Here is a 122865-nt window from a genome sequence, read left to right on the forward strand (position 1 = left end):
AATAAATAAATGAGTAAAGCATAGGGCACCAAATTGGTGGAATAAAGGAGGTGTACTCTTGGGGCTGGAAGGGACACCCTGTACCCCCATGACCATGATGTTGGACCTTATTGTGAGTCCATTCCAGGAAGAGAAAACGAAGCCCTGTGTCCAGGACGCAGGCGACTTCATGCCCAGCCACCATCCTAATCACCCTGGGTTTGATGGACGAGTGGGCATTCCTAACTGGGGTTAGCGGAGCCACACCTCTTTATTGCGCCAGCTATATGGTGGGGGTGCATAGGTGATGGGTGCTCTGCATGGGGCGCCAGGCCATCTCTGAGGGCAGTCCCACTACCAGTGGTCCCCTTGCCCCTAGATAGGACAGGCTCTTGTAGGTGGCCTAAGGTTAGAGCAGGCCTTGCCGAGTGTCCCGGCTGATTACATCTGAAGCTGACCCCAGGTGACTTCTCAGGTATGATTTCTATTTAATAGCCACAGAGGGTGGCAGTTTCTGAGGACAGAGGCTAAGAATGGGTACTTTGCTCACCGCTGAACCTCATCTTCCCTGTTGTTAAAGACCTTGAAAGCAACATCTGAAAGACCCTTTAGAGAGGCCTTGGGTCCCTTTTTCAGTTGATGAAGTCTGTGCCTAATGTCTGGGGCTGACTAGCTGATAAATTTAGCATGTAGGAAAAGGGAACCAGCTAGGGTGGAAATATCCGGGCCCTGGGTAATTTGTTTTGTTTTGTTTTTTTTTCGAGGTAGGGTCTCACTCTAGCCCAGGCTGACCTGGAGTTCACTGTGGAGTCTCAGGGTTCGAACTCACAGTGATCTTCCTACCTCTGCCTCCCGAGTGCTGGGATTAAAAGCGTGCACCACCACGCCCGGCTTTAATTTTTTTGACCTTATAATAATTGTAAGTGGGTGGGTGTTTTACTGAATGCTCTCTAGGAGACAAGTAATTATCAGGTTTAGTCTGCGAGTGCCCAAATCACCAGGCTGGTAAGTCTAGTGTGGCTCAGTGGTACGTACAACCACATCAGCCACTGGGCTGGTCCTACCTGGCTCATGCAGAGAATCTGTGTGGGTTCAAGCACAGGGCCAAATGCATTCCTTTTTGTCTGCTGTTAGTGTGGAGGTGAAGATATATGTCTCCCCATATTAGATGGTATAACTGTGTGAGACAGAGGAATTTTTTGGTGATATTTGATGTGGTTTTTATTTATTTATTTATTTTTGGTTTTGCAAGGTAAGGTCTCGCTCTAGCCCAGGTTGACCTGCAATTCACTCAGTAGTCTCAGGGTAGCCTTGAACTCACAGCAGTCCTCCTGCTTCTGCCTCCCAAGTGCTGGAATTAAAGGCGGCCACTTAATGCAGATTTAGAAAGAAAAAAAAAAAAAAAAGCCTAGTTTTTTTCCTCAATTTGACTCATGTCCAAGAGGGGAAAAGGGTCGTGAACCCAGGTAGGGCTCTGTGGCCCCACCACCCCCCATAAATGTAAGGCCTGTGCAGGAAGTTGGTATTGGCTTAAAAGCAAGTATGGGGGGGGGTGGGAGAAAGGGAATTGGCTGCTGGGGGGATTTTTGTGAAGATGAGGAGCTGCAGGATGTCAGGAGAGGATAAAGAGTCCATGGCGGGTAGGGGGAAGGGATGTTGGGAAGGGAGATCTAGGTTCTGAAGAAGCTGGGGTTCAAGAAGGGTAAGGAGTAAGTTCATCTGTAGGCATGTAGAATCAAAATTAGGAGCACTGGCTGGTGCAGAGGAAGGAGCAGGTGGCGTAACAGGAGGATCTGGTAGCAGAGCAGACTTGACAGAGGGAAGGGTACGCGTGAAAATAGAAGAAAGCCTGGGTATACGGAAGTTCAGCCCCTTTACCATTGCGTCTGATGAAATTGTCCAGGTGAGTGAGGACTTGTAAATCAAAAGTTCCAAAGTCAGGGTTGGAGAGATGGCTTAGCGGTAAAGGCTCATGACTGTGAAGCCTAAGGAGCCTGGTTCGATTCTCCAGGTCCTCTGTAAGCCAGATGCACATAGTGGCACACGCATCTGGAGTTCATTTGCAGTGGCTAGAGGCCCTGGTGCGCCCATTCTCTCTCTCTCCTTCTCTTTGTCTCTAATAAGTTTTTTTAAAAGTTCCAAATTCAAGCCAAATATGATTATTGTCTAATTTGTTTTGGGGCAAGATCTGAGTAGAAAGCTAGGTTAAAAGTGTGGCCAGGCTGGAGAGGTGGCTTAGCAGTTAAGCACTTGCCTGTGGAGCCTAAGGACCCGGGTTCGAGGCTCCATTCCCCAGGACCCACATAAGCCAGATGCACAAGGTGGTGCACGCGTCTGGAGTTCATTTGCAGTGGCTGGAGGCCCTGGCATGCCCATTCTCTCTCTCTCTGCCTCTTTCTCTCTCTGTCACTCTCAAATAAAAAAATATATATATTAATAAAAAAAAAAAAGTTCTTGAAAAAAAAAAAGTATGGCCTTGGGCTGGAGAGATAGCCTAGCAGTTAAGGCGCTTGCCTGTGAAGCCTAAGAATCCAGGTTTGATTATCCCGGTCCCATGTAAGCCAGATGCACAAGGTGGCGCAGGTATCTGAAGTTCATTTGCAGTGGCTAGAGGCTCTGGCATGCCCATTCTCTCTCTCTCTCTGTGTCTTTAATAAATAAAAATAAGTACAAAAAAATTGTGTCCTTGAGGTCTGTCTGGCCTAAAGGTTCTAGGTTTGAGTCCAGACACCTCAAATGACTGTCCCTGGGAATGGAGAACTTGGAGTCCACTTTGTAGATTGGCAAGGCACAGGCTTGATTTTGGTAGTATGTAATCGCTAGTACCAATATGGAGCTGGAATGGAAATCTCAAGAGTTGGGAAACGTGTCCCCTATCCCCACTATGTGGGAGACAAAGAGCCAGGGGCAGGAGAGCTAGAGTACCCCTGGGGCTCAAGAGGACAACAGTCCAGGGGACACGCCTTACCTTTATGGTGTCTGTTAGATGAATGGAGGGTGAAATGGTGAACGGCCTCTGTGCTAGAGGTCAGAGGGCATAGGGGAAGTGCAGAGGGAGGAAGTCAGTGAGATTGGGAACTCAGTTTACCCCACTCATCAGTAAAATCCCAGAACAGGCCTTGTACTGCTTAGGAAGGCAAAGGCTGCAAAAGCCCCAGGCTTCAGGTGGCAACTGGCAGCTGTTTAGCCTGTATAGTAAGCTCAGAGGACGTTCGAGCTCTCAACGGGCCCCAGTGTGAAAGAGAAAGAATGACGGAGAGAATTCGAGGCAAGTCTGGCCCTGTGGATTACCCCATGGAGGACTGCCTAAACTCAGCAAGGGATCTCTGACATTTGCCCGAGAGTCACTCAGTCTTCATAAGAGAGTAGTCAGTGGTCTGAGAGTTAGAGGGAAGGTTGCCCTGAGGGACGGGCTAGGGCTTGGGGACCTCAAAACCCTCCTGGGTTTCAGCAGCAGTTGTTGGACACAGGATTGATTGGGGTGATGTGAAAATGAAAGAAAGACCAACCTCAACAGTGATAGATTGTTCTTTATAGAAAAATGAATGGAGGCTGCTACCCAGGTGCAGCTGGACTTAGGCTTTTCTGGGGTCAGGGATGGGGGGTTGGGGGAAGGGGAGATTAACAAGTGGGAGCAGGGGATGGAGGATAAAAGGAAACAGTGCAGGGTCTTTCTGCATGGTAGGCCTGTTTTTCTTTGTGGTCAGGTCTGTTTTCTTTATGGTCTCTGGGCAGAGGTTTCTCTGCAATGTTCTTATCAGATAATGTATTAACAGCTTAGAGACTTTGTGGGTGGCTTTTGTCCTGAGCTTTCACTGGGGTCAGTTTGTCTGGTCATTTCATGACACATTAACCCTTCAGAGGCCATCCTGAGACTGTATAGTGAATTCCAGGTCAGACTGGGCTAGAGAGACAAGACCCTACAACAAACAAACAAACAAAAAGGGCTGGAGAGATGGCTTGTTTACAAGGCCTGATGGACTAGGTTCGATTCCCGGTGCTCTCATAAAGTCAGATTCACAGTTTAACACACGCATCAAGAGTTTGTTTGCAGTGGGGGAGGCCCTGGCATGGCCCGTCCCACCATCTCTCTCTCTCTCCTTCAAATAAGTAAATAAATAAATAAAATATGATTCAAATTGTCTGCAGAGTGGAAGAACCATGAAGCTATAATACAGGCTGGGGCCTGACTGTTGAGCTGGAAACCCAAGCAGGCTCTGGACTTAAGTCCCTCTTCCTTTTTTTTTTTTTTTTTTTTTTGTTTATTTTTATTTATTTGAAAGCAACGGACAGAGAGAGAGAAAGAGGCAGATAGAGAGAGAGAGAGAATGGGCGTGCCAGGGCCTCCGGCCACTGCAAATGAACTCCAGACGCGTGCGCCCCCTTGTGCATCTGGCTAACGTGGGTCCTGGGGAATTGAGCCTTGAACCGGGGTCCTCAGGCTTCACAGGTAAGCGCTTAACCACTAAGCTATCTCTCCAGCCCATCTTCCTTTTTTTAAAATATTTTTCAAAGCAGGGCCTTACTCCAGCCCAGGCTGACCTGGAATTCACTATGTAGTCTCAGGCTGGCCTTGAGCTCACAGTGATCCTACTACCTCTGCTTCCTGAATGCTGGGATTAAATGTGTGTGCCACCATGCTTTATTCCCCTTCCATTCATTCATTCATTCATGAAAGACAAAGAGAAAGAGGCAGATAGAGAAAAACTGGGTGCACCAGGGCCTCCAGCCACTGCAAACAAACACCAGATGTATGTGCCACCTTGTGCATCTGGCTTATGTAGGTTCTGGGGAATTGAATCTGGGTCTTTTTTTTTTTTTTTCTGATTTTTCTAGGTAGGGTCTCACTTGAGCCCAGACTGACCTGGAATTCATTATGTAGTCTCGGGGTGGCCTTGAACTCGCAGCAATCCTCCTACCTCTGCCACCTGAGTGCTGGGATTAAAGGCAATGCACCATCATGCCTGGCAAATATTTTATTTTATTATTTTTTAATTATTATTATTATTTTTGGTTTTGTGAGGTAGGGTCTCACTCTAGCTCAGGCTGACCTGGAATTCACTATGTAGTCTCAGGGTAGCCTCAAACTCACGGTGATCCTTCTACCTCTGCCTCCCCAAGGGCTGGGATTAAGGCATGTGCCACCATGCCCTGAATCTGGGTCTTTAGGCTTTGCAGGCAAACAGCTTAACCACTAAGCCATCTCTCTAGCCCCCTTCCTTTTCTTGAGGGGGGGCATGAGAGTCTTTCTGTAGCCCAGAATGGCCTTGAACTTGAACTCACATTGACCCTCCCTACCTCAGTCTTGCCAGTGCTGAGCTTTAAAGGGTCCACTACTATGCTCCCCCAATTCCTCTTCCTAACACTTGAGGATGAGGAGGGACGAGGATTTGCAGGAGGGAATATTTGGGGGGGGTTTCAAGGTAGGATTTCTCTCTAGTTCAGGCTGATCTGGAATTCACTAAGTACACTAAGTAATCTCAGGGTGGCCTCAAACTCATGGAGATCCTCCTGCCTCTGCCTCCCAAGTGCTGGGATTAAAGGTATGCACTACCACATCTGATTAGAATCTTAAAATTTTTTTTAATTATTTCTTTTATTTATTTATTTATTTGAGAGTGACAGACAGAGAAAGAGGCAGAGAGAGAGAATGGGCATGCCAGGGCCTCCAGCCACTGCAAACCGAACTCCAGACGCGTGCGCCCCCTTGTGCATCTGGCTAATGTGGGTTCTGGGGAATCAAGCCTTGAACCGGGGTCCTTAGGCTTCACAGGCAAGCACTTAACCGTTAAGCCATCTCTCCAGCCCCTTTAAATTTTTTTTAAAAAATATTTTACTTATTTATATGAGAGAGAAAAAGAGGCAGAGAGAGAGAGAAAGGGAGAGAGAGAATGGGTATGCCAGGGTCTTTAGCCACCCCAGATACATGTGCCACCTTCTGCATCTGGCTTTATGTGGGTACTAGAGAATCAAACCTGGGTCCTTTGGCTTTACAAGCAAGAGACTTAACCACTAAGCCATTGCTCCAGCCCTGCAGGAGGGAATCTTATGCAAATCAAGTTACATCCCTGAATCGTTTCCTTATGTATTGCAGGGAGTCCAGGGATTGAACTCTATTTGGCCACAGCAACTTGTCTTTGGTTCCTCAGACACAGCTTCCCAGGGCTTCGCACTCGCTGCTCATCATCCTCCAACACGTTCGCTCCCTCTCTCCCTCATTCACGTCTCAGCCTCCGAATCCCACCTTAGTGGGCCTCCCTGACCATGCCCTCATAAATACCCATCCCTCAAGGCCAGGCGTGGTGGCACACACCTTTAATCCCAGCACTTGGGAGGCAGAGGTAGGAGGATTACCTTGAGTTCAAGGCCACCCAGAGACTCCATAGTGAATTCCAAGTCAGCCTGGGCGAAAGTGAGACCCTACCTCGAAAAACCAAAAAATAATAATAATAAATAAATAAATACCCCTCCCTCATTGCTTTGTCACATCTGCCTCTTTCATTTTGTTACTCTTTTTTTGATGTTTTGTTTATGTTTTTCAAGGTAGGGTCTTGCTGTAGCTCAGGCTGACCTGGAATTCACTATGGAGTCTCAGGGTGGCCTCAAACTCACAGCGATCCTCCTACCTCCACCTCCTGAGTGCTGGGAGTAAAGGCGTGCGCCACCACGCCCGGCCTGCACAACACCCCTCTTACTTGTGTGATCTGGTGGCTGGCTTATTTCAACATCCCCTCACCCTAGAATGTTGGCTCACTCAGAGGGGGCCTTGGACTTTCTAGCTTACTAGTATGAGAACTGTGGAATAGCAATGCCTCTTGAGAGCTGCATGTGGTGACACACATCTGTAATAATAGCACTTGGCAAACTGAAGCAGGAGGATTGCCATGAGTTCCTAGCCAGCCTGGGGTACATAATGAGACCTGACCTCAAACCTCCACCCCTAAAAAAATGCCTGTAGAATGGTGGGATAAGCTGGATTCTCCCCCAGCCCTCAGCCTGAATCCAAGCACACACACCCAGCATTGCGCATGAGGACACACGCACACAAGATGGTGCCATTTTCCAGAGGTGGGCACTGAAGTCGGGAGTGATTGGGTAATGTCTGTCCGTGGGTGCTGGGAGGCCATGTGGCCCAGGGAACCTGAGGCAGGGTACCGGGTGTGATCTGCAGTGTCCACATTACCCACGTTTCCCCCCACGGCTGTGTGAGCAGGACAGGCCAGCTCATGGCCAAGGACTCTATACTAACGCTCTAGTCACGTGAGGGGGACAGAGGACATGAAAGGCCTGTAAACTGGAGGTAGCTTTTAGTGCTTAGTGGAGTGTGTGTGCACATGCCCGCGTGTGCACACATGCCCATGAGAAAGAGAAAGACACTGCGCCCCACACTAACCTGGGACTCACCACTTAGCCCAGGACAGCCTTGTGTGCGGCAATCCTCCTGTCTCAGCCTTCTGAGTGTTGAGATTACACCTGGTTTAGAGGGTTGTTTTTTTGGGTTTTTTTTGTTTGTTTGGTTGTTTTTTTGTTTTTTGTTTTTTTGAGGTAGGATTTCACTGTAGCTCAGGCTGACCTGGAATTCACTATGTAGTCTCAGAGTGGCCTTGAACTCACAGCAATCCCCCTGCCTTTGCCTACTGAGTGCTGGGATTAAAGGCATGCACCACCATGCCCAGCATATTTATTTTGTTTTATTTTGGGTTTTGGAGGTAGGGTTTCATTCTAACCCAAGCTGACCTGGAACTCACTATGTAGTCTCAGGGTGGCCTCGAACTCATGGCAATACTCCTATACCTCTGCATCTCAGGTGCTGGGATTAAAGGTGTGCACCACGACATTCAGCTATATATTTTTTTCTATTTTATTTTTATTTTTGTTTTTTTTTTTTGCAGTGGGGTCTCACTCAAGCCAAGGATGACATGGAATTCACTATGTTTTTTCACGGTGGCCTCCAACGCATGGCTATCCTCCTACCTCTGCCTCCCAAGTGCTGGGATTAAAGGTGTGTGCCACCATGCCCAGATACTTTTTATTTTTATTTATTTATTTTTCTATGAGAGGGAGCAAGATAGACAGATAATAGATAGATGGATGATAGATAGGTAGGTAGGTAGATAGATGATAGATAGATAGATAGATAGATAGATAGATGGAGAATTAGCATGCCAGGGCCTCCAGCCACTGCAAATTCCAGACATATGGGTCATATGTGTGTGCATGTGCGATCTTGTGCTTGATCGCCTTGTGCGTGGGGCTTACATGGTTATCTGGGGAGTCAAATATGGGTCCTTAGGCTTCACAGGCAAGTGCCTTAACCACTAAGCCATCTCTCCAGCCCTTGCCCCACTTTTTAATTATTTATTTATTTATTTGTTTATTTATTATTTATTTTTTGGTTTTACGAGGTAGGGCTTCACTCTAGTCCAGGTTGACCTGGAGTTCACTACATAGTCTCAGGGTGACCTCAAACTCATGGTGATTCTCCTATCTCTGCCTCCCGAGTGCTGGAATTGAAGGTGTGTGCACCACCATGGCCGGCCTTCTTAATTTTTTGAAGAGAGACTTTACTAGATTAAGAGAAAGAAAGGAGATTATGACCAGCTCTTGCCTACAAGAAGGCAGGAAGGACCAGTCGTAGCAGCGCAGACCTTTAATACCAGCACTTGGGAGGCAGATATAGGAGGGCTGCTGTGAGTTCAAGGCCACCCTGAGACTACACAGTGAATTTCAGGTCCAGCCTGGGCTAGAGTAAAACCCTAAAAAAAGGGGGGGGGGGAGAAGGGAGAGAAGGCAGCCCCTTATTTGTTTGTTTTTATTAATTTAGTTTTGGAGACAAAGTATCATCCACATAGTCCAGGCCAGTCTCTGAACTTCCTCTGGAACAGAATGACCTTGAACTTATCTTCTTTACCTCCCAAGTGCTGGCATTGCAGCGCCCACCACCACACCCGGCTGTGTGGCCTGTTTGCCTGTGCTTTGCTTCAGGTTGTTCACCTGGGGAGGGAGATGAGGAAGGAAGGCCAGCACCCTTAGGGTTCTTACTCCCCTGAGGCCTCCCTCTGCCCCAGCCTACCTGCTCAGGTAGAGCTGGAGAGCCTCGCTCAGCCAATGAATTGTGGCAGCTCTCTTAAAGGCACCAAGGCTCTGGCAGCGAAAGCAGTCTGGCCACTCCAGCTGCATGGCAGCTGCGTGCACTGGGAGTCACTGACCCCTGCGTGGCTGTGGTCCCACCGTGACCCCAGGACCTGCTCAGATTGCGTTCTGGAGACTGCCCCCTCCACCCCGCCCAGAGCTGGCATCGCAGAGGGCTCCCATTCTGGGTTGCCCTGGCAGACTCCCAAGGAGGAAAGACAGCGTGGCCCTGGCAGCTGCTCCCAGGAAGGTGCCCACAGGTGACTGGAAGCCGTTTCCTTGTCCCGACCCCCTTCTGCAGCCCTGGTAAGTGAGTGCTAGCGTTCTGGGCTTCCAGAGCCTCCGGACCTGTGGCCCTGCTGCATGTGTGTGGCCTGGAGCAAGTTGCAGGAGCCCCCTGAGCTTCTGGGGAAAGAGGAGCTCAGGTCCCCAAGCCTACTTGTCCCTTCCTGTCACAGTGTATTGAACAATCCTGCCTGACAAGTACCTGTCACCCCAGAAACTGAAGACCTTTAGTGACCGATCAGTGCTTCCTGGTCAGTGGGTACCAAAAGCTGATGCAAGGTTAGCCAAAAGCAAAGCAATGAGGTACTTTCGTTTGTCTGTTAGATCTTATCAAGAGTCAATATTTGATTGTCATTTGACCTTGTGAAATATGAGAAATGGAGCACTTGTGAGCTTTCACAGAATGGGGCCATAGACGCGAACCCCTACATGTAGCCTCTGCTTGTGTGGGGCTCCACAAAGATACCTGGTGGACGCCCAGCTTTGCTCTCCCTGATGTCTGAAATATGGGGTTCCTTCTTGCAAGTGGGAGGCTTGAGCTTGCTTCCAGGAGTCCCCACACTGCTTCACCCCACCCCTGGCCAAGCCTAGGGAGCCCTAGCCTCCTCTCTTGCAGCTCCTGCTGAGACGGCCAAGCTCCAGGAGTGCCAGGTGCAAGGCTGGTGGCAGAGTGAGCTGGGGTGAAAGCCAGAACAGTGTCCAGGTGGGGGGCACCGAGGAAGGCATTCGGGCAGACGGCATGTGGGAGAGGGTTGGTTCCAGCGCACATGCTCACACGGGCAGAGGAAATGCAAATGGAACATTCCCTGAGCTTTGAAAGTTCACGTCACCCAGTCCCCTGCTCTGGGGCCAAACTTCCCTTCTAGATAACTCTGGCAAGTGGCAGGGAACCCCAGGGAAGGTTCTCAAACACCTTTCCTTGGTAACCAGCCTCGGCATCTAGAACTTCTCCCAAGGGGTACAGGGTGTGTGTGTGTGTGTGTGTGTGTGTGTGTGTGTGTGATGGCTTCAGGTATTAGAGTTCCCCACACTGGACAAACAAACTAAGGGGAGAATGCATTTGAGATGTTGGGGATGTAGCTCACTTGGTAGAATGCTTGCCTCGTATGCACAAAGCCCTGGTGTTGGTGGCTCTGCCCATAATCCATCACTTCAGAGATGAAGGCAGGTGGATCAGGAGTTCAAGTTCATCCTGGTGCCAGGCATGATGGCGCACGCCTCTAATCCCAGCGCTTGGGAGGCAGAGGTAGGATGATCACCATGAGTTCAAGGCCAGCCTGAGACTACATAGTGAAGTCCAGGTCAGCGTGGGCTAGAGTGAGACCTAACCTCAAAAAACAAACAAACAAACAAACAAGTTCATCCTGGCCTACATAATGAGTTCAAAGGACAGTCTGGGACCTAGGAGACTTCTCACAAAAGGGGGAGGGGCTGGCAAGATGGCTTGGCTGTCACAGGCACTTGTCTGCAGAACCTTTTCACCTGGGTTTGAGTCCCCAGTACACACATAAAGCAAGGTGCACCAAGTGCTGCCTGTATCTGGAGTTTGTTTGCAGTGGTAAGAGGCCCATTCTCTCTCTTTCTCTCCTCCACTTAATAATAATAATGATGATAATAATAATAATAAAAGCCAGGGCTGGAGAGATGGCTTAGCAGTTAAGGCACTTGCCGGTAATGCTTAATGACCTGAGGTCCAGTCCCCAGTACCCATGTAAAACCAGCTATACAAAGTAGTACATGCATCTGGAGTTCGTTAGCAATTGCTAGAGGCCCCGACACACCCATTCTCTCTCCTTACAAATAAATAAATATTTAGAAAATATTACAAAAGAAGACATATATATATGTATGTTTGAACATCTACCTCAAACATTATCAGTTTTTTAAAATTTATTTAATTTTTGAGGGATTGTGGTGAGGGGGAAAATAGTTTTATCAATAAAATGCTTCCCATGAAAGAATTTGGATCTGAGCTGATTCCCAGAACCTACGTTAAAAAATTGGGGGTGCTGGGTGTGTTGGCGCATGCCTTTAATTTCAGCACTTAGGAGGAAGAATAGGAGGATTGTTCTGTGGTCCAGGTCAGCCAGGGCTAGAGTGAGACCCTACCTTGAAAAAACTTGGTTTGATTCCTCAGTATCCATGTAAAGCCGGATGCACAAAGGGACACATATATCTGGAATTCATTGGCCCATACTGCTTTCTTCTCTCTCATTGCAAACAAATAAATAATTTTTAAAAATTTGATTAAAAGATAATTTAGGGCTGGAGAGATGGCTTAGCAGTTAAGGTGCTTGCCTACGAAGCCAAAGGACTCAGGTTCAATTCCCCAGCACCCATGTAAGCCAGATGCACAAGGTGGCACATGTGTCTGGAGTTTGCTTGCAGTGGCTAGTGGCCCTGGAGTGCCCATTCTCTATCTAGCATTCTGTCTCTTTCTACCTGCCTCTGTCTCTCAAATTTAAAAGCCAGGTGTGAGCTGGACGTGGTAGTGCATGCCTTTAATCCCAGCACTTGGGAGGCAGAGGTAGGAGGATCATCGTGAGTTCAAGGCCACTCTGAGAATACAGAGTGAATTCCAGGTCAGCCTGGGCCAGAGTGAGACACTACCTGGAAAAACGAAAAAGAAAGAAAGAAAGGAAGGAAGGAAGAAGATCCAGCATGGTGGAGCACGCCTTTAATCCCAGCACTTGGGAGGCAGAGGTAGGAGGATCGCCGTGAGTTTGAGAACAGCCTGAGACGACAGAGTGAATTCCAGGTCAGCCTGGGCCAAATCTCTGCTCTTTTGCCTCCACATTGTCATCCGCTGTCCACCATCCTGTTGCTTTAAACAGGGTCTGTGGCCTCTTGCCAGCATCCTCATCTCTCTAGGCCACCGCCAGCTCCCTTTCATGTGAGATACTGGAAGCCCTGGGCCTGTGTTCAGTCAATCTTACCTCACTTGTCTGCCTAGGCCCAGACCTCGTGCTGGCTTGAACTGGCTAGGATGTTGGCTAAGTCATGGCTCTGATCCAGCCTCAGTTGTAACCTGGGCTGGCCACCCTATGAAACAACTCCCTTGGGACCACCTGCAAGGTTTAGGGAGAAATCACATCACAGGGGATCCTTAGCACCCCACTCTCACCACCCATCTGCCTGGTGTCTGAGTGCCAACTGCCAGGAGCCACCAATGTCATTCACCTTCTTGTCATTGCGGCACTGCCTGCTGGATGTCCTGGCAGTGTGGACTGACAGGATGCTGGTTCCCACCTCTTGAAATATAGAAGCCTACTTCCACCTGGCTTTCTTCACCTGCCTCAGGAGGCTTGTGGAAACCATGAAGGGTGATTAGAGTGTCCCAGTGCCTTGTCCTTTTTTAAAAAATCTGAGAGCCGGGCGTGGTGGCGCACACCTTTAATCCCAGCACTCGGGAGGCAGAGGTAGGAGGATCACCATGAGTTCGAGGCCACCCTGAGACTCCATAGTGAATTCCAGGTCAGTCTGGGCTAGAGTGAGACCCTGCCTTGAAAAAAAAAATTGGTGCACACATATGTTTGTGCATGCTCGTGTCAGGGAGTGCAGGTGCAGCCGTGCCTCAGCACACGAGTTGAGAGGATAACCTTCAAGAGGCTCCTTGCCTTTCACCTCCTTTAAAAAAAAAAAAAAAAAGTTTTTACTTATTTGCAAGAAGAAATAGAGAGAAGAGAGAGACAGACAGAATAGGCATGCCAGGGCTTCCAGCCACTGCAAATGAACTCCAGACGCGTGTGTCACTTTGTGCATCTGGATGTGCATGGGTACTGGGGAATTGAACCTGGGTCCTTTGGCTTAGCCAGCAGGCATCTTAAATGTTGAGCCATTCCTCCAGCACCCCCTTTTTTTGTTTGTTTGTTTTTGTTTTTGTTTTTGAAAGTAGGGTTTCACTGAGGCCCAGGCTGACCTGGAACTCATGCTGAAGTCTCAGGCTGGTCTTGAACTCACAGTGATCCTCTACCTCTGTTTTCCAAGTGCTGGGATTAAAGGAGCATGCCACCATGCCCAGCTAGCCCCCACCCCCACCCTTTGCTGTAGGGTACATAAAAGAAAATTTACAACCCAGTAGAGAACATTCTTGACTGCATCTGCGTGTGTGTGTGTGTGTGTGTGTGTGTGTGTACACCCCTGTGGTGCAGATATAGCTGCTTTCATTGGGTGCTTTCTGCCAGCAATGCAATGCTAACTATAATAGCAGGATTCTGATTGATTGATTGATTGATCAATAGTTTTGAAAATGCTTCTGAAGCCTCCAGCAGGCATGGAATAATCGGGTTTTAAGATCAATAGGTTAGCCGGGCTTGGTGACACACTTCTTTAATCCCAGCACTGGGGAGGCAGAGGTAGGAGGATCAACATGAGTTGGAGGCCACCCTGAGACTACATAGTGAATTCTAGGTCAGCCTGGGCTAGAATGAGACCCTACCTCCAAAAACAAAAACAAACAAACAAACAAAAGATCCATAGGTTATGTCTCGTGCAGACAGGGCTGGAGGACTAGAAGTAAGTATGCTAGAAATGTGTCAGCCTTGAGCCCATCCACCTCCCCATTGGACAGAGAGGATGACTGGCCTGGGGAGGGGAGATGACTTGTTAGAAATCAAGCAGCCAGTCAGGTAGAGTGGGGCCTGAGAGAGGGCGTTGCGTGTCATTGAAGCCATCCTCGCTTCCACCATGGTGACTCAGAGGAGAAACCAAGACTGGAAGGGACATGCTGAATCCTGGGCCTTCGAGGAGGCCTGGTGGGGGCAAGGAATGCAGTTCTGTGCCCCCAGACTGAGCTCTGCTGGCTTCTGCTCCACTTCTCAGAGTCCCTTTGCTCCTGTCCCCATTTCCTGTGTCATCTTCCTTAGGCTGAGTGTGCACATTGGAGCAGAGGGACCTCAGGGGACCCAAGCCCTAAATACCCTCTCTTGGCACCCTTCAGCTAGTTAGCTCCCTAGCTCTTACTTTTTGGAAAGACCAGTCCCAGGACGGAGTTCTTAACTGTACTGATGCCACGACCCGTCTGGCAACCCAGCAGAGCCTGTGAAGTCCTTTCCAGAATTTTTATTTATCTATTTATTTTGGTTTTTTGAGGTAAGGTCTTGCTCTAACATAGGCTGACCTGGAATTCACTCTGTAGACTCAGGCTGGCCTCGAACCCACAGGGATCCTCCCAACTCTGCCTCCCAAGTGCTAGGATTAAAGTCATGTGCCACCACACCCAACTCAGAATTGTTATAAATATATATAATTTTATGTATTTATTTTCCATGTCAGTGGGTGGGGGAGTATGCTAGGATCTCTTGCCACTGCAAACAAACTCCAAATACATATGCCACTTTGTGTCTGGCTTTATGTGGGTGCTGAGAAATTGAACCCAGGCCAGTAGGTTTGGCAAACAAACATCATTAACCTCTTTGCCATCCCTCCAAAATGGTTTGAGGTATGTAAAATAATATGTGTGGTTTAGATAGATAAAATAAGCCAGGCTTGGTGGCACAGGCCTGTAATCTCAGGACTCAGAAAATGGAGGTAGGAGGATCAGGAGACCCTGCCTCAAAAAAAAAAAAAAAAAAAAAAAGCTTTACATGGTTCTACAGCCCTTTCGTAGGACAGGCGGCGGAAGTGAAGGTATCCGCCACTGCCATTTGGCGGCAGGGCTGGAGCTATAAGAAGGACCTGGAAGAGGTGGTGTCAACAACTACACGGGCCAATTTCCCTGTACTTCGTCCTGTGGCCAAAGCAGTCTTCCATGGCCAAGTGCAGGGTCAAGAGTCAGGAAGCCCTGCTTCTGCCTCTAACTCAAATTTCCCCTCTGCAGAACAGGTGAGACAGCTTGGGGCTAAGGAGGGGATGGGAGGAGGCCATCAGTACACCCCACCATCAGCTCGTGACACGGTCCTAGCTGTGGCTGGACACAAGTCCCCCACCTGCCTGTTGACCTCCCAGGAACCTCCTCTTTGCTGCTCCCTATGCTCATGCCCCTGTCCCAGCTGCACTTCTGTAACTGTCCCGTGTCTCGGCTCCAGTCCACCTTCCATGGACCCCAAACGTGTGTCTGACGCTGTACTTGTCCTTCTGCAAGACCCATGGCATCTCCTCTGCCCGCAAATGGGGCCCCAGCAGATTAGGGCAGCCCATCCTGCTGGCCACCCTCTCCTCCTCTTCCCACTCTCTCCTCCCCAGGGCATCACTACTTCCTCTCTTGGGACACTAGAAACAGAAGAAGATCACAGAAACTGAGAATACTATTGTCTTGAAGGCTGGTGAGATGGAACCAGAGGATCCATGGAATTCAATCAGGGATAGATGTAGTTCTACCCTTGGTCTGGACCAGATGGTACTGTTTTTCTTTTGTTGTTTGTTGCCTTTTTTCTTTTAAATATTAAAAATATTTATTTATTTGAGAAAGAGGCAGATAGAGAGAGAATAGGCCCACCAGGGCCTCTAGCCACTGCAAATGAACTCCAGACACATGAGCCACCATGTACATTTGGCTTATGTGGAATCAAATCTGGGTCTTTAGGCTTCACGGGCAAGTCCCTTAAGTGCTAAGACATCTCTTCAGCCCTGTTTTTTTCTCATTAGTTTGTTTGTTTTTGTTTTTGTGGTAGTGCTTTACTTTAGCTCAGGAAGGGTGGCCTGGAACTCACTCTATAGTCCCAGGCTGGCCTGGATCCTCCTACCTCTGCCTCCCAAGGAATGGGATTAAAGACATGCACCACCATGACCCGCTTGTTTGCCCTTTCTCTTTTTTTTCCTTTGTTGTTGTTTTTGTTTTTTGAGGTAGGGTCTCGCTCTATAGCCCAGGCTACCCTGAAATTCACTATGCAATCTCAGGGTGGTCTCGAGCTCACAGCAATCCTCCTACCTCTGCCGCCTGAGTGCTGGGACTAAAGGCGTGCGCCACCACGCCCGGCTTGTTTGCTTTTATGAAGCACAGTCTCAGTCTCTCCCAGGCTGACTTCCTACTCACTCTATAGCCCAGGCTGGCTTCTAACTCACTCCAATCTCTTACCTCAGCCTCCTGGGTGCTATAACTAAAGACATGTGCCGCCACACTGCCTGGCTGTTGGTTTTGAGCCAGGGTGTGATGCAGCAGACTGGCCTTCAACGTGCTGTGTGACTGAGGCTGGCCTTCAACTCCTGACGTACCTGCCTCCACCTCCCAAGGGCTGGGAGTATAGGTGTGCACCACCGTGCCCAGCTGGTAATGGGTCATTCTCCCAGTCCATGGAGGTGTGAGCAGGAATTCCTTGCAGAGCTGGGGTGAACCTAGCATGATTTGAGGAACCAGTTCGACAGGAGCAGAATGCAGCAGGAAGTCATAGATTCTTAGAACGTCATAGTCATGAGCCGGCTGCCAGAGCGAGCCTCAAGGTTCAAGTCCTTCGAGGTCATGACAGGAAAGCGGAGCCCAGAGCATCAGAGTGACTTATCCAAGGTCACAGAGCAAGTTTCAGGTTTAGTTTGGCCAGCAGCCAACATCTGATTTTCTTCTCAGACTTTATGCTTTGGCCTTAGGAGTCTGAAGAACTGGTCTGGAACAGGCTTGCCCACAGGTTTGCTTTTTTTTTTTTTTTCCCCACAGGAGGCTATATAAGGTTAATATAAGATCACATTTTTTTCTTTTCAATATTTTTTTCTTTTTTCTTTTTTTTTTTTTTTTTTTTTTTGGTTTTTCGAGGTAGGGTCTCACTCTAGCCCAGGCTGACCTGGAATTCACTATGGAGTCTCAGGGTGGCCTCGAACTCACAGCAATCCTCCTACTTCTGCCTCCCGAGTGCTGGGATTAAAGGCATGTGCCACCACGCCCGGCTCTCAAATTTTTTTTATTAACAACTTCCATGACTATGAAAAATATCCCATGGTAATACCCTCCTTCACCCATCCCCATTTTTCCCTTTGAAACTCCATTCTCCATCCTATCCCCTCCCCATCTTAATCAGTCTCTCTTTTATTTTGATGTCATGATCTTTTCCTCCTCTTATGATGGTCTTGTGTAGGTAGTGTCAGGCACTCTGAAGTCATGGGTATCCAGGCCATTTTATGTCTGGAGGGAGCACATTGTAAGGAGTCCTACCCTTCCTTTGGCTCTTACATTCTTTCCGCCACCTCTTCCGCAATAGGCCTTGAGCCTTGGAAGGTGTGATAGAGATATTGCAGTACTGAACACTCCGGTCACTTCTTTCCAGAACCATGATGCCTTTTGAGTCATCCCAAGGTCACTGCCATCTGAAAAGAGAAGATTCTCTACCAAAAGTGAGAGTAGCATTAATATAGGGTATGAACATTAAGAGAAGTGCTTACTGGGCAGCTTGATGAGCATAGTATATACATTTAGCCAGACAGCAGCAGATGTTATACCCCTAAGGCTCATGACTACCCCTGTTGTAGGTTTTCAGTATCAGGGATGTATTCCCTCCCATGGAGCAAGCCTTCAGTCCAATAAGAAAGTAGTTGGTTTCCCCCATAACAGACATGCCACTATTGCACCCGTTGGCTCATTTGACCTGGCTGGCCAAATATAAGGCTTGTGGTGTCCACTGTTGAGTATCTTCACTGGTGATTTCTCCTTCTCCCATTGAACTGCATGCAGAATGGCTTCTTCCAGCTTTTTGTCAGCTGTTCCACATGGAGGAGGTTATCAGTTCAGTTCCAGCAGGGTTTCTCAGTGGCTCGCAGGCCAAGTATGTGGAGTCTTCAGCAACAGGGTCTTGCCATCTATTCCTGGTGGGAAACCAAGGGCCTTGGCAAAGGCCCATAACGGTTTTTGCCCACAGGTTCTTAATTCAATCCTGCAGGGCAGTGAGCACTGGGTCTCATGGAATTTATCAATACTTTAACCCTGGGCCCCAGCTGGGAGACAGGGACAGGTTACAAGTGATGGCCACATGAAGCCCCCAACCTTGCTAGGAATGTCACCTCCAGACCTCAGACAGCTTCATGTGCTATCAAGATAATTTATAATATTAAGGAGAAAATTGGAAATCAAGTGTGATAGTTCACACATATAAGCCCAGCACTTAGGAGGTAGAGGCAGGAGGATTGCTGCAAGTTGAAGGTTAGCCTGGTCTACAAATTGACCCCCTGTCTCAAACAAAAGTAACTAAAGAGAGAGAAAGTTGAAGAGTGCTGTGTTCACCCTAAAGCATGATTAATGTTAGGGGGCAATAATTTTTTTTTTTCAAGGTAGGGTCTCACTCTAGCCCAGGCTGACCTGGAATTCACTATGGAGTCTCAGGGTGGCCTTGAACTCACGGCGATCTTCCTACCTCTGCCGCCCGAGTGCTGGGATTAAAGGCGTGCGCCACCATGCCCGGCAGGGGCGCTATAATTCTGAGGATGATGTGGGCAAGGTGGGATATGGAGAGCGTGAAGACCCAGGTTCTAGTTCTGACTACCACTTCCTTCTTGCTCATATGTTCTTCTGGGGTGGGAAATCCATAAGTAACAACAGAGACACCATGGGCTGGAGAGATGGCTCAGCAGTTTAGGTACCTGACAGCAAAGCCGAAGGACCAAAATTTGACTCCCCACTACCCACATGAAGCCAGATGCACAAAGTGGCACATGCATCTGGAGTTTGCATTGGTGGAGGCCCTGCCAGGTCCATTCTCTCTCTTTGTTTGCAAATAAATAAATAAGATATTTAAACATTTAGGGGCCAGGCTTGGTGGCAGAGGCCTTTAATTCTAGCACTCAGGAAGCAGAGGTAGGAGGATCACTGATTTTGAGGCCAGCCTGAGACTACATAGTGAATTCTAGGTCAGCCTGGGCTAAAGTTAGACTAAAAAAAAAAGCTTAGCTGGGCGTGGTGATGCACGCCTTTAATCCCAGTACTCGGGAGGCAGAGGTAGGAGGATCACCATGACTTTGAGGCCACCCTGAGAATACATTATGAATTCCAGGTCAGCCTGGACTAGAGTGAGACCATACCTCGAACACCCCCCCAAAATAAAAATGTTTGAGGCCAGCCTAGGCTATATGAGACCTTGCCAAGAGAGAGTAAGAGAGAGAGAGAGAGAAGAAGAAGAAGAAAGAGGAGGAGGAGAAGCAGCAGCAGCAGCAACAGCAGGTTGAGGCCAGTCTGGAACATAGCAAATTCTGGGGTTACATAACAAGACAACAAAATGCATAAGCAAAGGACTGCAGAGATGGGTTAGCAGTTAAAGATGCTTGCTTGCAAAGTCGGCTGGCCCAGGTTCAATTCCTCAAAACCCATGTAAAACCAAATGCAAAGTGGTGAATGCATCTGACATGCATTTGCAATGACAAGAGAACTTAGAAGGCACACACACAAATGAACAATTTTTTGTTGTTGTTTTTTTCAAGGTCAGGTTTTACTTTAGCCCAGACTAACCTGAAATTCACTATGACGTCTCAGGGTGGCCTCAAGCTCACAGCAATCCTCCTACCTTTGCCTCCCAAGTGCTGGGATTAAAGGCGTGTGTCACCATGCCTGACCTCAACTCTTTCCTTTTTAAAATTATTTATTTGAAATCCAGGCATGGTGGCACATGCCTTTAATCCCAGCACTTGGGAGGCAGAGATGGGAGGATTGCTATGAGTTTGAGGCCAGCCCAAGACTACATAGTGAATTCCAGGTCAGCCTGAGCTAGTGAGACCCTACTTTGAAAAACAAAAAAAATTAATTAATTAATTTAAAAAATAGTTGATAGGGAACATGATAAAAATGTATAGCTGGAAGCAGGGCGTGGTGGCATGCACCTTTAATCCCAGGTCAGCCTGAGCTAGAGTGAGACCCTACCTCAAAAAAAGAAAGAAAGAAAGAAAGAGAGAGAGAGAGAGAGAGAGAGAAAGAGAGAGAGAAAGAAAGAAAGAAAGAAAGAAAGAAAGAAAGAAAGAAAGAAAGAAAGAAAGAAAGAAAGAAAGAAAGAAAGAAAATTTATAGCTGGGCATGGTGGTGCACACCTTTAATCCTAGCACTCAGGAGGCCAAAGTAGGAGGGTCATTGTGAGTTCGAGGCCACCCTGGAATTACAGAGTCAGTGCAAGGTCAGCCTGAGCTAGAGTGAGACCCCACCTTGAAAAAAAAAGAAAGAAAAGGATAAAGAAAATCACACCAGGTCCTGTAGAGGTATAACTGCTAAAGAACAAAGGCAGGGCAAATCTTGAATAAATAAACAATAAAATCAATAGCTTCTCTAGAAAAGTCTGAAGGCGGTGGAATGAGATATTACAAAGTGGTGAGTGGAATAAATACTGTGTGAGCTTAAAGCTGCGGTTCAGAGCACAGAAGTTTCGATTCTCAGAGCCCATCCCATGTGTCTGAACTTAGCAGCTCTGGAGTAGGGCCAAGATTACTTTGCAGGTACAGTCTGCAAACTCTGATAAGGAGCGCTACTCCTCGGTCAGGAGATGGACTCGGCTTTCCTCCCCATGAGTCTCAGTGTACCCTATGACTCACGTATTGCTTGAAGTGAGGTTGCTGTGGGCCACAGGCCCAAATGTTTTTATTTATTGATTGATTTAAGAGAGAAAGAGGCAGGCAGGTAGGTAGGTAGATAGATAGATAGATAGATAGATAGATAGATAGATAGATAGATAGACAGGAAAAGAGAAAGAGAGAAAGAATGGACTCACCAGGGCCTTCAGCCCTTGCAAAAGAACTCCAGATATATGTGCCACTTTGTTCATCTGGCTTATCTGGGTCCTGGGGTATCCAAGCTGGGTCCTTGCAGCCATCTCTCTAGCCCTAGCCCTTGTTTTTGCTTTTTGAGGTAGAGTTTCACTTGAAGTAGTGTTTTTAAACCTGAGCCTTGTCTTTCAGCAGCCTTTTTGTTAATTTTTGTTTTTTTTTAAAGATGTATTTTATTTATTTATTAGAGACAGAGGGGGAGAGAGAGAGAGAGTGAGAACGGGCACGTCAGGGCCTCTAGCCACTGTAAACGAACTCCAGATGCATGCACCATATTCATCAGGCTTCTGTGGGACCTGGAGAATCGAACCTGGGTTCTTGGGCTTTGCAGGCATGAACCTTAACCACTAAGCCATCTCTCCAGCCCCTTGTTTTTGGTGGTTTTTTTTTTTTTTTTTTTTTTTTTTTGAGATAGGGTCTCACTCTAGCCCAGGCTGACCTGGAACTTTGTAGTCCCAGGCTGGCCTCAAACTTACATGATCCTCCTACCTCTGCTTCCAGAGTGCTAGAGTGAGACCCTATCTCAAAAAAAAAAAAAAAAAAAAAAAAAAAGGCCATCAGTTATAGGAGGGATTGGGACAATGACCACTCAACCAACACAAAGTTAAGAGAACCCTAAAGAACACAGATGTGAGACACAGCCATCAGCCGCAGAGCTGACGCAGAGCGCGCATCCAGGAAGGAGTACTCCTGGGCCTGAGGTCCACATCTTCTAGGACAGATCATGACTGTGAGTCACAGCCTGCAGAGAAGTTACCCTGGTGGCATGCTAACCTGGTGAAGCTTAATACAAAGCATCTTTTGGAAGTTTCTAGAAATATGCCCATTTAGGTGCCAGGGAAAGATATTCAAAGGGAAATGCCTATAGGGACACAGTCACTTGTATGGAACTCCTGGGGAAGCTGCTGGATGTTCTAGACCATTAGGGTTAAAAATGGCTTAAAACGGAAAGGCGGAAAACCAGGCATGGTGGCAAACACCTTTAATCCCAGCACTCTGGAGGCAGAGGTAGGAGGATCACCATGAGTTTGAGGCCACCCTGAGACTACATAGTGAATTTCAGGTCAGCCTGAGCTAAAGTGAAACCCTATCTTGAAAAAAAAAAAAGAAAAGAAAAGAAAAGAAAAAGGCTGAGAACATTGGGGTGGAGAGAAATAAGACACCTTGAAGCTGTGTATGACATAGCCAAGCTGACCAGATAAAAGGAAAGACAGGACTTTTGTTTGTTTTCTTCAAGAGACCAGATGCAGCTGTTTTTTATAAAATTATTATTATCATTATTATTATTGGTTTTTTTGAAGTAAGGTCTTGCCCAGGCTGACCTGGAATTCACTACATAGTCTCAGGATGGCCTGGAACTTAAAGTGATCCTCCTTCCTCTGACTCCTAAATGCTGGGATTCAAGGCACACGCCTCCACACCCTGCAGAATGAGAGAATCAGTGCACCAGGGCCTCTAGCCTCTGCAAATGGACTCCAGTTACATGTGCCACATACTGGGAAGTTGACCTCAGGTCCTTACACGTTATGGGCGAGTGCCTTAACCACTGAGCAATCTCTTCAGCATCCCCTTGTGTGTGTGTGTGTGTGTGTGTGTGTGTGTGTGTGGTTTTTCGAGGTAGGATTTCATTCTCACTCTAACTCAGGCTGACCTGGAATTTGCTATATAGTCTCAGGATGGCCTCAAACTCACTGTAGACCTCAGCCTCCAGAGTGCTGAGGTTAAAAGCATGTGCCACCACACCCGACTTTATTTTTTTTTTTATTTTTTTTATTTTAATTTTTAATTTATTTATTTGAGAGCGACAGACACAGAGAGAAAGACAGATAGAGGGAGAGAGAGAGAATGGGCGCGCCAGGACTTCCAGCCTCTGCAAACGAACTCCAGACGCGTGCGCCCCCTTGTGCATCTGGCTAACGTGGGACCTGGGAAACTGAGCCTCGAACCGGGGTCCTTAGGCTTCACAGGCAAGCGCTTAACCGCTAAGCCATCTCTCCAGCCCTATTTTTTAATATATGTATTTGGGGGTGGTTCTAGATAGAGTCTTGCTCTAGTGCAGGCTGACCTAGAATTTACTGTATAGTTTCAGACTGCCCTTGAACTCATAGCAAAACTCCTTCCTCTGCCTCCCTAGTGTTGGAATTAAAGGCGTGCAGTACCGTGCCTGTCAATTTTTATTTTTATTTTGGTTTTTCTAGGAAGGGTCTCACCATAGCCCAGACTGACCTGGAATTCACTGTATAGTCTCAAGGTGCCTCTAACTCAAGGCGATCCTCCTACCTCTGCCAACCAAGTGCTGGGATGTAAGGCATGCACCACCATACCAGGCAATTTTTTTCCTCCTCCACTTTAAAAATATTTTAATAATGAAAAGTCATCATAATGTACATGATCACAATGCTAAAATGTGATTTTTTTTTTTTTATTTGCAAGCAGAGAGAGACAGATAGAATGCATATGTCAGGGCCTCGAGCCACTGCCAATGAACTCCAGATGCCTGTGCCACTTTGTGCCTATGCAAGCAGGCACCTTATCCACTGAGCCATCTCTCCAGGCCCTATGGCAGCTATTTGTCATGACCCCTCAGCGCTAGCTGCCCTCTACTTTGAAGGTATAATCTGCTGTTGCTGTCCTGACTGCTAACAGTATGGAGAGATGGCTTAGTGGTTAAGCGCTTGCCTATGAAGCCTAAGGACCCTGGTTCGAGGCTCAGTTCCCCAGGACCCACGTTAGCCAGACGCACAAGGGGGTGCGTGCGTCTGGAGTTCGTTTCCAGTGGCTGGAGGCCCTGGCGCGCCCATTCTCTCTCAAATAAATAAGTAAATTTTAAGAAAAATAAATAAAAATAAACTGACCACTGGCTGCCTTATGTGCGCAAGTGAATTCTCCTTAGGGAGTCCTTTGAGTGCTGCCAAGGAAGGAATGTGGGAGGGCATTGCCCTCCACCCACAACACTGACTGCTGGCAAAGGCATCCATGTGGCTGGACTTGGGACCAAGGGAATGACCCACACAATGGAAGGCTGCGAGCAGGAACCGAGCCCCTGGCTCTCCAGTACCTCACCTGACCAGCTGAAGCGTGAAGGACCCAGATTCATTTTACTAGACCTGGGAAAAGGTCATGACAGCCAGTCAAGCAGTAGAGCTCATGCTGAACTCTCCAGTCCCGTGAGCCCATGCGTGCCCACAGCTTCTGCAGGACACACACTGAGCCTTCTGAGCTGAGCCCAGCCTCAGCAGCCAAACCTTAGGCTATGAGCAAATCAGATGGTACTTTTTTTTTTTTTTTTTTTTTTTTTTTTTTTGGTTTTTCGAGGTAGGGTCTCACTCTGGTCCAGGCTGACCTGGAATTAACTCTGTCATCTCAGGGTGACCTTGAACTCATGGCAATCCTCCTACCTCTGCCTCCAGAGTGCTGGGATTAAAGGCGTGCGCCACCATGACTGGCTCTTTTTGGCTTTTTTGTTTGTTCATTTTTTTTTTCGAGGTAGGGTCTTGCTCTAGCCCAGGCTGGCCTGGGATTGATTATGTAGTCTTAGAAGACTGGCCTTGAACTCACAGAAATTCTCCTACCTCTGCTTCCCGAGTACTGGGACTAAAGGCATGCGCCACCACACCCAGATGCTTTTGGGGTTTTTTAAAGTATTGTTTGTTTGTTTGTGAGAAAAGACAGAGTGTGAGAGAGAGGGTGAATATGGGCATGGCCTCTTGCTGCTGTGTAAGAATTCCAACACATATGCCACACTGTGAATCTGGCTTTAAGTGTGTTCTGGGTAATCAAATCCAGGCTGGTAGAATTTGCAAGCAAGTGCCTTTAACCACTGAGCCAGTCCCCTGGCTATTGTTTTTGTTGCTGTTTTGCTTTTTCAAGGTACAGTCTCATTCTATCCCAAGCTGGATGTATTCTCCTATAAATTCTTAGCGTTTTTATACATAGACAAGTCCACAAATCATATGCATAGCTCCACAATTTTCTATCTTTTTTATTGTTATTCATTTGCAAGGAGAGAGAGAGTGAGTGAAGGTCTCTTGCCACTGCAAACAAACCTCAGACACATGTGTCACTTTGTGCATCTGGCTTTAAGTGGGTACTGGAGAACAAACCAGGAACTCTCTTTGTGGCCTCAGGCTAGCCTCAAACTCACAAGGATCCTCCTTCCTCTGCCTCCTGAGTGCTGGGATTAAAGGTGTGTGCCACCAAACCTAGCCTGTTCTATTATCTTATTTGTTTATTTATTTATTTTTATTGACAACTTCCATAGTTATAGACAATAACCCATGGTAATTCCCTCCCTCCTCCCACTTTCTCCTTTGCAACTTCAGTCTCCATCATACATTTTACCCTCTCAGTCTCTTTTATTTTGATATTATCTTTTCCTCCTATTATGATGGTCTTGTGTAGGTAGTGTCAGGCACTGTGAGGTCATGGATATCCAAGCCATTTTGTGTCTGGTGGAACACACTATAAGGAGTCCTACCCTTTCTTTGGCTCTTACGTTCTTTCCACCACGTATTCCGCAATGGACCCTGAGCCTTGGAAAGTGTGATAGAGATGTTTCAGTGCTGAGCACTCCTCTGTCACTTCTCAGCACTATGGTGCCTTCCGAGTCATCCTAAGATCACCACCATCTGAAAAGAGACGCTTCTCTAACCAAAAGTGAGAGTAGCATTAATACATGGGTATGGGGGCTGAAGAAATGGCTTAGTGGTTATTCAGTTGCCTGTCATGCCAAAGGATGCAGGTTTGATTCCCCCAGTACCCATGTACAGGAAGATGCACAAGATGGCAAATGTGTTAGGAGTTGGTTTGCAATGACTAAAGGCCCTGGCGCACCTATTTTCTCTCTATGTCTGCCTCTCTCTCTCCAGTAAGAAATAAAATATATTTTTTAAAAATACAGGGATATGAACATTAAAAAAATGCTTACTTGGCAGTTTGGTGAGCTTAGTATAAACATTTAGCCAGATACCAGCTGAAGTTACACCCCCAGGGCTCATGACTATTCCTGTTGTAGGATTTTTTTTTAAATATATTTTATTTATTTATTTGAGAGATAGAAAGAGGCAGAGAGAGAGCGAGTGTGTGAGAGAATGGGTGCACCAGGGCCTCCAGCCACTGCAAACAAACTACAGATGCATGTGCCACCTTGTGCATCTGGCTTATGTGGATCCTGGAGACTGAACCTGGATCCTTTGGCTTTGCAGGCAAATGCCTTAATGGCTAAGCCATCTCTGCAGCCCTGTTGTAGGTTTTTGGTATCAGCCTGTCTGTTTTGTTTTTTTTTTTAATTATTTATTTGATTGAGGTACAAAGAGAGAGAGTGTGTGTATGCATGTGTATGGGTGCTCCAGGGCCTTCTTGCTTCTGCAAATGAACTCCAGACACATGTGCCACTTTGTGCATCTGGCCTTACACGGGCACTGGGGAATTGTACTCAAGCCAGCAGGCTTTGCAAGCAAGTGTCTTTAGCCACTAAGCCATAGATTCTTTTAATTTTTTTAAATTTTTATTGTTTTAGCCCTTACTGACCTGGGACTACCTAAGTAATCCAGGCTGGCGTGGGACTCATAGCGATCTTCCTACCCCAGACTTCCAAGTGCTGGGATTACAGGAATGAACCAGCAAGCCCCTGCATGTGTGCACGCGTGCATGTGTGAGCTTGTGTGCTTATTTAAGACAGAAAAAATGGCATGCCAGGGGCTTTTTAGCCATCAGAAATGAATTCCAGATGAAGTGCCACTTTGTGCCTTTGCCTGAGTACCAGGGAATTAACTTTGGTCCAGCAAGCTTTGCAAGCTAGTGCCTTTAACTGCTGAGCCATCTCTCCGGTCTTTGTTTGAGACAGGGTCTCATGTAATCCAGGTTGGCCAACTTGTTGCTATGTAATCAAGGAGGATCTTGAGCTACTGGTCCTCAGGTTCCACCTCTCAAGTGCTGGGATTACAAGAATGAGTTATCATGCCTGCTTTGCCCTTACAACTTTTTATGTGACATTCTTGGTTTTCTCTGTTAAGTGGATGGATTCTCCTATAAATTATTTGCATTTTTATATGTAGACAAGTCCACAAGTCACATGTACAGATCCACGATTTTCTATCTTTTTAATTATTCATTTGCAAGGAAAAAGAGAGAGCTAGGCTCTTGCCATTGCAAATGAACTCCAGACATATGTGCCACTTTGTGCATCTGGCTTTACATATATACTGGGGAATTGAATGTGAGCCATTAGCCTTTGTAAGTAAGTGCCTTTAACTGCTAAGCCATCACCCCAGCCCCCCAAATTTTCTTTCTTTTCTTTTTTTTTGGGGGGGTTGAGGTAGGGTTTCACTCTAGCTCAGGCTGACCTGCAATTCACTATGTAGTCTCAGGGTAGCCTCAAACTCATAGCAATCCTCTTACCTCTGCCTCATGCTGGGATTAAAGGCATGTGCCACCACGTTCAGCCAATTTTTTTTTTCTTTAAAGGAGTCTTGGGCTGGAGAAATTGCTCAGCGGTTAAGGCACTTGCCTACAAAGCCACAGGATCCAAGTTTGATTCCCCAGTACCCACACAGAGCCAGATGCACAAGGTGGTACATGCATCTGGAGTTTGTTTGCAGTGGCTAGAAGCCCTGGCATGCCCATTCTCTCTTTCTATCTGCTACTCTCTTAAATAAATAAATAAAATATTTGAAGGGCTGGAGAAATGTCCTAGAGATTAAGGTGCTTGCTTACAAAGCCCAAGGATCAGAGTTCAATTCCCCAGTACCCATATAAAGCCAAATGTACAAAGCCGGGCATGGTGGCACACGCCTTTAATCCCAGCACTTGGGAGGCAAAGGTAGGAGGATCGCCATGAGTTCGAGACCACCCAGAGACTCCATAGTGAATTCCAGGTCAGCCTGGGCTAGAGTGGAGACCCTACCTCGAAAAGCCAAAAAATAAAATAAAATAAAGCCAAATGTATAAAGTGGCACATGCATCTGGAGTTTGTTTGCAGTAGCTGGAGGCCCTGGTGCACCCATTCTTTGTCTGTCTGTCTGTCTGTCTGTCTGTCTCTCTCTCTCTCTCTCTCTCTCTCTTTCTCTGCTTGAAAAAAATAAATAAAATATTTTTTTAAAAAATAGCAGCCAGGGAGAGATGGCTTAGCAGTTAGGCGCTTGCCTGTCAAGCCTAGGGATCCGGGTTCGAGGCTCGGTTCCCCAGGTCCCACGTTAGCCAGATGCACAAAGGGGGCACACGTCTGGAGTTCGTTTGCAGAGGCTGAAAGCCCTGGTGCCCCCATTCTCTCTCTCTCCTCTATCTGTCTTTCTCTCTCTGTCTGTCGCTATCAAAAAAAAAAAAAAAAAAAAAAGCAGCCAGCAGCCAGTAGCAGGATACAAAATAAATACACAGAAATCAGTAGCCTTCATATATGCTAACAACAAACATACAGAGGATGAAATCAGAGAATCACTCCCATTCACAATTGCATCAAAAAAAAAAAGTACCTTGGAATAAACCTAACCAAGGAAATAAAGAATCTCTACAATGAGAACTTTAAACACTCAAGTAAGAAATTGCAGAAGACACTAGAAAGTGGAGAAACATCCCTTGTTCCTGGATTAGAAGAATCAATATTGTGAAAATGGCAATCTTACCAAAAGAAATCTACACATTTAATGCAATCCCTATCAAAATTCCAAAGGCATTCTTCATGGAAATAGAAAAAACAATCTAAATATTCATTTGGAATCACAAAAAAACTCAAATATCTAAAATAATATCGAGCAACAAAAATGAGGCTGGTGGTATCACCATACCTGATTTTAACCTATACTACAGAGCCATAGTAACAAAAACAGCATGGTACTGGCACAAAAGCAGACATGTAGATCAGTGGAACAGAATAGAGGATCCAGATGTAAGCCCAAGTAACTATAGCCACCTGTATTCGATAAAAATGCCCAAAATACTCATTGGAGAAAAGATAGCCTCTTCAGCAAATGGTGTTGGGAAAACTGGATATATATCTGCAGAAGGATGAAAATAGATTCTTCTCTCTCGCTATGCACAAGAATTAAGTCCAAATGGATTAAAGACCTTAACATCAGACCTGAAACTCTGAAACTGCTAGAGGAAAAAGGAGGGGAAGCCCTTCAACATATTGGTCTTGGCAAAGACTTTCTGAATACAACCCCAATTGCTCAGACAATAAAACCACAGATTAATCACTGGGACCTTATGAAATTACAAAGATTTTGCACCGCAAAGGACACAGTGAAAAAAGCATAGAGGCAACCTACAGAATGGGAAAAAATCTTCGCCAGCTATATATCTGATAGAGGATTAATATCTAGGATATACAAAGAACTCAAAAAGTTAAATAATAAGGAATCAAACAAGCCAATCAAAAAAATGGGCTATGGAGCTAAATAGAGCATTCTCAAAGGAAGAAATACGAATGGCATATAAGCATCTAAAAAAATGTTCTACATCACTAGTCATCAGGGAAATGCAGATTAAAACTACATTGAGATTCCATCTCACTCCTGTCAGATTGGCCACCATCATGAAAACAAATGATCATAAATGTTGGTAGGGATGTGGAAAAAGAGGAACCCTTCTACACTGCTGGTGGGAATGCAATCTGGTCCAGCCATTGTGGAAATCAGTGTGGAGTTTCCTAAAACAGCTAAAGATTGATCTACCATATGACCCAGCTATAGCACTCCTAGGCATATATCCTAAGGACTCATCTCATTTCCTTAGAAATTGCTGCTCAATTTATAATAGCTGGGAAATGGAACCAGCCTAGATGTCCCTCAACTGATGAGTGGATAATGAAGATGTGGCACATTTATACAATGGAGTTCTACTCAGCAGTAAAGAAAAATAAAGTTATGAAATTTGCAGAAAAATGGATGGATCTGGAAAGGATTATACTAAGTAAGGTAACCCAGGCCCAGAAAGCCAAGTGCCACATGTTCTCCCTCATATGTGGATCCTAGCTACAGATGATTGGGCTTCTGTGTGAGAAGGAAAATACTTAGTAGCAGAGGCCAGTAAGTTAAAAAGGAGACATAAAGGGAAGAGAGAGGAAGGGAGGGGGGTACTTAATAGGTTGGTATTGCATATATGTAAGTACAATGATTGAGATGGGGAGGTAATATGATGGAGAATGGAATTTCAAAGGGGAAAGTGCAGTAGGGGGAGGGTATTACCATGGGATATTTTTTATAATCATGGAAAATGTTAATAAAAATTGTGAAAAGAAAAAAAATTTAACAAGCCTGTCATTGCCAATGGCCACACTATTAATTGAAATTAGGATTACTTAGTGAATTAGAGCCATGATACTGCTTTTGCTTGTGAATGTATTGTCACTTAATAAATTCTGACATTGTGGGGAAAAAAAAAAATAGCAGCCAGGTGTGGTGATGGACGCCTTTAATCCCCAGCACTCAGGAGGCAGAGGTAGGAGGATCACCATGAGTTTGAGGCCACCCTGAAAAATATTTTAAAAAATATATTTGAAGCCGGGCGTGGTGGCGCACGCCTTTAATCCCAGCACTCAGGAGGCAGAGGTAGGAGGATCGCCTTGAGTTCGAGGCCACCCTGAGACTACATAGTGAATTCCAGGTAAGCCTGGACTACAGTGAAACCCTACCTCGAAAAACCAAAAATAAAAAAATATATATATATATTTGAAGCTGATTGTAGAGGCGCATGCCCAGCTTTTAAAAAAAAATAGTTTGGGCATAGTGGCACATGCCTTTAATCCCAGGACTCAAGAGGCAGAGGTAGGAGGATTACCTTGAATTTGAGGCTACCATGAGACTACATAGTGAATTCCAGGCCAGCCTGGGCTAGAGAGAGACCCTACCATGAAAAACCAACAACAAAAAATAAATAAATATAAATAAATAAAGAAGCACAAGCCTTTAATCCCAGCACTCTAGAGGCAGAGGTAGGAGGATCACTGTGAGTTTGAGGCCACCCTGAGACTTCATAGTGAATTCCAAGTCAGCCTGGGCCAGAACAAGACCCTACCTCAAAAAAGGGCATGGGGCCCCACCCATTAAAGGCACTTGCTTGCAAACCCTGACAGCCTAGATTTGATTCCCCAGGACCTTAATAATGCTAGAAGCACAAGGTGGCATTTTCATCTGTTTACAGTGGCAAGAGACTCTGGCCTGCCCGTACTCATTATCTCTTTGCCTCTTTCTTTCTGTCCTAAATGAATAAATAAAATAAATAAATAAACCAGGATGGTGGCATATGCTGTAGTTTGAAGCCACCTTAGGCCACAGTGAGATCCCTACCTCAAAAAAAAAAAAATAAGCAAAAGAAGAAATAAAAATATAGAGCCATGCATGGTATTGCATCATGTAAAAGGAGAAACAAAAAGTACATTTGTTCTTGGAATGAAAAGAACCAGAAGACAAAAAGAAACAAAAATATTGACATGGTTGATGGGCAAAGAAAATAAGAGTGACTTTTCCTCTTGACATTCTGCATCTCTCAACAATTGTGCAATTGCCATGTTACTTTTTTAATAAAAAGAAACATTTAAGTCCACAGATCTCACCCAAGTGCCCCTTCCCCTCAAGCAGCCTGAGGGGAACCTGCAGCAACAAATGTCTCACTCTTTTTCTTTTCGAGGTAGGAACTCTCTCTCTCTCTCTCTGGCCCAGACTAACCTGGAATTCACTATGTAGTCTCAGGGTAGCCTCAAACTCACTATGATTCTCCTACTTCTGCTTCCCAAGTGCAGGGATTAAAGGCATATGCCACCACACCTGGCTCCTTTCTTTTTCTTTCCTTTCCTTTTTGTTTGTTTGGTTTTTTGGGGGTAGGGTCTCACTGTAGCCCAGGCTGACCTGGAATTCAGTCCGTAGCTCCAGGCTGGCCTCAAACTCACAGTGGTCCTCCTACCTCTGCCTCCTGAGTATACCACCACCATGCCTGGCTCTTTTGTTGTTGTTTTGTTTTTTCAGGGTAGGCTCTCTCTCTGGCCCAGGCTGCCCTTGGAGTCACTATATAGTCTCAGGCTAACCTCAAATTCTTAGTGATCCTCCTACCTCTGCCTCCCACGTGCTGGGATTAAAGGCATGTGCCACCATGACTGGCTGTTTTAACTTTTATTTTTTTTATTTTTATTTACTTATTTGAGGGCGAGAGAGAAAGAGGCCAATATATGTGGAGAGAATGGAGGTGCCAGGGCCTCTAGCCACTGCAAACGAACTCCAGATGCATGTACTACCTTATGCATCTGGCTTACATGGGCATTGAACCTAGGTTGTTTGGCTTTCTAGGCAAGCGCCTAAGAGCTAAGCCATCTCTCCAGCCCTTTTAAAACTGTTTTATTGAGAGCTTCCATAATCATAGACAATCAACCATGATCCTTTTAGTCATGAAAAGTCAGTCCCCATGTTGCAAGAGTTTGAGCAACAGACTAGTGGTCATCCAGAAGCACCAGGGTGGGGGTGTTCCGGACGGACAGAGGAATCTGATGCAACCATGGAATCTAAGCAAAGGGGCAGGGGTGGGGATTAAGGGAAAACCAAAACATTTGGGAACTTCACTTTTGCCTCTGGCTGTGTAACTTTCAGTATGTCCGGCTAGCTCTCTGAAAGCTATTCTTCTACCTGTCACACAAGAAGGTGGTTCAGGATTCTGGTTGGTGGCTGGTGGTACCCACAAGGCTACATTGAAAAGAATACTGCAGCCTGGCATGGGCGTGGTGGCGCACGCCTTTAATCTCAGCACTTGGGAGGCGGAGGTAGGAGGACTGCCACCCTGAGACTCCAGAGTAAACTCCAGGTCATCCTGGCTAGAATGAGACCCTACCTCAAAAAAAAAAAAGACACACACTTCTTACCAGAATTGTTCATGTCACCTCCAGAGTACTCGGATTTTGTCAGCTAGGTCCCCCTTGAGATTATTTTTCCCCCAACCCAGGCCATGTTTTGTTTTTAACCTTTCAAGTTCATAAGTTTTTCTGAATTAGTATATGGAAGTGTTCTGGAAAGAATGGTGGGATTAGGAACAAAACTGTTCAGAAATGTGAAATAAAGTCTTCATAAAAGAGGGGTTGAGGTGCTGGAGAAATGGCTTAGTGGTTAAGGAGTTTGCCTGCAAAGCCAAAGGATCCCAGTTCTATTCTCCAGGATACACATAAACAAGGCAGTGCATGCATCTGGAGTTCATTTGCAGTGGCCAGAAGCCCTGGAGCACCCATTCTCTCTCTCTCTGCCTCTTTCTTTTCTTTTTTTTTTTATTGGTTTATTTGAGAGCGAGAAAGAGAGAGAGAGAGAGAGAGAATGGGCGTGCCAGGGCCTCCAGCCACTGAAAACAAACTCCAGATGTGTGTGCCCCCTTGTGCATCTGGCTAACGTGGGTCCTGGGGAGTGGAGCCTTGTACCGGGGTCCTTAGGCTTCACAGGCAAGCGCTTAACTGCTAAGCCATCTCTCCAGCCCTCTCTGCCTCTTTCTTTCTCTCAAATAAATTTAAAATAGAATTGAGGCCGGGCGTGGTGGCGCATGCTTTTAATCTCAGCACTCGGGAGGCAGAGGTAGGAGGATCACCTTGAGTTCGAGGCCACCCTGAGACTACCAAAAGAAAAACAAACAAACAAAAAAAAAACCGGAAAACTTCTGAGGATATACAGGCAGTTATATAGCTGGTACTAGGGACTAAGGGCTCAAGAGAGCCTGAATATTTATAGGCAGATGGGCTGGAGGGATGGCTTAACGGTTAAGGTGTTTGCCTGCAAAGCCAAAGGAACCAGGTACAATTCCCAAGGACTAGTGCATCTGGAGTTTGTTTGCAATGGCTAGAGGCCCTGGCATGCTTGCTCGCTCACTCTCTCTCTCTCTCTCAAATAAATAAAAATAAAATTTCAGCACTTGGAAGGCAGAGGTAGGAGGATCACTATGAGTTTGAGGCCACACTAAGACTCCATAGAGAATCCCATGTCAGCCTGGGCTACAGTGAGACCCTACTTCAAAAAGCAAACAAAAGCTTGGCACGGTGGAGCACGCCTTTAATCCCAGCATTCGGGAGGCAGAGGTAGGAGGATTGCCATGAGTTCAAGGCCACCCTGAGACTACAGAGTGAATTCTAGGTCAGCCTGGGCTACAGTGAGACCCTACCTCGAAAACCAAAAAATAAAAATAAATAAATAAATACAAACAAAAATAAAATTTAAGCCGGGCGTGGTGGCTCACGCCTTTAATTCTAGCACTTGGGAGGCAGAGGTAGGAGGATTGCTGTGAGTTCAAGGCCACCTTGGGACTACAGAGTGAATTCTAGGTCAGCCTGGGCTACAGTAAGACCCTGCCTCAAAAAAAATTAAGTTAAATTTTAAAAAATTATGGGTAGTTAACAGTTAGTGGAGGGGGGGGGGGCCTCATGAGCCCTGCCCTTCTGAGGAGCTGTTTGCAGTTAATGGTAGCTAAGAGCAATTAATGGTTACTAAGGGATGGAGAGACGTTTTCTTCAGTGGTGTAGCCACTGGTAAATTGCCCCTGCTCCTGTAAATAACTCCTCACTCATGTTTGTGCACCTGGCTAATGAAACTCAGTGGGTCACTTAAAAAGCCCCGGAAAGTAGAAGGGAGGCTTAGGAAGAGGAAGGGGAGCATCGGGAGGGGAGAGAAGGTAATGGGGGTGATGTGACTAAAACACATTTTATACATGAGTAAAATGCCAGAATGAAAAACACTATGCATATGTACAGTTAATATATGCTAACAAGGGCTGGAGGGATGGCTTAGCCCTTAAGGTGCTTGCCTGCAAAGCCAAAAGACCCAGGTTCAACTCCCCAGGACCTACATTAGCCAGATACACAAGGGGCACGTGCGTCTGGAGTTCGTTTGCAGTGGCTGGAGGCCCTGAGAGCCCATTATCTGTCTGCCTCTGTCTTTCTCTCTCAAACAAACAAATAAAAATAAAAATATTACATTTATATATTAATAAAAAAAATTTAGGGCTGGAGAGATGGCTCAGCAGTTAAGGTGTTTGCCTGCAAAGACTAGAGACCTGGGTTCAATTCCCCCAAACCCATGTAAAAGCCATATGAATGCATCTGAAGTGCATTTGCATTAGCTAGAGGCCCTGGTTTTCCCACTCACTCTCTCTTCTTTCTGTCTCTCTCTGACTACAAATAAATAATAATATGTTTTTTAAAACTTAAAAAGAAATCCCAGCCCAGCCCAGGTATGGTGGCACATACCTTTAATCCCAGCACTTGGGAGGCAGAGGTAGGAAGATCACTGTGAGTTCAAGGCCAGCCTCAGACTACATAGTGAATTCCAGGTCAGCCAGGCCTAGAGAGACCCTACCTTGAATTAACAGAAAACCAGGCATGGTGGCACACGCCTTTAATCCCAGTATTTGGGAGGCAAAGGTAGCAGGATAGCCGTGAGTTCAAGGCTTCCCAGAGACTTTGTAGTGAATTTCACATCACTCTGGGCTACAGCAACACCCTACCTCAAAAAAACAAAAAGAACAAAAACAAAAAGTCCCAAGAAAGCTGGGTGTGGAGGGACACATCTTTAATCCCAGCATTTGGGATTCAAGGCCAGCCTGGACTACAGAGACCCTAGTAAGCAAGCAAAATCAGGTCCTGAGTAGTCCACGCTTTGCCTGCAGAGTGCTGGGACAGATTAACCATTTCTAGCATGAGCAGGGATTTGAAATAGGTATTAGGTTTACTCAATATTTGTTTTCCTTTGTGCCAGATGCTTGCACCACTTTCCCCCCAACACCCTCCAAAGGTTGGGTCTCGCTCTAGCCCAGGCTGACCTAGAATTCACTCTGTATTCTCAGGGTGGCCTCGAACTCTCCACAATCTTCCTACCTCTGCCTCCTGGGTGCTAAGATTAAAGATGTGTGCCACCATGCCCGGCTGCTTACACCACTTTTCTGTGGCCAGTTTATGTGGGTGGCGGCTTGAGAATTGAACCTGGGTCGACAGGCTTTGCAAGCAAGCGTCTTTAACCACCAAGCCAATTCCTCTCTAGTCCCTCGATATTTGTCTTTCTTGGACTAATTGTTTGTTTTTTTTTTTTTTTTTGGGATCCTGTCCAGCACTGTCAAGAGTTCCCAGGTTAGGACCCGTTCATGTGTCTGGTGGACATTATATTCATCCCACAGATGATTTTCTTAATTCCAAAGGGAGAGGAATTTTAATTATGTTCTACAATTCTAGACGTTTGTCTCCAGCAATGGATGTGATATATATTTAAATATTCTGCGCTCCTCTCAGAGCTCCTCAGAGAAGAAAATGTCTGCGTACAAAGTGTTAATTACATGCTCTTAATCATTCTTTTGAGATAAATTATCTATTACAATTACTGTAGCTGACAGCCTTTCCTGTCTGCGCATGGCTCTGCCCTCAGCTCAAAGCTTGTCCTGGGACGGGGCCCTACATCCTCGTTCCTGGGGAGTAGAGGAGGTAGATTAAGGTCACTGTCCCAGGCACAATACCACAGAAAAAAGGGGGGAGGGGCTGGGCATGGTGGAATACACCTTTAATCCCAGAGCTAGGAAGGTCGCTGTGAGTTCGAGGCCAGCCTGAGACTATATAGCAAATTCCAGGCCAGCCTGGGCTAGAGTGAGATCCTACCTCAAAACCTCCCCACCCCTGCCCCCCCCAAAAAAAAGAAAAGAAGGGGAAAAGAAAAAGGAAGAAAAGAAAATATTAGAAAAAGGAACTGGAGCTGGGCATGGTGGTACACGCTTTTTTTTTTTTAATTTTTTTTGTTTATTTTATTTATTTATTTGAGAGCTACAGAAAGAGAAAGAGGCAGAGAGAGAGAGAGGGAGAATGGGCGCGCCAGAGCTTCTAGCTACTGCAAATGAACTCCAGAGGCGTGCGCCCCCTTGTGCATCTGGCTAATGTGGGTCCTGGGGAATCGAGCCTCGGAACAAGGGCTTTAGGCTTAACCACCAAGCCATCTCTCCAGCCCAGTACACGCCTTTAATCCTAGTACTTGGGAGGCAGAGGTAGGAAGATCGCCATGAGTTCAAGGCTACCCTGAGGCTAAATAGTGAATTCCAGCTCAAAAGAAAATCCCAATGGGATTAGCCTCAGCTTCACAACACAGTCCCAGGAACAGAACATATCACTGCTTGAAGCTGGTGTGACTTGCTGATAGGCAAGGTCTTCTCCAGAGAGGCCGGTGAACCCCTCAGGTGTGTGTGCCACTCCCCTTCAGAGCCCACTTGTATATTTTGCACTTCCTGTACACCTCTGGTCCACACAGGTAGCAAGACTGTTTCTCCTTCTTAGAGGAGGCTCCCGAGCTCAGAAAGCTCAGAAAGAACGTGTTTGCACAGAACAAAGGGTGTGAATTGCCTGGGTTCTTTGGGCACTCTCTATGACCATCAGTGGTTGTTTGATTCAGGTGTCCCTCATAAACTTAGGTATTCTGAATACTAGGTTCCCAGCTGGTGGAGATTTGGGAATTAACGCCTCCTGGAGGCACTGTATTGTTGGGGGCTGGCTTATGGGAATGATAGCCAGTTTCCCCTTGTCAGAATTTGGCACAGTCTCCTATTACTGTTGTCCACCTGATGTTGGCCAGGGTGATATCCACCCTCTGTTCATGCCATCGTTTTCCCCTGCAATCTTGGAGCTTCCCCTCAAGTCTATAAGGCAAAATAAACCTTTTTTCCCATAAACTGCTCTTGGTCGGGTGATTTATGCCAGCAATATGAACCTGACTGCAACAGTAAAGTTGGTATCGAGAATGACTTTGCTGCTAGACACTGGACTGTGTGTCTTTGGCCTTTGGGAGGTGATTTTCAAGAGAAATGTGGAAGGATTTGAAACCTTGGCCCAAGAGATGCCTTGCAGTGCTGTAAGTACAGCTTGATGGACTATTCTGGTCAGAGTTGAAAGATCTGAATGCAGTAAGAACTGTGGAGTGTGAGGTTTGGCTTATGAGCGTGAGAAAGAGCTTTACCTGGACTGGGCTAGAAGCAGTTTGTGTGAGAGGCTTGTTGTTATGCCAGTGTCCTGAGAACTTGTGCAGGGTTGCTTTACATAGAAATAGACACTGTGAGCGAGGGATATAGCACAAAAATGAAATCTTTGTGCTGACAATTTTGCCTGGTCAGCTGCAATTGTATGAGAGATTACAACCTTTGAGATTGGGCCAGCTGACCTACATTGGGACAACAGAAAGAATGAAGTCTTTTTTGTTTTAAATATTTTATTTTATTTATTTATTTGAGACTAAGAGAAAGAAGTACAGAGAGGGGCGGGGCGGAGATAAAAAGAGAATGGGTGTGCCAGGGCCTCCAGCTGCTGCAAATGAACTCCAGACACATGCACCACCCTGTGCATCTGGCTTTTATGGGTCCTGGGGAATCAAACCTAGGTTCTTTGGCTTTGCAGGCAAGCACCTTAACCCATAAGCCATCTCTCCAGTCCAGAATGCAGTCTTTTGAAGGGGCCTGAAGGCTGAAGGAGTGTCCTATTCTTCAAAGTCTGCTTTATTACCCATTGGATTAACAATTTGGCACCCTACCGGGTAATATGAAGTATAAGAAATTCAGGAAAGAGAGAGTCATTGAGTTTGTGACACAGTCTTGTGTTTTGGAAATGGCATGGGCAGTGTGAAGCAGGTTTGCTGGATGTCTGCATGGAGACCCAATGGACCTGTGAGGGTGAACCATGGGTTGCACTGGAGACCCAGTGGAGATGCTGGACCATGAGATGGCTGCCAAGGAGAGCTGCCAGCCCTGGATGAAGTTTTCCAGGACTGCAAGTAGCCTAGCTGGAAGGGCAGAATTGGAACTCCAGAGGCTTGCTGCTAGATAGGATTATTGGGCTTAGAAACTGGTCACTGGCTAGAGTTGTTGGTCTTGAGCTACAGAATTTGATGTTTGCCCTGTTTGAATCTTGTATTAGTTGAATGTTTCTTCGCTATGCCCAATGTCGTCTTTGATTAAAAAAAAAAAACAAAACTATGGGGACTTTTAAAGGGACTGAATGCATTGCATTTTACATCATGGATGATTATTAGTTTATGGGGGCCATGGGCAGGCTGTGATGGTTTGACTCAGGTGTCCCCCATAAATTTAGGTGTTCTGAATGCTAGGTTCCCAGCTGATGGAGATTTGGGAATGAACGCTTCCTGGAGGCAGTGTATTGTTGGGGTCAGGCTTATGGTTATTATAGCCAGTTTCCCCATGCCAGTGTTTGGCATACTCTCCTGTTGCTATTGTCCACCTGATGTTGGCCAGGGGGTGATGTCCACCCTCTGCTCATGCCATCATTTTCCCTTACCATCATGGAGCTTCCCCCTCGAGTCTGTAAGCCAAAATAACCCCCCCTTTTCTTCCCCCAAAAGCTGCTCTTGGTCAAGTGATTTCTGCCAGCAATGAGAACCTGACTGCAAAACCAACCAAGTAACTCAGAGCTCCGGACGCTATCAAAAACAAAAGCAGAAGAGAAAGGAAGGGAGGAAGGTACTTAATAGGTTGATATTGTATATATATAAGTACAATGATTGAGATGGGGAGGTAATATTATGGAGAATGGAATTTCAAAGGGGAAAGTGGGGGGGGGAAGGGAGGGAATTACCATGGGATATTTTTTTATAATCATGGAAAATGCTAATAAAAATTTAAAAAAAAAAAGCAGGGCTGGAGAGATGGCTTAGCAGTTAAGCACTTGCCTGTGAAGCCTAAGGACCCCGGTTTGAGGCTCAATTCCCCAGGACCCACGTTAGCCAGATGCAAAAGTGGGCGCACACATCTGGAGTTCATTTGCAGTGGCTGGAGGCCCTGGCGCGCCCATTCTCTCTCTCTGTCTCTCTCTTTCTCTGCCTCTTTGTCTGTCTGTCTGTCGCTCTCAAATAAATAAATAAATAAATAAATAAACAAACAAAAATTTAAAAAAATAATTTAAAAACAAAAGCACTGAGTAGCTGAAGTCAAACAGGCACACGTGCCCTCTCCCCTCTACAACAGAAGAGGAAGGAGAGACCCAAAGAGTTCTTCCGGCTTGCTCCAGCTCACCCAGCAAGATGCAGAGCTGAGATGCCACTCAGACAGTGGGCAGCATACCCAGCCCAGCCCTTCACCCCTACGCTGCCTTGCCTCAAGGTACATTCCTCAGCTTATTAAGGACCTCTCTACTTTATTAGGGAGAGAAAGAGAAAGAAAGAATGGGCACACCAGGGCCTCTAGCCACTGCAAATGAACTCCAGACACCTGAGCCACCTTGTACATCTGGCTTTACATGGGTACTGGGGAATTGAACCTGGGTCCTTAGGCTTATAAGGCACATACCTTAATCACTGAACCATCTCTCTAGCACTAATGACCTTTCTAAACAAAGCCATTCATCGGAGAGATGATCCTTTGATAGGTAGTCAGGGTCATTTTGTGTAGTATCAACGTGACAGGATGTTTACAGGCAGTTAGATTAAAGGTGGAGAGCTGGGCAATGCCGTCTCACCTATATACTCTGCCCTCCATCTGTCCACCCACCTGTACACTCTGCCCTCCAAATGCCCACCCTGCCCTTCCTCCTGTCCACTATGCCCTCCCACCTGCCCTCCTTGGCCCTGAGATCGTGAGCTGGGAGGACAGGTGGCTGCACATGGATTATCCTTGACATCTGACGGCGTGGTTCCCAGCCCAGGGTCTAGGGAGGAGGGCTGGCAGGATGCTAAACGGCAGGGTATTTGCTGCCCGATTAAATATGCTTCAGAGCTGGGGCATGCTGAGCTGTTTCTGGGCCTGAGGCCCAGGAGCCGCAGACCTCAAGTCTGCTTCTTCCCACTCATGGAGACATAGAGCCCCTGAGATGGGAAGCAACATGTCAGAGGCTACACAGCACTTGTTCACTAAATCCTGAGTGCCCACTATGCCCAGCACAGCACTGGAGGTGCCAAAGATAACAGAAATAGCCACAAGCTCCTGCCACTGACAGCATCCACGTGGGGAGGCGGGGGCGCTGGCAAGTTGACATACAAAGTCACAATGTTATCTGGCTACAAAAAGAAAGTGGAGGAAGGATGGAGAGATGGTACAGTGGTTAAGCACTTACCTGCAAAGCCTTTGACCCTGGTTCGATTTCCAGTACCCACATAAAGACAGATGCACAAAGCCGGGAGTGGTGGTGCATGACTTTAATCCCAGCACTCAGGAGGCAGAGGTAGGAGGATCACCGTGAGTTCAAGGCCACCCTGAGACTACATGGTGAATTCCAGGTCAGCTTGAGCTAAAGTGCAACCCTACCTCAGAAAACAAACAACAAAACTAAAACAAAACCAAAAAAGAACACACACGCACAAAGTGGTATATGATTCTGGAGTTTGTTGGCAGTGGCTAGATGCCCTGGTACACCCATTCTCTCTTCCTCTCTCTCTCCTTGCAAATAAGTAAATAATTTTTTTTTTTTTTTAAAAAGCTTGGAGGCCATCAGCCAAGTTGGCCAAGGGAGGTCTGTCTTGGAGAGGACTGTCACAGCTAAAGCTCAGAGGACAGGTAAGGACTCAGGGAGTGAGATCATGTGGGGATGAGCTGCCTCCCCTTTGACTGGTAGGAAAAAACCAGGAGAGAGGAAGTCAGGAGCACCCAAGGTCTTGTGAGCTAAGGTGAGGGGTCTGGACTTGAGTTGCTTTTGTTATTGTTGTTTTACTTTTTTTCTTTTTTTCTTAGACATAGGGTCTCACTCTAGCCCAGGCTGACCTGGAATTCACTATGTAGTCTCAGGCTGGCCTCGAACGCAAGACAGTCCTCCTACCTCTGCCTCCCAAGGTGCTGGGATTAAAGGTGTGCACCATCACACCCAACTTCTAAAAATTCTATGTGTTTAACCCACTCCCCCAAAAAATTAATAAAAAAGAAAAAATTGTTTAACTCCGAGTTTCACCAAATGAACTGAAAATAGAATACAGCTTGGTGAATGTTGATCGTGGGGACTTCCACATGAGCTCTGCCCTCAACAAATTCTCCTCTCCCCAGGGTCTACCTCACAGTAGGAGTATAACAAATGTTAGCCCTTAAACGTCATTGTCATTCTTTTCTTTCTTTCTTTCTTACTTTCTTTCTTTCTCTTTTTCGTCTCCTGAGGAAGAGTCTCAATGTAGTCCAGGTTGACCTGAAACTCACTCTGCAGCCTCAAACTGGCCTTGAACTCATAGAGCTCCTCCTACCTCTGCCAACCAAGTGCTGTGATTAAAGGGGAGCGCCACCACTCCCAGCTCATCATTATCATGCTTGGTCCTATGATTGAGGACACGGGCCACATGTCACATGACTGCTTCACTCAGCATCGAGTCTCAGAGACAGGTCACTTAGTCTGTCTACAAGCCAATACTGACCGTGTGTGTGCTGACTTTGGGCCTCCAGGACCGCAAGGCTCACTTGCAGTAAAAAGCAGCTCTTATCTTTCCTCAACTCTACCAGGAAAAGGGCCCAGAGAGCTTCACTGGGGAGCATAGATATGTCCCTTAAGGTCACCGTATCCTGAAGTAGATCTCCCCTATCAGGTTCTCCCACAAGTCCAATCACCTCATGAAGGCTTCCCTGATTCTGTTCCCTGTTCCTTGTGGCTAGAGTCCTCCATACTCCTTCTTTGGGCTCTAGAATTTCTCTGCCCATCATAGACCAGTGACTGACGTCTCGCTAATCTGTGTAGGCATCTGAATGAGCTGGCAGCAGAGGGAAGGCCTAGGTCAACAGTGTGGGCTGGCATCCATGGAGCCGCACTTAACTACTTAAAAAATTACTAGCCCGGTGTGGTGGTGCACGCCTTTAGTCCCAGCACTCGGGAGGCAGAGGCAGGAGGATTGCTGAGAGTTTGAAGCCACCCTGAGACTTCATAGTAAATTCCAGGTCAGCCTGGACTAGCATGAGACACTACCTCAAAAAAACAAAAACAGGGCTGGAGACATGGCTTAGTGGTTAAGCGCTTGCCTGTGAAGCCTAAGGACCCCGGTTCGTGGCTCTATTCTCCAGGACCCATGTTAGCCAGATGCACAAAGGGGCACACACATCTGGAGTTCATTTGCAGTGGCTGGAGGCCCTGGCACACCCATTCTCTCCCTCTCTCTCCCCCTCTCTCTCTATCTGCCTCTTTCTGTCTCTGTCACTCTCAAATAAATAAATAAAAATGAACAAAAAAAATTAAAAACAAAAACAAACAAAAATTACTGTGGAGAGATGCTGGAGAGATTGCTTAGTGGTTAAACCACTTACCTATGAAGCCTAAGGACCCAGGTTTGATTCTCCAGTACCCATGTAAGCCAGATGCACAAGGTGGGACATTCATCTGGAGTTCATTTGCAGTGGCTGAAGACCCTGACCCACCCATTCTTTCTCTCTTCCTCTCAAATAAATGAAGGATAAAAATATTTTTAAATTACAATGGGGGCTGGAGAGATGGCTCAGCAGTTAAGGCACTTGCCTATAAAGCCCAAGGACCTGGGTTTGATTCCCCAGTGCCCATGTAAAGCCAGATGTACAAGGTGGCACAGGTGTCTGGAGTTCAGTTGTGGTACCTAAAGGCTTTGGTGTGCTCACTCTCTCTCTCTCTTTTACTATCTGCCTTTTTCTCTTTCTCAAATAAATAAATTAAATACATATTTTTTTTAATTACCATGGGAGCCGAGTGTGGTGGCGCATAGGAGGATTGCTGTGTGTTCGAGGCCAGTTTGGGACTACAGAGTGAGTTCCAGGTCAACCTGGGTAGAGTGAGACCCTACCTGGATGAAACTATTCATTTTCTTACAATTGAGCGAGTTGCATTCTTAAGGCAATACTCCCTTGTCCTTACATACCCTTTTATTTCTTTTCTTTTCTTTTTTCTCTTTTTTTTTTTTTTTTTTTGGTTTTTCGAGGTAAGGTCTCACTCTAGCCCAGGCTGACCTGGAATTCACTATGGAGTCTCAGGGTGGCCTCGAACTCATGGCAATCCTCCTACCTCTGCCACCCGAGTGCTGGGATTAAAGGCATGCGCCACCACGCCCTGCTCACTTTTATTTTCAAGGTAGGGTCTCACTCTAGCCTGGGCTGTACTGAACCTCCCTCTGTAGTTCTAGGCTGGCCTCTACCTCAGGGTCCCCAGCGAGTACTGGGACTAACGGTGTGAACCACCATACCCAGTAATGCACGTATAGCTGATCTCATCGTCTGTGGACGGGCCTGACCGTGGCCATTGTGACTAGTGCTGCAGTCAACACGTGGATGTGCACAGACCTCTTTTTGTCCTCTGCCTTTATTTCCTGATTCATACTCAGAATCCGTGTAGCTGGATCACACTGGACAGCTATTTTAGACTGTGGCAGAATCTCCATACTGTTCACCACAGTGGCTACACTAGCTTATATTCCCACCCACGGTACTGTCTGTAAAGGTCTCTTTATTTAATTATTTGTTCTGGTTTTTTTTTTTTTTTTTTTTTTTTTTTTTTTTTTTTTTTCTGTTTTTATTTATTTATTTTTTTATTTTTTTTTTTTTTTTAAATTTTTATTAACATTTTCCATGATTATAAAATATATCCCATGGTAATTCCCTCCCTCCCCACCCCCACACTTTCCCGTTTGAAATTCCATTCTCAATCATATTACCTCCCCATTACAATCATTGTAATTACATATATACAATATCAACCTATTAAGTATCCTCCTCCCTTCCTTTCTCCACCCTTTATGTCTCCTTTTCAACTTACTGGCCTCTGCTACTAAGTATTTTCATTCTCACACAGAAGCCCAGTCATCTGTAGCTAGGATCCCCATATGAGGGAGAACATGTGGCGCTTGGCTTTCTGGGCCTGGGTTACCTGACTTAGTATAATACTTTCCAGGTCCATCCATTTTTCTGCAAATTTCATAACTTCATTTTTCTTTACCGCTGAGTAGAACTCCATTGTATAAATGTACCACATCTTCATTATCCACTCATCTGTTGAGGGACATCTAGGCTGGTTCCATTTCCCAGCTATTATAAATTGAGCAGCAATAAACATGGTTGAGCATGTACTTCTAAGGAAATGAGATGAGTCCTTTGGATATATGCCTAGGAGTGCTATAGCTGGGTCATATGGTAGATCAATCTCTAGCTGCTTTAGGAACCTCCACACTGTTTTCCACAATGGCTGGACCAGATTGCATTCCCACCAGCAGTGCAGAAGGGTTCCTTTTTTTCCACATCCCCGCCAACATTTATGATCATTTGTTTTCATGATGGTGGCCAATCTGACAGGAGTGAGATGGAATCTCAATGTAGTTTTAATCTGCATTTCCCTGATGACTAGTGACGTAGAACATTTTTTTAGGTGCTTATATGCCATTCGTATTTCTTCCTTTGAGAACTCTCTATTTAGCTCCTTAGCCCATTTTTTGATTGGCCTGTTTGATTCCTTATTAGTTAACTTTTTGAGTTCTTTGTATATCCTAGATATTAATCCTTTATCAGATATATAGCTGGCGAAGATTTTTTCCCATTCTGTAGGTTGCCTCTTTGCTTTTTTCACTGTGTCCTTTGCGGTGCAAAATCTTTGTAATTTCATTAGGTCCCAGTGGTTAATCTGTGGTTTTATTGCCTGAGCAATTGGGGTTGTATTTAGAAAGTCTTTGCCAAGACCAATATGTTGGAGGGTTTCCCCTACTTTTTCCTCTAGCAGTTTCAGAGTTTCCGGTCTGATGTTAAGGTCTTTAATCCATTTGGACTTAATTCTTGTGCATGGCGAGATAGAAGAATCTATTTTCATCCTTCTGCAGATATTTATCCAGTTTTCAAAACACCATTTGCTGAAGAGGCTGTCTCTTCTCCAATGAGTATTTTTGGCATTTTTATCGAATATCAGGTGGCTATAGCTACTTGGGCTTACATCTGGGTCCTCTATTCTGTTCCACTGATCTACATGTCTGTTTTTGTGCCAGTACCATGCTGTTTTTGTTACTATGGCTCTGTAGTATAGGTTAAAATCAGGTATGGTGATACCACCAGCCTCTTTTTTGTTGCTCAGTATTATTTTAGATATTCGAGGTTTTTTGTGATTCCAAATGAATTTTTGGATTGTTTTTTCTATTTCCATGAAGAAAGCCTTTGGAATTTTGATAGGGATTGCATTAAATGTGTAGATTGCTTTAGGTAAGATTGCCATTTTCACGATATTGATTCTTCCAAGCCAGGAACAAGGGATGTTTCTCCACTTTCTAGTGTCTTCTGCAATTTCTCGCTTGAGTGTCTTAAAGTTCTCATTGTATAGATTCTTTACTTCCTTAGTTAGGTTTATTCCAAGGTATTTTATTTTTTTTGATGCAATTGTGAATGGGAGTGATTCTCTGATTTCATCCTCTGTGTGTTTGTTGTTAGCATATATGAAGGCTACTGATTTCTGTGTATTTATTTTGTATCCTGCTACATTGCTGTAGGTTTTGATTAGCTCTAACAGCTTGCTAGTAGAGTCTTTAGGGTCCTTTATGTATAGAATCATGTCATCTGCAAATAGTGATAACTTGATTTCTTCCTTTCCAATTTGTATCCCTTTTATGTGTGTCTCTTGCCTTATTGCTATGGCTAAGACTTCCAAAACTATATTAAATAGAAGTGGAGACAGTGGACACCCTTGTCTTGTTCCTGATTTTAGTGGAAAAGCTTCCAGTTTTTCCCCATTTAGTAATATGTTGGCTGTAGGCTTGTCATAAATAGCCTTTATTATATTGAGATATGTTCCTTCTATTCCCAGTCTCTGTAGGACTTTTATCATGAAGGGATGTTGGATTTTGTCAAATGCTTTCTCTGCATCTAATGAGATGATCATGTGGTTTTTGTCCTTCAACCCATTTATGTGATGTATTACATTTATAGATTTGCGTATGTTGAACCATCCCTGCATCTCTGGGATAAAGCCTACTTGGTCAGGGTGAATGATCTTTTTGATATACTCTTGTATTCTGTTTGCCAAGATTTTGTTGAGAATTTTTGCATCTATGTTCATGAGGGAGATTGGTCTGTAATTTTCTTTTTTTGTTCTATCTTTGCCTGGTTTTGGTATCAGGGTGATACTGGCCTCATAGAAGGAGTTTGGTAGGATTCCTTCTTTTTCTATTTCCTGGAAAAGCTTAAGAAGCAATGGTGTTAGCTCTTCCTTAAAAGTCTGGTAAAATTCAGCAGTGAATCCATCCGGGCCTGGGCTTTTTTTAGTTGGGAGATTATTGATAACTGCTCGGATCTCCATGTTTGTTATAGGTCTATTTAAGTGATTAATCTCATTTTGATTTAATTTAGGTAGGTCATATAGATCAAGGAAATCATCCATTTCTTTCAGATTTTCATACTTTGTGGAGTATATGCTTTTATAGTATGTCCCTATAATTTTTTGAATTTCTCTGGAATCTGTTGTGATGTTACCTTGTTCATCTCTGATTTTATTAATTTGTGTCTCTTCTCTCTTTCTTTTGGTCAGATTTGCTAAGGGTTTATCAATCTTGTTTATCCTTTCAAAGAACCAACTCTTTGTTTCATTAATTCTTTGGATTGTTCTTTTTGTTTCTATTTCATTAATTTCTGCCCTAATCTTTATTATTTCTTCCCGTCTACTACTTTTTGGTTTGCCTTGTTCTTCTTTTTCCAAGGCTTTAAGGCGAAGCATTAGGTCGTTTACTTGCGACCTTTCTAATTTCTTAATATAGGCACTTAAGGCTATAAATTTACCTCTTAGAACTGCCTTCATTGTGTCCCAGAGATTTTGGTATGTTGTGTTCTCATTATCATTTGACTCTATAAATTTTTTGATTTCCTTTTTGATTTCTTCATTGACCCACTCATCATTTAGTAGTGTATTGTTTAGCTTCCATGATTTTGTGTATGCCCTGTAGCCTTTCTTGCTACTGATTTGTAGTTTAATTCCATTGTGGTCAGATAGAATGCAAGGAATTATTTCAATTTTCCTGAATTTGTTAAGATTTGCTTTGTGTCCTAATATATGGTCTATTTTAGAGAATGTTCCATGTGCTGCTGAAAAGAATGTATATTCTGCAGCCTTTGGATGAAATGTCCTGTATATATCTGTTAGGTCCATATCTTCTATGACCTCATTTAGTCCAGATGCCTCTCTGTTTATTCTTTCCCTGGATGACCTGTCAATTGATGAGAGTGGGGTGTTAAAGTCACCCACCACCACCGTGTTTGGTGTTATCTGTGACCTTAGTTCTAATAGTGTTTGTTTGACGAATTTGGGAGCCCCCATGTTAGGTGCATATATGTTTAGGATTGTAATGTCCTCCTGTTGGAGTGTGCCCTTAATCAATATAAAGTGACCTTCCTTATCTTTTTTGACTAACTTCGGGCTAAAGTCCACCCTGTCTGATATTAGGATAGCAACCCCTGCTTGTTTTCTAGGCCCATTTGCTTGAAACACCGTCTTCCAACCTTTCACCCTAAGATAATGTCTATCCTTTGTAGAAAGGTGAGTTTCTTGAAGACAACAAATTGTAGGATCCTGCTTTTTAACCCAGTCTGCAAATCTATGTCTTTTCGTTGGGGCATTGAGACCGTTGATATTAAGAGATATTATTGAAAGGTGTGTATTTATGTTTGCCATTTGTGTGTGTGTGTGTGTGTTACTTGTTCTACCTGTGCTCTCTTCTGTTAACTGGTATTTGAGTATGGCTGGTTTTTTCTAGGTTCCTTATATGTGTGCTTTTCCTTTTGTTCAGCATGGAGGATTCTATCAAGTATTTTCTGTAGAGCTGGTTTTGTCTTCAGATATTCCTTTAACCTGCTTTTGTCATGGAATGTCTTTATTTCTCCATCTATTTGGATGGATAACTTTGCAGGATAAAGTAACCTTGGTTGACAGTTGTTATCTTTCAGAACTTGGAATATATCACTCCAGGCCCTTCTGGCTTTAAAAGTTTGTGTTGAATAATCTGCTGTAATCCTGATGGGCTTGCTTTTGTAGGTAACTTGATTTTTCTCTCTAACTGCTTTCAATATTTTTTCTTTGGTTTGTGTGTTTGGAAGTTTGAGTATAATGTGGCGAGGAGAGTTTCTTTCTGGGTTTTGTCTGGCTGGGGTTCTAAAGGCTTCCTGTATCTGTATTGGCACCTCTTTCCCAATTTGGGGAAAATTTTCCTCTATGATTTTGTTGAAGATGCCTACTATGCCTCTGGAGTGGAATTCTTCTCCTTCTACTATGCCCTGAATTCTTATATTGGATCTTTTCATAGTGTCCCGAATATCTTGAAATTCCCACTCATACTTTTCTATAAGTTTGTCTTTCTCTTTGTTGGACTGCATTAGGTCTGCCACCTGATCTTCTAGCTTAGATATTCTGTCTTCTCCCTCATCCATCCTACTGGTGAGATTTTCTACAGAGTTTTTTATTTCATTAACTGTGTTCTTCATTGCTAGTAATTCTGACTGGTTTTTCTTTATTATTTCTATTTCTCTATTTATGTCTTGTATTGCCTTCTTTATTTCATTAAATTGGTGTCCTGCCTCTTCTTTGATTCCTTTGATTTCCTCTTTGATTTCCTCTTTGATTTCTTCTTTGATTGTTTTCATGTGTTCTTTGACCTCTTTGAACATATTTATAATTATTCTTTTGAACTCTTTCTCAGGCATTTCCTCTAACTCTTTCTCACTGGAGGACATTTCTGATGCATTAATACTTTTAGGTGGATTTATATCGTCTTGCTTTTTAGTGTTTCTTGTGTTATAATGTATATATTTTTGCATCTTGGATTAAGTGAATGCTTGGATTATCTAGCTAGCTGTGTATTCTTAGCTGTATCAATTGATTTGGTGTAATATATTTTCAGGGTAGGACCTTAAGGTAGTGGAATAATATACTGGTAGATTCTAAAATTTAGCTAAACACTGTACCCATTCCATCAAAAACAGCCCCGAGTATGTATGCAAGAGTAGTTATTATAATGACCAGATCCTCTATCAACAAAGAGGTTTAGATTTCTGGTCTGTTGAGGTATCCAAGTCAGCTTGTGACCAAGTGAGACCCTTCCCTGGTGCAATCCCAGTTACCTTGGGTGATTGTGGTCTCAGTCAAGTTGCTGCCTGGGTCGTCGGGCTGCTGTTCTGATTTCTGGAGCTGGGCACTTGCTTTTCCTACGGGGCAAACCGAGCCGCTGCCGCCGTCTCTGCAGCTGTTGTAGGCGCCACCCCCGGAGCCCCCACCGCTGCTGAAGCTGCCGTTGCCGTGTCCACCGGTGCTGCTCCCCCGAAGTCGCTGCTGTGGGATCTGTCACCGCTGCCGCTCCTGGGTCCGCTGCTGCTGGGGCCACTGGTACCGGTGCTGGAGCCGCTGAAGTTGCTGCCAAATTCTGCTCCTGCTTGGGTCCCGCCGTCAGCCCAAGTTGGCGTGGCCGGGTCCCGGGCCGCTGCTGTGTTCGCTGGAGCTGGGTTCAGGCGGCAGGGGAGGGGAGGGAGCCGCGCTGTTCTGGTTGTATCGTTTCTCCACGTGTGCTTTTACTTCGCGGTCTGCTCCTCCCTCCGTTGCTCGCTGCCGCTCTCCCCTCACGTTTCCCGAGTTGCGGAGAGCGCGGTGTGAGGGGAAAATCCCGCACCTGGCTTGTCCTGCGGCTCGAGCCAAGAGTCCGGCGGTTTTCTGCCGCTCCGCGGTTGCGGCGGGTAGTCGAGCGGCCTGGAGCCACTGTTCCCGCCTGTGCAGGCTCTGGATGCTCTGGAACTCTTCTACTTCTCCGCTGCCGCCTCAACTTCCTATACACCTCACTTTTTAGTAAAAGTGTGTATTTTGCTGAGTTTTTTTTGGTCTTCCCCCCCCAGGCTGTTTTGGCGTGGTACCTACGCCGCCATCTTAACCGGAAGTCTTCTTTGTTCTGGTTTTTCAAGGTAGGGTCTCAATGTAGCCCAGGCTGATCTCAAATTCACAGTATCCTCCTACTTCTGGAATGTTGGTGTTAAAGGTATGTGCCACCAAACCCGGCTAAGGTCCCTTAAAATATGTTTTTTTAGGGCTCACTTCGCACATATATTAAAATTGGAATGATACAGGGAAAATTAGTATATCTCCTGCACGATGATAGCATATAAATTCATAAGGCATTATATATTTAATTTTTTTCTAACTATTATTATTATTATTTGGTTTTTCAAATGTGAGTTCTCACTCTAGCCCAGGCTGACCTGGGAATTTATGATGTAGTCTCAGGCTGGCCTCAAACTCACAGTGATCCTCCTATCTCTTCCTCCCAAGTGCTGGGATTAAAGGTGTACACCACCACACCCAGCAAAACCTTTTTTTTTTTTGGTGTATTTATTTATTTAATTTTTTTTTTTTTGAGGTAGGGTCTCACTCTAGACCAGGTTAACCTGGAATTCATTATGTAGTTTCAGGGTGGCCTTGAACTCATGGCAATCCTCCTACCTCTGCCTCCCAAATGCTAAGATCAAAGGCATGCGCCACAACACCTTTCTGATGAGTCTTTCTTTCTTTTAGAGAGAGTGAGAAAAAGGCAGCTAGAGAGAGAATGGGCATGCCAGGACCTCCAGCCATTGCAAACAAACTCCAGATGCATGTGCCACCCTGTGCATCTTGCTTCACAAGGGCAGTATGCAATCAAACTCAGTTCCTTAGGCTTTGCAGGCAAGTGCCTTAAACAATGACCCATCTCCCCAGCCCGCCCACCCCCTCTTTTTTTATTTTGGGAATTTACTATGTAGTCTCAGGGTGGCCTTGAACTCATAGTGATCTTCCTACCTCTGCCTCCTGTGTGCACCACCACACCTGGCTCCCCCCCCCACCCCAACCTTTTTGAGGGAGGGTCTCACAATAGCCCCAGGTGTGCTTTGAGCTCACAATGCTCCTCTCACCTCAAAATCCCAAATGCTGGGATTAAAGGCATGAGAACCCAGGCCCGCCTTGATAAACCTTTCTATCTCAGCTGAGACGGAATCTCATTGTAGGTTTTGTTTGCATTACCCTGAAGGCTGAACTGTGGTCCACTATTGCTAGAGTTTGGGATATGTGGGTGGAAGTCTAGAGGTCAGAGTTTGGCTGTCTGGGTGTGAACGTAGAGATTTGACACCGTGATGGAGCCTGTCAAAAGTCTATCCGGATAAGAGAGATGCCTGAGGCTCTGTGGCAAGCTGCTAGCGGGTAGAAGTCCAGTCAGTTAAGAAGCCTATCACGGGACCACTCACTCAAGAAGAGCAAGGACTCCTGGGAAAGGGGAAGGGGTAGGTGCAGAGTCTGCAGATGTAGTCTCAGGGTGGCCTTAAACTCATAGTAATCCTCCTACCTCAGCATCCCAAGTACTGGGATTTAAGGCGTGCACCATCATACCCAGCTTTTAATAAATTTAATTTTTAAAAAGTTCTTAGTTATGGCTTAGTGGTTAAAGCATTTGCCTGCAAAGCCAGAGGATCCTGGTTCAACTCTCCAGAACCCACATAAGCCAGATGCACAAGGGGGCACATGCACCTGGAGCTCGTTTACAGTGGCTGGAGGCCCTAGAGCACCCATTCTGTCTCTCTTTCTCCCTCTGCTTCTTTCTTCCTCTCAAATAAATAAATAAGTAAAATTATATTGGGGAAAAAAAAAGCTAGTTTTGGGGCTGAAGAATGGCTTAGTGGTTAAGGTATTTACCTGCAAAGCCAAAGGACCCTGGTTCGATTCCCAGGATCCACAAAAGCCAGATGCACAAGGGGGTGCATGCATCTGGAGTTAATTTGCAGTGGTTAGAGGCCCTGGTGTGCCCATTCTCTTCCTCTTTCTCTCAAATAAATAAATAAAAATTTAAAAACTGAAAAAAATTGTTCTTAGGTGGGAATGTGGTTGTTCACACCTACAATTCTAGGCCTGAGGGGAGGCTGAGGTAGGAGTATCCCAGTGAGTTTGAGGCTAGCCTGGAGCTACACGGTGAATTCCAGGTCAGCCTGGACTACAGCAAGACCCATATGAAAATAAAAAAAGCTGGGTGTGGTGGTGCACATCTTTAATCCCAGCATTTAGGAGGCAGAGGTAGGAGGATTGCTGTGAGTTCAAGGCCACCCTGAGACTACACAGTGAATTCCAGATAAGCCTGGGCTAGAGTGAGACACTACCTCAGAAAACAAACAACAAAAACAACAAAAATTATCTTGGGCTGGAGAGATGGCTTAGTGGTTAAGGCACTTGTCTGCAAAGCCGAAGGACCCAGGTTTGATTCCCCAGGACCCACATAAGCCAGATGCACAAGTGTCTGGAGTTCGTTTGCAGAGGCTGGAGGCCCTGACGCTCCCATTCTTTTCCACTCTCTTCTCTCTATCTCTGACTCCTTCTCTCTCTCTCCCTCTCAAATAAATAAATAAATACCTAAATAATTTGCAGTGGTGTTGTAAAGATGCTGCGTTCTTAAAGATGCTAGTCTACAAAGTCTGCCACCACCTGGACCCACCTAAAGCCAAGTGCAAAAAGTGGAACCTGCCACTGGTGTTTGTTTGCTTATTTGTTTGTTTTGGAGGTAGGGCTTCCCTCTCGCCCAGGGTGACCTGGAATTCACTAAGTAGTCTCAGAGTGGCCTCAAACTCATGGTGACCCTCCTCCCTCTGCCTCCCAAATGCTGGGATTAAAGGTGTGCACCATCATTCCTGGCTTATTTTTGTTTGTTTGTTTGTTTTATTTTATTTTTCCAGATATGGTCTTGCTCTAGCCCAAGCTGACCTGAAATTCACTATGTAGGTTTCCGGGTAGCCTCAAACTCATGGTGATCCTCCTACTTCTGCCTCCCAAGGGCTGGGCTGATATTAAAGGCGAAAGAAAGAGAGGGAGAGAGAGAGAGTATTCCAGGGCATCTAGCCACTGCAAACAAACTCCAGACACATATGCCACCTTGCGCATCTGGCTTCTGTGGGTCCTGGGGGTGCTCCAACATGCCTGGCTATGCTTATTTTTATTAAATATTTAATATTTTTTAAATTAAAATAATATAAACTATTAAATATTTTATTTTATTTTTTGTTTTGTTTTTGTTTTTTCAAGGTAGGGGCTCACTCTAGCCCAGGTTGATCTGGAATTCACTATGTAGCCTCAGGGTGGCCTCGAATTCACAGCAATCCTACCTCTGCCTCCCAAGTGCTGGGATTAAAGGCATGTGCCACCACGCCCAGCTAACTTTTTTTTTTTTTTTTTCCAGGTAGGGTCTCACTCTAGCCCAGGTTGACCTGGAATTCACTATGTAGTCTCAGGCTGGCCTAGAACTCATGGTGGTCCTCCTACTTCTGCCTCCTGAGTGCTAAGGTTAAAGGCATGCCCCACCATACCTGGCTATAATATTAATTTTATTTTATTTTAAAACTATTTATTTATTTATTTGAGAGGAAGAGGGAGAGGGCGTGCCCTGGCCTTCTTCCACTGCAACTTCAGAGGCATGTGCCGCTTTAAATAAAGCTTTTAATCAGCACTAGGGAGGCAGAGGTAAGAGGATCGTCATGAGTTCGAGGCCACCCTGAGACTGCATATGAATTCCAGGTCAGCCTGAGCTACAGCGAGACCCCACCTTGAAAAACGTGGGAAGTAAAAAAGAAAGAAAGAAAGAAAGCTGGGCGTGGTGGCGCACGCCTTTAACCCCAGCACTCGGGAGGCAGAGGTAGGAGGATCGCCGTGAGTCCGATGCCACCCTGAGACTCCATAGTGAATTCCAGGTCAGACTGGGCTAGAGTGAGACCCTACCTCGAAAAATTAAAAAAAAAAAAAAAAGATGGAGAGAGATAGAGAATGGGTGAGCCAAGGCCTGCCACTGCAAATGAACTCTAGAAACATGTGCCAAGCCTGGGCCATCAGCCTTTGTAAGCAAAGGCCTTAACCTCTGAGCCATCTCTCCAGCCCATCTTTACTTTATTTTATTTATTTATTTATTTATTGTTTCTCGAGATAGGATCTCCTCTAGCCGTGGCTGATCTGGAATTCACTCAGTCTCTGGCTGGCCTGGAGGTCACCCTGGGGCCCAGGCTGGTCTTGAATTTTAGCTATCCTCCTACTTTAGCCTCCCAAATGCTGAGATTATAGGCATGAGCCATTATCCCCAGCTGAAAAAAAAAATCATGTTTTATCTAACCTCTTTTCCTGGCCCAAGCTTAATTGCTGAATTCTTTTTACTCAATATATTTTGAGAGAGAGTATTCAATAATTTTAGCATGTGTCAAAGTCTGTACATTTGACGGATTCTTCATAAATACCCATAAACATGGCAATGACGGGGTGTGGTGTGGTAACAGCAGGATCCAGGGTCTTCTTAGATTGCCCTGAAAACCCCATTCTGACACTTAGCTGCCATGATTCTGTCCTGCCTTACTTTCTTGTCCTTGTTCCTAGGAGAGAGAGGTTCATTTGATATTTGAGTAAAGAATGAATAAGGAACTAATTATGTGGAATGAGGATTAGATAAGGTAATGGTATCAAGTATTTTTTGTGTGTTTGTTTTGGTTTTTTGAGGTAGGGTTTCACTTAGTCCTGGCTGACCTGGAATTTACTATGTAGTCTTAGGGTGGCCTCAAACTCATAGTGTTCCTCCTACCTCTGCCTCCCTAGAGTGGCGGGATTAAAAGCATGACCCACCACGCCTGGCCCGATGTCAAATATTTTTTTCACAGAACCTAGAAAATAATAGCTATTTTTAAGCTGGGCGTGGTGGCGCACGCCTTTAATCCCAGCACTCGGGAGGCAGAGGTAGGAGGATCGCTGTGATTTCAAGGCCACCCTGAGACTACAGAGTTAATTCCAGGTCAGCCTGGACCAGAGTGAGACCCTACCTCGAAAAACCAAAAAAAAAAAAAAAGAAAAGAAAGAAAATAATAGGTATTCAACAAGATTAGCTATTATTTTAAAAATTATTTGTACATATGTGTTGTGTGTGTGTGTGTGTGTTCTTGCCCCTATACATGAATGCCAGACACTTGCACCCCTTTTTGAGTCTGGCTTTTTTTGTTGTTGTTGTTCATTATTTATTTATTTGAGAGTGACAGACACAGGGACAAAGACAGATAGAGGGAGAGAGAGAGAATGGGCGCGCCAGGGCTTCCAGCCACTGCAAACAAACTCCAGACACGTGCGACCCCTTGTGCATCTGGCTAACGTGGGACTTGGGGAACCGAGCCTTGAACCGGGGTCCTTAGGCTTCACAGGCAAGCGCTTAACCGCTAAGCCATCTCTTCAGCCCTCTTTTTGGGTCTGGCTTTACATGAGTGGTTTGGATGATAGGCTTTGCAAGAAAGTACCTTAAATCTATAAACCATCTTTCCAGCCCTCCACCCCCCTTTTTTTTTCTTTTTGGTTTCTCAAGGTAGGGTCTCTCTAGCCCAGGCTGATCCAGGAGTCAGTATGTAGTCTCAGCTGGCCTCCTGCTCTTAGTGATCCTCCTACCTCTGCCTCCTGAGGGCTGGGATTAAAGCCATGCTCCACCACACCTGGCTCTTAAAATATGTATATTAAATTTATTTATTTGAAAGAGAGAAAAAGAGGCAGAGAGAGGGAGAAAATGGGCATACCAGGGCCTCCAGCCTCTGCAAACAAACTCCAGATGCATGCGCCAACTTATGTATCTGGATTATGTGTTGGTCCTGGGGAACTGAACCTGGGTCCTTTGACTTTGCAGGCAAGTGCCTTAACCATTAAGCCATCTCTCCAGCCCTAGAATTTTTTTTTTTTTCATTTATTTACATATTGTTTGTGAGCTTCGGATGCAGGTCTTTGCCTCTGCTGCTGTATGAGGCATGGTCTCTCTCGTGGCCTTAGACTTCCGGGGTTGTCCTGTCTCTCCCTACCGTGTACCTCAGTTTATTCACATTGCAATTACAGATGTTACTGTGCTACCACGTGCTGCTTTATGTGGGTTCTGTGGAATCTGAACTCAGGTTATCAGGCTTATGCTGCAAGTGCTTTTACCCACTGAGCCATTCCTTTAGCCATCTCCCTTTTTGTGAGCCGTGTGTGGTAGCGCACACCTTGGTAGGAGGATTGCTTTGAGTTCAAGGCCAGCCTGGGACTCCAGAGTGAGTTCAAGATCAGCCTGGGTTAGAGTGAGACTCTACCTTGAAAACAGAAAACAACAACACACACACATGAGCAGAGAGAATGGGTGCAATAGCATCTCTTGCCACTGCAAATGAACTCTAGATGCATGTACCACTTTGTGCATCTGGCTTTATATGGGTACTGGGGTATAAAACCTGGGCTGGCAGGCTTTGTAAGTAAGCACCCTTCACCACTGAGCCATCTCTACCACCCCAAATAAGTCATTAAAATTTTTTAAATTTTAATTAAAAATATTTTTTATTTAAGCCTGGTATGGTGGTGCATGCCAGCACTCTGGAGGCAGAGGTAGGAAGATCGCCGTCAGTTCCAGGCCACTACCTAGTGAATTCCAGGTCAGCCTGGGCTACAGTGAGACCCTACCTGGAAAAACAAAACAAAACAAAGTTTTTATTTATTTAATTATTTGCAAGCACACAGAGAGAAAGAGAGAGAAGAAGAGAGTGAGAGACAGGCATAATGGGCATGTCAGAGATTCCAGCTGCTACAAATGAACTCCAGATGCATGGGTCACTTTGTGTGTCTGGCTGTTCATGGGGACTGGGGAAACTGAACCCCACTCATTAGGTACTGCAGGCAGGTGCCTTAACAGCTGAGCCATCCTGCCAGCCCTATTTTGGGTTTGCAAGGTAGGGTTTCACTGTAGCCCAGGCTGACCTGGAATTTACTCTGTAGTGTCAAGGTGGCCTCTAACTCATCATCCTCCTTCCTTGGCCTCCCAAGTGCTGGGATTAAAGGCATGAGCCACCATGCTTGGTCTAATTTTTAAAAATATGTATATTTTTTGAGGTAGGGTCTCACTCTAATCCAGGCTGACCTGGAATTCACTATGGTCTCAGGGTGGCCCAGAACTCACAGCTCTGGGATTAAAGGTGTGCGCTACCATGCTCAGCCTTGCATGTTATTTTTGAAGCCCTAACAACCTCTAGTTACAGATACAGTCGCATAGAGTCTTTGTTTCTTTGGGCCCATAGTGGCCCTTCCTGGTTATGGGTAGGGCCCTGGGCTTGGGATTCCAGGGCCCCTGAAGTTCCTACAAAGCAGAAGCTGGCCACCACTGTTGGGCTCTTAACTCTGACTGCTGGACAGATAAGTCGCTTACTTGAACACACAGCACCCTGGTATGTTTACCAGTTGTAGGAGGGTATAACTGTCCTCAGTTTCTAGTTACGGAAAAACTGTCATACAAAAAACTGACCAACAGCCAGGTACTGTGTTGCAAGTCTGTAATCTCAGAATTTGGGAGGTGGAGACAGGAAGATCAGGAGTTCAAGGTCTAACTTGTCTACCTAGTAAACTGGAAAACAGCTTGGGCTCAGTAATATTGAAAATAAACAAACAGGACTGAGGACATAGCACAAAGCCCTGATTTCCATCCCCAGTGCTGCATAACCCAGGTGTGGTGGTGCAGGCCTGTTATCTTAGCTGTAGGAAGGTCACCAAACAAATAAAAGGTGGCCACCCATGACAATTGTGTCCTGAAACAATGCCAACCGTCAATAACAGCAAAACCTGAAGAGGGTAGTGTGAATATTATCTCCAGGAAATATTTATTGAAGAGTAAAAGTCCACTCCAGTGACAATGTACAACGATTTGTCTTTGGATTAAGGGTGTTGAGTGTAATTATGCAGAAGCCTGCTTACATTCCTGGGCCATCCTTCAACCGTATGCTCCCTCTGCACCTCCTGAAACAGCCGCAGTGCATCCCATCCGCAAAGCACTCCCAATAACCTCCTCCCTGAATCCTTATTACCCCCATTTTTCCTCCAGGAGGAAGGGGGCTCAGGTACGTGTGGAGAGCTGCAGGAGGCTGGAGGCCAGTTGAGTAGTGCTGGACATCAGATGGCCGTCAGTACTTGTCCCAGCACTTCCACAGCTCAGCCTACCAAGGCTCATCTATATAAACTTAGTTCCTGTAGACCTGGTGCCCGTCTAGTCCCGGCATAGGATATGGTCAATATTGCAGGCTGCTGTATCTCCAGGGGACCACAACCAGTCAGAGGCTAAGGCTGTTCCAGTGAAGTGCAGGACACCTGAGGCAGGTGTGCCAGCGCCGCAGGGGGGGGGGGGGAGTCTTAAGATTCTGGAAGATTTCTAGATGGAATCCCAGCCCTTGCGATCTTAGATGAAGGAAATCTGTTCTCATTCAAACTAAACTAGTCAATCTAGATTCATTATATCAAGGATTATTGTCTTCATAGATAACCGCGTTTCAGGATCCCGTTTACAGTCCCTTTTCATACTTTTAGGATTTGGATTCCGGAAGGATAGGGACTTGTTAGTGTCCCTATTGACAAACCTGTTATCAACGTCAGAAAATACTTGATATTTCAAGGTAGGGTCTCGTTCTAGCCCAGGTTGACCTCGAACTCAGTGATCCTTCTACAACTGTTGCCTCCCAAGTGCTGGGATTAAAGGCATGCGCTACCATGCCTGCTCCCGCCCCGCAAGTATTTAATGAACTAAATGCACAGTAAAGTTTGAAATAATACACGGTCCCTTCATTTTACAATGGGAAAATGCAGGCTCAGGGAGTTGAAACTGACGGCTGCAGACTTGGTAAAGGGCAGGGACTGGGTTGGGATCAAATCTCAGATCTCGAGTCCCAATCAAATGCTAGGGCAACTCCACCCAAACAATTCTTTAGAAAATACAAAATCCACCTGAAAAAAAAAAAAAAAAAGACATTTCCTGCCCATAAATACTTAGTCTGGCGGGGGGTGGGGGCTAGGTGGGGTGGGCGCTTTGGGAAGTTCCCCGTCTCCACTTCGGAGGTCCTCGCTGTCCCAAGGGTGGGTAAGACCGCAATGTCCAGGCCGGCCACCCGAGCCGATCCCTTCCCAGGGGCAGTGTCCCGGCCCCGAGGGGAGGAGCGGGGCGCCGCCCGCGAAGGTGAGGCGAGAGCGGCTTGGCCAAGGTCACCCGGGCGCGGCCTGGAGGAGACTAGACTCGGCCTGGCACAGGCCGAAGGTCGGCGGGTGAAGAACCCTAACTCTGCATTTTGGGAGTCCGGTGCGATCCGGGAACCACCTTCCCCGCAACCCAGCAAGCAAAACGAGGAGCGTGAGCAGGCCCAGCGGGCCGCATGGCCGAGTCCCATGTGCTCCACCTGCGGCCGCGGGCGGGCGCTGGCCCTTTAAGGCACCTCCCCCCTCGCCGCCCTCCCCAGGCCGAGTTGCATCAGGCACGTGCTCGCCCCCGTCCGGTCGCAGCGACATCCCCACCCCCAGCTGGCCGGGCGCTGGAGGAATCGGAGGCGAGGGGCGGGGTCCGGAGGAGGAGGGGGGGCGGGACCACGAGCACGACCGTGCGTGCGTGCGTGCGCGTGCCCGCCGCCTCCAGCCCGCCCGCCGCCCGGTCGCCAAAGGCTGGCCCCGGCGGGCGCGTCCCCGCCGCGCCCTCCGCCCCTCCCCTCCCCTCGCGCGCCGCGTCGCGAGGCGCGCGCCCGCCCGCCGCCTGCCGCGGATCGCGTGGTCTGCTCCGCTCGCCGCGCCTCTCCCCCGTCCGTCCGTCCGTCCATATTGCTGCAGCCCCCCGAGCTGGGAAGCCCGGGCCGCCCCGGGGGCGGGGGGGGAGGGAGGGACCGAAGAGAGCAGCCTGCGGGGCTTGGAGTGGGGGGCGCCGGGCGAGGATCGGGCGGGGGGGGGACGCGCGCCGAGGAGGCCTGGACCGCAGAGTGGGGCGCCTTCCTCCTCCTCCTCCACCCCCCCCGCCCCGCCATTGGGCCTCGCATCCACGGCGACTGCATCCGAGCGCGCCGTGGTGGGGAGGGGGCCGCGCCTAGCCTGAGCCCCGAGGCTTCTGTCGGCGGGGGCCGGGGGCCCAGCGCCCCGGAGGGAGGCGTCGCGGACGCCCTGCGAGCCGAGTTCGAGGCGGGGGGAGTCCGCCTCCGGCGCGCCCGGCTTCTCCGGGGTGGGCGGGCGCGCAGATGGCCACTCAGGTGGAGCCGCTGCTGCCGGGGGGCGCCCCGCTCTTGCAGGCCGAGGAGCACGGCGGCCTGGTGAGGAAGAAGCCGCCGCTGGCTCCCGAAGGCAAGGGCGAGCCGGTCCCGAACGACGCCGGAGGCGGCGGTAGCGGCGGGGGGGAGCCGGACGGCGGCTCCCGGAGAGCTCGGCCCTGCTGCGTTAAGCCGCACCGGGAGGGCGCCGGGCCGCCGGAGCGCGAGAGCCCGCGGCCGCCGCACACGCAGCCGCTGCCCGGCGCCGAGGGCCCGGCCGGGAGCGACGGAGAGGAGGGCGGCGGCGGCGGCGGCTGCTGCGAACCGGGCGCGGGCGGAGGAGCGTCGGGCAGCGGGCGCCGAGACTTCGTGGAAGCCCCTCCGCCGAAGGTGAACCCGTGGACGAAGAACGCGCTGCCGCCGGCCCTGGCCACCGTGAATGGACAGTCGCCACCAGGTGGGTGTCCCCGTCGGCTTTTTTTTTTTTTCCTCCTCTTTCCCCGGGGGCTGCTTCCGGGGACACGGGCGTCCCCTCCCCCCAAGCGGCCGCCGGTCGCGGTGACTCGGGTGTTTTTTTTTTTCCCCTCCTCTGGCCGGCGGCTTGGCCGGTTCGAGGTCGCCGTAGCGTCCGGCCCGCGGCGCTGTCCCGGGAGCTGCCCGAGGGCCCGGCCTGGGCCGCCGCGGTGGGTGCAAACCGGCGTGCCTCGGGCCTACTCGTCGCCGGCCGGCGAGGGACCGCGGCCGCACGAGCGTGTGCGCCCAGGCGGCCCCCCGGGTCGCGCCGGGCCTGTCCCCACGCGTGCTCGCCGGTCCCCCCCGGGGGCCTTGTGTGTCTTTATTGAGCATCTGTCAGTGGGCAGGAGTTGAGCCGCCGACCGCGCGGGCGGGCTCGGCATGTAAAGTTAAGCAAGTTTCGTCCTCGAGTACGGTACGGTCGCCATTTGGAGACGTCGGGCCGGTGGCGGGGAGCTCGGCGGCGACGGCTGGAGACCCCGGCGCGTCACTCGAGGGTGTGTGTCTTTTGGAGGGATTCGGGGCTCCTTTTCCCCCCTGTTCTCCTCCTCCCTCCCCGCCCCGGTCTTTTCTCCTGGAAGCGCGGAGCCGGCTCGGTGTTGAGGCCTGCTGGCGGAAAACGTGAGCGGGTGAGGGGCATGCGGCGGCCCGAGGGGCGTGTGCGCGGGGGAGGGAGTGGCCGCGCCGGGCGGGCGGGCGGTGACAGTTGGGCGCCATGCGGCCCGCGGGCTGCTCGCGGCGGCCTGGCCTAGGTTTCGGCGCGGGCGGCGGCGGAGGGCCGGTGCGTGCGTCCGTGCGTGCGTGTGGGCGCCCCCTGCGGCCTCCCCGCGGCCCCGGGAGGCTCTCCGGGTTTCGAGCGGGTCTGGCTCGGCCCCTGGCGTGCCGGTTGTGGTGGCGGGGAGAGGGCGATCGCCGACCCGGGGCCGCAGAACGTGGAGTCACCCTGGGCCTCTCCTGCGGGCCACGGCCAGGCCGTGCTCCGGGCGGGGGCGGCGGTGGGGGGGGGGGCCGAAGGGACCCGGGGCGTCTCGGCTCCTGGGCTTTTTGGGGGTGCTTTTTCATGGCTTGGGGCCTCGGTGCTTCTCCGGAGCTCCTCCTGCTGCTGCTTTCCACCGTCCACCCGGGGAAAGCTGAAGGGACCTGGATACGTTCGCATTCCGCAGTGGAAGACCTACGCCCAGCCCTGGGGAACCTAGCCGGCTCCTGAAAGCAGCGTGCTGCTGCCGTTTTAATTTCATTTCAGGTTGCTTCATTCGGGGGAGGAGGAAACATGTGGGGTGTGCTGTAGTGCCTCAGTGCCGTGTGTTTCTCTTCCTTTCGCCCTCTTCCCCTCCTCCTCCCCTTCCAGAAACCTCTTATGCAAGGGGCAGTGCCGAAACCTCCATTTTCTTTCAGATCCCTGCTATCCACCCACAGAGTAAGGGAAAACAACTTTAAGACGCTCTTTGGTCCTGCCCCTCTTTAAACTCAGAGGTGTAATCATCTCCAGAAGGAGCGCTCCTCAGAAGTTTAAATGGGGCTTCTCGCCCTGGCCGCTGCCGCCTGGCTGATGGCGAACCTGCCCTGTGGGTTTTAAATCAGCCATGACATCAGGCAGATTTGGGTGCCTGAGCTGGCATTTTGTGTAAAGCCAGGGGCCCTTGATAGCTTGCGTCACTTGGGGAATTGATCGTGGGAAGACAGCTTGGCTGGCTTAACTTAACCTAGTGGGTTAAGCTCACATGCTGTAGAGTGCCCAAAGCAAAATTTGCTCTGCCCCTGTTTTTCTGGAATCCCCCCCCCCCCCCCCGTAGGGTCTCATTGCAGCCCAGGCTGACCTGGAACTCACTCCAGTCCCACAATCCTCCTACCTCGGCCTCCTGAGTGCTGGGCTTGAAGTCTCGCATCACCACGTCTGTCCTTTTTCTAGTATCCTAAGGCAAAAGAGAGAGGTTTGGAATCTCTGGGGTAGTCTTTGGCAAACTAATTGAATTAATCCAGTGGCTTCTGGGTTTGAGTCTGCTATTAGGGCTTTTGAGAGTGAATTCTGTGATTGAGTCATCTGTCTGGTAAAGCTAGGTGGTGGCCTTATCTCAGGAGCCAAACATGGATCTCTAGGACCTTTTCCAGCCCTGGTTTTATTTGCAGCCTGGACAGATTTAAATGTGACACTCGTGGAGTGGCTGTGTGGTCTTGGGAATTTCTGTGTTCTGTGATGCATATGTTTTTGGGAGTCCACAGAAATGAGTGTCTCATAAGCAAGCTAAAAGCTTTCCAAAGCTCACTGCACATGCCTATTTTTAGCCCTTCTTTTGGCTCGGATGATGGTGTTTTAGTTCTTAAGGGACACAAGCAGTAACTAGTAATAAAATATGTTTTATGATCTCTTTCCTTTCTTGTGGAGTTCTCTATTCCAGTTTTAAGTTTCCAAATCCTAGGTTTGACTGGTTTTTTTTTTTTTTGTTTTGTTTTGTTTTGAGACAGTCTCATGTGATGATCCAGGCTGGCTTCAGATTGCTCATGTAGTCCAGGCTGTTCCTGAACTCCTGATTTCTTCTGTCTGTTCCTGTTGTTAAGATCACAGGTGATCTAGGTTTAGATTTGTAGCTACAAGTTTCGAGATTCGCATTTTGTCATTTTGGACGTTGGGTATTGTATTGTGCATGATATTTGCAAATGGGAATGTGCATGGTATTCAGGAACTGTTTAATTTTTTTCCTACTTATTTGGCCACACCCCTTCCAAAATCTATGCTGAGTGAAAGCAAGAACTGGTAAATGGAATAGGTGCTGCGCTCAAACTGAAGGGCTTAAATGCTACTAGGACTTCCACTGTGCTGCGGTGCACCTGCCTCTCGAGTTACTTAACCCAGTGTCTCGCCTTCCCCGTGTGTAACGGATTAATTTATGATGTACCTGCCTCATGGGGTCATTGTGAGCGAGCCTTGTGAAGACATCGTAAATGATGGAGTCTGGTGATTCAGGAGGTTAGGGAATGCATGTCTTTTCTTTTCATACATCATCTCTCTGCACTGCATGAAGAAAGGACCTGTGCTCTGGGTACAGTGACTGATGACCCTGATCACAGTGCTGGGGAGGCCAGGGCAAAAAGACTGCTGAGCGCTCAGGGCCAGCCTGTGGTACTGAGTAGTATTGACCATGCCTCAGAAAATAAAAGAACGATTCTGAGCCTTAAAAGGAGGCCTGGCAGAGGGGCACATTTTTTAAAAAATTACTACGAGAGGCTGAGGTAGATAGAGAATGGGCTTGTCGGAGCCTCTAACTACTTACTGCAAACAAACTCCAGATGCATGTGCCACCTTGTACATCTGGGGTTACATGGGCTAACCTGGAATTCACTGAGTGATATCACGGTGGCCCCAGACTCACCACAAACCTTCTAACTCTGCCTCCCCAGTGTTGGGATTAAAGGTGTGCGCCACCATGCCTGTCTCCATCTCATTTAAAAAAAATTTATATTACTTATTAATAATTTAATTATTGGGCTGGAGAAATGGTTTAGTGGTTAAGGTGCTTGTCTGTGAAGCATCAGGGCCCAGGTTCGATTCCCCAGGACCCACATAAGCCAGATGCACAAAGTGTTGCATGCATCTGGCTTTCCCTTGGAGTGGCTAGAGGCGCTGGCATGCCCATTCTCCTTCTCTATCTGCCTCTTCCTTTCTCCAACTCTCTCAAATAAATAAAGTATTTTTAAAAAGTTAATTATTAAAAAATTTAGTATTTATTTGAGTACTTACTTAAGCTGGGTGTGGTGGTTGCACACCTTTAATCCCACCACTAGGGAGGCAGCGGTAAGAAGATGGCCATGAGTTCAAGGCTACCCTGAGACTATATAGTGAATTCCAGATCAATCTGGACTAGGATGAGTCCCTACCTTGAAAAACCAAAAAATAGGTGTTTTTTTGTTGTTTATTTATTAGAGAGAGAATAGGCATGCTAGGACCTCTAGCCACTGCAAACAAGCTCCAGACGCATGTGTCATCTGGTTTTATGTGGGTCCTGGGGAATCAAACCTGGGTCCTTTGCCTTTGCAGGCAAGCACCTCATCTGCTAAGCTATTCTTCCAGCCCAACATTTTTTTTTTAATATTTTACTTTTTGCAAGGGGGGGGGTGCAGGAGAGAATAAGAATGAATGGGTGCTCCAGGGCCTCCAGCCACCTCAAAGACCTCCTGACACATGTGGTGCCACGTTGTGCTTCTTGTTTTGTTTTGTTCCGTTTCGAGGTGTAGGGTCTCACTCTAGCCCAGGCTGACCTGGAATTTACTATGGAGTCTCAGGGTGGCCTTGAACTCATGGCAATCCTCCTACCTGTGCTTCCCAAATGCTGGGATTAAAGGCACGCGCCACCACGCCTGGCTGTTATTTTTATTTATTTATTTGAGAGCAACTGACAGAGAGAAAGAGGCTGATAGAGAGGGAGAGAATGGGCGCGCCAGGGCCTCCAGCCACTGAAAACGAATTCCGGACACGTGCGCCGCCTTGTGCATCTGGCTAGTCAAGCTTCCATCCGGCGTTCTTAAGCTTCATAGGCCAGCACTTAACCGCTAAGCCATTTCTCCAGCCCACACTTTGTGCTTCTTAACCAATGAGCCATCTCTCCAGCCCCAACATTTTATTGACGATAGATAGATAAACAGACCGACCTACCGACCCACCATAGATAGATAGATAGACAGACAGACAGACAGTTTCTGTACTTACAGACAACAAACCCTGGTTCCCCTTTACAACTGCTCTCCGTCATATCCCCTCCCTCTCTCCATTAGTCTCTCTTTTAATTTGATGTCATTATCTTTTTCTCCTGTTGTAAGGGTCTTGTGTGGGTATTGCTAGGCACAGCGAAGTCTTGGATATCAAGGCCAACTTCTGTCCGTGTACGTAAGGAGTCCTACCCTTCCTTTGGCTCTTATATTCTTTCTGCCACTTCTTCCACAATGGACCCTGAGCCTTGGAGGGTGTGAGATGTTTTAGTGCTGGACACTCCTCTGTCTCTTCTCGTCACTATGTTGCTTTTTGGGTCATCCCAGTGGTCATCACCATCTGAAAAGAGAAACTTCTTTAACCAGAAGTGAGAGTAGCATTAATATGAGTATGAACATTCCCTGTAGTACTTTCAGGGCAATTTGGTGAGAGTAATAAATGCATTTATCCAGGCAAGAGCAGGCTTTATATCCCTAAGGCTCATGACCTCCCCTGCCATAGGCTTTTGATTAGTACCAGGCACGTATTCCCTCCCGTTCCCTCCAATTAGAGAGCAGTTAGTTTCCCCTAGAGCAGACATGCCAGTGTTGTACTCGTTCAGTCATTTGGCCTGTCTGGCCAAACTTGAGGTTTCCAGCGTCCACTGTTTTCACCGCTGATGAAGTCTGTCTCCCATAAGACTGCATACAGTGCAGCTTTTTCCAGCTTTCAGTTGTCTGGACTACAGGGTTATCTATTTATTTACTTTCTGTTTTTTCAAGGTAGGGTCTCACTCTAGCCCAGGCTGACCTGGAATTCATTGTGTAGTCTCAAGGTGGCCTAGAACTCACTACAATCCTCCTACCTCTGCCTCACAGGTGATGGGATTAAAGGTGTGTGTCACCACACCTAACCCAACATTTTATTTTTAGTTACTTATTTGAAAGACAGAAAGAGCCCTGGGCATGCCAAGCCTTCCTGCCACTGCAAACTAATTCTAGATGCATGGGCCACTTAGTGCATTTGGCTTAGGAAATCAAATTTGGACCATTGGGCTTTGCAGGCGAGAGCCTTTTACTGCTGAGTCATCTCTCCAGCCCTTTAAAAATATTTTTATTTATTTACTTGAGAGAGACAGAGTGAATTGTCACCCTAAGGCATCCTGCCATAACACCTGAACTCCAGGTGCATGCGCCAGTTTGTGCATCTGGCCTCAGTTGGGCACTGGGAATCAAACCTAGACCAGAAGGCTTTGCAAACAAGTACTTTTAATTGTTGAGCCACCTCTCCAGCCTAGAATGTATGTGTGTGTGTCTTGTCTGTCCATCCATCCATGAATCTGTCTGTCCATGTCTATATTTTTCTTGTTTTTTTTATTTATTTTTTCGAGGTAGGGTCTCGCTCTAGCTCAGGCTGACCTGGAATTCAGTGTTCTCTCAGAGTGGCCTCAGACTCATGGCAATCCTCCTACCTCTGCCTCCCAAGTGCTGTGATTAAAGGCATGCACCACCACGCCCAGCTTTTTTTTCTTGTCTTGTCTTTCTTTTCTAATTTTTTTTTTGCAAGGAAGGAGAAAGAAAGACCAACTCCCCCCCTTTTCTTTTTCTTTATTTTTTATTTGGTTTTCCCGAGGTAGAGTCTCACTCTTGTCTAGCTCAGGCTGACCTGGAATTCACTATGTAGTTTCAGGGTGACCTTGAACTCACAGCAATCTTCCTATCACCGCCTCCCAAGTTTTGGGACTAAAGGTGTGCACTACCACACCTGACTTTGATTTATTTTTTTTTTTATGGACAAGTTCCATAATTATAGACAATAAGCCATGGCAATTCCCTTCCTCCCTTCACTTTCCCCTTTGCAACTCTACTCTCCATTATATCCCCTCCCCCTTCAATCAGTCTTTTATTTTGATGTCATCATCTTTTCCTCCTATTATGATGGTCTTGTGTAGGTAGTGTCAGACACTCAAAGTCACGGATATCCAGGCCTTTTGTGTCTGGAGGAGCACCTTGTGAGTCCTTTGGCTCTTACATTCTTACTGCCACCTCTTCCACAATGAACCCTGAGTCTTGGAAGGTGTGATAGAGATACTGCAGTGCTCAGCAACATGGTGCCTCCTGAGTCGTCCCAAGGTCACTGCCATCAGAAAAGAGAAGCTTCTCTAACCTAAAGTGAGTGTAACATTACTATATGTGTATGAACATTAAGAGAAGTGCTTACCAGGCAGTTTGGAGAGCATAGCATCTACATTTAGCCAGACACCAGCAGGAGTGAGCAGTTGGTTTCCCCCATAACACACATGCTACTGTTGCACCCATTGGCTCATTTGGCCTGGTTGGTCACATTTAAGGCTTGCAGTGTCCACTGTTGAGTATCACCACTGGTGATTTCTCTCTCACCCAGCATGGCTTTTTCCGGCTTTCTGTCAGCTGGTCTACATGGAGGAGGTTCCCAGCTCAGCTCCAGCAGGATTTCTCAGTGACCTTGCAGCCCAAGTGTGGAGTCTTCAGCATCTATTACCATCTATTCCTGGTGGGAAACCAGGAGCCTCGGCAATGATGGCCTGTAATGTTTTGGGGGCATCAGGGTCAACAATTCACTGGAAAGTATCCCATCCCTGGCAATGAAAAATTTCTAGTAACAGTCTGTGGCTTCTGGGTGTTCCATCGTCCAAAAAAATAGGTTTCCATATGACTTACTTATATCTTCATTAGCCCTCCCCCCACCTTTACTCTGTCTCCCCCTGACCTCACTTAGGCCTTTCCACCCCGTTAATCTTTTCTACTTACATATATACAACCATCCTGTTAAGTCCCCTCTCCCTTTCTATTCCTTTTATGTCCCCTTTCTAGCTTACTGGCCTTTATTTATTTATTTTTTGAGGTAGGGTTTCACTCTAGCTCAGGCTGACCTGGAATTTTCACTGTGTAGTCTCAGGGTAGCCTCGAACTCACAGTGATCCTCCTACTTCTCCCAAGTGCTGGGATTAAAGGCCTGCACCACTGTGCCAGGCAATTTCATTTTTCTTTACTGCTGAATAGAACTGCATTGTATAAATGTGCCACATCTTCATTATGCGCTCATCCGTTGAGGGACATGTAGACTGGCTCCATTCCCTTGCTACTGTCCATGTCTTTACATTGGTAATTCCTGTCTCATTTCTAAGCTGTGAAAGCTGGAGAGACTGTACTTCAGGATCTAAGGTTGATGGCTTGGAGTGTGTGTTGGAGTGAACTATGAAAACAGTCCCCAGCAAACACAAACTGAACCTGTAGATTGAACTACCAGGTTACAGGGAAAATGGGGATTGGAACAAATTAATTGACTGTGATAGCAGTTACCTCATTTCCTTTTCTGTCTTTATGGTTTTTAATTTTTTTTTTTTATTTGAGAGCAACAGACAGAAAGAGGCAGATAGAGGGAGAGAGAGAATGGGTGTGCAAGGGCCTCCAGCCACTGCAAACAAACTCCAGATGTGTGCACCCCCTAGTCATCTGGCTAAACATGGTTCCTGGAGAATGGAGCCTTGAACCAGGGTCCTCAGGCTTCACAAACAAGCACTTAACCGCTAAGCCATTTCTCCAGCCCTATGTTGTTGTTGGTTTTTTTTTTTTGAGAGACTTGGCATGTCAGGGCCTCCAGCTACTCCATTTGAACTCCAGACATGTGATGTGTGAGCCACCCTGTGCACATATGCAACTTTGTCACCTTGTGTGTCTGGCTTATGTGGGGTCTGAACAGTAAACGTGGGTCCTTAGGCTTCGCAGGCAAGCGCCTTAATTGCTAAGCCATCTCTCCAGCCTGATTTTTTTGTTGTTGTTGTAATTTAATTTAAAAGTATTTGTTCATTTGTGAGAGAGATAATGGGCACACTGGGAACTCCTGCTGCACACGAACTCCAGGTGCTGTTTTGTGGCTTTGTGAGGCTGGCTTTACGTGGTACTGAGGAATTGAAACTGGACCGTCAGCCTTTTCAAGCAAGCCCCTTTACCCACTGAACAAACTCCCTAGGCCCTAATTATTATGTCTTTTGTTTTGTCTTCTCCATGTAGAGTCTCACGCTAGCCCAGGCTGACCTGGAACTCATTCTGTAGCTCCAGGCTGGTCTCGAGCTCACAGCAATCCTCCTACTTCAGTCCTCAAGTGCTGGGACTAAAGGTGTGGGCCACCAGGCTTGTTGTTTCTTTTTCCTTTAAAATACTTTTATTTATTAGAGAGAGAGAAAGAATATGTACATGTCATGTCAGAGATTACTACCAGTGCAAACAAATTCCAGACACATGAACCACCTTGTGCTTGGCTTTACCTGGGTCTTCAGGCTTTGAAACAGGTGTCTTTAACTGCCGAAACCTTTCTCCAGCTCAGGTGCCCCCCCCATAGGGTATCACTCTAGTCTAGGCTGACCTGGAATTAATTCATTATGTAGTCTCAGGGTGGCCTTGAACTCACAGCAATCCTCCCACCTCTGCCTGTCAAGTGTTGGGATTAAAGGTGTGTGCCACCACGCCTGGCTCAGATGAATTTTTACCAGGGATCATATAGACGGAAAGATAGCGGCATTGTTTGTTGGGCAATGTTATGTTGGAAGATCCTGTTTCAAGCAAATGAAACTCCCCAAACAAAAAATTCTTTTGGTGACAAGTAAGGAAACTGACCTTGCCAACTTGCCAGAGACAGGCATCGTGGTCATTGACTTGTGTTGTGCATTGCACACACTGTTCTGTGAACCCTGGTCCAGCCTGGGAGACTTGCTCTTCTTCCAGACTCAAGTCACTTTCTCTTCTGAAGCGGGCACACAAACAGGACACCCTTGCAGGGGAGGGAGCAGACCATCGGGAGCCTGAGCTTGGCTCTAGCAGGGAAGTGAGTGCCTGCCAACGGTTGGGAGGTGGTGCTGGCTCTTGAGGGTGGGTGGAGTAGTCACCAGCACTCTTGAACTCTGAACTGCCCCTGGGGTGGAGTCCGCTCCCCCTCCCCTGGTCTACGCAGGGACCTAAGCTGAGTCTAGTCAGCGTTTTGTGCTATTACTGGGCACCTAGCCTTCTCTTCCTTGGAGGTGGTCAGAGAGGAGGAGCAGCAGCACCCCAAACCACAAAGCTGTCTTTAAAATGGAGAGCTGGGCAGATAGGAGTGCCCCTGTTGGTGAAGTTTAAGACAAACTCAGGGGTAATTAGGTGCTGGGCCTTGAGAGCTTCCATCCAGCCTCCCTAGCTGCTCCAGGGTGACCCAAAGGAAGTCACCAGCAGAAAGCATTAGCTGCCTTGCCTGGGTTCAAGTTGTGGTATTGGGTTAAGGTGGCACTGGCTCTCTAGGGGTGGGTGAGTAGCTGTGAAGACTGGGATGGTGACAGGCGTGGTGGCGCACGCCTTTCATCCCAGCGCTCTGGAGGCAGAGGTAGGAGGATCGCTGAGAGTTGGAGGCCACCCTGAGACTCCATAGTGCATTCCAGGTCAGCCTGAACTAGTGTGAGACCCTACCTTGGAAAACCTAAAGAAAAAAAGATTGGGATGGTGATGAAGTTTAAAATGAGTGTGGCCTTCCTCAGCTAACCCGGCCTCTTTTGTCCTTCCACAAACTGGGCTTCTGGCTGGTGCTGGGAGGCTCTGAGGACCAGGTTGATGGGTTAGAAAGTCCCACACAAGTAGAAATGGTTTATGGTAGACTGAGGTAATTACCTATTTATGGGATTAACCATGCCTTTCCTAAAAGGGAGCAGGTAAATTGTCAAGGTGGCCAGCTTCCTGTAGCAGGTGGCCTGGAGTGTCTTCCTTTTGGCTTGGCAGAACCTTAAGACGTACTGATGGTAGGAGGAGTGTGGGCGTTGTTCATGATGTTGGTAAAGCTGGCCACACTCTTAGGTGGTGAGCGTCTTCTCTTAGTTTGAGGTCATTAGTAAACCCACATGACCCTTCCATCCAAAGCCCTCAAATCCCAGAGTAGCTAGGAGCTTTTTTCATGGTGGTGGTCTTGTTTTTTTTTTCTAGGTAGGGTTTCACTTCAGCTCAGGCTGACCTGGAATTCAGTATGTAGTCTCGGGGTGGCCTCGAACTCATGGTGATCCTCCTACCTCTGCCTCCCAAGTGCTGGGATTAAAGGTGTGCTTCGCCAAGCCTGGCTGCTAGGAGCCGTTTTTGTTCTGTGGCTTTCACTCTCCTGTCACACATGCTGATTTACCTAGACCCTGGACACTAGGCTAGTGACACACAAGTAAGCGCTTGCTGGTGCTCACCAGGCCCTGTCAGCAGGCGGACTAGGCTGTCCTAACTGCGCAGAGACCCTTGATGTCGGCATGCCTCTTGACTCTCTTTGTTATCCCACATCTAATTTACTAGCACATCCTTTGGCTCCTAACAGTTGGTAACAGAGGCCAGGTGTGGTTGTTAAATCCCAGCACTTGGGAGGCAGAGGTAGGAGGATTGCAGTGAATTCGGATTGCAGTGAGTTTGAGGCCACTCTGAAACTACATAGTGTGAGTTCCAGGTCAGCCTGAGCTGCAGTGACACCTGCCTCGAAAATCCAATAAAATAAAAAGTTGGTAACAGATCCAAATGCTTCTGTCTGCCTGTTCTGTGACCCATCTCCACATCTTGATTCTCACCTGTGTGGTTGCAGTAGCCTTTTTTTTTTTTTAAAATATTTTTTATTTATTTATTTGAGAGCGACAGACACAGAGAGAAAGACAGATAGAGGGAGAGAGAGAGAATGGGCACACCAGGGCCTCCAGCCTCTGCAAACGAACTCCAGACACGTGCGCCCCCTTGTGACTCTGGCTAACGTGGGACCTGGGGAACCGAGCCTTGAACCAGGGTCCTTAGGCTTCACAGGCAAGCGCTTAACCGCTAAGCCTTCTCTCCAGCCCTGCAGTAGCCTTTTGACAGCCTTATCTCACCCTGCTTTGACCTCCTGGTGGCTTCTCAGAGCAGAGGGAAATCTCAGTTCTTAGAGCATCCCTTATTTCCCTAGACCTCCCGAGTGGTCCCTCATGCTGTGCTGCTCCCCTCCTTCCCATCCTCCCTCTCAGCAATTGCCCAATGAGCCTCAGTTTCCCTTGCACATGTCCTGGCATTCAGCTTTAGTTCTAGAATGTTCTTCCCCTAGATTGCTGTACTGGTAAGACCTTCCCAGATCACCCTCATGGACAAGTGACCCTGCCTCTGGGCTCTCCATTTCATCCCGTAAGCCCTGCTTTGTCCCAGTGGGTCAGGGTGGCCCTAGCGCCATAGCTATGCCTGGGGCACGGTAGTGGGTCGGTCCTGGGAGTGAGTGGATGGGTCTTGTCTGAGCAGCATCCACTCAGCATGCTTGGAGTGCTTGCGGTGGGAGGTGAGAACAGTGCTTGAAGCCCAGGTCCAGAGGCTGCTGCATGGGAAAGACACCATACTGCCCAGCCCCACTCTGGAGAGCTCCGAGGAGCTGTGGGACAGGAGGGAGCTGAAATGGGAAAGGCTGGTAGAGGTTGCTAGTTATTTGACAGAGAAAGAATTGGTGCGCCAGGGCCTCTAGCAGATGAACTCCAGGCACATGTGCCACCTGGTGCATCTGGGTGGGTCTTGGGGAATTGAACCTTGGTTCTTTGGCTTTGTATGCAGGTGCTTTAATTTGTAAGCCATCCTTCCAGCCTGAGATTTTTTTTTTTTTTTTTTTTTTTTTTTGAGGCAGGGTCTCACCTCTATTCCAGGTGGTCCTTGATCTCACAGCAGTCCTCCTACTTCTGCCTCCTGGGTGCTGGATTAGGTGAATACCACCTCTGGTTCACTCTAGATTTTTAAATTTTATTAATGAGAATGAATAAATGAATGAATGAATAAGAATGAGTATTCCAAGGCTTCTTGCCACTGCAAGCGAACTGTGGACACATGTGTCACTTTATCTGGCTTTGCCTGGATACTGGGAAGTTGAACCTGGGCAGGCAGGCTTTACAAACAAAGCACTTCTAAGCAGTGTGCCATCACCCAAACCCCTAGATTTTGATAACTTTTTTTTTTTGGTTCTTTTTCAAGGTAAGGTCTCGCTGTAGCTCAGGGTGGCCTTGAACTCAATGTGATCCTCCTAAGCCTTGGGAGTGCTGGGATTAAAGGTATGCACCACCATGCCCAGCCCTAGATTTGTTAATTCAGAAAATTTTCAGTCCCTTCTCAGGTGTCAGGCCCCAGAATTTAATGGTAAGCAAGATAAATTATTGCCATGGTTGTATTTATTTTATTTATTTATTAGAAAGAGGATGGGTGCACCAGGTACTCCAGTCACTGCAAATGAACTGCAGATGCATACACCATTATGTGCACCTGGCTTACATGGGTTCTGAGGAGTTGAACCTAGGTCCTCAGGCTTAGCAGGCAAGAACAGCTAAGCTAGTTCTGAAAGGCAGAAGCAATGAGTGAGCCAGTGGGTGATGGTGTGTGTCTGTGAGCCCAGTACTTGAGGAGGCAGGGCCAGGCTTTGTCTTGAAAGGAAAAGTAGAGCTGCCACCGTGGCACACGTGGAGGCAGAGGTAGGAGGATCACTGTGAGTTCAAGGCTAGCGTGGGTTAGAGTGAGAGCCTATCTCAAAAGGTGGGGGTGGGGGTTGTTCTGGAGAGATGTCTTTAGTGGCTAAGGAGCTTGCCTGCAAAGCCAAATGATCTAGGTTCGATTCCCCAGGACCCACATAAGCCAGATGCCCAAAGTGGTTTATGCATCTGGAGTTCATTTGCAGTGGCTAGAGGCCCTGACACACCCATTCCCTCTTTACTGTCTCTGTCTCTCAAATAAATAAAAATAATATATATTTTTTAAGACAAAAAGAAGTAGAGGCTAGGGAGATAGTTCCGTGGTTAAAGGCACTTGCTTGCAAAACCTGCTGGCTCAGGGTTCATTTCCCCAGCAGCCACACGAAGTTGGATGCAAAATGGCTTATGTGTCAGTGATCCCAGTGTTCCTCCTGGAATGGGAGGCGAAGCTAGGAAAATATGAAGCTCACAAGTCATTCCTTTGGAGCAAGAGACTGGTGGCGCAAAGGGAGAGGAGCACAGACACTTTGCAGCTGTCCTCTGACTTCCACAGGTGCACCTGTGGCATGAGCCCCTATACACATGCACACATTCGTGCATATTAAAGGGAAAACAGTCATAAGCGGTCATTCCCCCCACCGCCCCCAGTCCACCTGTATGTGCCCAGTCTAACCTACTGACAAAATTCAGTTGATTTGCACTTACTTATTTTGCTTTTTCAAGGTAGTGTCTCACTAGTCCAGGCTGATCTGGAATTCACTATGTAGTCTCAGGGTGGCCTTGAACTTACAGCTAACTTCCTACCTGGGCCTCCAGAGTGTTGGGATTAAAGGCATGAGTCATCATGCCCAACTTGAATTTATTTTTTTAAAATTTCATCTATGTGCGTGTGTATGGATGCACCAGGGTCCCTTGCTACTTGGAAATGGCCCCTGCAGCTTTACTTGGTGGCTGGAATTACAGGCATTCACCACTATATCCAGCTGCAGCCATCTTTAACACATCATGAGCATGCTATCCTCAGCTAGGGGCAAGGGCTGCGAGAAAAAAACGAAGGCAGTCTAGTGCGTACATGGTGGGAAAGCCCAGAAGGCAGTGTTGGGAGGAGCGTGCTAGCTGGAGAGGCTTCTAGTGCCTTCCAGGGAAGGTAGGACGGCTGTGTGAGAGGGAGGCGCTTGCAGGCTGCGTTCTGTTCTGGGCATGGGGAAGAAGTGACCTGTGGTTTCTGATTAAGGATTGCTCAGTTCTGTGCAGGACGTGGCGTGGGAAGATCAAGGTAGATGCAGAAAGGCTGGTGGGAGACCTGCGTCTTGCAGGACAGCGAGGGACGCAGTGACCCCACCTTGATCTTCTTGAAATAATGGCTTCTTAAAATTGGAAAAGCATCTCTGACTTTTTCTTTCTCTGCTTACAAATACATAAAATATTTTTTAAAAACAATGGCTGACCTGGAAACACGAGAGTGTTTACTAAACACCAGTTTATTTCTTCCTTAAATAAGCCAGCTTGATGTTTTTTTCCTAGGATACTTTGTTCTTTTTTTCAGGTGGGGTCTCTTCCTCCTAATACTGGGATTAAAGGCATGCTCTACCATGCCAGGCTCCCTAGATACATTTTGATACTTATTAGCAAAAAAACTGGTCCAGAAATGGGTTGGGTCAAAATTACAAAGTGATAAAAGTTGTTTTCAGGTTTGTTTCTTGGAGACCTCAACCAGTCCAGAAGATTGTTTGCATCTCCCACAACAAGACTTGAGTTGCAATGTTTAAGTGAAGATTTCAGCAGAAATTTTCCCTTCGCCTTCTGTAAGCACAGCACCTTAGGGGTCTTTCTGCTTTCCTCAGGAGCATATGAGGGCCGGAGAAGAGGGGCACTTGTAGCCCAGAGGCTTCTAAACTGAACTGACCACAGTCGCTCATCATCTGAAGTCCACGCATCTATCTACAAGGAGAGCACTGGGGTGGGGAGACAGAACAGGCGTGCTTGCTGTCAGTGAGCTCTAGGCTCGTGGGCAACTTTGTGAACTTGGCTTTATGTGGTTATTGGAGAATTGAACCCAGGCAGTCAGACTGTAAGCAAGCAAGTGTCCTACCCACTTAACCAACTCTCCATCCCCCCCAACAGAGATTTTTTTAAATTTTTTTTCTCAATTTTTAACATTTTCCATGATTATAAAACGTATCCCATGGTAATACCCCCCACACACACACTTTCCCCTTTGAAATTCCATTCTCCATCATATCCCCTCCCCCTCTCAATCAGTCTCTCTTTTATTTTGATGTCATGATCTTTTCCTCCTGTTATGATGGTCTTGTGTAGGTAGTGTCAGGCACTGTGAGGTCATGGTATCCAGGCCCTTTTGTGTCTGGAGGAGCACGTTGTAAGGAGTCCTACCCTTCCTTTGGCTCTTACATTCTTTCCGCCACCTCTTCCGCATTAGACCCTGAGCCTTGGAAGGTGTGATCGAGATGTTGAGATTTTTTTTTTTAATTACCCATTTTGAGAGAGACAGCCACACCAGGGCATCCAGCCACTGCAAATGAACTCCAGATACATGTGCCCCTTGTGCATCTGGCTTTCATGGTTACTGGGGAATCGAACCTGGGACTTTAGACTTTGCAGGCAAACAACTGCTGAGCCATCTTTCAGTCCCCAACAGGGACTTTTAAAAAACTTTATTGCTGGCCATGGTGGTATATATCTTTAATCAAAGCACTCAGGAGGTAGAGGTAGGAGGATCTCTATGAGTTCATGGCCAGCCTGATACTACCTAGTGAATTCCAGGTCAGCTTGGGCATAGTAAAACCTATTTGGATAAACCAAAACTCAAACAAACCAAAGTCATTTATTTAAGAGAAGGCAGAGAGAGAGACAGACTGACGGAATGGGTATTCAAGGATCTCCTGCCACTGTAACTAATCTTCAGTCACATGTGCCTCTTTTTGGTGTCTGGCATTATGGGGGTACCAGGGAGTTGAACCTGGGTCATCAAGCCTTACTAGCATGTACATATTTAACCTTTGAGCTACCTATTTAGCCCCCTGGAATTTTTTTCCTTCTCCAGGTAGAGTCTCACTCTAGGCCAGGCTGACCTCCAGGTCAGTTCCAGCTCTGTAGCTCCAGGCTGGCCTCAAAGTCATAGGGATCCTCCTACCTCTTGCCTCCTGAGTGCTGGGATTAAAGGCATGTGTCACCACACCTGGTTTAAAGAATATTTATTTGTTTGCAAGGAGAGAAAGGGGGGGGGGGGCGAGAGAAGGAGGGGGAGAGTATGGGTGCGCCAGGATCTCTACCCACTACAAAAGAACTCCAGATGTGTGAACCACCTTGTATTTGGCTTTATGTCGGAACTGGAAAATATCAAACTTGGATGGTTAGATTTTGCAGGCAAGTGTCTTAACCACTGAACCATCTCTTCAGCCTCCTGCTGATTTGTTTTTTATTTTTGAGAAAGAGAATGGGCATGCCAGGGCCTCTAGTCACTGCAGTCAAATTCTAGATGAATATGTCATGTACATCTGGCTTACGTGGGTCCTGGGGAATTGAACCTGGGTCCTTTGGCTTTGCAGGCAAGCTTCTCAATTACTAAGCCATCTCCAGCCCTTGTTTTTTTTTTTTTTTAAAGTTCTTTAAAAATTTTATTCCCTGCTGATGTTTTTGTTTTGAGGTAGGGTCTCATTCTAGTCCAGGCTGACTTGAAATTCACTATGTAGTCTCAGGGTGGCCTCAAACTCAGTGATCCTCTCCACCCACTGCTAGGATTAAAGGCATGCGCCACCATGCCTGGCCTGATTTATTCATTTATTTACTCGAGAGATGGTGAATGGGCACAACTGGGTCTCCAGTCACTGCAAACCAACTCCAGATGCATGTGCTACTTTGTGTATCTTGCTTTATGTGGGTACTGGGGAATCGAACCTGGGTCCTTAGGCTTTGCAGGTGTTGAACCATATCTCTAGTGTCCCGTCCCGTTCCCCCCCCCCCCCCCCGCGCCTTTTTTTTTTTGAGCTAGGGTCTCACTGTCTCTCAGGCTGACCTGGAATTCACTATGTAGCCTCAGGGCGGCCTCAAACTCATGGAGATCCTCCTACTTCTGCCTTCTGAGGGCTGGGAATAAAGGCCACCACACAGGATTTTACTCTGCTCAGGACTCAAATTCCCCCCACCTTTCTTTCTTTTAGATGAAATCTAGCTATGTAGCTCAGGCCCATGTTGACTTAGAACTTATGATCCTTCTGCCTCAGCCTCAGCCATGTGCCACCATATCTCACTCCAGGGGATTTAGGCTAGAGAGCTGTGCAACATGGTTGCTCTAAAATTTCCAGTTTAGGTTGAAGAGAGGCTGGCTGGATTCCTTCTTGGTGTTTTTACCACAGTTAGGTCCCATCCTGATGACTGTCAGCTATCTCAAATAGAGTTCATGTGTACAATTCTATTAATTTAATATTTATTTTTATTTAGTTATTGAGAGAAAGGAGGGAGAGAGAGAATGAGCATGCCAGGGCCTCCAGCTGCTGCAAATGCCACCTGTGCATCTGGCTTACGTGGGTCCTGGGGAATTGAACCTAGGGCCTTTGGCTTTGTAGGCAGGTGCCTTAACCACTAAGGCATCTTTTCCAGCCCTGATTTTATTTTAACTGTTTGCTTTGAGTGGAGGCCACTGGAGAGGAAGCTTTTAAGTTGCTGTTTCTAACCACGGTGCTTCTACAGTGGTCACAGCTAGGTAGTTAGCTGTGCTGTGTGCCCCGATCAGAAAGGGGTTTTCTAAGGCTCCCTGGTTTGGGTCTCCTGAGAGGTGGTCCTGTCCCTGGGACATTAGCAGGGATACCAGCAGGAGCAAGGGAAGGGACCTAAGGTCCTGGATGAGGTGGGAATGGTCCTGACCTAGAGTCTCTACCATAATTTTCTGTTCTTCTTGGAATAGAAAGTGAGTTTTGATACCAGGTAAGATTTTTATTAGGGTCAGAGCAAGCTGCCAAATTGTTCTCTAATTTCTCTTGACATTGCTGATGTGCCTCCAGCTCCGCCAGTGTGCTTGAATCTGTCTCATGGATGGCAGGTTTGGGCTAGGGATCCTAGCTGAAGTGCTAGAGAACCCCCACTTCTGCATACTTACCGGAGTTCCGAGCCACTGCACACAGCCCATTCATTGTCACCAGAAACCCGTGGGGCCTCATTTTACAGTAAGAACTAGCACTCAGAGAAGTCTACCTCTTCCTTAACGCCGCACTAGCATAAGCAGCTGTGATCTGAGCCCATTGCAGATCGACTCCAGCTGTGACTTGAGCCCATTGCAGATTGGCTCAAGAGCTAATCCCTCACTTGCTGTCTGGCCTTGCATTCCCCAGACCACAGATGTATGTGTGTGTTCTCTTTAGCTCTGTCAGGGTCATGCAGATCTGCTGCAAAGAGGGGTGCTGACCTTGGAGTTTTCTGGGTGAGTAGGAAGGGAGGACTCCTGGCTTTGTAAGACTTTCTGGCCCCCAGTTACTAAAGACATAGGGAATACGGTTACTTGCTGGGGGAAATGTCTCTTAAATTATATAAGCAATACCAATTCATTATAGACATATTTGTTGTTGCAGGTTTTTTTTGAGGTAGGGTCTCACTCTAGCTCAGGCTGACCTAGAATTCACTATATAGTCTCAGGGTGGCCTCAAATTCAAAGTGATCCTCCTATCTCTGCCTCCTGAGTGCTGGGATTAAAGGTGTGCGCCACCACGCCTGGCCAGCCTCAGAGTTTTTATTAGTTGTTTTGTGTCAGGGTCTCTATCTAGTTCAGACTATTCTTGAATTCATTGTAGTTCAGGCTAGCCTTAAACCTTTTTTTTGTTTTTTGGTTTTTCAAGATAGGGTCTCACTCTGGTTCAGGCTGACCTGGAATTCACTATGGAGTCTCAGGGTGCCCTCGAACTCACAGCAGTCCTACCTCTGCCTCTCGAGTACTGGGATTAAAGGTATGTGCCACCACACCCGGCTTTAATCTTAAACTTGGTCCTCCTGCCTCAGGCCCTTCAGAGCTGGCAGTGGAGGTATTTACCATAATGATTCACTAGGTCAGTTGTAGTGAAGTTGCTTTCGTGAGTCAGGGTCTCTGCTGTGTAGCCCCCTCCCTTCCAGTAGGGTCCTTTTTTACCCCTGAGGTATAGGGTCTCACACAGCAGTCTTCCTACCTCAGCATTCCAAGTGCCTGGCAAGGGTCCAGTTTTTAAAGGTGCCTGACTGTTGTCCTTTCCTCCCAGGAGCGGGAGGCACATGGGGAGAGGTTCATGGGGACATCTGACCAGAGGACAGTATGGGAGGGGCGGGTAAGGGCCGGCTTTGGTGGGAGCTGCACATGCATGTCTGGAAGTGCTCCCTCGTGCTGTAGCCTCCCTGCCAAACCCCTGCCATGTCATCCCCACTGCTGCCCCCAAGGCTCAGCTCTCTGGAGATCTTACACTGTGAGAAGGCCTTTCAAGCCATCTGTCTGGTTACTCTTCACTTAACGTAAAGCTGTTTCAGCATCACAGGTGTCTTGAAGGAGCTCACGGTTCCCACTGCTTTGTTGCTTTAGGATCATGCTCTGAAAGAGCTGATTGTAGAAGAAAGCACCACCCCTGCGGCCAGTCCTGTCAGACACTGTAGCCAAGGAGAACCATTGAAAGGGAAGGTTTTGTCCATAGATGATCTCTGTTTTCTGCAAGCAGGTTGCCAGCCCTCTGCTGTCCACCTTCCTAGCTTGGGTAGTGGGGAAGCTTGCCAGGGTCCTCCTCAGATACTCAGAAGTCCCTGACATCCAGAATAACAGCTTCCAGGTACTGAGTGCTCTTAGTGTGCCAGGCGTTTCCCAAGCACTTCATTATCAGCCCAGTTAATCTTCCCAGTCTCCTTATTTTAAGAACTCCGTTCCCAGTTACAGAAAACCAGGGTCATCCAGTTAGAGTGGCGCTTTGTCCAGGATGGATGATCCCAGCCGACACGAATGGGTTCCAGCGCTAGAGTGCAGACGTGCCTGCTCTCTGGGTCTTGCCTTGGGTTTCTCCATTTTGTTCTTCCTGAGTCTTGCCTTAATTTACCTGAGTGAACCCAGAGCTAAGAGTTACACAGGTCTTGTCTGAAACAGAGTGGCCCCTGAAGAGAGTACATTGAGCCTGGCGGCTCTGTCACCCGTGTGGGCTGGATTCTTGGCAGTCTGTCCATTTCCGTGTACAGGACCAGATACTCGTGTGGCTAGTTGTGAGATGGAGAACACAGCCTGTCGCCAGCAGACAGGAATCATAGTGCTATTGTTGGCTGCTGTCCTTCCCCTGGCAACAGACAATGGGCTTGGTCTTTTTACCTGAGCCCGTTGCTACCTGAGTTCCTTGGTGCATACAGCGCCCAGGCAGTCACGATGAGCCAGTCACGGCCGAGGGGAGGTTAAAGCCTCCTATAAACTGGGGCCGCGGTGTGCTGATTGTCTTTGAAGGCTGCTTCCCCTGTGTCTGACACACAGACCTGCAGCAGCCAGGTCAACAGTTACCATGCTCATAATGCTTTGTGACACAGTGTAGGAGCCCAGGACTCCATTTCTCAGGTTCAGTTCTCTTTTTTCCCTGGGGTAGGAGACATGCTAGCCCAGGCCAACCTGGAATTCACTATGTAGTATTAGAGTGGCTTTGGAATCATGTTGATCCCCCACCTGTGCCTCCACATCCAGTTGTAGTTTGCTTTTGAGGCAGGCTGTCACTCCTAGCCAAGGCTAGCCTACAATGCTGTGGTGATCCTCTCACCTTAGCTTCCAGAGTATTGGGATTAAAGGCATGTACCACCTCACCATTTCACTGTTCTTTAGACGACAAGCCAAGAAGGTGGTCTAAGTCTGTACTATAGAGTGACATGGGTATTCCCTCAGCCTGCCCTGGTGACGCAAGTGTAATGGTGGGTAAGTGCCTAAGGGCCAGTCAACACTGATCACCAAGAGTGGGGAAAGGCAGTTTATATCTATGACAGATTGTGTGGTTCAGTTCTTCTGGGCTTTAGAACAGATCCTGTATAAATAAACCCTGTGCCTTTTCACCTCATTCTCCCTTCCCCTGCCTGCCTTTTGAGCTGCAGGTTTCTGTAGTTGTCCGGGCTGGGCTCTGTTCTGCAGGAGCTGAAGTTCCCCTGGGGCTTGGTGCTGGCTGGCCAGAGCCCAGAACTTTCTTGCTGCTGGCAGCCTCACCCCTTCCAGCAGATGAGCAGTGGGCACCAAGGAGGTGAATTCTGCTGAGTGGCCTCGTTGCCCTGTGGGGCTCGAAGCTTAAACTTGGAGTCTCTTAGAGACATTAACAAACTAGTGTTTATCTCCTGCAGCACTCTAGGGTCTCAGGTCTGTATTTTCAGATCTTTGGGGTCACTGACCTTTCCCCTATGTGTCCTTTGGTTTAACCACTTCTCAGATTGCACAAAGCAGTTTGCTTGGCTTCTTGAGGAAAATGCTGAGTGAGTAGTAGCCATTATTTTAAGGGACTCAGACAACAGGACATTGGGTGAACGAACAGCAAGATTTGGTGTACGAGAAGGTGAAGGCAGTGGCTTTAAGTAGGGCACAGATGGACCAGCCCTTCCAAAAGCTTCATTCTTCTGGCAGAGTTATAGTTGGAAGCCTGGTGTAAAATTAAACCTCAAGCCCATCCCAGACTGATCCCTGTGGCCTCATGTCCGTCATGACACTCGCTGTGGCTTCTCAGCCTGGTGGTTCTTGCTGCCCAGAGCTGGAAAGCAGACTGGGGTGAGAAGGGAATGATCTGGCTTCTCAAGCTCCTGTTCTCTGACCCTGGGCATCTTGTCTGGCCTTCCTTCCCAAGTGGCAAAAATAGGAGACACCCTGTCTCAAGCAAACTGGAGAGAACCAACTCCCCCAGATTACCTCTGACCTCCACACGTGCTCATGCACATGTACATACACGCACAAAAGTGCAATAAATGATAATCAGAGTTACAACCCTGATTTAAATTTTTAAAAATTTTTTCAAAACAATGTTCCACCATGTTGCTGTAGCTAGTCTCAAACTGGCAATCCTGTCTTACCTCAAGAGTGCTAAGATTACATGCCAGGCCCTCCCTCCACGACTGATGAAGGGCTGTGCCAGTGCCCCAGAGGCACTGGAGCAGGGGAGGAGACTACTGGGAGGAGAGCACACTGGTGATGGAGTCGTCAGAGCTGTGCTGTGCTGTCCTAGGCAGAGAGACGGCGTAGTGCTTACGACGCTTGTCTGCTAAGCCTGAGCACTTACTCTCCAGGTCCCATGTAAGCAAAACACACACAGTGAGGCAAGCAGACAAGGTTGCACATGTGCACAAGGGGGTGCACGCATCTGGAGTTTGATTGCAGTGGTTGAGACCCTGGCGTGCCCATTCATTCTCTCTCAAAAAAAGTCCAGTCTGGGCTTGCCTCAGAGGAAAAAAAAAAAAAAAAGGATGGGAAAATGACCAAATGACTGTATTTACATATATTAAGGTTCTGTATTTTTAATTTTTAGGATTCTTTTTCAAGGTAGCATCTTACTCTAACCCAGGTTGACCGGGTGTTTAGTAGTCTTATGGTGGTTTTGAACTCAGAGTGATCCTTCTACCTCTCTGCCTCCCTAGTGCTAGGGTTAAAGGCATGTGCCACCATGCCTGGCTCCTATTTATGTATTTTTGAGGTAGGGTCTCACCCTAGCCAGACGGGTCTGGAATTCACTTTGTAGTCTCAGGCTGGCCTTGAATTTACAGTGATCCTCCTATCTCTGCCTCTTGAGTGCTGGGATTAAAGGTAGACACTACCACTTCAGGGTATTTATTTTTAAATATTTAAAAAATAATACATTTTCCTTTTTTGGGGGTTGGGGGAGGCAGGTTTCAAGGTAGGGTCTTACTCCTCTAGCCCAGGCTAACCTCAGTGTGGCGATCCTCTTAGCTCTGCCTCCCAAATGCTGCATTAAAGGTGTGCACCACCATACCCGGCTAATTTTCCTGATAGAGTATCTTTCTCCCTAACATGGGATTGGAGAGATGGCTCAGTGGCTAAAGGTGCTTGCTTGTAAAGCCTGATAGCCTGGGTTTGATTTCCCTCGTGTCCCTGTAAAGCCAGACACACAAAGTGGCATATGCATCTGGAGTTCATTTGCGGTGACAGGAGGTACTGGCACCATACACCCTCTCACTCTCTCTAAATAAAAGTATGTAGCTGGGCATGGTGGCACACCCTGAGACTACATAGTGAATTCCAGGTCAGCCTGGGCTAGAGCAAAACCTTACTTTGAAAAGCCAAAAAAAGTCAATAAATACTTAATTTAAAAAATCTTGAGGGGGAAAAATGAGCCTAAGCTAGAAATGAGTGGCTCACATGGAATTTCAGCCCCTGGGAGGCCAAGGCAGAAGGCTTGCAGGTTCAAGACTAGCTGAGCTATTTAGTGAATTCCTGTCTTAAAGACAATGGATGGTGGTGCGAAAGCTATCAAAGGTGGTTGCAGAGGCAGGGAGGCTGTGTTAGGGCAGCAGGTGGTAGCCAAGGGAGCCATAGCTCAGTGTGGTTTGTAGAAGGGCTCTGTAGAATGTGAACTAACGTCAGACACCATCCTAGTGTGTACCCGTGGTACTTGTGAGGTGGAGGCCAGCCTGGGCTACACGAGAGACTGTTGCAAAAATCCTTTTCCCCAAATAAAGTGTGGATTACTAATATCCACCTAATTTTGCTGTTTTTCCTGCAGACTCACATCTTGCAGCCAACATTAAGCCTATGTTCGGTGAATGTGGCTTAAGCAGCAGCAGGGCTGGATCTTAACTGCCCAGCAGCCTGGTGGTGGTTTGTGTTCTGTCTGCCTGGGACCTGCATGTTGAAATCTGGGGCCCTGGGGAGTTTGCTATGTTTGATCTGTTGCAGACCCTCAGTCCTATTCCCCACAGCTGCCTCTCTGTGCTTGTAGTGACATGCATCCATCTAGACTACTCAGCTGTACTGCTCAGTTGTAATAGAAGATAAGTAAAGAAGCAACTGTGATATGCGATTTGCTGCATTCAGTCAGTAACTATCACCATTTCCCACACACAGACTGTAATCCTGGCCTCCGCAGGCTAGGGAATGTCATAGACATAATCTGCCTTCATGGAGCTGCCAGTAATTCTCTTTGTAGGCTGTATTGCAAACTAGTAAGGTGGGGGTGGAGGGCACAAACTACCTTGGTTTCAGTCCTATCTCTGATACTGACTAGTTGGTGACCGTGGCTGAGTTAAGACTTACTCTAATACAAGGGGGAAATGGCAGGATCCAGAGCAAAAGGGGAAGAAACTTTGGAGCTCCAATGAAGGGAAGGGATGGGGGTCTTAAGGGTTTGGAGAGAAAAGAAGAGAAACTGCTCTGTAAGGAAGGGGTCTTGTGGAATATCACTGAGGTGGTAGCTAGGGGAAGGTGGCATTCCCTCTTGTCATCCCTCCCAGGTGTACAGGAGGTGGTTCCAGAACCGCAGGCCTGGTCTGATGTCTGGGGTTCACTGGTGTGTGTGGTGTGGGAGACTTGGTCTCCTCATCTGTTATTCGTGGCCTCTTGATCATGCCTGTGTCTGCGCTATTGTGAAATGTGAGCCACCTGGAAGAGACGTAGGTAGTGTGCAGAGCTGCGTGCTGGTGGGTGGTGATCAAGTGCAGCGTGAGGGACATGTACACGGATGCTGACATCTGGCAGGAGAGCCAAGCCAGCTTCTGATCCCGAGTAGCTGGCTGGGCAGCACTCTAGAGTGGGCATTGCGAAGAGGGAATGCTTTATGCTGGGATCTGTGTGACCTTGAGGCATCCCTTCCCTCAGTCTCCTTTGCTGGAAAACTGGAAAGATCCTATCCTTTTACAGCAGGGCTGTGGGCTCCCTGTCTGAGAAGGAAAAGTGGGAACTCAGACCACCTGGGCACTGTATGCTAAAGGTAGCCCGGCCCTCCTGCATCCTTCCTCCCAGAGCCTGGGATGCAAAGTACTTTGGATGCAGACCTGCAGCTTCCTTTCTGTGGGGATACAATGTTGTCTGACCCTCTGAAGTCTCCTCACAAGTGTGCCTCAGCTCCACCTGGCCTCATCTGCAGGCTGGAGGAGTGGCATCAGCAAGCAGTGGGCAGCAAGCAGGTGCAAGGTGGGAAGGGTGATCAAGCATCTGTTCATTCTGTGTAGAAACCTGCGCCTGCGAGGAGCTGCTGGGCCGATGCGGATGGGTCAGGGCATCTCCTACTCCACCCTGTCCCTGGCTGGGTGACAGCTGAGTGTAGTCAGGCTTTTCACAGACTGTCCCCAGGCTGGCCTGGGAAGGATGTGCACAGGTGGATGGCCCTTCCCATGGTCCTACTGCCTTCCATAGATGGCACTGGCCTTCGTCACCCTATCAGCTGCCCCCAACACCCAGCCTCTGCTGTGGCCCAGGGTGTGGCCGAGTAACCTTCTGGGGGCAAAGTCTGTGCCGTGCCTGCCACGGGGTAGGGGTGGGCTCTAGAGGGCTGTGCTCTGGGCAGCGTCCTTTGGGGGGGCGTGGGGGCGCTGGTGCTCGAAGAGTGCAGTTTCATTTGTGCTGCTCAGTAGCTGCAGGCAGTTGTGCCGTTGACCACAGTGAGCTGGTGACCTCTAAAAGTCATAGTGTGTACTTTCAGGTCCTGTTCTGCTTGTTGTCACAGCAGATAACCACTCTCTCCACATGTCAGTGCCCATTCATAGCATGGTTTGGAAGTAGGGAGAGCAGATTCCTCTTAAACTGCAAGTCAGTAGGTGTTTCTTTACAGTTAACTTCAACAAAATTCATGCAAAATAGTAATTAAAATTTATCTTCTTTACTTGTTACCTCACAAGGAAACACCTTCAAAACTGCACTTTGTTAAAGTTTCTGTACTTAAATGTAGACAAACTGACCTATACAAATAGTGAAAAGTTAAAAATTCCTTCTTTTAAAAAAATTTTTATTAACATTTTCCATGATTATGAAAATATATCCCATGGTAATTCCCTCCCCCCCCCACACTTTCCCCTTTGAAATTCCATTCTCCATCATATTACCTCCCCATCTCAATCATTGTACGTACATATATACAATATCAACCTATTAAGTACCCCCCCCTTCCTATTTCTTCCCTTTATATCTCCTTTTTAACTTACTGGCCTCTGCTACTAAAAAAATTCCTTAATTCTTAAAAAATATGTTTTATTTGTTTGAGAGACAGAGGGAGAGAGAGAGAATGGGCGCTCCAGGGCCTCCAGCCACTGCAAACAAACTCCGGATGCATGCAGCATCCTTGTGCATCTGGCTTACATGGGGATTTGCAGGCAGATTCCTTAACCACTAAGCCATCTCTTCAGCCCCAAATTCCTTAACTTTTTATTTTATTTATTTATTTTTATTTTATTTATATATATATATTTAAAATATATATTATTTATTTTTAACTGGTACCACTGGCACAGTTTGTAGGGCAAAATACCTTATGCCATGAGAAAAAGAAAACTATAGCTATAACAGATGAAAGACCGCAGGAATGTACATCTAATTGATATTGCATTTATCAATATCTGTACTTTTTTGCAGACTGTGGCTTTGACAGTCCTGAGCAAGAATGATTTCCTGTTTAAGCTGCAGTAGCTTTTTAAAAGTTTTTTTTTTTTGGGGGGGGGTCCATTTTTATTTATTTATTTGAGAGTGAAAGAGAGAATGGGTGCGCCAGGGCCTCCAGCCACTGCAAATGAACTCCAGATGCATGTGCCCCTTGTACATCTGGCTAATGTGGGTCCTGGGGAATCGAGCCTCGAACTGGGGTCCTTAGGCTTCACAGGCAAGTGCTTAACCGCTAAGCCATCTCCCCAGCCCATGCTGCAATAACTTTTCTGACTGTAGATCGTCGCTCCTTTTGTGGCAGATTTTTACATTCCTCTAGTGCATTTGGGACGACTGTCTTAAAGTAACCTACAGCTTTCCTGACATCTCTTTGCTCTCTCCTGCTAAGAACTGTAGCCCTTTTCTGCTGTTTTTAAAACCTTCTGCTACCATATCTACCCCTTCCAGCACAGCATCCATAGCCACCACCATAGGGACTGCCAGAGGTTGTTCCACCCAAACTGCCCCCTCATGGGTCCACACTTGGGCGTGGACTGCTGTTGCCCACTATAATTTCCAAAATCACCCTAGTTCCCTCCTTCACCACCATATCCGCCACCTTATTTTCCATTTCCTGGTCTACCACCACCATAGCCTTCTCTACTTCTCTACAGAAACACCACCATAGTTGCCACCATCACGTCCAAATCCTTTATATATCCACCATCACCTCCACCACGCCTTCCTGTGCCGCTGCCACTTCCACCACTGTAGCCACCTCTTCCACCAAAGTTTCCACCGTGACCCATGAAATTCCCAGATCACCTCCACGATCTCTCTGTGGCATAGCCGACTGCATTTCTTAGTTAGAAAGAGCCTTTTTCACCTCAGTTATGCTCATTAATAGTGTGATTTCTAAACAATTTTGTCAACTGAATCATGATACTGAAAGCTATGAAAGAAACTCTCTCTTTCCACTCTGCCTGTCTCCCATCACTTCTGTGGTTTCAGTCTTGCCATATTCTTCAAACCAGTCTCAGATGATACTCTTCTGTGTCATCGTTGTTTTTTGGTTTTTCGAGGTAGGGTCTCACTCTCCCAGGCTGACCTGGAATTCACTATGTAGTCTCAGGGTGCCTTGAACTCATGGTGATCTTCCTACCTCTGCCTCCCAAGTGCTGGTGCTGGGGTTAAAGGTGTGTGCCACCACACCTGGCTTTTTAAACTTTTTAAAAAATATTTTTAATATTTATTTGAGAGAAAGAGAGCATGCACGCGCACCAGGGCCTCCAGCCACTGCAAACCAGCTCCAGATGCATGTGCCCCCTTGTGCATCTGGCTTATGTGGGTTCTGGGGAATGAAACCAAGGTCCTTTGGCTTTGCAGGCAAGTGCCTTAATTGCTAAGCCAACTCTCCAGCCCCCAAGTAGGTGTTTTTTTGTTTTTACTACCTACCTTGACTTCATTTATAAAGTGAGTCCACTGAGAAAAACTAACTCATTACTTAAAGGAGTAAGGGAATCATTCAGGGTTAAAGCTGAGCAGTTTGCACTCTGTGACTATTTGGCTTGTTGATATTATGCTTGCGTCTCTCCTTTACAAGATGTCCCATCTTCACACTCACAGAATTGAAGAAGGTGGGGCTGGGAGGGTGGCAGGTAGTGTGTCCTCATGGCCACACAAATGATAAGTGCTGGCCTCCTGGCTGGAGCCTGGGCTCCTGTGGGAGCCAACAATGTCTAGGTTACAGGGATCAGGGATTGGCTTGGTTGCTAGGCCCTGCACAGACTCTAGGCTGAGAAAAAAAGCCAGGGGAGCCCTGGGCACTAACACACAGCACGAGGAGAGGGAGCACCTAGCAGAGGGGCTGGCTGTACCCAGGTTCTCGAATCTCATCTCGCAGAGGCTGTCCCTGCAGCCAGATGAGGTGCATGTGAACCTCAGGTGTCCCTTGAGCCCAGCTAACAGGCTAAAAGCTTGGTGGACGCCTGTCTGCAGGAGACACCACCAACCCTGGAAAGCCTTGGCCACCCTCTCTCCATCCTATAAAATTTCCCATGTGGCCCAGCCCCATCCCTCCTAGCACCATACTGGAGCCTCAGTGTCATTCCAGCTTTTTTCCCTTTGTCCTTCTGCCATGGCCTGATGTGGTTTGGTCACCATGTGCTGTTAGCTGCTCCCACTGTTGAATCTGGTCCTTGCTGCAGCTCAGGATGTCTGGGGCCTTGGGATTGTTCTAGAACATGTAGCATGGAAAATACTTGCTAGCCTTTGTACCGGTGTGAATGGGCTTAAGTCCTTTGCTGGCTGAGAGACCCTGTGAGACCTGGGTTCTCTTGCTCTTCTTGAGTAAAAAGCATCCAGTGACTGGAGCTGGGCGTAGTGGTGCACTTGGGAGGCAGAGCTAGGTGGATCGCCATGAGTTTGAGGCCACTCTGAGACTGAATAGTGAGTTCCAGGTCAGCCTGGACTAGAGTGAGACCCTACTTCGAAAAACAAACAAAATATATATATGCACATATATTATATATTAAATATATCTCCATACAGTGATTGCACTTGACCGGCAATAGCTCTAGACCTTACTCTGTTTTCCTCTGTAGCTAAACAGAACTCATGTCAAAGTCTGCATGATGGGGAGCTGTGGTAAATTCCCCTATCTTTTTTCCCTATTGAAGACTGCAAAAAACAGATTTTTTTTCCCCTTCTTTCTTGGGAAAGCTGACCCAGGAGGACACAGCTTGGGGCCTCCAATGTAATCAGGGTTTGGGGAGTTGGAGACAGGGGATCTCTGTAGATTTTCTGCACAGTGATTTTCTTACTTGATCTCTTTCTCTCATGAGGAGGAAGATTAGTTAGAGGTACTAAGCTTTGGGGCAGAGTTGGTAACATTTAGCCTTTGAGTGTTTTCGTGGTGTTGAGGCAGGTTCTCACCGTCCCAGGCTGACCTGGAATTCATACTCTGCTCCCCTCAAACTTAGACCCTCTTCCGACCTCAGCTTCCCAAGTGCTGGAATTACAGGCACATGCCTCCACACTTGGCCTTGTTGTGTTTTACTGTGTGCCATGCACTCTTATTGTGTCTTCTCCTAAAAGTTTCAGTGGATCTTTTTTTTTTTTTTAAATTTTTATTAACATTTTCCATGATTATAAAATATATCCCATGGTAATTCCCTCCCTTTTTTGGTTTTTTTGAGGTAGGGTCTCACTCTGGTCCAGGCTGACCAGGAATTAACTCTGTCATCTCAGGTGGCCTTGAACTCTTGGCTATCCTCCTACCTCTGCCTCCAGAGTGCTGGGATTAAAGGCATGCGCCACCACACCCAGGTTTTTTCACTTAAAAAAATTTTTTTGAGAGGAAGAGAGGAGAAAGAATGGGCACACCAGGGCCTCCAGTCACTGTAAAGAGCATCCAGATAAATGTCACCTTGTGCATCTGGCTTTATGTGGGTAATGGGGATTCAAACCTGGTTCCTTTGGCATTGCTGGCAAGTGCTTTAACCACTAAGCTATCTCTCCAGCCCTGGTTTTTGTTTGGTGGGGTTTTTTTTGTTTGTTTGTTTGTTTGTTTTTTTTTGGTTTAACAAATGCCCATTGGTCCCTTAGAGCCAGAACCAGTACTGACACTGAGCCTATGGATCACCTTTAGCCCAACAGGCCTTGATTAAGGAGGAAGCTCTGCTAGGGCCAGGGCCTGCCCCTCCACACTGACCTGCCAGAACTCAGTTGTTAGGTAAAGCAAGGAAGCCGCCTAGGAGTACACTAAGCCGGTCTTTGGCCCATTCCTTCCCCTGGTGGATGCATGGAAAACACTCGGCCCCGCAAGGACTGGTAGTATATAGCAAATTCCAGGTTGGCCCGGGCTACTTGACAAGACCCCAACCCCAGTGGCCTGAGAACCTTCCAGGGAAGGCCTTCAGAACCCCTCCCCTGCCCTGCTGGCTCCCCTCCCCTCCTCTCGCCTCTCTGCTGTGGCCAGCGCTGTGGCCGCTGTCCTGCTAGCGTGTAGCACCTGCCTGTGCGCTGGGTATGGCAGTGCAGACGGCAGCTAGCCTGGCCCTGGAAGGAAGGAGCTGGAGGCTAACAGGTCAGGAACTACCTGGGTAGTGATAGGTTATCTGGGTCATCCCAAAGGCCACAGGAGGGTGGGTCCCCTATGAGTGATCTCTTCTATTTTCTGCTGTTCACCACTGGGGGTGAGGGGTGCCATGGTCTGGGTTCCCCGGCTCCACCACCAGAAGGCATACCTGGAGGGAGCAGTGACCCTGTGGGGGTGGGAGCCAGGAATGCATCTCCTTCACAGGATCAGGCGAGGGCACTTTCTGCTCATTGAAGGACATGGTCTGTTCAAGACCCAGAGCCTACCTCCTGAGGCCAGCCTGGCAGAGTTCTGTGCTCAGGGGCTGGGGCAGTTGTTGCCCTCATGTGGCTGACCAGCAGAGGACTCCGTGAGGGCTATGTGGGTGATGACAATCTCTGGGTGTATGTTTTCCTGGTGGATAGAGGGAGGATGGGCTCAATTGGCATTTAGAGCAGTGTTGGGAAAGTTCATTTAACCAGTCCTTTACCAAAAGAAAAAAACGTAAGTTCAAGGCCAGCCTGGGGCTACAGAATGAGTTAGAGCAGCTATAAAGGGGGGGGGGGGATAGTAAAGCACAGATTTTTTTTTTTTTTTTTTTTTTTTTTTTTGAGTAGGGTCAGCTGGAACTCACTATGGCCGTGCCTCTGCCTCCTTAGTGGTGGGATTGAAGGCATGTGTCACCATACCTGGCCCTGAGATTTTCTTTTTAATAACTTTTCTAAAGATGGCGAATTTTTAATTCTGTGCATTCCTTCCTATTGGACATATATGTTGTTTTCAGTTCTCTTGGGTTGTGAACAGCATACAGATAAGTGTCTTTGTACACAGCTCTTGTTTCATTTGTGTTGTTAAGATAAATTTTAAAAGGGCAGAACTATTGAGTCAAATGGAAGCCCATTCTTTCTTTAGAAACTGAGTGGCTAGCTCTTGGCCTAAACTAAACTATAGATCAGTGAGGACAGAAGTGGCCTGGGAGTGTCCCCTGGATTCTTTGTTACCCCCTTAAGAGTTTTTAGTGTGTCCTCCTTTGTTCCTGCAGAGACTTGAATCTGCCCTGATTTGGGAGCTCCGTGCTCTGTGCTGGCTCTGCCATGGATCTCCCTCTCTAGGCCTTAGTCCTTGAAAAGCAGGCTTGGCATCCTGTAAGGAGCCTCCCACCTCAGAGTCGGGGCTCCTGGGTTTGGCTGCTTGGTGGGATGTAGTAGGATGAGAAAGGAGTAGCTGGTGCCTTTCACACAGACTCCACACGACTGTTTCGTGTTCCCACAGAACATTCTGCTCCAGCCAAGGTGGTGAGGGCAGCAGTTCCTAAACAGCGCAAAGGGAGCAAGGTAAGGAATTGGGATGGGTAATCCCTCGGGCACCTGAGTCCTCTAAGGTGGGGGTGGTGGAGTGTCGGCTGCACTGGTTGATCTAGCCTCCCATTCCCCAGGGGACCTGGAGTTAAATGACAGGTGCAGAGCCACTCTGGGGCCTTCATAGTATATACTTTGCAGGTTGGTGACTTTGGAGATGCAATCAACTGGCCTACCCCTGGAGAGATAGCCCACAAGAGTATACAGGTGAGTGTGGGGAGGAATAGGTCAGTTTGGACTCTTGTCTACATTATCCTGATTGGCTTCGGAACTCCCAGTGCCCTGACCTTAATTTCCTTCTCTTCCCCCCCCCCCCCCAGGTAGGGTTTCACTCTAGCCCAGGCTGACCTGGAACTCACTATGTAGTCTCAGGGTGCACTTGAACTCATGGCGATCTTCCTACCTCTGCCTCACAAGTGCTAGGATTAAAGGTGTGAGCCAGCACTCCCGGCTTAATTTTCTGTTTCTTTTTCTTTTTTTTCTTAATTTTGTTTTTCGAGGTAGGGTCTCATGCTAGCTCAGGCTGACCTGGAATGCACTATATAGTCTCAGGGTGGCCTCAAACTCTTGGAGATCCTCCTACCTCAGCCTCCCAAGTGTTGGGATTAAAGGTGTGCGCTACCACGCCCGGCTCAATTTTCTTGGTTTTTAAGAAAGGGTAGTATACATGTCACTGCTTTCCCAGATACTGGGAGTACCTTCCTCCCTTACCTCATTCCCTACTGCAGCCACAGCCTCACAAGCCTCAGCCTGCCCGGAAGCTGCCACCCAAGAAAGACATGAAAGAGCAGGAGAAAGGAGAAGGGAGCGATAGTAAGGAGAGCCCCAAAACCAAATCGGATGAATCAGGGGAGGAGAAGAATGGGGATGAGGACTGCCAGCGAAGCGGGCAGAAGAAGAAAGGTGAGTGGCTGGAATAAGACCTGGTCACCTGAGGGTAGAGCTGAAGTGTCAGAAGTGTGAGGTGGCTGACTGGTCGTGACAGCCACATTCTCTTCAGCCTCAGTCCAGCAGTTCCTCCTAAAGCAAGTTTGCAAACGTACTGGCATGGCTAGGCACAGGCATGGCTGCCTCAGGAAGGACTCAACATCAATAGTTTTAAGCAAAGTGAAAGCTCATCAATCTCCCAGAAGTCCTCTGTGTAGCGGCCAGGCCACGTGCCACTTGTTCTACCACCTTCTGCCCTCTGGCCCTCCGTGTGGCTGCAGCCCCAGCCTCCACACCAGGATGGTTCCTATCCTAGTTCCTGCTCACTGCTGCAAGAGAGGGGGAGTATCTCTTCCTTGTGGGCGCTGTACTCAGAGGGGCCTCACAGCACCCAGACAGCTTTTTGGCACATGTCTAAAGGGAGCCAGGGAAGTTTGTCTTCATTCTGGGCAGCTATGTGTCTGACTCCAGAAGGTGATTCTCACCCTAGCGAAGTCAGGGTTGTGAGTTCACACGAAAGGCAACTGACCTTGTATTAGAGAAGAACTGAGGTGCAGTGTGCAGGAAAGGAATTTGTCCAGGCTGTCAGATCAGAATGTGGGCCCAAACCTTAAGCAAGGGGAGAGTTGCGTAGGGAGGGGTCCACTCAACACCTCTCTGACGTGCCGTGCTATCTCTCAGGGAACAAACACAAGTGGGTTCCATTGCAAATAGACATGAAGCCTGAAGTGCCGAGAGAGAAACTGGCCTCACGCCCCACTCGCCCACAGGAGCCAAGACACACACCCACCAACCGCGGGGAGATCAAAGGTAGGCCCTGCTCACCATGGAGGGTTTGGACACAAGGGATCCCCTCAGGTTTGACCTCGGTACCCTCTTTCCCACAGGGTCTGAGCCTGCCACCTACATGCCTGTGTCTGTGGCCCCCCCCCACCCCGGCCTGGCAACCAGAGACCAAACCGGAGCCTGCCTGGCACGATCAGGATGAGACCTCGAGTGTGAAGAGTGATGGGGCTGGTGGGGCGCGGGCTTCCTTCCGTGGCCGTGGACGGGGGCGTGGTCGCGGCCGGGGACGTGGCCGGGGTGGCACTCGAAGTACGTGAGGCCCCTTTGGGCTCTGGGATGTTCGTGGGAGCGTGGTGGGGTGGTGGGTAGGCATTTTCTCTCCCTCATGATGCCTGCTTTCTCTGTAGCCCATTTTGACTACCAGTTTGGCTACCGGAAGTTTGATGGTGCAGAAGGGCTACGTGCCCCCAAGTACATGAACAACATCACCTACTACTTCGACAATGTCAGCAGCACTGAGCTTTACAGCGTAGACCAGGAGCTGCTCAAGGACTACATCAAACGCCAGATGTGAGTGCCCAGGGAGCCTTGGGGGGGTTGGTGGGGCCCAGAGCCAGCTCCCGAGGGTTTTCCAGCCTTGGCAGCAGCTGTAGCTCACGTGGAGCTGTGGAAGATAGTTTCTCTTGTCTTTCCATAGACAGACACTTACTTGCAGAAGTGAAAACACATTTATTCTACAGAAATTAGAAATGATATTAACAGCTGCTGGTCCTCTCGTGGCTCCTGTGTTGTACAGGAGCAGAGACACACCAGTAACATGTACCGAGTCCTCAGTGGACCCAGGTGTGTGCCCTGCATCACAAGCACTACCTTGTCCTGTCCTGTGATTTTGTTTGCTGGATTCCTATAAGCTGGGTTTCTTATCCCCACCTTGTAGATGAGCAAACAGGCCCAGTTAGTGGTGGTGCAGAACAAAGCAAGATTCGAAGCTGTGCCTATCTGGTTGTGAAAGCTGTGCTCAGCCACGTCACATGGTCCCACGGGACAGAAAAGAGCAGTAGGAGGAAGTGGATAACGGGAACAGTTTTAGGAGCAGAAGAGGCAGTGACTAGCAGTCTCAGAAATGGGTTTTAAAAGAGGATTAGTTTCTTGGGCATGCCGATGGGTCAGAGGGCAGTGGGAGAGATTTGACTCATAGTAGGAGGTTATCATTGCTTTTTGGACCTTACACTATATGGGGGCAAAAGGGGGGAAGCAAGAAATGTGAGAGTGTTGGGGTAGACAGGGAACAAGAAAGGCCCACCGCTTCTCAGTGGTACCTCTTCTCTGCCCAGTGAGTACTACTTCAGTGTGGACAATTTAGAACGAGACTTCTTCCTGAGACGGAAAATGGACTCCGAGGGATTCCTTCCCATCACCCTTATTGCCTCCTTTCACCGTGTGCAGGCTCTAACCACTGACATCTCACTCATTTTTGCGGTATGTCTCATTCAAAGAGGGGAGGGTGCCAGGGAAAGAAAGGTCTGTACTTACAAACTGGAGTTTGGGGCTTAGCCCTGGAAAAGCCAGCTCCTTCCTCCTCTCCCTTGATACAAAAAAGGTCAGACATTCACACAGGTAAACCCAGTAGTACAGTAGGCTCTCACCATCTCTTCTTACTACTGGGAGGGTTTTCCTAGATAACCTTGCATTTCAGTCTTGGTTGTTTCATTATAAATAATTGCTAAAAGGCATGACCACACTACCATCATCACACTCAAATTCACCTAATTGTGTTCCCCCAATCCAACTTCTTTTAAGTTTGTAGAGTCAGAGTCCAAAATAAGACTTATATTCTGTCTTGTTTCCTTCTTCCTGCTTGGTTAAGCAGGGCTGTATCTCCATGTCACAGGTGTCACTTACATGGTCATCTAGAGTCCTGAATTCTGATAAGAGATTGAGCGATGAAGTTAGATTTGGACTTGAGAGTTTTCCCTCTCTGCAAGAAGGCTTTGTGGATCCTAGTGAATTATACTCTGTTGTGACAGAATTTGTTAGTTATTGCATATAAGTTCCTTAGGAATTACAAAATAGTGATGTTCTATTAGTCACCTTTTTAAAAATTTTTTTTGTTTATTTATTTGAGAGCGACAGGCGGGGGGGGGGGGGGGGAGAATGGGCACACCAGGGCCTCCAACCACTGCAAATGAACTCCACATGCGTGCGCCCCCTTGTGCAACATGGGTCCTGGTGAATCGAGCTTGAACCGGGGTCGTCAGGCTTCACAGGCAAGCGCTTAACTGCTAAGCCATCTCTCCAGCCCCTATTAGTCACCTTTTAGGGGATAAAGTTGCTTGGTCGGTTGTTCAGTTCACATTAGGTGGTACAGGAAGGGAAGATCAGTGAGCAGTTTGTGGAATTGCTGGTTGATTTCTCTTCGCCAAAAGAGGTGACTTGGTGGGATTTTGGCCTTTCTTGTTTTTCAGTGTGTGGCTTCATGCGTCTCTTTTCTAGTCCATTGTGGTTAATGTTTTGGATCGCACTGTCTCACATTGAGCCAGCAAGGCCCTGTTTCGCCCGTAAATTTCCTGTCCCAGATTTGCTGCTTTTAAAGGAATTCTGGCTCCTCTTAGAGGAGCTATTAAATCATGGACTGAGCTTAGGGTGATTATTGCCACATGCTTGATCTTTGTTGATGGGTGGGAAAATACAGAATGAGATAATAGTTATTGTTTTTAAATTTTTTTATTTGTATATATTTATTTGCTAGCAGAGAGAGAGGAGGCAGCTGGAGTTACTAGCTTGAATAAAGCTTTCATGTATCTGTTAGGGATATCCATCCAAAATACCACACAAGCCATAGCCATTCTCCAGCCTCTGCCCCTGCAGCACTGGGTTACAGACATGCATGGCCAGGCCCAGCCGCTCACTGGGGCTGTAGGGTTTCAGACTGTGATTTCAGGCCTCACAGGTCATCATACTTGCCCAGGAAGGCCTTATAAAGAAAAAAGACCTCAACCAGTCCATCAACTAAATTACAGAGGGGCTTTTTTCCCCTCTTTTTGTATTGGAAACCCACTTTTAGCTGCCAAGCCTTCGCCCTGACCTGATACTTGTTGGAATTCACTATGTAGTCTCAGGGACGACTTGAACTCACCGTGATCCTCCTACCTGTATCTCCAAAGAGCTGGAATTAAAGGCGTGTGCCACCATGCCCGGCTGATGTGTAGGTTTAAGTTGATATATCTGAAAGCTAGCTACAAAGTGGTATATAATAGAGAACTGTCTCCATTTTGCACGTCATGGATGCTGCATGGTGTTTTCAGGCCCTGTTCATGAGATGTACATTGAAATACCGTAGTTGTCCCTTTAAAAAAAAAATGTCTTTTTGAAAGAGGGAGGAACTCGCCAGGGCCTCCAGCCACTGCAGACTAACTCCAGACGTGTGCGCCCCCTTGTGCATCTGGCTAACATGGGTCCTGGGGAATCGAGCCTTGAACCAGGGTCCTTAGGCTTCATAGGCAAGCACTTAACCGCTAAGCCATCTCTCCAGCCCTAGTTGTCCTTTTTTAAAAGAAAAAAATACTTATTTGAGAGAAAGAGGCAGAGAGAAAGGATGAGTGGGCACACCAGGGCCTCCAGCCACTGCAGATGAACTGCATATGCATGTACCACCTGGGCATCTGGCTTAGATGAGTACTCGGGAATTGAACCTGTGTCCTTAGGTTTCACCAGCAGGTATCTTAATTGCTAAACAATCTCTCTAGTCCACCCCCCCCCCTTTGTTTTGAGATAAAGTCTCACTGTAGCCCAGGCTGACCTAGAATTCACTATGTAGTCTCAGGGTGGCCTTGAACTCATGGCGATCCACCTACCTCTGCCTCCTGAGTGCTAGGATTAAAGGCGTGCACCACCACACCCGGCTATTTTGGTTTTTCAGGGTGGAGTCTTACTCTAGCCCAGGCTGACCTGGAATTTACTAGGTAGTCTCAGGGTGGCCTTGAACTCATGGCGATCCTCCTACCTCTGCCTCCTGAGTGCTGGGATTAAAGGCGTGTGCCACCACGCCCGGCTTAAAAAACTTTCTTTTTACTTATTAACTGGGCGTTTTGGCACACGCCTTTAACCCCAGCACTTGGGAGGTAGAGGTAGAAGGATCGCCATGAGTTCGAGGCCACCCTGAGAGTACCTAGTGAGTTCCAGGCCACCCTGAGCTAGAGCGAGACCCTACCTCGAAAAACAAAAAGCAAATTTATTTATTTATTTATTTATTTGAGAGAGAAAGAGGGAAGAGAGAGAGAATAGGCAGCCAGGGCCTCTAGCCACTGTAAATGAACTCCAGATGCATGTGCCCCCTTGTGCACCTGGCTAATGTATGTCCTGGAGAGTTGAACCTGGATCCTTTGGCATTGTAGACAAACTCCTTAACTGCTAAGCTTATCCCTCCAGCTCTGTTTCCAGTTTTTTGTTTTTTGGGGTTTTTTTTCCCCCTCTCACGTAAACAGCACTGGTCTGTAATGAATTGTCCTGTTTAGGTTTTTTTTTTTTTTAACCATAGTTGAAGTGGATAGCTGTTCAAAGAAGATTACAACTATAATTTTGCTAAATAATTGTCAAGGTTAAAGATTTTCCTTCTTACTAGCAGTATTTGAAGGTGCCTCACCTATAGTACTTAACTTTTTTTTTTTAAAGGCAGAAGGGGAACTTTCTTTTTTTTTAATTTTTATTTATTTATTTATTTACTTACTTATTTGAGAGCGACAGACACAGAGAGAAAGACAGATAGAGGGAGAGAGAGAGAATGGGCGCGCCAGGGCTTCCAGCCTCTGCAAACGAACTCCAGACGCGTGCGCCCCCTTGTGCATCTGGCTAACGTGGGACCTGGGGAACTGAGCCTTGAACCGGGGTCCTTAGGCTTCACAGGCAAGCGGTTAACCGCTAAGCCATCTCTCCAGCCCAGTACTTAACTTTTAAAAAATTATTTATTTACTTGGAAGCAGAGAGAGGGAAAAAGAGAGAAGAGAGACAGAGATAATGGGCACACCAGGACCTACAGCCACTGCAAATGAACTCCAGATGCATGTGCCACCTTGTGCATCTGGATTTACATGGGCACTGGGGAATTGAATCCTGGACGTTAGGCTCCACAGGCAAGTGCCTAAACTGCTGAACCATTTCTCCAGCCCATGGTTTTCCAAGATAGCGCCTCACTCTGGCCCAGACTGACTGAATTCACTATGTAGTCTCTGGGTAGCCTCGAACTCACAATGATCCTCCTCCCTTTGCCTCCCAAGTGCTGGGATTAAAGGCATATGCTACTACGCCTAGCTTCCACAGAAAATCTTTTTAAGAAAAAGGACAAGACACCATAACAGACCAGTGAAGAGTAAGTAATGCAGAGCTTTTCTGTAGCAAAACTTCTCATAAGTGTGTTAAAAAGATTTCAAGTAAAAAAGGGATATTAGGTGCCAGACAAATGACTCGGTGGATCAGTCTTTGCCATTCAAGCTGGAATATTGAGTTTGATCCGCAGACTTTCCATAAAAATCCAGAAGCTGTGGCGGGCTTCTGTATTTCTAGCATGCTGACAGGAAAGGCAAGATGGGAGGCAGAAACAGGCAGCTCAGGGAGAGAGACGGGCAAAATGAGAGACCAGAGTGAGAAGCTTCACCTGAAATGAGATGAATAAGCAAGGATCATCCTGAAGTTGCCCTGATCTGCACACATATGTTTTGACACACCCACTCTCACAAACACACATATTTTAAAAATTTATGCTCCAGCTTATCATGAAAAGTTGCAAGTAGGTCCTGGGGTGTGCTCTGGAGATGATCAGACATGGCAGAGTGACATTTGTGATCTTTACCAGTGACTGTCCAACTTTGAGGAAATCTGAAGCAGCATAAGATGCTCAGTTGGCCAGAACTGGTTCTCATTACTACAGTGGCCGTGGTGTCAGATTGGGCCTAGCATGCAAAAGCACTACAGAGGGGCTAGAGGGATGGCAATTAAGACGCTTGCCTCCAAAGCCTATGATCCCAGGTTCAATTCCATATGCACAAGGGGGTGCATGCATCGGAAGTTTGTTCGCAGTGGCTGGAGCCCCTGGCTCACCCATTTTATTCTCTCTTTGACTCTCGCAAGTAAAATAATAAAATAAAAAAAAATACTTACAGAGGGCTAGAGAGATGGCTTAGCGGTTAAATGCTTACCTATGAAGCCTAAGGACCCCGGTTCAAGGTTCGATTCCCCAGGACCCACGTTAGCCAGATGCACAAGGGGGTGCATGCATCTAGAATTGGTTAGCAGCAGCTGGAGGCCCTGGCATACCTATTCTCTCTCTATCTGCCTTTCTCTCTGTGTCTGTCGTTCTCAAATAAATAAATGAAAATAAAAAAATTCCTCTTTATTTAAAAAAATACACAGAGTACGTGCTCTAACATTGATTGACCCAGGCATTCTGACATTATTAGAAGCATGCCAGAGCAAACTGGTTAAAAAGTATCCATGCAACAATTTTCTTTATTAAAACTTATCAGAAGCTTGGTTTAAAAAAAGAAATTCCAAGCCATGCCTGGTAGTGCACACTTCTAATCCCAGCACGTGGGAGCCAGAGTAGGAGGATCACTGTGAGTTCGAGGCCACCCTGAAACTACATAGTGAGTTCCAGGTCAGCCTGGGCTAGAGTGAGACCCCACCTCGAAAATCAAAACATACAACAACAAAAGCAAAAGTAGCTTGAATGTCCAAGGTGTATTGCACTGAAGGAAATGTACCATGGTGGCACCTTAGATGATGTCCAGGTTTGGATCCTGTTACAGTGTTACTGTGAGTAGCCTTTTAGCCAAGTCTCAACACCCACAGTCTCCCCTGTGATGGTTCTTTAGGTCTAGAAGGAGGGGTTCAGGGTTAGCAAATGGGTGAGGCTTTTACGTTCAGGCTTTGTATCTGCCAAACTTGAAAGAAGGTGCCACTTATCTGTATTGTTGGCGTGGACTTAACCCCCAAACTCTTGGGGCCTGTTAATTCTCCCCCACCCACAAGATTTCCTTCTACCTTAATCTTGCTCTTCCTCCCCTTCTTATCCTTATAGGCCCTAAAGGACAGCAAGGTGGTGGAAATCGTGGAAGAGAAAGTCCGCAGGAGGGAGGAGCCTGAGAAGTGGCCTCTTCCTGGTCCCCCAATAGTGGATTATTCTCAGACTGATTTCTCTCAGCTTCTCAACTGCCCTGAGTTTGTGCCTCGCCAGCACTACCAGAAGGAGACAGGTAGGAGCCAGTACAGTGACAGCTGGATGACTTCTTGCCCCCGTCTTCCTGCGAGCAGTGTCGGGACTGCCCTCAGGATGACGAGAGCAGTGAGGACCCACCTCTGCTCCCCCAGAGTCAGCGCCTGGCTCTCCTCGTGCAGTCACCCCTGTGCCAACCAAAACAGAGGAGGTCAGCAACCTGAAGACACTGCCCAAGGGCCTGTCTGCCAGCCTCCCGGACCTGGATTCTGAGAGCTGGATTGAGGTGAAGAAACGGCCTCGTCCCTCCCCAGCGCGGCCTAAGGTGGGTGAGACCTGACTGCCATGGGCTCTGCATGCAGGCTTGCATTGCAGTGTGCCTGTGGTCTGGGAAGGCTGACGGACCTAGTTCTCTTCCCTTCCTGGGGACCTCCTTTCAGGCCATCTCTTAAGGAGCTCCTGGGTGGCTTTCCCACAAGACAAGGTCATGAGTCAATGGTGGTACAGAGTTTTTGAATCTTAGCTTTGTTATTTTTGCCTCATCTCACCCCTGGGCCTTTTCCCTGAACTTGTCCTCATGTAAACTCTTGGGCTTTAGAAGAGACAAGGGACAAGGGTGCATATCTCCTGCACTGGTGGCTAGGGGTCCTTAAGAAGCTGGTCAGTTGTGTTAAGGCCTCAATTTTCCCTGTCTTAAAATGAGGGAAGGCAATGTCTGTGTATATAAGTGTGTGCATATTCAGACAAGAACAAGTGGCATTCACTTCTAGCTGAGTGCTTCAATCTTGAACTAAAATGAGTGTCTGCCTTCCAAGAACTGAAGTTATCTCTTCCCCCTTTTCCTCAGTAGTACCACTCTTTGGAGAGGTCTTTGGTCTGGGGCTCAGAGGCCTTGGCTCCACATTTGTAGAATTCTGTGTTCCTGTCCCATCTCCTCTTTCTTCCTTGTCTGGTCATTCCCAGAACTTCACATTGCCTCAGCCAGAGTAACTGGGAGAAAGATCGTGAGTGGATGGCATCCTTAGAGGCCCAGGCTTGTGGGCTGTATGGCTCTGGAAAGATGGGAACACCTGGGAAGGAAACTGCTAAAACTGATCCTAGCTCCATTCCAGAATTAGAGCCCACACCCCCTGTCTGGCCTGTCTTGAACTTAAAGAGGTGGCAAAGAGTTTCCTGGGAGCTTTGGTCTGGCAGGATGTCTCTTGGCATGTGACAGTGTGAGAGACCTCTGCTTCCTTCTCCCCCGTGCTGGGCACACGTCCTCAGTCCTGTGCAGTGTTTCTCCTTGTTGACAGCACCCTGGCTTCCTTTGCCTTTGAGACCTGCCTATCCTGCCTGCATCCTCTTCTTCCAGGAAGCCTTTCCTAACCGTCCCTCACCTCCCCTCATAGCTGGACATCCACCCTTCCGTGTGCCCCTGAGGCCCCGCGTAGTACCTTTGCTGTACCAGCATCTTGGGTCTTGTCTTTTGCTCTCATGCCGTATGGATCCTGGAAGCCTGTCTTGCTCCACTTTGCTTACACACTTTTTTCCCCTCCCCAAGATAGGGTTTCACTGAATCTCAGTCTGACCTGGAATTCACTATGTAGTCTCAGGGTGGCCTTGAACTCATGGGGATCCTCCTACCTCTGCCTCTCGAGTGGTGGTATTAAAGTCTTGCGTCACCATGCCCGGCTAGCTTATAGGCTTTTATACATGACCTGGTAGTGTTATGTACAAGCATATTCATCAATTCATTGAATACTTGCCTAGCTGTGTCTCAGCTTGGGGCAGTGAGGAGAGTGGAAATTGGACTCTCTTGCCACAATTTCCTGTTTGCTATGTGAAGTTGACGGGTAACTGGGCTCCTAACAGTTGCTGTGTGGGCCATGAAGGCAAAGTGACCATGTGTGAGCTGTGAGCAGAAAGCTCGGTTCCTTCAGGCCATCCATCTATCCAGAAGCTGAGTCTAGAGGCGCACCAGCAATCTGCTGGTGTTACTAGGGCTTCTCAGTGTGAGGATCCAGAGCACCTGTTGTGGGGCAGCTCAGTAATTCTCCTCTTTGGTCTGTCCCTATTTCAGAAGTCAGAGGAGCCCAGGTTCTCCCACCCCACCACTCTGCCCCCACAGCTTCCCTCCCAGCAGCCGATGTCCAAGGACCAGGAAGAGCAGGAAGAACTAGATTTCCTGTTTGATGAGGAGATGGAACAGATGGATGGGCGGAAGAACACCTTTACTGCTTGGTCTGATGAGGACTCCGACTATGAGATTGATGACCGGGATGTCAACAAGATCCTCATTGTCACTCAGACACCACCTTACATGCGCCGGCATCCTGGGGGGGACCGCACAGGCAACCACACATCCCGTGCCAAGATGAGTGCTGAGCTGGCCAAGGTCATTAATGATGGGCTCTTCTACTATGAGCAGGACCTGTGGACAGAGAAGTTTGAACCTGAGTATTCCCAGATCAAGGTGAGGCTCCAGCATAGCAGTGAGTATGTAGACCGGGGTGCTACTAATGTATGGAGGAGAGAAAGGCCATGACCTTGGTCAGGTTCCTGTCGTCTATGATGGCCTTGGTCTTAATGCATAAGAGGGTCCATGATCAATGTTGCACTGAATGCAGGACGAGATACGAAGGCACTGAACTGCATGTGGGGTCACTAACCGTCCTGTGTGTCCATCTGTCTTTGGTGGCCAGTAGTTGGCTATGCCATTGTAGAGACCAGAATGAGGTTAGACTGCCAGGTAATCTTCAGTAATAGGTTCTTTGCAGAAGTTGAAAAGCCTTTTGAGGAGCTCTCCTGTAGAAATGGAGAAAAGAGGCCTTCGTGGAAGGAGGGTCTCGTCAGGTTTTAGAGTAGGTGTGTTTGGTGTTGGGTGGGCCTTCAGTGAGTGGCCATATATATTAGCAGTGTGTAGAGATGACACAGGTCCAAGCTCTGCCACCAGACAGTGGTGCAGAGAGACGTGGGGTGCATGGGAGATGTTGGGGAGTTTGCAGCCTGTTCCTCGGAAGCTGCTGTTGGGCTGGGCCCACCTTCCTGTCCATCTTTGTTCCTAAACTGGCTTGAGCAGGTTGCTGACTAACAGCTCCTCCCCCCATCACATCCTTTGCAGCAAGAAGTTGAGAACTTCAAGAAAGTCAACATGATCAGCCGGGAGCAGTTTGACACACTGACCCCTGAGCCCCCTGTGGATCCCAACCAGGAGGTTCCTCCTGGGCCCCCCAGGTTCCAGCAAGGTGAGGACAGGTTTTGGTGAGGAGTAGCACCCTAAGCATGCCTCCTGCTTGCTCATTCACTCTGCCTCTGCAGTTCCCACTGACGCCCTGGCCAACAAGCTGTTCGGTGCTCCTGAGCCCTCCACCATCGCCCGCTCTCTACCAACCACTGTCCCAGAGTCGCCAAACTACCGCAATGCCAGGACCCCCCGCACTCCCCGGACCCCCCAGCTCAAAGACTCAAGCCAGACACCACGTTTTTACCCAGTGGTGAAAGAAGGGCGGACCCTAGATGCCAAGGTGAGGCGTTCTTCCTGGGCCAGTTCTTGGGCCTTCCGTGCTTTGCTGTCTCCAGAAAGTACCAGATCTCCCACATGCCCTATACTGAGGAACTCCTGTAAGTGGGTGTGGCTGGAAGAGGCCTCCGCAAGTTGGCAGTCACCTAATTCCTAACCCTTCTTTCTTTACCTATGAGACAAGTTCATACCTATGAAGAGCGTGGGGGGAAATGACAGATTGGGACATGTTTCATGGGCTTGGGACAGATCAGATCAGTAGTGCAGCCCTCTACTCAGGAAGGTTCTGGTGATGCTTCTGAGCTACAAACATGCAGGTAACAAGTCGTGAACTCCATCTTTCCAGATGCCTCGAAAGAGGAAGACAAGGCACAGCTCGAACCCACCCCTGGAGAGCCATGTGGGTTGGGTGATGGATTCTCGGGAGCACCGGCCCAGGACCGCTTCCATTAGGTACGCTGCCCAAGGTTGTCAGTCTTCCATCCAGCAGCCTGGATATTAGAGGAACCCTCATCTGCGGGACCAGTAATCTGGGTTGGACCCAGAACCCAGGAGGAGAAAGCTTCTCCCCCGCCCCCCCCACCTTTTTTTGGTAGGGTTTTGCTGAAGCCCAAGCTGACCTGGAATTTACTATATAGTCTCAGGGTGGCCCTGAACTCATGGCAATCCTATCCCCGCTTCCCAAGTACTGGGATTAAAGGTGTGTGCCACCATGGCCAGCTAAGGCTTCTTTCTGAAAACATTCTGTCATAGCTGTATTCGAGAGAAATCTCCCTCTGAATTATTTGCAAACCTGTCCCCATCTGAAGGAGGATATTGGTGCTATTACTGCAACAGGGCTGATGATCGTCATGGCAGGAGCATGCATATCTTGTGTGCCCAAGTCTGGGTTCCATCCTCAGGAGCACCTAGCTCTAGCTAGCTCAGCTTCTTAAAGTCGGGCTCACATGTCTTTCTGTTGGCTCTCATTAATATGGTGGTCTCAGCCAGGTGTGGTGGCACACACCTTTAATCCCAGCTCTCGGGAGGCAGAGGTAGGTGGAATGCCACAAGTTTGAGGCCACCCTGAGAATCCAGAGTGAATTCCAGGTCAGCCTGGGTTTGGAGTGAAACTCTACCTTGAAAACCAATCCCCCCCCAAAAAAAAATCATGGTGGTCCCTGTTGTAAAGCAAGGTTTTGGAAATACCAACCTGTGCACTTTCTCTTGCAGAGTGGCAGGGGTAGGAAGTGGGTAATATTTTGAAAAAATCAGATTTAGCTGGACATGGTGGCACACGCCTTTAATCCCAATTCTTAAGAGGCAGAGGTAGGAGGATCACTGTTAATTCGGGGTCTCCCTGGGACTACATGGTGAATTCCAGGTCTGCCTGGGCTAGAGGAAGACCCTACCTTGAAGGAAGAAAACAAAGAATGTTACACATTAGTTACTGGCACTGGATACGTGACTGTCGGTAAACCAGTGCTTGACCCAGGACAAGTCTTCAGTCTCTGTACCTTGGTGACCTTTCAAAGCCCTCTGAGGTGGTTCCACATTATTCATCATACCCAAGGCGGTGTGTTCTGGCTGATAGAGTCAGAGGGACCCCTCCTAACCCTAGGGTGCAGCTGCGGGGAGACCCAGTGGCTGGTGACACATCTTCCCTGTGGCCTGTGCAGCTCCAGCCCCTCAGAAGGGACGCCTGCCGTCGGCAGCTATGGCTGTACCCCTCAGTCACTGCCCAAGTTCCAGCACCCTTCCCATGAGCTGCTCAAAGAAAATGGCTTCACACAGCACGTCTACCACAAGTATCGGAGACGCTGCCTTAATGGTAAGTAGGGAGGGCCTCGCCCCGATATGGCCTACACTTAAGAGTAGGAAGGCTGGGTGGGGGGCCAGGGAGGTAGATGACCTCTTCCTGTAATCCAGCACCCTGGGGACTGTGGCAGGACCATCTTTAGCTCCAAACCGGCCTTGGATCTCACAGTGAAACTAAAAAGGAACAGAAAACCTAAGTAAGATTTAGGTGAAATATTTTTTAAATGCAGGAAGCCACAGGACTGTAACACTCAGAATATTCCAACTCTGGTTTCTTCCCCTGTTGGGATAAAAATGCTGGTTGTGGGCTGGAGAGATGGCCTAGTAGTTAAGCCTGCGAAGCCTAAGGATCCAAGTTCAATTCTCCAGGTCTCACATAAGCCAAATGCACATGGTGGCACATGCATCTGGAGTTCATTTGCAGTGGTTAGAGGCCATGGCACACCCATTCTTTCTCTTTCTCATAAATAAATACATCAAAATTAAAATTTTTTAAAAGCTGGTTGTTGGCCAGAGGTGGTGGCGCACGCCTTTAATCCCAGCACTCAGGAGGCAGAGGTAGGAGGATCGCCGTGAGTTTGAGACTAAATAGCGAATTCCAGGTCAGCCTGAGCCAGAGTAAGATCCTTCCTCGAAAAGCCAAAAAAAAAAAAAAAACAAAAACAAAACAGCTGGTTGTTACAGCTATGGTAAGATGACTTGCTCAGTGCCTGTCCTGTGATGGTGCCTCACGGTAGGCTGGAGGGGACTGTGACTCCAGAGCAGGGCTTTGCAGACAAGAACGCAGCAAGGGTCACCTACAGGCCATTTCACATTAAAGAGGTCGCTGGCACTGCTCTGGAAGATAGTAAGTAGATGATCTTGGATTTGCTGTGGTCACAAGATGCCTTGTAATGGTAGGACTCTGTATGTTGGTGTGAAGTTATGTGGCCCGATCTCGACACCCATTTGGTAGGTAGGCTAGCTCAGAGATGAATACCTGGCTAACTGGAGTCTTGGTTCATCTGCCTTACTTTGCATGTACTGCGGTGGGGGGCGGTGCTGAGACAAATTTCGTAAAAATCATTTGGAGTAGACAGGGCAGTACTTTTAATTTGTTTTTTTTTGGGGGGGGGGTCGAGGTAGAATCTTACTCTGGTCCAGGCTGACCTGGAATTAACTCTGTAGTCTCAGGGTGGCCTTGAACTCATGGCGATCCTCCTACCTCTGCCTCCCGAGTGCTGGGATTAAAAGCATGCGCCACCACACCTGGCTAAGGGCAGTACTTTTTAACGGAGTCGTAGTTGTACATCAGTAAGAACATTTTTTCAAAATTAAAACAATCGTCATGCTGCTGCGCAGTGCTGCCAGCCGTCCCGCGTCGGTTCGCCTCAGCGTGGTTCTGCTTCACCTTGGGTGGAGAGCAGTGTTTTTGGTCACGTGGGAGACTTCGAGTTTGCTATCATGGAGGGTCCTGGTTTGTCCACATCCTGACAGACTTTATGGTATTTATTTGTCTTACGCTTGGTGGTCCTGGAGGGTGTGAGATGGCGTCCCCATACAGGTTTGTCCCTGTCTGCATTGTTTTCACATGCTACATATTTTGTGGAGGAACATCTATATGGAGGATATTCTTAGCTGGTTCTCATTGTTAAGTCCTAGAAGCTCTACTTTTTTGGGGGGTGGGGTCGTGGTTCGAGGTAGTGTCTCAGGCTGCCCTCAGACTTGTGGTAATCCTCCTTTTGCCTCCTGAGTGCTGGGATTAAAGGTGTGTACCTCCCTTCCAGCCCCCTTCCTGCCAGGTAGGGTCTTATTCCAGCCCAGGATAACTTAGAACTCACTCTGTAGCCCAGGCTGGCTTCACACTTAACAGAGATCTTCCACCTCTGTGCCACCTTGCCCAGCTCTTTCTTCTTTTCTTTTTAATATATTTTATTTATTTGAGAGAAACAAAATAATGGACAGACATAGACATAAAGTGTATAAATATGGGCACACCAGTGCCTCCAGCTGCTTCAAATGAACTCCAGACACATGTGCCACCTGTACTTCTGACTTACATGGCCCCTGGGGAGTGGAACCTGGGTCCTTTTGCTTTGCAGGCAAGCGCTTTACCCACTAAGCCATTTCTCCAGCCCACATCTGGTTTTATGTGGGTACTGAGGGCTCAAGCCTGGACTGTCAGGCTTTGTAAGCGCTTCTCACACTCTGAGCATCTCTCCAGTTTCCAAGGGTTAGTTTTCTCAGTGTCTTGTCTTGAATGAGAAAGATGTAACTTGAATTTACAAGTAGAGGTCAGTGCCACCAACAGATCCTGCCAAACCATGAGTGCTCAGTAGATCTGGTGATGGGCAGGTTACGAACAGGGAGTTTGCAGGTACAGGAGGCAGCCCAGGGACCCTTTTCCAGGAACAGAGGCAGGCTGACCTTGTGCTATCTCCCATTAGAGCGGAAGCGCTTGGGCATTGGCCAGTCTCAGGAGATGAACACCCTCTTCCGCTTCTGGTCCTTCTTCCTCCGAGATCACTTCAACAAAAAGATGTATGAGGAGTTCAAGCAACTGGCTCTGGAGGATGCCAAAGATGGCTACAGGTGAGTGGTGGAGGCGGCGGGCTGGTGAGCACTGGGGCTGGCGATGGCTTACGAGTCTTCCATATCTAGCTGGAATTCCCTTCTATGTGCACTTTAAAAAAAAAGTATTTATTTGCATCAGAGAGAGAAGAGAGATGGGTATACCTTGTATATCTGGCCTTACATGGGCACTGGGAAATCATACTTGGTTGTTAGGCTTTGTAGGCAAGTGCCTTTAACCACTGGGCACTTCTCTTCAGCCCCTGTTTGGTTTTTCAAGGTAGCTTCTCACTATGGCCCAGGCTGACCTGGGATTCACTCTGTAGCCTCAGGGTGGCCTCGAACTCCTGGCAATTCTCCTACCTCAGCCTCCTGAGTATTGGGATTAGTTATGTTCTGCCCTGTCTGGCCCTTTTCTTATGCTGTGTTTTGATTTGATTTGCTTTTTTGAGGTAGGGTCTCACACTAGCCCTGGGATTAAAGGCGTGCATCACCACGCCCAGTTTTTTTTTTTTTAAACCACTGCTGGCAGCACCCTAACTGCTAAGCCATCTCTCCAGCCCTCTATATACTCTCCACCCCCCCAAGGTAGGGTCTCATTCTAGCCCTGGATGACCTGGAATTGACTATAGTCTCAGACTGGCCTCAACTCATAGCACTCAATCTGTGTGTGCCAGGCCTCTGGCTCCTGCAAATGAACTCCAGATAGGTGTACCACCTTGTGCATCTGGCTTTACATGAGTACTGGGGAATCGAACCCATATCCTTAGGCATTGCAGGCAAGTGCTTTAACTGCTGAGCCATCTTTGGAGCCCCATACTTGTTTCCCCTGTACTTACTTTTAAATGAGCAATATGTTACATGCCTACATTTCACAGTTTAAGTGGTTACACAGCGAAAAAGCCTCCTACTCTTCCCTGCTCCTGCCACCTAGTTTCTGACTCTACCAACAGGGGTACTAGGGAGTCAGACCCAGGTCATTTGTAAGGCTTTGCATGCAGGAACCTTAACCACTGAGTCATATCTCCAGCCTCCCATCTCCTATTTTAGATACGGAGGTTATCTATAAGCCTTACTATGTAATAAAGGAAAAGCTGGATATGGTGATGCAAGCCTTAAACCCTGCACTATAAGGTCCAGGTCAGCCAGGGCTAGAGTGAGATCCTGCCTCAAAAAAAAAATAAAAATAAAAAAGGAGCCGGGCATGGTGGCCCATGCCTTTAATCCCAGCACTCAGGAGGCAGAGGTAGGAGGATCACCATGAGTTCAAGGCCACCCTGAAACTCCATAGTGAATTCCAGGTCAGCCTGGCCTAGAGTGAGACCCTACCTCAAAAAAAGCAAAAAAAAAAAAAAAAAAAGGAAAAAACAAAAACTGTTGTAAAAGATTCCCTTTGGTTTCTAATATAAACATAACATACTCTCCCTGCCAGTTTCAATGCTATGGAAAGCTGGTGATATTTGGGTCCAGACAGCAAGTTGTGATGTGTTCATCTGTGACATCCTCTTGTCTATTCTTATTTGTGGTTTTAATACTTTTATTTAGTAATTTTATAGAATGGGCACACCAGGGCCTCCTACCACTGCAAACAAACTCTAAATTAATGCATTACTTGGCCAACAGGCTTTGCAAGCAAGTCCCTTTAATCACTGAGCCATCTCTCCAGCCCACATTTTAACTTTATTGGTATGATTTTACTGAGGGCAGTCTCCCTATGCACCATAACTGCCTCATACATGCGAGATTCCCACTTCAGCCTCCCAAGTGCTAGGATCACAGAGGTGCACCACCAGACCTGGTGTTCATTTCCTCTTTAGTCAGTAAATTTGTTGTTTTGTTTTGCGTGAAGTTTCCTACAGATGAGGACAATGACTAGAAAATCGCATTCCCAAGGATAACCCATTGCTATTATCATTTGTTTGAAGTAGGCACTCAGCACTAGTCCAGGCTAATGTTGACCTAACAGCGGGTCCTCCTTCCTCAGCCTCCTGAGTACTGGGATGAGTTTATGCTCTGCCATGTCTGGCCCTGCTTGAAGTAGGGTCTCACACTAGCCCAGGCTGATCTGGAATTCACTGTAGTCTCCTACCTCTGTCTCCTGAGGGCTGAGGTTAAAAGTATGAGTCACCTCATCAGCTTCATTATTAACTTTTTTTTTTAACAAAATAAAAGTCTTGAGCTGGAGAGATGCCTTAATGGTTAAGGTGTTTACCTCCAAAGGTAAATCACCCAGGTTCAAATCCCCAGGACCCATGTTAGCCAGATGCACAAGGTAGTGCACGTGTCTGGTGTTTGCTTGCAGTGGCTGGAGGCCCTGGCATGCCCGTTCATCCTCCCACCCTCTCTGCCAAGTAAATAAATACAAATAAAAAAACAAAAGACTATTTAAAAAAGTATTTGACAAAGAGAAAGAGGGAGAGAGAGAATGGGCATGCCAGGACCTCCAGCCACTGCAAACGAGCTCCAGATGCATGCACAATCTTGTGCATCTGGCTAAGCCATGCCTCCAGCACATTATTAAAGCGTTTAAGTTTTTTCTTTATGGTCTGGAGAGATGACTCAGCAGTTAAGATGTTTGCTTTCAAAGCCTAAGGACCCGAGTTCAGTTCCCCAGTACCCAGGTGTAATACAAGAGGTACAAGGTGACACATGTGTCTGGAGTTTTTTTGTAATGCTGCAGGCCCATTTTCTATATTTGTCTCTGTCTCAAAATAAATAACAAAAAAATCTTAAGTTTTTGCTTTTCCAGACTTTGCATGCATGTGTAGTGCATGCTTAGGTGACATGTTTATTAAAATGCAGTTTCCTTTACCCCTCTGCTGGATTTTGCCTTTATGTCATTGGGAAGTCTCCCCATGGCTCCCAGGCCAGGGAAAGGAAAGGGTTCAGCACATCAGGGTGACAAACCCTGGATTCAGGGGTAGGGTCTTGCTCTAGCCCAGCTCAGCGATCCTCCTACTTTTGCCTCCCAAGTGTGTGCGCCATTGCATCCAGCTTAAAACTATAATTTTTTTTCTTGTTTTATTTATTTGTTCATTTATTTTGTGTTTTTTTTTCTTTTTTAGTTTAGTATTTTTTTATTATTAACTTCCATGAATGTAAATAATATCCCATGCTAATACCCTCCCTCTCCCCACTTTCCCCTTTGAATCTTCATTCTCCATCATATCCCCCCACCCCCGCAATCAGTCTCTCTTTTATTTTGATGTCATCATCTTTTCCTTCTATTATGATGATGGTCTTGTGTAGGTAGTGTCAGGCATTGTGAGGTAATGGATATCCAGGCCATTTTGTGTCTGGAGGGGCAAAATAGTCTTTTGTAAGGAATCCTATCCTTCCTTTGGCTCTTACATTCTTTCCACCACCTCTTCGGCAATGAATGGGCCCTGAGCCTTGGAAGGTGTGATAGAGATATTTCAGTGCAGAGCACTCCTTTGTCACTTCTCAACACTGTGATGCCTTCTGAGTCGTCCCAAGGTCACTGCCATCTGAAAAGAGAAGGTTCTCTACCAAAAGTGAGAGTAGCATTAATATATGGGTATGAACATTAAGAGAAGTGCTTATTGGGCAGTTTGATGAGCATAGTTATCTATTTAGCCAGACAGCAGCAGACATTACACCCCTACGACTCGTGACTACCCCTGTTGTAAGTTTTCAGTATCAGGGACGTATTCCCTCCCATGGAGCAGGCCTCCAGTCCAATTAGAGGGCAGTTGGTTTCCACCGTGACAGACGTGCCACCATTGCACCTGTTGGCTCATTTGGCCTAGCTGGCCAAATATAAGGCTTGCAGTGTCCACTGTTGAGTATCTTCACTGGTGATTTCTCTTTCTCCCATTGAACTGCATGCAGAACAGCTTCTTCCTCCAGCTTTCTGTCAGCTGGTCTACACAAAGAAGGTTATCAGCTCAGTTCCAGCAGGATTTCTCAGTGGCCTTGCAGCCCAAGTATGTGGAGTCTTCAGCAACAGGGTCTTACCATCTATTCCTGGTGGGACTCCAAGGGCCTCGGCAATGGCCTATAATGTTTTTTGCCCACAGGTTCTTGATTCAATCCTGCAAGGCAGTGAGCACTGGGTCTCATGGAATTTATCAATACTTTAACCCTGGGCCCCAGCTGGGAGACAGAGACAGGTTACAAGTGATGGCCACATGAAGCCCCCAACAACCTTGGTAGGAATGTCACCTCCAGACCTCAGACAACCTCATATGCTATCAAGATAATTTATAATATTAAGGAGAAAATTGAAAATCAAGTGTTAATAGCTCACACATATAAGCCCAGCACTTAGAAGGTAGAGACAGGAGGATTGCTGCAAGTTCAAAAGTTAGCCTGGGCTACAAAGGGACCCCTGTCCCAAACAAAAGTAACTTGAGAGAGAGAAAGTTCTCTTCGTGGTGCGAACCAAAGGCCACAGCAATGACCTGTAATGTTTTAGGGGCATCAGAGACCGCACTGGAAGGTATCCCATTCCTGGTACTGAAATTTTTCTAGTAACTGTCTATGGCTCCTGAGTTTTCCATTGTCAAAGAAAGTAGGTTTCCATATGATTGATTAATAGCTTCTTAGGTTTAAAAGTATAATTTTTAACAGTTGAAACCCACTGTAAGAGTTTCCATGTTTTTTCTGAGTCAAATAAATGAATACACTTTAGCAGGTTTGGTTTGGTGAAACGGCTTTGCTCTGGGCTGACAGCAAGGATTGACAAGTATTCTTTCTATAAAGTATAGAGTATAAATGATTTGAGTTTTAGGCTATAAGGTCTCTTGTCACAGCTATTCCATTGCTCTTGGAGCAGAAAAGCAGCCAGAAACTTAAATCAAAGCAGTGAACTAGGTGGGCGTGGGGCCGGAGATGGACTGAGTCCTCTGACCCCCTGGTGAACCATGAACATTCACTGCCGCATTCATTCGGGTCGAGTGAAATGCTGTCACAGCCTTCCTCTAGTGTGCATGGACAATGCCGTGTTGGAGTTGTTCTGTAGTTTAGTTCAGGTTTAGTAGTTTAGTTGTTCTGTAGTTCAGTCAGGTTCACATTGCTGGCAGAAATCACCCAACCAAGAGCAGCTTTGGAGAAAAAGGAGTTTATTTTGGCTTACAGGCTTCAGGAGAAGATACACGATGGCATGGCCAGAGGGTGGACATCACCCCCTGGCCAACTTCAGGTGGCAAGGGAACACTGGCTCCAACAATATACTGCCTCCAGGAGGCTTTAATTTCCAAATTGCCATCAGCTGGGGTCCTAGCATTCAGAACACATAAGTTTTGGAGGGACACCTGAATTAAACCACCATACTCTGCTAGGCTGGCACCCCCCCGCGCCCCAACCCCCACACCAACTTCCAATGAAGGCACTGCTGAACTTGCCAACCTCTGCCCCCACAGATATGGTTTGGAGTGCCTTTTCCGATACTATAGTTATGGCCTGGAAAAGAAGTTCCGGCTGGACATATTCAAGGATTTCCAGGAGGAAACGGTGAAGGACTATGAGGCTGGTAAGAGTCCATCAGATGTCAGTAAGCCCAGTTAAGTCAGGCCTTCCTCTTTGTTCCCCTTGCTCCCTCCAGCCTTGTCCTCATCTCCTTTCACACTCCTTTCTTACAGGCCAACTCTATGGGCTAGAGAAGTTCTGGGCCTTCTTGAAATATTCCAAAGCCAAAAATTTGGACATTGACCCCAAACTGCAAGAATACCTCGGCAAATTCCGGCGTCTGGAAGACTTCCGAGTAGATGTGAGTGAAAACCTCTGTTCCTTTGGATCCTTGTTCTGAAAGTGGACGAAAATAGCTCCCAGGAACTCCCTCTCACTCCCCCCTCAGCCGCCCTCCAGTCTGCACTTGCACTGTCTTCTGTAGGTGAGAGTGGAAGTGGGTGCTGACTGGAGCCATAGCCTGCCCTGCTGCTGGGCCCAGGCCTACCACTACTAGTTTAGGGATCATCTGGGTAAGCTACCCAGAAACCACCATAAATGTGCTAATGTTCCCTAATAGACTCAGGTGTTACGAAAATTAAGTTTACAGTTTCTACTCCTAACAAATGGACACCTGCCAAGGGGGGAGGGGCCATGTCAATGGGGGTGTATCTAAATTCCAACCTAAGGTGTACAGAATGCTTAAGCTGAGCCTGGGGTTCCCAGAGTGCTTGCTTTTAGTGGTGGTTTTTCTCTTTCACCATTATAAGACTTCATCTAGATCTGTAAGCTTAAGATAAATCCCTTTCTTCCACAAACTGTATCTGATTTAAGGGTTCATCCCAGCAGCATAAAACTAGCTGTGACAGAAATTGGGAGCCGGGCATGGTGGCGCATGCCTTTAATCCCAGCACTTGGGAGGCAAGGGTAGGAGGATCACCATGAGTTTGAGGCCACCCTGAGGCTACATAGTGAATTCCAGGTCAGACTGGGCTAGAAGAAAACCCTACCTCAAAACAATCAAAAAACAAAACACAACAAAAATTGGTAGCAGGAATTAAAAAGTTGTAAAAAAAAAAAAAAATAGGTCTCCTCCTCCTGAAGCAGTGCCTCAACAGTGACATCCTGTGGTGAATCTGGGTTATTGCTGAGTGCACATCCAGAGACATACTTAAAGTCATTTGCTTAATTGAGTAAGATGATTTTGGTTGGGTGCTACTGTGCTGATTGCTTCCAGGACTTCAGAGATGAATGACTCTCCTTACAATATTCATAGTGTCTGTGGTGCACCTCCCTTTAGGTGCAAAGCTCTTGGTGCAATCATCAGCATCAAAAGCAAATGTAAAAGCCAGGCGTGGTGGCACACACCTTTAATCCTAGCACTTGGGAGGCAGCGGCAGGAGAATCACCTTGAGTTTGAGGCCACTCTGAGACTACATAGTGAAATCCAGATTAGCCTGGGCTAGAGTGAGACCCTTCCTCGAAAAACCAAAAACCAAAACAGTAAGGCAGATGTAAGTAAATGAAGTAATGGTCCTCATAATCGTTTGAAAGGTAGCATTGAATGCTTACATGACTTCATAGACATGGAAACCGTAAGCTGTGAAAAGGCAAGACTTACATCATGACATGGATGGTTGAACTGAGGCCTGTGCTCACTGGAAGGAAGTAGCAGCATTGCTCCGTTCTCCCATTGTAAAGATGAGTGTTTTCTTCCACTCCTGGAGAGGAAGCATCTGTAAATGATAAATAGTTAGGGTGCATGAAGGGCTTTGTCTGGATAAAAGCCTGTAAAGGAAAGCGAGTAATCTTGGAGGTTATAAAACATTTGGAAGTGTTACACAGACTGGTGGATCACTCACAGACTTGTAAAAGGCTAGGGTGGGTACAAGGGCAGAGGAGCAAGGTGACCCCTTGTGTTGATGCTGGAGGGTGAGTGGATCTCAAGTGTGGTCGGATCAGTATGGAGGGGTGGGGTTGAAGGGAGCCCAGTGTTTGAGAAGTGGGGTAGGGGACGTTACACCAGTCTTCAGGGATGGTATGGGGTGGTGATTAGCATACAGGGATGCGGGAGCCGAGGGAGTCCAGTGCATGTGACCCTTTAAAGCTGAGGCAGCATGTTGTATGCCATCCTCCACACATCATTTCCTAAGCATGAGAGTCCTTCACAGCAGAGCAAAGTTTGTCTGCATAAAAGTCCGTCTTCAAGGATAGATGAACCTCAGTCATGTGTCTGTCGGTTGCCAGCTGTTGAACCTGAGGCACATTACTTTTCTGTGTCATTTATAAGGTCATGTGGTGTTGTCTATTTGGAAGGATAGGATGGACTCTGGGAGACAGTACTTGGCATAGAGATGTGCTGTGGTTGTACAGCCAAACCACTCACTTTCTGTTCTTGAGGTAGAAAAGAGGTTTCTGTCTGGCCTGGACAGGGGTGTGGCCAGTTCACTAACTGTCTGACTCCCTTTTCTGTTTCAGCCCCCCATGGGTGAAGAGGGCAACCACAAGAGACACCCGGTGGTAGCGGGAGGCAGTGGTGAGGGCAGGAAACGATGCCCCTCCCAGTCTTCCAGTAGGCCTGCCACTGGGATCAGCCAACCTCCTACGCCACCTACTGGCCAGCCCATCCGGGAAGATGCTAAATGGACAAGCCAGCACTCGGACACACTGACTTTGGGAAAGTGAATCCCTTGAAGCCCCCTGGGGTTTGGGGAGAAGGGGTGGGGTGGGCAAGGGTCCCTAGGGATGCCCAGACCCGAGAGCAGACAGAGAAAGGACAGGCCTGGTTTACTAGGACAGGTCTTTGTGCTGAGTAGCAGTGTGAACACCATTTGGGCTGTTGGCTGTGCCCCCTGGGCAGGAGCCTCCTGCACCCCCTTCTCCCCCTTCATGACTTGCATCCTAGCTTCTAAGGGGGGAGGGAAAGGGGGAGATTTTTTATATATATATACATATATATATATATCAAGTTTTAAATTATTGATAGTTTGTCTGGATTACCAAAATCACTCTTCAGCCCTGCCCTGCGGTTGGTAGGCCACAGCCCTGTCCCCACAGCCGCCTCCTGCTCCCAAGCCAACTATGCAGCCCACGGAAGGCTCTGGGGCCCAGGCCCAGCACGGTCCCTCGGAAGGCTCTGGTGGCGCCTCTGGGCCCCAGAAGCGCCAGCCCTTGACCACCCGGGCGTTGCCCTCGCCGTGCCTGCTGTGCTGCCGCGCCTTCTGTCACCTCTGGGAGAAGGAAACCAAAGGGTCTCACAGTGGGAGTTGGGGGAAGTCTCAGCCTCTCCCACTCCTCTCCCCACCCCTAACCCCTGCCCACAGAGACTATCAAAAGATGATTTATTTTATTTTTCTCTGACCTTTCCATCCTTGGGAAAATGAAAAAAAAAAAAAAGACAAAATCGACCATAAAAAAAAACACAACCAAAAAATCAGAACCCCTCCCCCCACCTAATCCATAGTACGTGATGTCTTTCTCCTTCATTGGGATTTTTTTGTTTTGTTTGTTCTTGGAAATAATATTTTTTTAAAAGTTGCCTTATTGTGGAGCTGGAACCTGAAACAATCCCAAATGCCTGTTTTCCTCGGCGGAGTCAACTGAGGAACCTCCGCCTGCTCTGGATGTGCCTGGGCTCGGGCTGGCTAGACTCTTCCCTGGACTGAGTTGCATGTACTTGCCTCCTACCTGGAGGCCTGAGAGTTGGGGTGGCGCGTGGGAGCCGCGCCCAGGACGCCCCTGCTGTTGCATCGCATCGTGTGGCGCTGACGTCGTGTCTGCGCGCTGCCGTCACTGTTGTGTCCTTGTTCTGCTTGCTGTGGCCTCACGCCGGGCCGTCCTGTTGTACACCCTTTGTCCTGCCCTTGGAACCCCAAGGCCAAGTTTGCTTCAAGACTGTTAGAAAACAGAGTTGGCCTCACATGTCATCAGCTGGAGCATCTCCCCAGCCCAGAGGGGCAGGTGAGCACCGGGTAGCCTTGGCCTGGATCTTTTTTGTGTTGACTGAAAAACCTGAACCCTCAAAGGAGGCCTTGTCTCACCAGGTGGAGAAATAGTTTTTTCTCCCTCAATGGTCTGCGGGGTCTTCCCATCTTACATCCCCCCCTGCCCACCCTCTCATTGACCTCTCCCGGGAACAAGGGCTGTGGAGGGGCTGGGGAATCCTGCCGGTCATGAAGCCCTGTGGCAGGAAGGTATATGTGGACATAGAGTATACCTGACTTACCTGCTGCAGCACTGACTGCCTGAGCTGGCCTGCAAGCATCAGTCGAGTGGCTACTGTTGTCAGAAGCTGGGGAGGGTGATGGAGGACCAACCGCAGACTGGAACATTTGTCCAGTTCAGGCCGACTGAGCACCCACCCCCAGTGGGACCTGGGCAGCTCCACAAGTTTTAGGTCTTGTTACTCAGTTACTGAGACTCCTGTGGCCCTCCTTGTCATCAGGTTCCTCTGTTGTCCCAAAGGCTGGGTCTTGGAGACGGCATCCCCGACTGGGAAAGCTTGTGCTCTCTTTGGGTGCCTGGTTGCTTTTAGTGCACACCCTCCCGCTCTGCCCTCCCTGCGCTTAGCGTGTGGAAAGCCTGGCTCAGTTCTTGCAACGCAGTCGTCTCGACCGAGGATGAGGGGAGTCTGCTGACGATGGATCCGAGGCCTTCCCAAGCTTGCTGCCTGCCATGTTGCACCAGACCCTCCTTCCCTTTTTCTTGTCCTTTGCCCACATCCCTGCGTTGTACCCAGCAACACAGCAGGAGGGAGGCTGCTCCCATCTAGACCCTGTCTAGGCTAGGGGCTGCCTTCTTGCCCTGAACCTCTGAGACCAGAGGGAGGAAACGCCTTCACGGCAGAACGGAAAGCTATCATCTCAACACAGGCCGAGGAAGGAGTGGGGTGGGTTTTCTTTTTGCTTTTCTGTACCGTGTTAGGAATTAATGTTGCAAAGAGTAGTTTACATCTTCACCTTCTGAAGACACTTGAATTTAGGACCGATGTATCTGTGACAAGCATGCCAGGGGTGGCCAGGGCCATCACGGCAAGCCACTTCCCCATCTGCCATCTTCCCACAGCATCCAAGACCTGAGACAGCAACAGCCTGCCCAAACTCCCTCCCCCTGCCTTGGCAGGTTTGGCCATGCACCTAGGCCCTGGTGAGGGGCAGGTCATTGGCCCTGAGTCTGGGAGTGAGGGCACTACCAGAAGAGAAGGCTGCCCAGCCCTCCTCCAGCCTGGACCCCAGGGCTCACTGTTGCTGAGCCCATGTCAAACTTGTTCCATGTTTTTGTTTAGTTCCGTTGTAGCTCCCCCACCCTTTCTGGTGATTGATGTACAAAAGAAAGCTAGCTGTTCAGAGCCCTTGGAAGTAGGGAGGGGAAGTCAAGGTAAGGCTGGAGGGGCAGGGTTTGCCAAAGGCCTGGGCAGCGTCTTCAGATCATCTGGCACCCTCTGGATGGGAGCCCCGAGGAAACCTCCTGTGCAGGGTCCCTGGGCTCTGCTAGTCCCACCCACTCCTCAGCCGAGGTGACGGCAGAGGCAGAAGAGAACTGCAGCCCGCTTCTCACTGGAGAGGAAAACTTGTGATCAGCTTTGCGGAGAAGGTTCCACCTTACGCTCGTAGTACATTATCTTACCATGTGCTAGGATATCACATTCAAAAGGACAAAAAAAATGTAAAATACTTGAATGAGCTTGTATTATAACATTAATATTATTGAGAGTATCTGCTTTCCAGGCTGAAGTGATTCATTCATTATTCTAGTCCTGCTTTCGTCCTTTGTAATTTGTGGTAATTATGCTTTTCTTTTTAATACAAAAAAATGTATAAAAATAAAAATTTGAAAAGGCAACATACTGGCTGATCTCCACCTGAGGGATTGCTGTCGGGTGTAAGAGAGGGGCCAGTGTGCGTCCTCACCTGGGGCCTGCCATTAGCTCTCAGGGAGTCCAAAGGTAAGCCTCTTTCAGGTGGCAACAGGTGACTTCCTCCACAACACTGAGGACTACAGTTCACTCTGTTGTGAGATCATAGGGCCACAGAAGTGAGATCCCAGTTTTCTGTCCATCAGCTGTGTTGGTATTGTAGGACCAAGAAGAAAAAGGCCCCATGGATTCTTGTGGAGACTTGGCACTGCCCTTCCTGAGCCAACATCCCTGCAGGAGTTAAGGAGCAGCAGTTGGAACCTCGGTGACCTGCAGGTCCAGGTTACCCTCAGCCAAAGGGAAAATGTGAGGAGAGGCCACCATGCATGGTGACAGCCAGAGGTAAGGTGTGGCCTGCCTCCATCTGAGGCTCCTAGGAAGAGGTGCTCACCACTGGCCCGCAGCGGTGAGGTGCTCATCGTGGCCGCTGCCTTCATCCCCAGTCTGCCTGCTGCTGTGCCAACGAGGAGCCAAGCCGAGCCGAGTTACTCCGCTTCACTTCTGGTCTTGAAGGGGGCTACCGGGTTACCCAGGTGCACTGCCTTAGCTCCCAAGTGTTGGGATTGTGAGGTTGTAACAGGTCTTAAAGTTGACGGGGGGGGGGGGGGGGGTAAAAAAAAGCCTGAAATATCTTTTGGGGTCAAATGGACACTTTATTTCTAAGGTTCTTTCACAGGTTTTGCAGGAAGTTAAAGCCATCAGCCATGTTTTCCTTCTTCAGGGCCATTCTGCGTAGGGCAGGAAAGGGTAAGGGTAGGGCTGTCTGCTGGCGACTCAAGGAAAGATAGTCCCTCGTCCCTCAGCACCTTGAGAGCGAAAGTGCTGAAGGTGGGAATTGCATTTGTTCTTCCTCCGGTTTTATATGCTCTTTCTCACCCTCTTCCCACCCTTTATTTACAAGCAAAGACAGAGAGAGTGTATGGGCCCAGGCCTTCAGCAAATGCACTCCAGGTGTATGCACCACTTTGTGCAGGTGGCTTTACATGGGTACTGGGGAATTGAACCCAGGTCATTGGGCTTTGCAGACAAGTACCATAACCACTGAGCCATCTCTCAGCCCCCTCCCTACTCAAAAGTGCATCAAAAACTTTTTAGATGTTCCTTTGTAGGAAGGGAATAGGTACAGGCCAG

General features: G+C 47.6%; 1 protein-coding gene and 1 non-coding gene across 2 annotated transcripts; both read left to right on the plus strand.

The window, feature by feature from the left end:
- The first annotated feature begins 50984 nt into the window (after positions 1–50984).
- On the plus strand, positions 50985–51087 carry LOC123461893. The gene has a single exon (XR_006637947.1). It is a non-coding gene; the product is annotated as a U6 spliceosomal RNA (small nuclear RNA).
- A 9867-nt stretch (positions 51088–60954) lies between these two features.
- Larp1 (La ribonucleoprotein 1, translational regulator) lies at positions 60955–121661 on the plus strand. The gene is given in 20 exon segments (XM_045151812.1): positions 60955–61435; positions 93557–93618; positions 93784–93849; positions 94371–94545; positions 95251–95379; positions 95457–95494; positions 95496–95664; positions 95763–95925; positions 96690–96834; positions 102428–102602; positions 102718–102887; positions 104625–105017; positions 105666–105789; positions 105863–106068; positions 106411–106517; positions 107723–107874; positions 110288–110432; positions 115796–115905; positions 116015–116142; positions 118299–121661. Coding segments are annotated over 20 exon segments (3330 nt in total). The 5' UTR covers positions 60955–60969; the 3' UTR covers positions 118506–121661.
- Positions 121662–122865: the final 1204 nt, after the last annotated feature.

Source organism: Jaculus jaculus, chromosome 6, assembly GCF_020740685.1.
Source record: "Jaculus jaculus isolate mJacJac1 chromosome 6, mJacJac1.mat.Y.cur, whole genome shotgun sequence".
NCBI classification, from domain to species: domain Eukaryota; kingdom Metazoa; phylum Chordata; class Mammalia; order Rodentia; family Dipodidae; genus Jaculus; species Jaculus jaculus.